This window comes from Drosophila innubila (genome assembly GCF_004354385.1).
Source record: "Drosophila innubila isolate TH190305 chromosome 3L unlocalized genomic scaffold, UK_Dinn_1.0 0_D_3L, whole genome shotgun sequence".
NCBI classification, from domain to species: domain Eukaryota; kingdom Metazoa; phylum Arthropoda; class Insecta; order Diptera; family Drosophilidae; genus Drosophila; species Drosophila innubila.
The window spans coordinates 9,141,405-9,279,485 of NW_022995376.1; the positions used below are offsets into that span (position 1 = coordinate 9,141,405).

At 41.3% G+C, this 138,081-nt stretch overlaps 7 protein-coding genes across 9 annotated transcripts; 1 reads left to right on the plus strand and 6 right to left on the minus strand.

Annotated features, from left to right (window-relative positions):
- Positions 1-7,068: 7,068 nt before the first annotated feature.
- On the minus strand, positions 7,069-8,783 carry LOC117787570 (glutamate transporter polyphemus). The gene is made up of 5 exons (XM_034626120.1): positions 8,748-8,783; positions 8,544-8,694; positions 8,002-8,490; positions 7,771-7,949; positions 7,069-7,712 (listed from the first exon to the last, which is right to left on the minus strand). Exons 2-5 carry the CDS (start codon positions 8,634-8,636, stop codon positions 7,226-7,228), a joined length of 1,248 nt encoding a protein of 415 aa, XP_034482011.1. The 5' UTR covers positions 8,637-8,694; positions 8,748-8,783; the 3' UTR covers positions 7,069-7,225.
- An 88-nt stretch (positions 8,784-8,871) lies between these two features.
- On the minus strand, positions 8,872-10,821 carry LOC117787001 (proton-coupled amino acid transporter-like protein CG1139). Its single transcript, XM_034625435.1, has 8 exons — positions 10,703-10,821; positions 10,583-10,636; positions 10,368-10,518; positions 10,186-10,307; positions 9,899-10,125; positions 9,709-9,839; positions 9,475-9,653; positions 8,872-9,405 (listed from the first exon to the last, which is right to left on the minus strand). The coding sequence occupies exons 1-8, from the start codon at positions 10,819-10,821 to the stop codon at positions 8,964-8,966; spliced, it is 1,425 nt and encodes a 474-aa protein (XP_034481326.1). The 3' UTR covers positions 8,872-8,963.
- A 19,032-nt stretch (positions 10,822-29,853) lies between these two features.
- On the plus strand, positions 29,854-60,413 carry LOC117787967 (dendritic arbor reduction protein 1). Its single transcript, XM_034626611.1, has 3 exons — positions 29,854-31,047; positions 46,264-46,312; positions 57,342-60,413. Exon 3 carries the CDS (start codon positions 57,459-57,461, stop codon positions 59,763-59,765), a length of 2,307 nt encoding a protein of 768 aa, XP_034482502.1. The 5' UTR covers positions 29,854-31,047; positions 46,264-46,312; positions 57,342-57,458; the 3' UTR covers positions 59,766-60,413.
- Positions 60,414-68,661: 8,248 nt separating this feature from the next.
- On the minus strand, positions 68,662-69,430 carry LOC117787005 (histidine-rich glycoprotein). Its single transcript, XM_034625440.1, has 3 exons — positions 69,425-69,430; positions 69,178-69,360; positions 68,662-68,925 (listed from the first exon to the last, which is right to left on the minus strand). The coding sequence occupies exons 1-3, from the start codon at positions 69,428-69,430 to the stop codon at positions 68,662-68,664; spliced, it is 453 nt and encodes a 150-aa protein (XP_034481331.1).
- A 39,585-nt stretch (positions 69,431-109,015) lies between these two features.
- LOC117787371 lies at positions 109,016-126,935 on the minus strand. Of its 2 annotated transcripts, XR_004617684.1 has the most exons (3): positions 126,866-126,935; positions 126,751-126,804; positions 109,016-109,027 (listed from the first exon to the last, which is right to left on the minus strand). XR_004617684.1 is itself a non-coding variant. In XM_034625880.1 (2 exons), exons 1-2 carry the CDS (start codon positions 126,887-126,889, stop codon positions 126,472-126,474), a joined length of 357 nt encoding a protein of 118 aa, XP_034481771.1. In that variant the 5' UTR covers positions 126,890-126,935; the 3' UTR covers positions 126,440-126,471. The 2 variants fall into 2 exon arrangements, 1 of the variants encoding a protein (XP_034481771.1); XM_034625880.1 differs by lacking the exon at positions 109,016-109,027 and having other exon boundaries at positions 126,440-126,804.
- Positions 124,594-125,272, minus strand: LOC117787370. The gene is made up of 3 exons (XM_034625879.1): positions 125,208-125,272; positions 125,046-125,158; positions 124,594-124,987 (listed from the first exon to the last, which is right to left on the minus strand). Exons 1-3 carry the CDS (start codon positions 125,229-125,231, stop codon positions 124,717-124,719), a joined length of 408 nt encoding a protein of 135 aa, XP_034481770.1. The 5' UTR covers positions 125,232-125,272; the 3' UTR covers positions 124,594-124,716.
- A 361-nt stretch (positions 126,936-127,296) lies between the features above and the next one.
- On the minus strand, positions 127,297-128,185 carry LOC117787202. Of its 2 annotated transcripts, none has more exons than XM_034625665.1 (3): positions 128,059-128,185; positions 127,895-128,001; positions 127,297-127,834 (listed from the first exon to the last, which is right to left on the minus strand). In XM_034625665.1, exons 1-3 carry the CDS (start codon positions 128,080-128,082, stop codon positions 127,363-127,365), a joined length of 603 nt encoding a protein of 200 aa, XP_034481556.1. In that variant the 5' UTR covers positions 128,083-128,185; the 3' UTR covers positions 127,297-127,362. The 2 variants fall into 2 exon arrangements, with proteins under 2 accessions (XP_034481556.1, XP_034481555.1); XM_034625664.1 differs by having other exon boundaries at positions 127,297-127,820; positions 127,881-128,001; positions 128,059-128,184.
- Positions 128,186-138,081: the final 9,896 nt, after the last annotated feature.

Here is a 138,081-nt window from a genome sequence, read left to right on the forward strand (position 1 = left end):
TTCATGACATACACGTATTTAATATACAAATATATAAAGAAGACCAATTGCATAAGCTGCAAATAAAATTCGAAAAAAATAAATAAATAAGTAAAAATTTAATATGATGTCTTTTATGGTTTGGGTAAATTGAATATTCTCTAACAGAATGCAGATATAATTAGCATAACTAAGAATCTATTTGCCGTACAATTTGTAGTGAAATCATGTCTAGACAATTTAATGTTATTTTAATAGTCAAAAGCTGGGACGAACGTTTTTTTCAATCTGCAGTTTTCATGTACAGCCTAAAAGTATGCAACAAATTATTATATTTTTCATCATAAGACTATGCACCGTTTTTAGCGGTAAGAAAAGCATTGCATACTTTTAGCATGTTTTAAAAAATATTTAATAAATGGTGAAGCTAATAGAAATTTTTTAGGTAGCAGGACACGCATCTTTTGTAAAAATTTTACTATATTATTAATAAATAAATTAATATAAATTTATGTTGCATATATATATATATAAATATTTGTATTCCAATTCCAATAGATAATTTGTCCGTCTATAAAGTAATAATTAAATAGATAAATAATAGTAGAAAATGTTTGCTGAATTTGTAATATTCAAATTTTCTGGATCACTTTCATTAAATGCTTAGAAGACATAGGCCGAAAAAATGAAAAAAATTTAATTAGAATAAAAAAAAATTATGCAAAGATAATATTTATACACAAGACTTACCATTACCATAATAGTTTGAAGTATTTCTTAAAATTTGAAATTGTAGAGTAAATGAAGACAATCGATTGAACTGATGTTTCATTCACCATGCACTAGGATATATTAAACAAATAAAATAAAAATAATTAAAATTATTTTCAACTAATTTATTCTTTTAACAGTAAGTTTGTTCAATTCTAAATTATTCCCATCAATAGATGAGAGCGCTTGCTAATTTGCTAGACCTTGAGCATGCTACCTCAGTACTTATCACCTCCACTTTGTTGACATTTCCCAGCGCCTGCCTAGTGGCAAAAGATTTGCCACACATGTTTATTTGCACAATCCAAACACTTGATAGCGAGTGATAATACTGGAATACTGCCAAACCGCAGCAGGAACAACTGTTTAAAAAAAGAAGGGCCAGCAACAACAAATGCCTGAAATGGCAACAATTTTTAGCGCATTCCCACGCTTCTTTATGACTCTCAGAGCTGAGAAATCAAATTAATACACGATATAAAGCGCTGAAAACTGAAACGAAACGCTGATAAGATATTTATTCAGGTGCTGTGCAGTAATCACCCACAAAAGTGTTGGCGAAAAGGCAAAGCGAGTAATAAAAAAAAACCAAAACCGAGAAAAGAGAGGAAAAAAAAAACAATTTCAAAAAGGGAAATGTGCAAACGCAATTTAAGTCGGAGCAACTGAAAACTGAACCGTGAGAAAATTACACCCACAGATAACAAAACACAAGAACTCATACTGAAGTACACGAGCGTTGTATCCATCAGATACTTAAGCGATAAGCGTTTTGCATTGTGACGCAATGTGCAGTTGTATATATGATTTAGTGTGTGTGTGTGTGTACAATTGAAAAAATTACTATTTACCAAACGGTCAAGGCGACCGACGCAACGGTCTGAGTAAGAGTTTAAAGTTCGTGCACAGTCCAAAATTGTATCTGACGGATACACACACGAGCCGTTGGCAGTGCCACTACTGTTGCTGTTGTTGTAGTTGTTGTTGTAGTTGTTGTTCTTCGATAAGCAACGCACAGCGTGTGAATTTTGAAAACCAATCAGACGCTTGAACAAATGCTTCAACAACAACTCAAAAGCCCGACTGAAAGTATCTTATGGATACGTATGCGCGTCTTTTGGCGCCCGTTTAGCCATCATCAGGCGGTCGGTTAAGCTGTATCTCTGATGATATTTTCAGCATCCGTACATAAATCACTTGATACGTATGCACAACCTTTGAACCGACAGATTAAACTGCCAGCTGCACAAATTGGCAGCAGCCACAAATTCATTTGGATTTTAACTACTGTTAATTTGCAATTGATGTTTGACTGTTGGCCAAATCGATTCGCTGCGCTACACTTGCTCTAGCAGCACACAAGTATCTGCAAGCAACTTCAGCGGCAGCAACTGATCGATGCACAGATAAATGTATCTTATTGGAACCAAGACTAAAGTCAGCTCTTTCTCTCTATCTCTCTCTCTCTCTCTCTCTCTCTCTCTCTCGCTCGCTGTGTATTGCTTGGCAGCTTAATGTCAGTGGCACAATGCTTGGGCCATGTTTATTGGGATTAGTTGCTTAAAATTATGACCAATTTGTCGGGTTCAATAAGATGCGGCAGTGGCAGTGGCAGTGGCAGTTGCAGTTGTCCCAGTCCCAGTCCCCGTCCCCAGCAGGGACATTCACGAACAGTTGCAACAAATCGCCTTTCAAGTCAATTGCATGCAAATGCAGTCAAGAGACGATGCCACACCGTAGAAGGCGTTCATGCCACTCGCACTTATTTTGCGTACATTTTTGGTAAACAAAATTAAAGCCTTAAACAGATAATGCGCTATCAGAGACAGACTGGCAGAATGGCAGACTGGCAGACAGACTGGCCGCATTCAATGCAAATCTGTGTGTGTGACGTCTGGCGAGTTAATAGAAAATTTATAATGCCACTCGTGCCATAAATTGCAACATACACCCACATGTGTTGTGTCAACGTTGCAACGTTGCAACTTTGAGATACGGCAGGCAAACGTGTGGGAAAAAGTTGTAATTTGCAGTTGACAAATACGCAAAGCTTTGGGGCTGGCAAAAATTAACTCATATTGCAGCCAGCAGCAGCAACAACAGCAACAGCAGCAACATCAGCAACAGCATCAGCAACAGTCTGGTTGCTGGCAATTCGAACTTGCTGTTGGAGTCAAGTCAATGATTTATGTGCACAGCGCGGCCTACGAAAATGTGTAGCAGCAGCAAGGAAATATCTTGGCTTGAACAATGGCCAATGGGGCAGTGGGAGCTGCTAGAGTGGCTAACCAATCTTTTGCCACAGACTATGACTTTTGCCTACCTGCTGCTGCTGCTGAAGCTGCAACTGTTGCTGCTGCTGCTGTGTTGGCGTTGCTGCTGCTGCTGCTGCGCCGCAGGCTGCAATTGTCTGCTTAAAAGCGTTCATTCTGTCCACAATGAAGCCACATAACTTGGCTGCAGTTACAGGCGTCCCAGGTAGTCAGCCAGTTGGTCCATTCCCTTCCAGTTTCCCTTGCCACTCTCCGCATCCATGCCTTCGATGTGATGATTTATTGTGGCTGCGCCTGCAGCGACCTCCATACCTAGTCCTACCTCCCTCCCTTCCTCCCTCTATATTCACAGAGTTTCACAGTACGGTAGCTGTTTTGTTGTTCAGTTCGATGCGTTGCCGTCCTTGTAGTTGTTCTTGTTGTTCTTGTTGTTGTTGCTGCTGCGTTGAATTGAAACTTTATTTAATAAGTTGATGTTATTTGTTAACTGAGCTAAAGGCAACGCGCTGCTGAATTATGTTGCTCCCGGCTGCTCCTCTCAGCTCCTCCAAGTGGGCAATTCTAATGCACTTAGAGACTCTGGCAGCAACATGGCCAAATGTTGGCCCATAAATCAGTTGGCCAACTTCTGCTTGGGCGTGGGTAAAGCTACCAAACTACAGCGATTTACTACCTTAAATTGTTGTTTAAATTGCATTTAAAATGCTTGCCAGTAAATTGATATGCGTTTTCAATTGATAGCTAAATTTTCACTATTAGAAATTATTATCGAAGAAAAAGCTTGTATGAATAAATTGCCAAAATAATGATAATAATGAGAAAGTAGATTTTAATAAAATCTTCAGTCTATCAACTTGAAATATCATGTCAAAATTTAATCTGTTTATGCTACGAGTATTTTGAACTACAAATTTATGATGTCTAAATCAATTGTTCTTTCTCTGATTTATATTACTATTATCTGTCTCATTTTCTATGAAAATCATTCTTCTTGTATCAATCTTGTATTAAAATTCACATCAAAAACATTCGCTTTATTTGCAGGACCTTATTAAATCGCTGACCTACTTAGTAGCTATTAAAGTAGCGGGTTAATTTGGCGGATTCTTTTCATGTTGTTGTTAATGGACTGTGTCCAATGCATTGTATTAGAAAGTACAAGGGGAACCGGCGACTCTGTCACTTTAATCTGAGCCGCAGCATCTGGCTAAACACTTGCTGACAAATTGCTGATAAATAAACCTCAAATGCGAGAGATTTGCAATAATGCCTTTCTAATTTCATGCGTTGTGCGTTTTTGCAACGCTCCTTGTGGCAAGCATGCAAAGCACAAAGCACAAAGCACATAGCACAAAAAGCAACAACCATGGAGTAGTGCCTCCTGGCATGGCGCCTCTACAGGCTATACTCGTAGGCTGCAGTTTTCAACATTTTCCACACGTAATGCGAAAGTTTGAATCATTTGTCCACTGTGCACAGTGCACACAGTGCTGCAACTGGCGTTTTATATTTATTTTTTTTTTTCTTTTTTCATTTAAAATTCTTGTCACAGACATGTAATTGCAACGCGCCGACTGCCAACTCCCGACTCCCAGCTCCCAACTCCTGACTAGCGAGTCCGAGTCCGCGTCCCGACCAAACGGATCTATATTGCTATTGGCCTGGCCTATTGACAATGCATTCGTCAGCAGCACTTGTGTGTGCCTGTGTGTGTGTGTGTGTGTGTGTGTTGTTGCCTCTGTTGCTGGCGCTGTGTTGACACAGATAAGTGCGTGGCGGCGGCGTCGGCAGCGATAAGTAGCGTTTATGCATTAATTTTTGCCACAAAGTGGCATTATTTATTACGCATTAATGCGCTGAATTAACGTTTATTTAATTAATATTAATGCTGGCACAGCAGTAACAGCAGCAGCAGCAACAATTGCTGTGGTTGCTCTTGTTGTTGCTGCAACATAGTTGTCAATTGCTGCTAGTTGTTGCTAGTTAGGCATGACATTTTGTCTATAGATTTTTGGGCAGCCAGGCAATTAAAGGTACCGCTAACAGACATTACCTGTCCAGGCAGTCATTCAGTCAGCCATTCAGTCAGTCAGTCAGTCAGTCAGTCAGTTGGCAATTGTCATTTGTGACTAGACAACATGTTGCTGGCATACCTTCCAACCATGTTGCTGGGCTGCCTCGAAAATTTGGTTCAGTTCAATGGGCGTCTTTGTCGGCATCTTTTGTGTCTCGTCTCCTACAACTTGACTCACAGTTGCAGCAAGTCTTGTCAGCAATACTTGTTGCAACTGCAACTCTTGCACAAAGCTTTCCATTTTTGACATTCTGTGGCATGTTCACCACACAGGTCAAGGCCTTGGGGGCAGCATAATCAACTCAGACTTGACGCGACGCGACTCGACTTTATCCAACAGTCAACAATCAGCGATCACCGCTGACCGTTAAATTGTGCAAATATTTAAACAATAATCGAAAGTAAGTATTTACAGCCAAATAACCAATAAGTCAATTTTATTTTAACGCAAGAAAATATTTCGATAAACTAATATTTGCGTTAGGTCGAGCGGTAGATAACGACGGGCACAACATTTGTAATCCATCAGTGTCGGGGGCGGCCTCAGGCCAGCGAGTACTCATGCGAGTACTCATATTCATACTCGCATTCGTTTTTTTATTTTTTGTATGTAGTTTTGGGCGCAATAAACTTGATAATTTATAGACCAATCAGACGCGAATCGCACGCACTAAAACAAGTGAAAAATCATAGTCCAAACACATAATGCATCAGTGGAGATCAGAGAGGCAGGCAATTTATAGGATGGCCATGCCAATAGACACCGCACAGCGGGTTATCAAATCGAACTCCGGCTGTAACTGAGACTCAGACTCAGACTACAACTCCGACTTGGAGTTGAAGTTGGATCTGGGACTCGCCTGGCCAATTGATTTATACAAACGGCAAAGCAACGGAACACAAATTGGTTGGCTTTGAGGATCGCTGTGTTGGACTCCTCGAAATGATTTGTTGCAGTTTGCCACAATCGTCGCATACGCAGAATGCTTAATGCTAGGCTGCACTGTTTAACCTTTTGAACTCGCCACATGGGTGGAGTTTGCACGTGTGCCACATTTTCAATGGAAATCATTAGCCAAAGATCAGCAGCAGCAGTTGCTCACTAACTGACTCACGGACTAACTAACTGACTCTGGTTGCATTGGTGTGCTGTGTTGCATGTTGCATGTTGTTGCTTTGCATGCCGATTGCGTAGCTAATTAGAGCCATAAATGTGAGGCTCAAAGCAAAGCTCAATCCCCCAATGCGACGAGCCTTGTTGAACTTGTTCAAAGCCCCGCGGATTTGACGGAAAGTGATATGCAGGCGTTGGCAAAAAATGTATGTGCCCGTTCAACAACAGCAACAACTGCAACAACAACTACAAACAGATGTCGCCTGTCGGCCGTTTGCCCATTTAGGTTATGTCGGAATCCAACACCAGTTTATCAAGCGACGGCCCAAACAATAAATTACGCAATCCAAACGCTCAACTGCAGTCCATCAATGGCATAATGAGGCAAGCGGCGGGCCGCCCCAACAGCAACAGCCCCAACAGCAACAACAACAGCAACAACAGTGGCCCCAGCGCAGATGCATTACCATATCGGCATAAATTCCGGAGCATCGTTAAGTGGGCCTGACTACGGCGACGACGACGACGACGACAACGACGACGACTGCCAGACAAACAGGCTGCTGAGGCAAGCAGGTTGCCTGCTGCTGCTGCCACACATGCCACATGCCACATGCCAGACGTCTCTACGCCAGGTTACCCAGAGACTGCCACCTAATGAGGGAATTACCGCCAATGCCAATGTCGACATCACCATCGATAATGGCCTGACTCTTACTGAGGCACTGAGCAGTAGGTGGAGTTCTTGCAACTGCAACTTTGACTTGGGGCAGCTCCACTGTCTGTTGACCTTTCACCTGGCGCTTTACATTTCAAATACATAATACTTATCTATTAAAATTAAATTGTTGCAACAGTTTCTTAGTACACCTTTGATTTGGAGTTTGATTTATTAGAAATACGCTTTTGATTTTTATGTTGGCTCTTCCTTTGTAATTACATAAATTCCCTTACCATACTCGTACTATTAAATAATCGATGCATAATCATATCTATTCTCTTCTTCTTTTCTCTTCACAAATACGCTTCTAGTTTGGTCGTAAGACTCACAGTAGTTGTTGTTGGCTTTTCGGTTGTAGTATCACCTTTACTCTCACCATATTCTTCGATTATATCAACAAAGGCTCTGTAACTGCCATAGAAGAAAATGAGCAATCCGAAGAGAATCATTAAGATATTCTTCCAGAGTTTCCACAACAATTTGCCATAGGAATCTTGGTATATAAGACAGAGTTCAATGCAGCACGGAAATACTAGATTTAGCAATGATATGGAGAATGTTCCCACCAATGCCAATAACGGACCCAAGTTGGGCAATGCGATGGCATTCAGAGTGCTCAAAATAACAAAAGCAACTCGAATAATGTACTCAATCATATGAGGGTTCTTCACTTCGCGCTTCAATACGTAAATCATAATGATACTGATGGTAACATAACCGCTTAAAGGATACGACAAAAAGATAGCAATGGCGATGCTTAACTTAATAATCTGAGCAAGGCTGTCACATAAAATTAAATCAAATAAGAATTAAATATATGGAAAAGTGATTAACTTACGCTTCCTCAACGGGTATATTGAGGGTAACACTCGCTTCAGTATTACATCCATATCGCCAGAAGCCAACCAGTCCGAAAATAACATTAAGAACAATTATAAATATAGACGCTATATTCAGTACACCAAACCAGCCAATATAGTCGCCAGGTTTTCCCATTTTCGACTCAATAGCCAGCATCTGGAATAATAGTTAATCGGATGAGGAAAATGCTGATCAAAGCTTAACTTACCACACCCACAGATGATGTGGCAAATAGTACAATACCCAGAGCAAAGGGTATCTGGTACAACTCAGCGGGCTTTACCAACACGGCTCTCTCCGTAATCGATGGCAAGCCACGAAAAAAGTACCAAAAGATGGCCAAGAGTCCGGCAAGAATCAGAACTGATGCAAGTATATTGCCGGGCACCAGATACTTGAGCTGACGTAATAGAAACAAGGGTATACAAAAAATACCAATGATGGCAATCATAATCCTTAAATCGATTTTGCTAAAATGCTCATCTACGAATTGCTTCATATTCACTGAGACGAAGACGAGATAGACAACACAAACGCCGTAGTGTGAGAAGCCGAGTATTAGATCCACCATATAGCCAGATCCCTTGGAGAACCAACGACAACACTTTGGTCCCTCGGAAAAGGCATATACCATAGTTTCGTGATATGTCATATAACCGACATTATTGCGTCGACTTGACTCAACCATGCACATGATCTAAACAGAGTAGGTCAAATTAGCTAGATATATTTACATTTGAAATAGTATACCAGTAATTGAATTCCGTATATTAGTACGCCGATACAAAAAACTGTCATTATAACTCCACCAATAATCCCAGAGTACATGAAGGCTAAAGGCATGGCCAAAATGCCAGTACCAATAACGCACTTAAGCAATGAGAAAAATGCATCAAAATTTCTGCGGATTTTTTAGTTAAGTTAGTAGAAAAGTCTAAGAGTTTTCTTACTTACGTAAGTGGTAACTCCACCTGACGATTATCATAGGGATTGTACCTATTGAATGACCGTGATTGATAGCTGATAAAGATAGACAAGGGTATACTTACTCAGCCATTATAAAAAAAGAATGTCAAAATTTACTAAAATAAATTTAATACAATTATTAGATAGAATTAATGTTTGACTGAATGTAAATAAAATATCAAATGCCAACATGATTGACAGTCCTCAAAACAAAAGTCGATTGTTGTTGTTGTTGCTTAACTGCTCGTGGATTGCTGTTAATGAGACCACAGTGCCAGCAATGCCGCCACACAAACCCACAGCAATAAATAGGAGAGAACGCCAGAGCAGAAGCTTGAAGGGACCATAGCCCTGGTCATAGCAGACGGAGAGATTGACAATGCCCGGATAGATAAGACCCACTTGGGCCAGACAAAAGGAGCCCACAAGCGAGAGCAGCAGTCCAAAGTCTGGATAGGCAATTGCACAAAGTACCGAGGCAATCACCATTGCCATGCGCACCAGATACTCCAGAGATCTTGTCGCATTATCCATTAGTCGGGGCAGCATGTAGTTGCGCCAGATAATCTCAATGGTAACATAGCCCTGCAGAGCATAACTGAAAAAGATGGCCAATGCCAACATGGCCAAAACACATTGAGGCAAGCTGTTGGGAGAGTTGTTACAAAATAGTTGTTTAGCAAATGATGCATTGTTAGAATGAGTTGCGTCCTACACTTCATTGATTGGCAGATTGTTAAGTATTGAACTGGCCGTCTTATCTCCATATTGCCAATAACCGAAAAAGCCAAATGCCGCATAGAAGGCAATCACAATGAACATGGCGCGATTTAGTATGCCAAAGGTTCCCAAATAGTGATCAGGATTGAGCATATTGAGCTGCAGTGAGAGTATCTATAAGATATTAAATATTAATGCCAAGTTGACTTATGAGAAGTTAAGTACTTACCACGCCCACCGCCTCAACGGCAAATAGAACAGTGCCAAAGAACAAGGGGTAATGTGTCCACACCTGAAACGCCTGACGTTCTGCCAGACTGGGCAGATTACCAAATATATATCTAAGAATTACACTCAAACCTGCAAAGAAATACTGTAGAAGAACTTTTCTTTATATCTATTATTTTAGTAATACTTACTGATTAACATGAATATATTGGAAATGATAGAAAATGGCACAAGATACTTGAGATCGCGTATGAAAAATGTTAACATGAGCGGCAATGTGAGCAGCGCCATATAAAGTCGTATATCGATAGGTCTTAGATAAATATCGCCCAATTCCTTCATGCACTTGGCTATAAACACAACATAAACACAGTCGACGCCAAAATGATAGACACACAGAAAGAAATCCACCTGGCAGCTAAAGTAAATTAATTATTATAATATATGGAAGGTCTCTATAATGTTTTAAAGATCTTACGCCAGCCACTTGCTGAAGGGTTGCAACCAATCAGGTCCATGGAGAGTGGCCAATTCCATGGTCTCACTGTAGCTGAGCGCTGAAAACTTATAGCGTTTGCACAGAGTGTTAATATCATTGAGCTGTGGTCGAAAGTGAAATCATAAAAGATACTAGCGAATACTTGGGACAGTTGTCGTTACCAGCACATGCATGGCATAAACCACAAAGGAACCCAGCAGAATTGTGCTGATCAAGCCCAATAACCAGCCGGCATTGTAGAAGGCTTTGGGCATGGCCAGACAGCCCGTGCCAAAGGCGCATTTCAGCAAATTAATAAAGGCCTCCATGTCCCTAAGTATAAGGTGTTTAGTTGAGATGATCTTACGAGTATTTCAATGATTGGTTTGGATCATACGTAATTGGATGCACCACATCGCGTTCAATGTGCGAATTATAGGACAGACCAGAGCTAAGAACAGCTAATGGTTAAATATATGCTCAAAACACTCAAAAACAATGACTCATCGAAACTCACCCCAAGCTGCGTTGTAGAAAGTGGAAAGCTCGAATATGAATCGGTTGCAACATTGCCTTTAGCTCCTGGTTCATTTGTATGGACAAATGCCGACGACTTGGTATCTTTGGCGGCAACATTTTAAACTACAACATAAGCTATATAGAATTTCATATATATTTTATATACATTTATATACATATGTTGTTCAGGGCCAACTTGGTTGCCAATTATGCAAATGTCTAAGAAAAGCAGACTTAAAGTTAAAAATATTTTGTAGAAGACCGCAATGTACTCACCTTTGTATACCCTTTTTCTTTATTTTAATAATTGCAATTTTATAAATAGCATAAGTTTTTAATCTCAAAAATTTAACAAATTTGGTTTAGCTTAAAGATGTTTAAATATATTTTTAAACTAAGAATTAATAATTATTAATAAATAAATAAAAAATAATACTTCTTTCAGGATCGCTCATTTATAACTTGAAAGCAGAGTATTTCAACTTCTTTGTGGTTAAGCTCAAATTTCTGCTTTATAGCTTTAAATATTAGCATGGCCCAGAGCATTGATTCATTCCAGGAACAGAGAGCAGCAAATGTTTGTTGTGTGGGCGTTTAAAGCCTGCCAAAATGATCTGACCATGAACATATTCTGGCCAGAACTGCGACTTGGCTAAGAGAGATTCGCTATGCGGTGGCTGCTTCTACCTAAATTATGCAGCAGCCCGCTGGCAATTTGAATGGACAACAAGGCAGAGCGGGAAGAAGGGCGGACGGCACAAACTTGAGGCAGAGCCACGCCTCATTCCGCTGGCCACACAGTTCTAGGCCAAGCCAAAAGACAAACTAATTAGTGTGGCCAGCGTTGTCGTTTTTGCACGCATTTTTCACATGCCTAGCAATGATGGCATTGACCATAAATTGACTAAAACCACCGCACCACACCGCACCACCGCAACCGTAGCGTATCATTCAATGCGATTGGCACAAAGTACAGTTTCTAGTTAAATCTGAGGCCGCATTGTGTGCGGCCCATCGAATACCTCCCGCTGGGAGTACGACTCTGAGAACGAGTGTGAGCACGAGTACGAAAGCGAGTACAACTTCGAGTACTTGGTGTAATATATACAATTGTCAAACCCCCATTTTCCCCCTACCCCCTCCCCACTCTTGGATTCCATTCCCCTCCCCCTCTGCAGCTAAACGAAACCGCCCCTTGGCCGCTTTGTGTTGGCGGAAATGTTGTTTTTCCTATGCAAATTCTGTGAGTGCCCCTTTTTCTTTTTCTTTTTGTATTTCTATTTCTTCTTCTTTTTTTGCATTTGCCAAGTGTCTTTGGCAGTGTTGTTTATTTGCTTTTACCAGGGGCCAAGTCAGGGGTCAACTACGCATTTGATTGCTGTTGCTGTTGCTGTTCCTATTGCTGTTGTTGTTCCCCTTGCTGTTGCTGTTGCGTATTTCCCTATTATTGCCCCCTTGGTGTGGCAGGCGATCAAGGTTTTTGCGCAATGTGTGTGCGGGAGGTCAGCATATTGAAATTCGTTACACTTTGCGGTGACAATAATAACAATAATAGCAGCAACTTTAACAGGGTATTAAATGCGTATAAACATAGTTTAAGAATAAACATATTAGAAACCCTACCTATAATTAGAAACTATGTATTTGATATATATTTTTAATTTTAATAGGATTGATTATAATAAATAAACATTGATTAAATCCTGTATGTGAAATTAATCTGATTTAATTCAGCACTTTGTAAAAGAATAAAATAAATTCTCATACAAAAATTGCTCTTAATATTTCTGCCAATTTTTGTTACTTTTTCTGACTGTTTGCTAATAAACTCTGTAGAACTTGTCGTTACAGGGTATTGTATGAACGGCAAGCAACAGTAACTGAAAACTGGCATTTAAATATGCGCATTGGCAATTGCATTGCAGGCGTACCACGCTGCGTATGAATTTTCAGTGAAATTAACATACTAATGACACTTTGGCCGTCCAAGGGTGGTAGCCCATTGATGATGGTCACCTCAGGCGCTGCGGGATCCCCACACCATACCACACCAACCCACCAGCTGTAGATGGGGACAGAGCCAGGAGACATCAGCTGGCCGTAGCAAGTGGGTCAGCGACTGCAACTCGAACTTCGCATGTGGTTCAATAATTCCAACAGTAAATGCTAAACTATGCGCATAGATTGTCAACGCGCCAAGATGCTTAGCTGATTGCTGCCGACGAGGAGGTGAGGATTGGGATTGAAGCTGTGGTTGCTGCTGTTGTTGCTGCCGTTGGTGCTGGCTGCGTCATTAAAGTGCAGACAAATGGCAACGGCATGTGCGGCACATGTCAAACTGCAGGCAGCAGCAAATGGCAACAGGTGAAAATGTTGGAATTCTGATTATCTACTGGCTGGCTTGAGTCTTGGCAACAGTTGCTGCGGTGATTGGCAGCAGCCAGCCAGTCAGCCAGCAAGTCAGCCAGCAACTTAAACTGTAACTTTCGACGATTTGTCGTTCGACGCTCCACGTTCGTTGTTCGCTTGTTGACTGACTTGCCATTTGTGCTTTTTTCTCTCTACTTTGATGTTTGGCTACAAAACTATCAACTTAAATACACAACAACAGCAGCATAATTATGCGCATGTTGCTGTTGCTATTGCTGTTGCTGCTACCTGCCAGCAACATGGGTGCTACATTCCATTTGCTCATTTGCCCGTTTGCCATTTGTGGGCAACACATGACACGCCCACATTCAATTTACAGCCGGAAGTGTGGGTGTGCACGCATTTTGATATACCAACATCTACTACTCTGATGCCTTTTCCTTATTTTTTTTTTTTTTTTAGTAAACTGGAACTCATTTGGTCGCGCATAAATCAAAAATCGCAGCAACAGCAACTTGTTTGCCTGGCAAACTAAGCAATCGCAACAGCAACTCCCGCATAAAAAAGTATGAAAAACGCATATAATGATTGGCTACACAGCAGCAACAGCACAAGAGCAACAGCACCAACATAATAGCCCCCATTGCCTTGGCCACGTAGCAGCAACATCAACAGCAACAGCAACAGCAGCAAAAAGTGGGAGGATGCAGTGAATTTTCTCCCTCGGCAAAACTGATTTTTTGTAGCTTCGGCTGCCGTTTGCTTTGTTGCCTGAGAATCCATTTGAGTGGCTCGCTCAGTGGTTGCCTGTGTGTCTGTGTGCCTGTGGTTGCTGTGGATGTATTGCTGGGCTGTCGGGCCGTTTGCCTTTTTGGGGCCGTCAGGCCTTCGCCTAAGCGGCAGGTTCCTGTCTGCGCCGTCTGGAGCCCAGCATCAGAGACGTTGACTGCATTTTTAAGCGCGCTGCGCATAAAATAAAAGCAGATTGTAGCAACAGTAACAGCAACAACAGCAGCAACAGCAGAGTTGCCTCGGGCAATGGGCGCGCGTCGTTTCTTCAATGAATCGAGTAAAAGTGCAGGATGCTTTGTTGTCCTGCCCATCGGAACAGCTTCTGCAGATACGGCAGCAGCTAATTTCAAGATCGGAGAGCAAAAAAAAAAAATATAAACCGAAGGCTCGACCCTTGCAATTGCTGTGGCTGTTGCCCAAGATCTTGTGCGATAATGATGCAAGTTAATCATTAGCTTGGAACGTGTATTATGCGATTATTAGTTTGGCCCGGCAAGGATTATACCTACGAGTACTACTCATACTCAGACTCATACTCATGCTCATACTAACAACTCCGAGCTACCTACTCGCCGTCTACCTGTTGGTGGGCGTTTAACTTTCTGCAATTTTTAAGTAATTTTCAATTTCCGTTTGCAATATTTGGATTGCCATGCAGTGTTTCCTCTGCGTAATGCGATGCTGCTCAAGTTTTGCAGAGCACATGTAGCAATTTGTCAACGTTGTTGCGACTTGCCAGCGACAAGCAACAACAAACAACGCGAGCAACAAGCAAATACGTAGGCAAATCTCAGCTCGTAAGCAGCATGCGGCAACATGTTGCTGCAACATGTAAGATGTCAGCGTTTTTTAAGAATCAATTGCCGCCCAACAGCAGCAGCAACAGTCGCAATTCGATATTGTCGTTGTGGCTTTGGCGTTGGTGTTGCTGTTGTTGTTGTTGCTGTTGCTGTTGTTGCTGCTGCGGCTGCCCGCCTTCTGGCTGCCGTCTGTCAGCAACATGTTGCCTCCGTCGCCTCTCTCCCGACTAAGTTATTGCCACACACGTCGCACGGATCGGCCTTGAAAAGCAATCCCAGAGTCTACACTCGAAGAGTACTTTGAAAAAATCATTGCAGAATTTAAATAAGCAGACAAAAAAAATAAATGGAGAAAAAAAAGACGCATACAGCGCACATACAAATATTTTGCGAGCTTCGCAATTGACGTGCAACATGATTTTGTAGGCGTGCAACATGCGCATGCGCAACAGCCGCAACTTTATCAGATTGCCGCAGTACCAAAAACTGACGCTGCCCCCAGTCGAAGTTCGTTTTTTTGTTTCAGCTTTGCGGCATGTTGTCGACTGTCAATTGTTTTGTGGGCGTTGCAGCAGCAGCAGCAGCAACTACAACAATAGCAACAACAACAACAGCAACAACTAGAGTCACTTTATAGCCCATAGTTTGCCTTTGCCTGTGAGCTATATCAATGTCAACAGCATTATCACACAACGCTGTCAATATATGCAAATAAACACACAGAGGACAACAACAGCAACAGGAACAACAACAACTGCAAGTAATGCAATCAAGTGACAAGCACTTGCCAGCTAAGCAGTTGGGCAGTAGCAACAACTACAACTACAGCAAGAACAATGCCTGTCCAAGACAAATAAATGCGTGTTTTTGCCTATATATTTATATGCCTGTGTGTGTGCGTGTGTGTGTGTGTGTGTATGTGTGTGTATATGTGACACTCGTTAACACGAAGCGAAACTGCGCGAAATGCGATATTTCACACGATTTATGCACGGACAACGACAAAAGTTGCAACTGCTAAAGCCAACGCCAGCAGCAATCGCAATAGTTGCTAGTTGCAACCTTCTACAGGCCACACACGTTGCAAGGGTTACCACATTTACTCTCCTCCCTGCCTGATGTTGCTGCTGCAGCTAAAATGCTGCAAGTCTGCGTAATTGTTTCGTTAAGAGCCAGATTGGCAGTAGTTGTCGTAAAAAGTAAGTGATGTTGCAGCTAGAGCAAGTAAATTTATAAGTCAATATATGAGTAGCAGTTTTTAGCTTCCAGGTATTTCCAAAGTATGAAATTATGTCATTTAAATTCTCGATTTATCGACACATTCATTTATACTTTAAATTTGTCAGGCAAGCAATTGTTTGTCACTTTGATCAATATCTATAAAATAGTTACATTAAAACATGCTAATTTTCTATAACATGCATTTTTTATGAATATTTTCAAACATATGCATTATTCTTGCCTTTAAATTTTAGAACATTTTTATTTTAATTTTTAATCTCGAATTTTCTCTTTCAATCATCAGCAATATTTGCATTTACATAGACAACCCAACCCTACTGTCAGTTTTTTTTTTAGATATTCTAGTTAACTCCATCCACACATAAATACTACCAAATCATTAGAGGTATTTTTGCTAATATATTTAGCAAATTAATTACTGTTTTTGTATGATATTTGTATGCTGTTAAGAGACTTTTCGACAATCCTAACTCATTTAAGTTTTCATATTTCCTAGCCCTCAACCAATCAGAATATCTTTACCAAATGGTCCAATTCAGCAGTGTTGCCGAGCTGCACTTGAATGTTGCTAACAACATCAACGGCATGTTGCTAGAAATGAGCGACAGCAGCTGCCGCTGATGCTCATGTTGCTGACTGAGTTTCTGGCTAATTTGACAGGCAGTTGATGCTGCTGATGTTGATGTTGATGATGATGAGGAGTTCGCGTAGAGTGGTGGCTCGTTAAGATTTATGCGATGCCAATTGGTTGTGCCAACATTTGCCCATATACATAATTGAAATGTAATAAATTCTGTTGGTGCTTTTCGTGCGCAATTAGCGCTTTTTGGCCAGCAGCGACAAAGCGACAATTGCTGACCATTTTCATGTAACTTGTTGGTTATTAAATAAAATAATTTCATATTTGGTAGCAAGTGTTGCTCTCGCTGTCACTCTTGTTGCTCTGGCAGTTGCCATTGCTGGCTTTTACAAGCTGTAAAGTGCGAAATCAACACGCTTCATGCCAACTTTGTATGTACATACAGCTGCAGCAACAGCAACAGCAACAGCAACTGATTCGGATTGTGATTCGTATTCGCATTCGCATTCAGTTCCAGAGCTGAGTATCCACAGTGTTCAGTGTGTTAGTTGTCAACACAAATGGCAATCGGCGTTGATAAATTGTTGCTGCCTTGGGCCAATTATAACCGTCTTTGGCAATGGCCAATAGTTGTTCTTGCTCTTGCTACCGTTGTTTTTTTTTTTTATTGTTGTTGCGATGGTGAAATTGCGAGGCTTTATGCAGATCGCATGTCTACAGTTCCTGTATCCATCTGAAGCCCCGCAGCAGCAGCGCTTCCTGCATCCGCAACTCGTGGGTGTTGAATGACCAACAATCGATATTGCAACTGCAACAAAATATCAAAGTTCTGTAATCAGATACCCAACGATCTTCCCCTTTGATGACACTTTGTACTCCTTTTGCTCATTTCTATATGGTTAGATAATTGAGGCACCCGCAATCACGTCGTCTTCTTTATATGGCCGTCTGCCCAAAAAAGGCGCCAACTTTGCCCCGGTGTCACAATGGCCAAATAGGCCACGTGCTACAAATTGTTGCAAAGCGAGGAGGAAGAGAGAGGGATAAGGCAGCTCCTTCTGCTGCTGCTGTTGCTGCTGTCGTTGCATGACAAAAAAGTGCACACCCTCGCACCTGAGGCTGAAACTGAAATCCCTGCCTGTAAGACGATCTTTGGGTTCATTTGCTCACCTTTCCATTCCTTTGCTTTCCTTTCCTTTCCTCGACTGCTTCTGCTTCGAATGCCTCTCAGCTGTTCTTCAGTTTCTTGTGCCTCGTTCAGGGGTTTTGCTTGGCGCGCGTTCTTCTGTTGTGCATTATCATTATTATTGTTATTATCTACGGCCCGGTGTGTTTCCCTCTTCCGCTTATACAATAACATCTAATTTCTGCTACCTACCTTTGGTAGCATCAGCAACGTCAGCAATCGTTGAGATTTGCCTTGATTTGTTGTTGCTGCAAAGAAAACACCCGCATGCCACATTCAATGTAGCAAGCATAGCATGTTGCGTATTTGTATGCCACACACTAATGACATTTGCAGCAGCTCAAGAGGGAGTGGGGAAAATGCAGCAGATTCCGATGATAACAGGGGAAATGAGAGCTGAAATCAAGATGATTTGATTTGATATTCTTAAAGAAATTTGACTTAAGAATATTTTAGATACGAAATTCTTAAAGAATATGCTTAGCATTAAAATCCATATGTAGAATTTTAAGGAAAAATATTTTTCGAACGGATTTAATAAAATTTAAATACAGAATAAATAAAGAGACCAAACTATGATCAAAATGACATTCCGCTTGAAAATCGGTTCAGTTTTGATAAAGTTATGAAAGTTTGAAGTTGGTCGAACCCTTGACCTGGCAACTTTACAAGTCAAAATATTTGTTCGATTTGACATGATTAGCATCGAGCCCATGATTTAGAGGAAAATAATTTTTTTTTAAAACGAATTAAATTTGAATGCAGAATGAATTAAAAGGCCAAAATATGATCAAAATGACTTTCCGCTTGAAAATCAGTTCAGTTTTGACAAAGTTATGAGGTTTGAAGTTGGTCCAAACTTTGACCTAGCAACTTTACAAGTCAAAATTTTTGTTCGATTTGACATGATTTTTTACAGAAAAATGAAAGGTCTCAGAATCAATTTTAAAGTGCTGTTTTATACTAATTACGATATCAGGAGTTGATTAAAAGTGAAAACTTGAGATTTAAAATTTTGATTTTTCGAAATTTCAAAGGGGGGACCCTTAGCATCAAACCCATGATTTAGAGGAAAATCATTTTTTTTTCAAAATTAATTAAATTTGAATGCAGAATGAATAAAGAGGCCAAAATATGATCAAAATGACTTTCCGCTTGAAAATCGGTTCAGTTTTGACAAAGCTATGAAAGATTGAAGTTGGTCCAAACTTTGACCTAGCAACTTTACAAGTCAAAATTTTTGTTCGATTTGACATGATTTTTTACAGAAAACTGAAAGGTCTCAGAATCAAATTTAAAGTGCTGTTTTATACTAATTACGATATCAGGAGTTGATTAAAAGTGAAAACTTGAGATTTAAAATTTTGATTTTTCGAAATTTCAAAGGGGGGACCCTTAGCATCAAACCCATGATTTAGAGGAAATTCATTTTTTTTTCAAAATTAATTAAATTTGAATGCAGAATGAATAAAGAGGCCAAAATATGATCAAAATGACTTTCCGCTTGAAAATCGGTTCAGTTTTGACAAAGTTATGAAAGATTGAAGTTGGTCAAACCTTTGACCTAGCAACTTTACAAGTCAAATTTTAATACATTTACTTGATTTTTATTTTAACTACATTAAAGTTTATTTTCTCCACATCTAAACTTATTTATTTGAACTTGTATTTTATCTAAGAGTATTTCAAAATTGTATAGATCTCTTTTTATGTCAAGGAATTTCTGTATTTAAAGGTAATAAATGCCTAAGCATGCTTGAGGCTAGATGCGAAGGACCTCTCGAAAAGCAACGCTGACTGCATTTTTGCACACACATTCCCCTAATTGTAAGCCACCCCAGCAGAGATTATTGACCTCTAAGCAAACAACAACACAAACATATTGCAAAGGCAGTCGGCCGGCTTTGTCTCGAGAGTCAACAGAAGCAGCAGCAGTGCCAGCTGTTGTCAGGATCAGTAAAGTCTTGGCGCGCTCCTGCATATTGAGAGGGAGACAAAGAGGGAGACAGAGAGAGAGAGAGAGGTAGAGAGTCACGCACAATTGCAATTACAGAGCGGTTAAGTAAAAACTATTGAAGAAATCAGAGGAACAGCTGAGAAGGTGTGACTACGGATAGAAAAAGGAAGTGAAATTATAGCGAGATCTTCAGATCCTTTGCGGTTTGCGAGGTGTCAGAAATGTAGCAGCATCTGTGGCAAGCAATTACAACAGCAATTAGTTGGTTGCAACTATTAAAGCAATTGATTGGCCAGAACAAGTGTCATTCCGTTCCGTTTGCAGCCACATTGAATGACATATGGACGACGCCAACGCAGACGCCGCGTCGCAGTCGACGCATTGCGTGTGCTCTTGGCCAGACGCTGAAAAAGTGAGGAGAGAACCGTTAGCTACCGTTAGACTTAAGCAGCAGTCCAAAGAAATTTTTATCATTTCAACAAGCAAAAACAAAAAACATTTAAAGAAATTCAAACGAATTGGCACATTTTGTTTGTGTTTTGGTTTGTTGTTGTTGCTGTCGCTATGCCTCCGGCCACGCCCACTTAAATTGCGTGCTATGCTGAAAGCATTCATTTTGAAGAGAATCAAGCTAAGATTGAGCTTGATGTGGACTCGGAGTCGGAGTCAGCGACAGAGACAGAGTCAGAGTCGGGATGTGGATGCCACTGCGACTACAATTAAATTTGCATTTGTATGAATTTTGTTGCTGTTGTTGTTGTGGTTGCTGCTGCCGCGGGTGAAATACCACGGCATAGGAAACATTTATCACTGCGTGGCATGGGCCAAAAACCACCGCCACCGCCACCGCCACCGCCTTAGCGGTGCAGACAACGCACAATAAAACTAAAGCGCTTATAATTTCATATGTTGTTCTTATGGAACTCAGGCACAGAGTCGGACTTGGACTTGGACTGGGAATCGGAGTCCCAACTATTAGCCGGACATGCAATTGGCCAAGAGGCAACCGCAGCAGCCAAGTTAATCACAGGGTTGCCAGCTGAGTGGCCTAAACGAAAATGCTTAAATTTAATGACATAAATATACACGAGACAAATGGAGTTGCACTGCGAGTTCAGCTCGAACTTCAACTTTAACTTCGACTCAGACGAAGTCAAAGCCTATGGCGGGTGGTTCTCCATGTGGTTGTTGCTGCTCGTTATTTATGTGCCACGGCAATTTCATTGTGCAATACTCAAAATGTGACTATAAATCCCATCATATTTATCAATGTGTCACGCTGAAGTTGCTCAAGAAAAAGCAAGAACAAAAAGCAAAAGTCTTGCCAGCTGCCTGTCCATTTAGGGAAAACGTGTTTTGTGTCTTTACACCAGTTAGGGGTAGGGGTTGAGGGTAGGGTAGGGCGGCGGTGACGACCCACCACCCCTTTTTAGAGTTTTCTTTTCCGGAATCTTTTGCGCATTTGCTGTGTATATCTTTTGCGGCTGTTGCCAGTTGCCAGTTGAATATTGACGCCTTCCTTGTCTGCCTGCCGCCACCGCCACCCCGTGAGCAGGATAGACCGGCTGCTCCTTTTGGCCCAGGCGACAAAGGGAAACCTCCTCCTCCTCTTCTTTAACAACACACGGCACTTCACGGCGGCGCAAAAGCAACCTCAAGAAGATAATGCAGCTGCGCATGGAAATTAAAAATTAGGCAACTTCTGCGCAGTTCAGCCAACTGCCAATTGGCCTGGGACTGTTGTCATCTTCAGGTTTGTTTCCTTCGCGGCGAAAAGTTGCTCATAAAAGCTTTTGCCAAGGGTGGCAAGCAGCTGCCTGCAATTTGATGAGCTTTGTCTATGGAACTACGGAACTAATAAAGCCTTTGAAGCGTTTATAAATGTTGCTGTAGATCCTTTTACTTTGCAGTATAAGGACACAGGACCAGTAGCATTAACATTTCCCATAGCATGAAAAAGAAACTATAATGAAAAGAAAACAATATAATATGCTTTTATTCTTAGTTTTCCCACATATTGAGCTTGCTTTAAGCTGTGAAATATTCTAGTTAATAAAGTAAATCCTTCAGAGTCAGCAAATTTTAAGAAAGTTTGAATTAAAACAACTATATTTCGACTGATAACATTTATTATTTATTGAAATAAATAAATATTCCCACAACTCTTTATGAGTGTCAGAATCAAATTTAAAGTGTTGTTTTATACTAATAACTATATAAGGAGTTGACTCAAAGTGAAAACTTGACATTTAAAATTTTAATTTTTCGAAATTCCCATTTTTTTTACAAAATTAATTAAATTTGAATGCGGAATGCATTTAGAGGCCAAACCATGATCAAAATGACTTTCCACTTGAAAATCAGTCGAGTTTTGACAAAGTTATGAAAGTTTGAAGTTAGTCAAGCCTTCGACCTAGCAACTTTACAAGTCAAAATTTTTGTTCGATTTGACATGATTTTTTACAGAAAAATGAAAAGTCTCAGAATCAATTTTAAAGTGCTGTTTTATACTAATTACGATATCAGGAGTTGATTAAAAGTGAAAACTTGAGATTTAACATTTTGAATTTTCGAAATTCCAAAGGGGGGACCCTTAGCATCGAACCCATGATTTAGAGAAAATTCATTTTTTTTTCAAAATTAATTAAATTTGAATGCAGAATGAATAAAGAGGCCAAAATATGATCAAAATGACTTTCCGCTTGAAAATCGGTTCAGTTTTGATTAAGTTATGAAAGTTTGAAGTTGGTCCAAACTTTGACCGAGCAACTTTACAAGTCAAAATTTTTGTTCCATTTGACATGATTTTTTACAGAAAAATGAAAGGTCTCAGAATCAATTTTAAAGTGCTGTTTTATACTAATTACGATATCAGGAGTTGATTAAAAGTGAAAACTTGAGATTTATAATTTTGAATTTTCGAAATTCCAAAGGGGGGACCCTTAGCATCAAAAACATGATTTAGAGGAAAATAATTTTTTTTTCAAAATTAATTAAATTTGAATGCAGAATGAATAAAGAGGCCAAAATATGATCAAAATGACATTCCGCTTGAAAATCAGTCTAGTTTTGATAAAATTATGAATGTTTGAAGTTGGTCGAACCTTTGACGTAGCAACTTTACAAGTCAAAATATTAATGCATTTCATAATAATTTTTAATCATAATAGTGATATTTATTTCTTATTGAAATAAATAAATATTCACAAGGCTCTTTATAAGTCTTATTAGCTATAGCGGAAGTAGATCACATCAAAATAGAGCGTTCCTTGATATCTTCACTTCCCCAGAATTACTTTTGCGTTCTTGGCGTTCTAAAAAATAAAATGCTGCCCCCAACTTGTTAACCTATTTGTGGTAGTAGCTGACCGCCGCCCGTTGGCAATTAATTCTATTTTATTTTTGTTCTTCTGGCCAAGCTAAGATCATATCGGAGCACTTTGCACTTCCTCTCCAGCAACAGGTCACACACGCACACACTCACAGTACAATACTGAAAACATTGGCTGTGTCGACGCTTCCAGCATGAGCTTACTTAAATCATGCGCACGCCTCAATCTCGCCAAGATCTCAGGGAAGACAAATTTCAAATGATTTACCTACAGCGATGTCTACGTGAATGAAGGTTGAGTTCTATGGTGCGAGAGGGGGGATAAAGAGCAGACGGGAAGACTGGCTTCAATTTTATTTCATTCACTAAACTTTTGTCTTAATGAAAGATCTGCCAAAAATAAAGAAAGAGAGAGAAAAAGAACTTAACAGCACTTGGATAAAGTGAGTGAAGGCCACCAGCAAAGTTAAAGTTTCGCATTAAAGCAAGTCTGATCGACTTGAAGATACTCTGCAGACAGCTCTAAGGTAGCTCTGAATCTTATCAAATACCTAGACTGACAAGACTTATCTATAAAGTTATCATGCCCATTTTGAGTGTCAACAGGGTATAAAACTGCTTAATGACATTGATGTTGCTGCTGCTGTTGGTGTTGTTGTTGTTGTAAGTTAGTTAGTAAAGCCACCGGTGTTTGTTGAATTAATTGAATTTGTTGTTAGTTGTTTAGTTGTAGCCATTAAAGAAATGTGTTTTAGCTCCAAGCTATAGCGAATACCTGTGAGCTATGGAGCTCAAGCTGTAGATGGAGCTGAGGCTGTGTAGGCAGCCAGTTTTGATTGGTATAAAGTGTTTAATAAATAATTTCCGCATGCGATCGCTTCAGCATCTTCATCAGCTTCATCAGCTTCTCTTCTCATTGCCACACTGTTGCCATTTTTCTACTTTTTTTTAATCTAACTTACAACATCCGCTGAGACTGTAGGCAATTGAATGTTGAGCATTTTCTCACGTCGCTTAAATGGCTTAATAACCGAATGCATTTGTGGCTTAGCTTTAAGCGCTGGTAATCGCTTCCCCTTTCTCCCCTCTCTCTCTCTCTTTCAGTCTCTCAGCTGAGTGAGTAGCTGGCTTGGAATGCCCACGCAGCTGTAGCCGCTTCCGGTCTGTGGTCTACGCCCCATCAATGGGCCAACGGAGCAAGTGAATGAATGAGTCTCCTGCTCGTTGTTATATTAGAAATGCCATAAAACTGCAACAGCAACTGCGGCTGTTGAGCGCATAAAATTGATTTGATTGCTTTGAGGCAAAACTTACACCCGCCCTGGGAAATGGAGACCCAGATGGCGACGAAGATTGAGATGGAGCTTGGCAATACTAACCGAAATACGCTCCATGACTGGGCCAACTGATTTGTTGATTCCTAGCAGGTTGCTTGTCGTAAAAGCGCCGATATAGGCCGACAACAGTCTCTGGCCCCTTTTGATGATGATGATGATGATGGCGATGATGGTGATGACGATGGGGCTGGCACTGGAGCTGGAGTTGGAGCTGGAGCTGATGGAGTTGCTGCATGCTGCTGCTCTTGTCGCGTCCCCAGCTTCCTCAGCGCCCGGTACATTTAGAGATTAACTGGTTTTATTGCTCGATTGGCTATAATATCTTTTATTTACGAGTCTTGAGCTAATTTGAATTTTCAACGTTTTCTTTTGGCGCGTTTCGGCTTAGACAACGACTCCGCTGCGACTTCTACTTGGAACTTGGACTTCGTTTTTTACCTTCCACTTTGATTTCTATTGATTTCGGTTAGGCTAAGCTTTTGCTTGACCATCTCGATCTCGATGGTTTCTCGGCTTTTTGATTTTTCGATATATGCTTTCCCACACTTTTACAGGTGAATGGGCAAGCGCAGTGTGTCCGAGTGTGTGTGTGATTGTGATTGAGAAAGAGTTTTTATCGCATGATTGTTATATTTTATTATACGGCTTATACATATATTGAAATGCTTCAGTTTTCGACCGATTGGGCCGTCGTGTGTGTTTTGTATGTTAATCGTTTATGAGTTTAAGCTCAGTTCATTTTTTCCCTTCATCTTCTTCTTATTTGGAACGAGAAGCAGACTGAGAGGCAGCGACGGGTCCAATAGTTTAATTTTTATTTGAATGAACAGTTAATTTTATGCCATGCTAGCAAAAGGCATCAACAGTCGCCGCATCAGTTGAGAGAATGTCGAGAGCAATTTGGGAGTAGCATTTACAGAATATGTCGTCGCTTTGTGGGAGTTGTCTGAGGCGTCTAAGACTTTAATGCGTGTTGTACAACAAAATTAAGCTGCTTTAATGTCTATGATCTAGGCATTAAGCATAAATTATGCATTGGCGTTGGTGTGGGTTCGAGTTGAGCATCAAAACGAAAGACTTAGGCAACGAACTTGATGCTGTAGAGGATTTGCTTCGTTTGTTTAACAATAATAATGATTCTTTGGGTTTATAATGTTTATAGGATATTGGCTATTAAATTATAGCAAAAGGCAATACAAACAATTGTGTTTACGGAAATTTATTAAGTAATTGCAATTCTTTGGGATGGTAAGTAAATAAAAAAAAGGCAAATCACAAGATTTAATCTGGTAGCTAAAAAATGTTTATATCATTAAAGCTTTGCTAATAGTTCATTATAAGATTACCCACTAAAATATATTATTTTGGCATTTAAGACAGCTTGATAATTTAATAATAAAAAGGGTTTTAGGATGAAGAATATGCATTTCTTGTTTTTTTTTTCAGATAAGCTTTGGAAAAAACTTCATTTGTCAAGTTTTATAAGAAAATTAAAAGAAAAACCTACAGTAATTGACTTGAATTTCTTAACTTATTGGAGGAATTTAAAAAAAGGTTTACACTCTTGAGTTCTTGTCTTTTTAAGTCTTGAAAATAAATTTTTTAAGTTCCTTAGTTAACAAGGCTATATTAATTTAAAGAACTAAAAAAAAAAACACTAAAGCTAATACAAATTGTTAAGAGTTGCAGCTACAAAAACTTGTTGATGTCATTGTTTTGGCCTTAACTCATCTTGCACAGTTGCTTTTAACTGTTTTAATTTAGTTGATCTGTGATCTGCGAGTCAGTCTACAGCTGCTTATGATAAATCAAAAGACACACGTGTTTCCATTAAAAAACGTTCCATTGCCTTGCAATTGTCGCTGGTTATCCGTGAGAATCCGACTCTAAAACTGAATCTAAATCTGTATTTAAATCTTAGCTGTGTGCAAGCAAATGCAAATTAGATTTTTTTTAATTGGCGCATAAAAGGCGGCGACAACGTTGAGAGTCAACGTCAAGAGTTGGTAGCTGGCAGACAGGCCTGGGGACAGGCAAGGGAACTGCCAGCTGGGCAGGGAGTTGTTGGAGTAGTGAGCGTATTGCAGTTGACCCCCAGGCTGGGAATTGCGTGAAAAGCGGCAATGGCAAAACTCTTGTCGTGGCAAAACTGAACTGTTGGCGTCATCGAGGTGCTACAATGCCATTTGCTTTTATGGTTATTGCACTTGGCTGACGCTGCTGTTGATGCTGCTGTTGCTGCTGCTGTTACTGTTAGAGCATCAATGCAAATCAATGCGCCAAATTGTGGTTAACATTGGCGCAATGTTGGCGTTTTTAATTGAGAATTTTGTGGCGGCCTCCAAGTCGAAGCCTATCTGGCCTTTGAGAAAGTCAAACGCAGGCGTCGCGACGCAGTTTCCGACGCCCTCCCGCCGTGAGTCGCGTCAATGCCCTGGAGAACAGACGTCGTCGTCTTCGAAAGAATGAGCATCATTAAAATTAAGGAAAAAGGAGCAGCATGACATGCGCAGCGGTGCTCACGTAAAGCTATTCAGGGGTGGCTTTAGGATGGGCCGCATTGGGTTGCCTTGGGTTGCCTGCGGCTCCGAATCTACTTATTGACGGGCGGGCCGCGGGCGGCTTTCCTTTGTTAGCGTTCAAGTTTGAAAGACGCTCAAACTGAGATTGCAAGATTTGCCGTTTCCCGCCAAAAGTTAGGGGGTTGCACGACAGGATTCAGGAACGGAGCGTGGTGGTGGGTTGCAGTCGGGAGGTGGTGGTGGCGGGCCAACGGCAACAACAATGCCATAACTAACGGAGAGGGTGATGACTTGCCCAACCGTGGGAAGATTTCCAACACAATAAGCAATGGCACAAATCTTTGTATAGGTATTTTCAGTTGGATTTCACGTAAATTTCAATGCAGCTGCGCAAAAAGATGCCGAAATAAAGTTTTTTTTTGTATTTTGTATTTTGCCAAAGATCGTAGGAACAAGCGGAGGCTGAAGGAGAGCGCCCGAGCAGGGACAATTCCCTGGGGTGTTAATGTTTGGACTGTTGTTCGTTGGCATGCTCGGCGTAGGCAATTACATTACATTAATTACATTAAAATGTACTTAAATCAGCCACAAATTTGCATAAAACAAGCAGCTCGATCGACTCTCAAAGACGACAACGACAATGACGACAACGACGACAACTTCATCAACAAATCAGCGACGCGACAATGCCAACGCTAAACAAATGAGGTTTTTTAGTGTGTTGGTTGATTGGCTGATTGCTTTCAGACTGTCGAAGGCGTCAGTTACGAATACAATCAGAGTACGACTATGAGTATTCGCGAATTGGCTGCCAGTTGAATTGATTGCTGGCTGGCCACCTTCGCGTCCGACAACTGTGCCTACACCATTTTGGTTTTATTTGCTTGCGGCCTCGTCTCAATATTGTTGTCGTTATCGTTGTATTTGTAGTTGCTGCTGTCGCTGTCGTCTCATTTCAATAAGTTATTGTTGTAGTTGTTTCACACCAATCAACCAACACCAATAATATATATACACTCACACACACACTCACACACACATTAAGATATCTATCTGCATAGCTACACCTACAAACGGGCTGCTGTTGTTGCTGTTGTTGTTGTTGCAGCCCGAACAATTTTTGTACGAATCGCGTAAACGCGTTTTTGCGTTTCGTTTATTTTCCCTGCCCACAATTCACACACACATCCACACTGTGCACTCGTATTGGTGTGAGCGTGTGAGTGAGTGCTCTTGTATTCGTGTGCTACTATTCGTTCATTCACAAAACGTGGTCCGTTTGAGTGTATGAGTGTATGAGTGCTTGGCATGCTTTTGGCTCGTCTCTGTTTCATTTTGGTCTTTGTTTTGTAAACACAACTCACACACACACATAGCCTCGGCAGCTGCGACGTCGTTCACTCACACATACATCAGCAGCGCACACATACACTTACAGCCACTGAGAGCACGCGCTCAGCTCTCAGCTCCCTCTCTCTCTCTCTCTCTGACGCGCTGCATCGGCATTTCAAGTTCAGGCGCTCGACGCTGGCGTTCAAGTTGTTTGCCGGCATTTGGCTGTGTGTGAGAGAGGAAGACTGCGTGTGTGTGTGTGTGTGTGTGTGAGAGAGCGAAGCAGCGTTCGCTGAGAGAGAGTATTGTTGTGGGAGCGTAGCTGATTTTTATCCGTATGAAATTTATCCGGCATGATTTGTGATTTCCACAATGAATTATTATGGATTGTCATTTTGGGTTTAAATCAATAAATAAAACTGATAAATATTAATAAAATAATTTAATTCTTAAAATACACATTTTGAAAATGATTTAAATTTTTCTAAAATTAATATAAAATGTATAACGAATTTGAAAATTATTATAGATGTTGATTTAAAAATAAAATAAATAATACATTTAAGTTTGCTGAAAAGTTTATATTGCAAATTTTTACAATTAAATGACGTACAATCTAAAAATATGAGACTTGGGTATTCATAAATTATTAAAAATATAGAAAACCATAATTTTGGACATGTAATACTACTATATTTTGGGGAACATAAATAATGATAATTAAAACTAAGAATATAAAATTGAGAAAATAACTAACAAAAAATTGCATTAAAAGCTGAATTTGCTGCAACTTTTAAAAAATTTGAAGTCTTGAATCTATTTCAATTTAATAAATTAAATAATAATAAATATATTGCCGTCTAGTCCTGTTTCCTCTTACATAAGTGGCGCTTGATTTTTGCAGCAGCTCCAACCCCCTTCCTACTCCTACACATAGCTAAAGCACAGTCCAAGCCAACTCCAAAACAGCCGAGTAGCAACAACAATGGAAAAGTGGGAGGCGCCTATTCGGAGCTCGCTTTCGCAAAAGCGAAACTGCAACGAAGTCTCCTCATTGGTATAAAGTTTGAGCAATTAGAAACCCACGCAGCCATAAACAACAACTACAACGACTAGCGTGGGGGCAACAAGCAACGAGCGACGAGCAGTAGCTGCCCCAACAGCAACAACAACAGCAACAACAACAGCAACAACAACAGCAACGGCAACGGCAATTCGGCAAAGTTGCTGCTACACATACGCCAACACCGCCAACAGCAACTGCAACGGCAACGGCAACAACAACAACATCAGCTGACAAACTGTGAAGTGGAGAGATAAAAATGCAAAAAAACAACTGCGACAAAAATCAGCACACAGCTTTTATGTCGTTTTGCACGTGCTGCGGTCTCAGGCTCTCCCACTGGCTCACTCTCTCGTGCTCGCTCTCGCTCTCGCTCCCTCTCTCTCGCTTACTGTCTGTCTCTCACACTCTCTCAGCTGGCTTTATCCGGCGAATGAGACGCCAACAGACACACACACACAGTCGCACGTCTGTTGCGTTGGTGTTGCTGCTGCTGTTGGTGTTGGTGTGGCGTCGGCAGCAACAGCAGCAGCAGCAGCAGCTGCTGCGTCGTCGTCGTCGTCAGCCTATTCTACTTAGAAAGGCCGCTGCCTGCGCCAGTGTCTTGCTGGGCAGTGTTGGTTCAGGTTCAACGTGAGAGCCACGCACGCGTTCGCCTTCTCCCAAAGTATCGCAGTTGAAAAGATTTTTAAAGCCAAGATTCAAAATCCATCGCTTACTGTTAACTTCTTTTTCGGCTGGCCAAATTGTGCGTGCAACTGCAATTTGCCCCTCTGCCACCCCCTGTTGCTGCCACTCACACTCTCTCTCACACACACACACACGCTCTCTCTCACCTTCTGTGGTGTTGGTGGTGCAGCCGAAGCCAGCGACGACGACGACGACGACGATGCCGACGACGACGACGCGACGACGGGAAAATCTCTTTGCGTTGCAGTGAAAATTTTTTCGTACGTTTTCGTTATTTGTTATTTGCACGTTGACGCGGCGACAACAAGAAACGGTACACGGCTACGAAGTGTGCAACAAACGCGCGTGCAACAGCAACAACAGCAACAACAACCGTTAAACGTTAACACGCGTCTGTTATTAAACAAGAAACAACAACAAGAAATTTATAATAAACAAATCCGCATATTTATTGATATTAAACAAAACGCTTCACACACGTCGCAATCTAACGATTCATTTTTTAACTCAACTCAACTCAACTCAAATCAAGTCAAATCTAAACTTAATCGTACCTAGCAGCAATACACAACAACAATTTCAAAGCTAACCAATTTTTGCTCTCTCTCTATCACACACTTAACTCAACTAAACTTGCCAAATTTTTAAATATTTATATAATTAACGAAAATAAAAACACACAAAATATTTTATACAACAACATAAATAAATAATATACATATTAATAATAATAAGAAGTGCATAAAGTCGCAATTGAAGTGTCTTAAACAAATAAATCTATACAGAAATAAAAAAGAAGAAGGAATAAAAGAAATTATATACATGCAGTTCAAATGCACAGCTTGCCAATATAAAAGCAACAACACTAATAAAAATATTAAAAATAATTGCAATTGTTGAAAAAAAAAAAAACAACAACAACAACTCGCGAACAACACATAAGCAAAAGTTTGTGATATTTTTATGATATTAGCAATTAAAGTATACAAGAGTAACAAAAATTAAATAAAATTTATAAATATCATATAAATGTGTGGTGTGCTCAGATATTGCCAACAACAACAACAACAGCAACATAGGCAGCTGCCATTTATTGGATAATGCTTGGATAATGCTTGCCAAAGCGCCCTAAACAATCGAGGTGAGTTACATTTATATATAAATGCTCTGCTTCTCTTACTCAATTTGCTATCTCTGTTTTGAGCATTTATTAATCTTTTTTGAGTTTGGTTTTTTGCCGACGGCAACGTCTTTTAGGCTTAGGCGCCAGTCGTCAGTCCGTCAGTCCGTCAGCCAATTGGCAATCGAGTCGCTGATTGCCTCAGCACAAAATTGTTTTTTATTTATGCCTTTTGAAATGTGTCAAAAATTTATAGATCTAATTACAAAAGTAAATTGGTGTTGCTGTTGTAGTTTCAGTTTACAGCCCTTAACTGCAACTGCAAATTGCTGATAATCAGCGCAATATCAGTTAGCTCAGTCGCAGGTTGATATATAGCACAACTTATCATATGCAATTGCAAAGATAGATAGAAAGAGAGAGAAGATGAGACTATAGTTGCAACACCTACAACAATTTAATGGCCTCGCCTGACTCACTGATAAGTGCACATTTATTACATTTATTGATATCAATACCAAGCCCCCCAAAGATGAAAAGGCGAATGATGCTGCTGCTGTTGTTGCTTCTGATTTGCTTTGACGTCAATCGACAACAACACAAACTTGGTGATCGACAATGCGATTGTGTGGGCCAGTAAATTGACGCACAATAAATGTACACAAATACAGCGACAGCGACAAACAAAATCGGACATATTGCAGGCGTGCAAGAGCAGCAACAATCCCTTGATTTGTGCACACAATTAATGCGAAAGACTTTTAATTGCCAGCAAATGCCATATAAAAAAAAAGAAGGCAGAGAAAAAAGGCCACTGTGTGAATGTGAACTATGCCAATTGCCTACACCTTGGGCATAAAACATGAAAATGGGCAACAGCCACAGTATGAAACTGACAAATTTGTATGCACGCGCTTCAAAAGTGCAATATTAATTAATTCCAGCAACAACTGCAACTGCAACTGCCGCTGCAACAGTAACTCCAACCGCAACAGCAGCAACAACAGCAGCAACTGCTGCTCTGTATGCAGCAGAAGTTGCTGCTTAGACTGGGCAATTAAATTGTATGTCATTCATTGGTAATTTATACCATTTAAAGGCAAACAAGCTCTCTCGCTAGGACATGTTGCTGGCGTGCCAATGGAGTGTTGCTACTGCTGCAAATGTTGCTGTTGCTGCTGCTGCTGGCATGTTCAGTTTTTTGTGTGTGTTTTTTTCGGTGAAAACACATCATCACACCTGGCAATTAGCATGCGTGCGTGCCACACTGCGTATGAGTAATGTGCGACAACAAAGTTCTGAGAGAGTTTTTGGTTTTGGTAGCTGCTCTCAAGTTGATCGATCGCTCGTTTTGAGCTGATCGTCGATAAATGCAACTTGCCATGAAAAGTGCAGGCCTTAAATGGGCATTAAGCTATTGCACATTTCTCAATATGTCGCGCGAGTGTACCAAGTGATTTTTTCTCTGTTCGGTTTTGTTTTTGCTTTTTGCGCTTTTTTTTTCAACTCGATGTCGATGTCTGGCTTTATACGCACCGCACCTTATAAGACAATGACGACGTCTGCCGGACTGCCGACTGTCGGACTGTTGGACTGTCGGACTGCCTGACTGACTCTGCGACTGTTTGGCATATAAAGCAGCCAGTGGAGATGCTGGCGACGTCACCCGCACCACAAGCGACCAACCACCGCCATTTTAAAGTGGCTCAAAGCGGAGCCATCAGTTGAAGACTGGGCCGGAGCCGTCGCCAATTCTCCACCACCCTCAAAGCGTTTCATTGGCATTTGCATTTGAAACAAGAAAAAGAGAATTGAACGCTGCTTGACCAAAAGTTTTTCCTTAAAAAGTTAAGGAACATAGTTAACCATTTTTTTAAATTATATAACAGAAATAATTTATTCTTCATTAGATAATTTTTTAAATAAAAGGGTAAAATATTTCTTAACTCTAGCTCTTATGGCAATTCAACTGTTTGTGCCTTTTGAAACATTTTGCGTTTACAGGGTATAGCAAAGTATTTGACAGTCTCAAGTCCCAGTTTTGTGTGTCGGTTCATTGGTTAATTTATTTCTGCCATAGCCTTAAATTAACAATTTTAATGCGACGAAATAACAAGGGACCACAGCCACGACAACAACAGCAACAAAAACAATAAGAATATATGTAACAAAATACAAAAAAAAAAAAACAAAAAACAATAGCAAAAGCGCGCATTGAAATTGAGACGTTGGGCAAAATAAAATGCACACAATACACATAAAGAAAAATACTAAAATATATAAAATAAATTTACAAACGAAACAAAAGCGTGTAACAGAACAAGCAACAACAACAACAACAACAACGACAACGAATCGTAACGAAGCGAATAGGAAAACTTAAGAACTGAAGAATGTGTTAGTTGAAATAAAAATTCTGGCGCGTTAATTAACTTTAAACGATTGAAAACGAATTGATTTTGAGAAGCCATTTGATTTGGATTAGTTGTGCTTGCTTTGTGGGGTTCAAGAGTCGAGTTCGAGACCGAGACCTTAAAGCACACACACACACACACAGTATAAAGACTAAAATTAAAATTTAATCATCACGTGTGCGTTAAAAAGCGGGACAGACACTGAAACTGAAACTGAGACTGAGGCGACGACTTCGACGATCCATGGCAATGTCTATAACTAAAGCTGCTAATTAGAATGCGTTAAACAATAAAACAAAGAAAAGCCAATGGAGAGCAACCACTGGCAATGGAGCTTGAGTTGCGACAGTTGCGAAGAGTTTAACACCTCGCGGCGGCAGACATTTGATAGGTCTTAATACGTATACGAATACGAATTTGGATTAGGTTTTTGATTTTAGGATCATTTTGCGGCTATTTTTTTTCTTTTTTGGATATGTTATCAAATGCATGATAAACGTTTTGTTTTTCATTAGTCCAGTTCAAGGCGTTGCCAGCCAGACTCTGAGTCTAAATCGGAGTCCGGGGTTAGGGATTGGAGCGGGGACTGTGATTCGGTGCGCTGATTCAGATCACACCCCTTCAATTAGCAGCCAGAGGCAAATTTTCGACAATTTTTCGATTATAAGCGTGCTATTAAAATCAACACGTTTTCAGCTCTACATTTTGTTCATTGTTTTTTTTTTTTTTACTGCGGCCATTTTATTTTATTTTTAATTATTATCATCATTATTTTGGTCTTTTTGTGGTTAAGCGCTAAGAAAATTAGTGGCTCAAATGTTCTCAGGCGGTCAGCGGTTGTTGTTGATGTTGTTGTTTTTGTCAGCTGTTGATAAGCAATGTGTGGGCCTTACTACGTCAAAAGCGTCGAGGCGTTATCAGCATTGTCATATAAAATTTGACTATATATAGTAGATTATTTAATATGCATGGGCTGATTTGTTTTTCTTAATGGGAAACCACACACAAATACACACTAAAATATAAATATAAACTTAGTCAAGCTGATAACCACACACAAAACATACATATATCATAAGCAATTAAGAGTGTGTGTGCGAATCAACAAACAAAAAATTCACATGAGTTTTTATTTTACTATTTTTTCTTTAATTTAAATTTTTTGAAATGTTGCAAAACGTGCCTTGACTTGGGAGGGCACCTCCAACTTTGAAAGTACTTATACTTCAGCTGACTTCGATGCCGCCGCCGCAATTGAAAACAATTTTTTAGCTTAATCTCAAGTAGTTTCAATTAACGTCATTGGACTACATAGATTGCTGATAATACGACGCATTTCGTGCGCGCTTTAAATTAACATTATAGAATAAAAATAAAGTAAATAAACATAGATAGAAAATATAATTTTAAATTATATTAAAAGATTAGACGATTGTGACCACCCACCAAACAAAACAATAACAACAGCCATATGAATGAAAAAAAAAGGAGAACAAGACTCACTCGCACTTGGTCAAGCTTATCAGTTTTTAGACGGAACGTAACGACTTTTAATTTACGTCACAAAGGCAGCGCGCAATTCATGAAATTTTACAATTTATACTTAATAAATAACTATTTTGATTCAGCTGGCGCAGCGACATTGTGTGTAGGTGTTTTTTTGATAAGCAGAGTGATAAGTGGTTAGGCACTCAATACGAATCGAGTGGTTCAGTGGGTGGGTGGGTGTATGGTGGTGCAAATCGAACTATACCAATTCAAAGAAATTGACAAGTGCTCGAGGCGAGCATTGCATAAAGCCCATAACTGACTCATAATCTACATGTGGTAAAAGGTGGCAGAGTGGCAAGGTGGCAGAGTGGCAAGGTGGCAAGGTGGCAAAGTGGCGGCGCTTCATTAGGCCAACATTCAAACCTGTTGCACACACGCAACTTGCCGCAATGGTCACCCAGTTGGTCACTCAGTTTGTCTATTTATATTTCTGACCGTCTCTCTGACCGTCTCTCTGACTGTCCGTCTGTCTGTCCGTCTGTCTGTCTGTCTGCCTGTCCAATTGTCGCTTAGCACATGCAACTGTCTGCACTTAGCGCTCGCTGTCGCCAATTTGAATGTTGTACTCATCCCCCCGCCCCGCCTCTTCTTCCCTCCCACCTCAAATGCTGCAAGTTAAGCGGTTTTCTTTGGCCTATTGCTTATCTTTGTGGCAGCATTTGAAGTTTTCTCTCTCTCTCTCTCTCTCTCTCTCACACTCTCTACCTCTCTCAGTTTTTGTTGTTTTCGTGTTATTTTCCACTGCTTTGCATAATATTTTAGTGCATTTTATAAGCACAAATGCCTGTCGCATAAAAATTAATTGTAATGTTTGTTTATGTGCTCGCCAAATGTTAAACAAGTTTCGTGCCACACGGCGTATGAGCAATGTGCTGAATGAAATGCACAGATAGCAAATACTTAGTTCGTTTTAATATGCAACTAGCAAAGGCGGTTAGATAGCAGCATGGCTAAAAGTAATATGGTCAAATGAATCGAAATAGTGCAAAAGTAATGCTCGTAATACTCGTAGTTAAAAGATACGAACTAAATTCTAAACGTATTTACTCAGATTGAGAATTGTGAGATTTTTTTTTGGTTTGACATATTAATCGAACGACAGCTTGGAAAGCACATTAAGGCTTTAAGCTCTTGTGTTGATGAAGTTAAATTAAGCTGACTTCAAACTGTCAAATAACGCACTACAAGTTGACACTTTATCGCCTCTCTCTCTCTCTCTTTACTTTACTTTGCTCCGACCTGTTATTAAACATAGCAGCTCCACTTTAGTACGTAAAAGTTGCTGTCAATCTAAACTAAATGTATTATAATGACTCAATTTGTTTATTCACAATTGCAGCCTTTTTAAAATAAAATTTATAAAATCGCACTCATTTTGCTTCTCTCTTTCTCTGTCTCTGACTGACTTCCTCGCTGCTAATTAAGTTCATAAATCCTCGTAATTTCAGCGGCTTTGAATTATAATTGTGGTTGCTGTTGCTGTTGTCTTTTTATTTGTTTTAAACTTAACAAAACACTGCAGCTGCTTAATTTATGTAATTCTCATTATTGTTGACATATTTGACTTTCCCTTGCCGCCTCCAAAAACCAAAAGTTGTTGCTGTTATTGTTGTTGTAGTCGTGTTTTAAGTAAGCGCAAATGGCTAAAATAAAAATAACAACAACAACAACAACAAGAACAGCAGACAAATATCTTCATGCCAACAAATCCATTACAGTCAAGTGCGCGCCAGCAACAACTAAACAAAAGATGAGAACAACAACAACAACAACAAAATGCCAAGCAAATAAATAAAAGTAAATGTGTGTGTGTTAACTTAAAAAAATTAACCGAAATTTTATTAGTATTTGCGCAAGCGCAGGCAATGCCAAGGCAAATATTTGACAGACAGTCAGCGGGACTGACCATAAGATCTTCGCCGAGCCAACAGCAACAACAACAACAGCAGGAGAGTCTGAGACGAGCGGGTTATACGAGTGGTCCATGACCAAATCTCTGTTTGAGTTTCGAGGCGGGCAAACCAAGCAAAAGGCAATTAGAGTTGACACTTTTGGTTTTGGCGGCGGCTCGAAAAGGGTTGCCCAGGCTGAGACGACTCTTCACAGATCGCCAGAACGGCAGATCGGCAGATGGGCAGACTTGGCCTAAAGAAGTTGTCGCAGCAGCTCGTGTGTCCAGCCAGACGATGACGTGCCCAGGGACAGTTTAATTTTCACTAGGCAATGGGGCACTTAAAAACCATTTTCACTTGAGACGTGACCGCTGCTGACGTAGTCGTTAACTTGTTGTTGTTGCTGTTGTTGCTGTTGTCTTTCTAATGCTGCCCCTTTTGTTCTTGTAGTCTTTGACTGAAGTTGTTATTTATTATCAATATTGACGCAGCAGCAGAACAACAACAAAAACGTTCAGAAATCTGTAAAATACCACGCAACATTGTAAACAAAGTGTAAGCCGCTTTATAGTCGTTGTTGCTGTTGCTGTTGTTGTTGTTGTCATCTTCTAGACGCGCCTAAAATCCAACAAACAACAAACCTGAGAAACTGTCCCCAAGTTATTTTCGATATTTTCTACGCCAAACAATGGCCCAAAAGACTTTGAACTAATCATAAATTTGTCGCGCGATTATTTTACAGTTTGGCAGTTGCCGCCTTTCAATGTTGAACATGATGATATTTCAATATGAAACTCAAAACTGAACTGAACTCAACTGAAATGAACTGAACTGAACTGAACTTCTGCCTTTGACTTGAGTTATGAGCTCAAGAAATGATTGGAAACGAGCGCCAAATGAATATGCAAATTATAGTTATTATTATGTTTATGTTTATGCATATTTCTATGAATTTCTCTCTCTCTCTCTCTCTGTCTGCTTCTCTTTCTGTTGCCTTTGTGCGCTAATTGTCGAAAGAAAGAGGCGAATTTTTCAAAAGCAACTTTTAAATGCTGGCACGTGTGCCTAAACTTGGTCATAAATAAATCCACAAAAAAATATACAAAATCGAGAGAGAGAAAAATTAAACAAACGGCAGTCAAAGAAGCTAAACATTGTATATATTTTTGGGACTCTTTTTTTTTTGTATTCTTGTTGTTAAGGTATGTATTTACTTAGTCCCTCAACTTGAAGTCAAAGTCAAGTCCGAGACGGGCAACTCACCCCAAAATGAAACAGAGAACCAGAGTGTGCTATCTGTGTGTGTGTGTGTGTGTGTGTGTCTGCTCTGACTTGGCCACAGGAAAAGGGAAGCCTGTTGAGTGGCAAACTGATTTCCGTTGACAATTTATACAAAAAGCAATACAACAACAGTAACAGCAACAACAACAGCAACAACAAGAGCTTGAAGTGAAGTTTTAAATTCCAAGGCATACACGTTGTTTGTTTTTGTTGATTTGCTTGTAGAATTTGTAGCAACAACAAAAATGCATTGGCAAAACGTGGGGCAAGCCGTTATTGTTGTTGTTGTTGTTGTTGGTGATGGGGACGGGGTGAAACAAGCGAAACACATTGACAAGCAACACGAGAAGAAGAGCTGAGAATTGAGAATTGAGCTGGAGCTTGAGCTGGAGCTGGAGAATGGGAGACGTTGCAGTTGCTTCTCACGCTCGCCACAAAGGACACGCAGTCCAGAGTCCGTCCGTTTGTCCGTCTGTCCGTCTGCCTGTTCGTTCGTGTGTCCAGTTAACCCAACAAGCAACACACACCCACAACAAAGGTGAATGCCGAAGCGCAGCTATCATGACAGCTTATAGCATAAATTTCTGGCACAACTTGCAGCGATGCATAAAGCAACTGATCGACTAAGAGATACGCTATGCGTGCTGACATAACATTATTAATGCAGCTTACAGGGTATAGAAAGTATTCGATTTTTGCTCTTCACTTGTCGCGCGATTGAAGCTTTGCCTTCATTGTTGTTGTATTTTTATCGGCTTTTTGGCTCTGCGGCTTTGGCTTTGGCGTTGACCAATAAAGTCTTATTATATACTCATCAATTCAGCAGCAGATAAAAGTCAAAAGCTTGAGATACGTTTGCGTCGATGTCGTCGTTGTCTCCGTCGTCGAAGTCATCGTCTCCGTCGTCGTCGTCGTTGTCGTTGTCGAGCCACCAAGCAGATAAATTATAATTAAAGCAGCCGCAGCAGCAGCAGCAGCAGCAGCAGCAGAAGAAGAGGAAGACGACTAAGTTAAAGATGCTGAGATGCCGATGCTGCTCTGATGTCAGAGCGTATTTAAAATACGAGTAGAACAACCTGCATTCAAACGCCGACGCCACACGACCAGCAGATAAACAAAACAAATAAACAGAATCGGAATCGGAATCAGAGTCAGAAACTGAATGCTGATACAGAGTTGAGCGAGGTGAAGACTGCGACAGAGACAGAGACAGAGACGAAGACGTCGCATAGAATTGAGCTTCAGTCAGCGCAAGAAACACCTGTCAAACTGGTCCACACACAACACACAACAAACAAACACGCGAGGGGCCCAAAAATATAGAAGACAGAGAGAGGGAGCGGGAGAGGGGAATGCATACTGACTTGACTGTTTGGATAATGACTTGGCAAGGAAGCGAGCGAGTCAGTGATTTGGCTGGAACGAAACGGATATGCAATGGGCTTATTATTCGAATCAAAAGGCAACCAATAGACGCCCCATTAGGGTAGGGTTCCCACTGATTAGCCCGGGCATTGCTTTAATTGAAACTAAAACGGAAGTTATTACGGATTGCAGTTCTCCTCTGGGTTCTGGGACTGATTTGATTAGATGATGCTGCAATATTTGCAACAGGGAAAGCCAATTATGTAAGGTTCCTTTCTGCAATGACGTTGTTGTTTCCCAACACGACCACCAACCTTTAAGCAGGAAGTGCATTCAGAGAGTGCCAAGTCAAGCTAAAATTCACTTTATAAATAGAATTTGGGTGACCTCTCGTTTGAACCTAAAGTATTTTAGACAACTTTAGTGTCATTTGAGGCTGAAATTTGACTTGTTTCAATTAGCAAACACGCGAGTGGCGCAGGGCGAAAAACTTTCCAACAACTTACTTGGCAATGTATCTGTAAGATACAACAAGCTACAAGCGAGCAGCTTACAACCGCGTCGCAATCAAATTACAAACTAATCGCATGCAAGCGAGCAGAAAATCAGCAGCAACAACAGCAACAACTAGCAACAACAACAACAACAACCACGACAACACTAACAAGTTCATGTCTATGGCAAGCGAATGGTGTGGATTACTTTTGGCCAAGTTAGTGGCGCCTTCGTGTTGCTGTTGCTGTTGCCGTCGAAGTTGCTGTTGCTGGTGTTGGGGGTGTTGAGTAAAAAGTGAAATGCAGGCACTTGCCACAGTTGGCCACAATTGCCGCAGGCAGTTGAAATGCAAAACAACTGCAATGCGTGCGTGTGGCAAGCAGCAAGGATAAAAAGTTTTGCCGCCTTCGCTGCAGGAAATGACGCAGGACGAAGGAGCTACAACGAGGACAACTTGGCATGTCTTGACAGTCGACAGGAAGTGCGCAAAATGCCACAACTCGTAGTGCAATGCAAAGTGCAACCCCCACACCAACATACACACACATATACATAAATATGTATGGTATTGTGTAAAAGTATCTTTAAAGTTGCATGTTGAACGCTTGTAAACAAGCTTGTCGCGTCGGCCTATAAAAATATTATTAAATTAAAAGTTGAGCTGGACTGAATTGAAGCTGCTGCTGTTGCTGTTGCTGCTGTCTTGGAGGCGGCCATAGTGAGGCGTGACTCCACCCACAAACAACAACTACTACTACAAACTGAAGCCAAGTCAAGCGAGCGAGCGAGTGAGTGAGGCAAAAGGCAATGCGCAAAAATGCAGCCTGTGCATAATTATGGAGTCATGACGTTGCCAACGTGGCGATTGCAATGGCGATGATGATGATGACGACGACGTCGCACCGACGATGAGGCTCTGGCTCTGGCTCTGGTCATTAACTGCTGATGAGCCATAGCTGCAGTCGTAGCTGTTGCAGTGAGAAACGGTAGCCAATGCCGCTCCTACTGCCTGGTTGCAGCAGCAGCAGCAACAGCAACAGCAGCAGCAACCGTTGCTGACTGGGCAGCATAAATAATTATTGGCAATTGTGTGCAGGTGCAACAAGCAACTACAACTGCAACAACAGCAACATAACTTTGCCTGTTTTAATACTTATTGTTGATATTGCACTGCAATTTAAGCATTTTTCACATTTTACAGCGCTGCTAAAACAAAAGACTTAAGCAACGAACTTGCCCACTGCTGCTGCTCAGACTGCGGACTGTGGACTGCCGCTGCTGCTGTTAATTGTACCAACGAGGGCTGCACGAAAAGCAGCTGACAGTTCCACGCAGAGTGCCCCCAAAATGAGACTGTTGACCACCCAGCGATATTATTTCACTTCTTCAAGAAACTCAGCCCCCCTGTCAGGTAGATCCCCTCCCGCTTCACGCTTTACGCTCCCCACTTCCCGCTTCACAGCAGCATTCGCTTAGGGACACTGGACAGACAGCCAGCTGGAGTCGACGTTGTAAACGTCAAACTGAAAAACCACTCAAAGTTTTCAAGCGGCAGCAGCAGATGAAGAAAAAAATTATTAACTGACATTTTAATGATGATAATGATGATGCCGTTGACGTTGGCGGCGGTGGCGGCGGCGGTGTTGCTGCCACTGACGACGCTGTTGCAACTGCGTCGGTGGCTAGACATTAAAATGAACAAGAAAAAAAAACCCTTTTTGCCCCATCGAAGACACAGGTAGAGAGAAAAATCATTATTGTTGATGTTGTTGCTGTTGTTGTTGTTTGTTGATGTAAGCGGCGTGATTTTTATCAGTTGGAGCCGCTGTGTTTGCCCAACTGGCGCCAGTTTTTATGTATTTTACTCGCCCAAAACACAGAAATAAGAGAGGAAAAAGCTAAAGAAAAATTAAAAAAAAAAAAATCTTTAAGAGAATGTATTTACGTATGCAAGTGTGTGTGTGTGTGTGCTTGTGTGTGTAAAAAGCATTTTCAATTGCAATCTTTTTTTTAAGTGTGCGCAAATCAATTGGCTATGAATTTTAATTGATTTTTGCCAGACAGCAGCAGCAACAACAACAAAAACAAAAGCGAACTGCAGTTGAAAGTTGTATTTCATTTTATGTTTCGTTGCGCTTGTAAAAGGCTCGCGCTCAAATAAAGCATGAAAATAAGTTTTACCTGCCACACACACACACACACATGTGTGTGTTGCAAGTGCAACTACAACTTGAGGCGAATTGTGGCTAATTTCAGTAATCTGCAAAGAATGCTGCAAAAGGCACCCACAATTCGCTGCAGAGACTGAGTGCGAGTTGGAGACGGAGAGGGAGACGAAGGGTGAGACTGACACAGACAGACAGTGGGACAGCGGCTGTCCAGACATGTGTGCGTCTGTTTGCAACCTGCTTAATGTCATGCAGCGGCAACAACAACAGCAACAAGCAACTACAACGCACTGTCACTGTCATGCATCATCATCATTGCAGCCTGGACTTGGAGCCGGTTGCTGCCTCAGTGCCAACCTCAACTCTGTGGCTGTTGTATTTGAAAATTATTGCATGTCCAGTCTACACAGTCTACAGTCTGCAGTCCACAGTCTGAGGCTGCAGGCTTTTCAGGCTCTGTCTTGATGCATGCAAAAGCCGAGAAACTGAGAAGGTGAAACACTTGCAGCATTGGCATGGCCAGTGAGTGATGCGATTATCTGCAAGATTCGCTTATCTACGGTGATCCATCAGCTGTGTGGCACTGTGAGCCACTCGCAAATGTCAGTTGCATGCCTCTGCCCCATCCCCTTGCCCCTTGTCACTTGCCGACTCCAGTGTTGCTGCTGCGTGCAAAAATGCGTAGCCTGCGCGGGCGTTCGTCATATAAATTAGAATGTGCGTTGTTATTTACCATTTTCATATATACACGAGATTACATACACATATATAAATTTATTTCTCTTTTTCGTTTTTTTTTATTTTTTAAATTTACTTGCCGCTCCCACGGTTGAGCAAAGCTGCCAACTGACCAGCACCCGCTAGCAGCGCCTTTTGGCTGCCTGCGGTTGCTGTTGTTGCTGTTGCTGGGGTAGTTGCTGCTGCTGCCAGGAAGCGCTGCTGTTGGCGTAAACCACAGTAGGTCTTTTGCTTTGCTTGTTTTTTGTTGACTTTGATTGAAAGTTGACACAGCCAAGCGTTGAAAACCACATCCGTGGTGGGCAGCAACATCAACTGACAACAACAGCAGCATTGCTTGTATGCAAATGCAATTAGTTTTTGATTAAGTTGTAGTTTTTTCCCAAAAAAAAGGAAAGAAGAAGTAGAAATGATAGAGAGTGTGGAGTGTAGAGTCTTCTAGCTGTTGGCACAGCGCACCAAAAGTACACTTAAGCGCAAAAGCAAAGCGACAGACCGTTAAATTGTTGCAATTACCAAAGCTAGCGTTGAATGTTGCTGCTGCTGCCGCCATATTTGAGCATGTTGCTGCCGTGCAGCTGTAAAACAATATGCAGTCTCTCACTCTATGTGTGTTTGTGTGTGTGTGGGTGTGTGTCAGACTACTGTTGTTGTTGTTGTTGGCTGGGCCAATTGTTTAGCACGCGCTGCTAATTTTGTGCTGCTGCTGTTGTTGCTGCAAGGCAGGCAGCAATTTCTAAGTTGCATGCACGCCTCGTTGATTGTAGTAGGTGGCCCAGACTGGCCTAGCAGTGGCTTGGCCTGGCCAATAGCCATTATAGCCGTTGCAGTTCGCAGGGTGACCAGAGCTGCGCAATCATGTTAATAACAGCTTTGTGTTGCTGCTGTTGCTGGTGCTGTTGCTGTTGTTGCTGGTCAGTTGCAAGTTCTATGTGTGTAATTTATGCCTGTAGCTAATTGCATTTGAAAGTTTAACTGCAAAAGTCAAACGGTTTTCTGATATGCATAAAAACACAATAAACTTAAACGAGTGAAATGCTATTTTCTCACACACAGCAAAAGAATCTGTGAACTAAACTGAACTGAACTGATTTTCCCCTCTCTCTCTCTCTCTCTGTCTCTGGCTCATTTGAAATTCCAATTTCAATAACGCTCAATGATGTTTATCGGCATTTTTTCTATTTTTATTTTTTGAGTAGGCGTTGTCCACAGCAACAACAACAGCAACAACAGCAACAACATAGCTTTGCCTTGTACCAATTTACGCACATATAACATAGATGCGATGGGCCAAGGTTCAGGGCAGGGCAGGGCAAAGTCAGAGTGAGGACAGAGGAGAGGAGCGGAGCGGAGCGGGAGAGGCTTGGGATGGGCAGTTCAATGGCTAGATAACGCCATGGGAAGCCGTCAGTTTCATTGCGTGAGTCGTTGCTGCTGCTGCTGCTGTTGTTGTGGGTGCGCGATAAGACAGACCCCGAATGAGAGTCAGAGTTTATCAGCAGCAACAGCAACAGCAACAACAACAGCAGCAACAGTTTTGCGGCACACACAACACGCAGCTGCGACAGACTGAAAAATTCAAATGCTGTGAAAACAAAACTCAAAAATCGAACATTGAAAATTGTTGTGCTAATAAATTCATGTCGCTGCAGACAGCAATCGCCTGGCTGCAACATAGCTGAGATATATATGTTTAGAAACAAGTTTGTCGGGGCGGCATATTTGTTAAGGTCGCACAGCTGCAACTGCTGTTGCTGCGGTAGCCATTCCACACAAATAGCTGCTGTGCATGTGGCACATGAGTTTTTGTCTTTTTAAATTTGTATTTTTTTTTTTTTTTTTGCTTATTTTATTTTTTATTTTTGGCTATTTGCACACCCGCATTGGCAACCGCAACAACATGCCATGTTGCATGCCTAATTGCAACAGGTGGCAAATGCCAGCAGCCAGAGGCAGACACAGTTACTGTGTGCGGTTACAAGGGTTGCTGTTGCTGTCGCTGTCGCTGCCGCCACAACAACATGTCACATTTGTGCCAGCAACAAGCCAATTAGCGGCACCAACAGCAACAGCAACTACAACAACAATAAACGTTTTCAATTGTCAAATAGTAAATGCAAATGCAGCTCAGCATTTGTTGACAATTCTGCTAAATGATTAGCAAATAATAGCACACATTAAAACAATTGTTAATTGTTTGATGTTGACCAAAAAAGGCAACAACAACTTTATGTTGTCACTTGGCTCTGTCATTTGATTGGCCTTTGATTTGTTGCTACTGCAGCACAAATACAAATAATTAATGAGTTAAATATTATAATTTATTTAAACCTGGCCACGATCATTAATCAGCCATGTAAAATGACTCTCAAAGTTTTGCGCTTGGCATTGGACTTGGTCTCAGTCTCAGTCTCGGCTTGGCTTTGTGTTGTTGTTGTTGTTGTTGCTGTGTCTGCTACAAGCCACCGTTTTTAGGGGGCTGCTGACACGCCCCCTTAATTGGCCAAGCAACTGTTTAACCGTTTTAAACATTTTCTATTCATTTGGTGGGTGGCAACGATTTCGATTTCTACTAATTTTGCATTTATTGCTAAACACTCAATCAATCAATGTCGTCCGCCAGTTGCCAACTTTTTGGCCCAACAAAGCACAGCAACAATGTTGCAATCACACCAACAACACCAACATGTTGCGCAAATACATATATGCAAAAACAAGAAACGTAAAAAATTTAAATCACAGCCACGCAGTCTGCGTTTGAGTTTGAAAATCATTAAAAACAAAATCATCATAAAATTAAGCAAAGAAAAAAAATGTAAAAAAAATTTAAAAAAAATGTAAAAAAAAAAATATATATGTAGACAAGTCGATTTGGTGGCATAAATATTTATAAACTTGAGTTTCGCATAGAACAAGCAAGTTATCTTGAGTGTGGCACACACATTCACGTATCTTTTGAGGCTTTGATTAATGATGTTTGATCAGTTTGTTTGACTGCGCTGCTTTAATTACTCAGGCAATTAGCAAAGAGTTTTGACCGCTTCCACAATTTGTCATAAGCATTGGCAAAAATGTTAACACATTTTCATGCCACATGTCCACATAAACATAACATACATTTATTACACACACACACACACATTTAGGCAGAGACATATGTAAATAGAGTTGCCTCTCATAAAGTTGCCCATAAAATGGCATTGGCAAGTTGTTGTTGCGAAAGTTTCTAGAAAGTTTTGTGTGTTTTATAGCAAAAGCATTTTTATAGTTCAGCTGAAATTGCGCTTGTAAATGATACGTTAATAAATCTCTATACCCTTTTCTCCTTTACAGAATATGCCCGAGTCCATCAGCTTGAATACAACATCCTAACTGAACCGAGGTAAGCACATATAGTACATATATTATCATAAGTTGCACAGCAGCAGCAACAACAACAGCAACGGCAACAGCAGCTGCTTTTTTCGGCTAACAATGGCAACCCTGGCCTGACCATGCACAGACAACGCTGGCAACCTTCGAGAGCAAGCGCAAAAAACAACAACAACAACAGCGACTAAAAAACTGAAACGCATTTTGAATTAAATGCGTGCGTTGCAGTAGGACGAAGGAGGTGACAAGGTGACAGAGAGGGGAGGGGAGTGGAGGGGGCAGATCGCATTCGTATCGATCATGTGCGCCTGTCCAGCTTGCAACATTCAAGTGTCGTCTTGTGTTTCGCATGAATTTCGTTTCGGTTTCGTCTCGCATCTCTCACAGAGTCTCTCAAGTCGCAATCACATTCTCATACGCAGTCTCAGGTCTCTCTGTGGTCTGGCAACAGTCTGAGCTTGAGTCGAGGTCTGAAACTGAGTCTGAGTCTGAGTCGACTGGAGTCTGGGGCAACTTGAAGTTGCGGGCGTTGCACGGCAGGCGACCTTCTAAGTCGGCCGCTAAGGAATTGCAACTGCCATTGAAAATGAGTGAAGTTGAACATTTTAGACAGATTGCCAAGTTTTGTCATAAAAACGCGGCAAGTTCGAATGCTGCAGCTGAAAACTCGACAACGTTGTTGTTGCTCTTTCAAGATTAATTGCTTGCGACAGTTTGCGAACGATGGCGACGTTCAAATTGCAACAACAACAGCAACTGCAGCAGCAGCAGCAGCGGCTGTGGCTGCAATGGCAGCTGCCCCTTCTAGCCATAAAAATTGGCATTTTGTGGCTAAAATTAACATGACGTCAGTAAGAGAGTCGTCAATTGCTTTTTGGCTTAGACTGCGACCTTTGGCTCGTTGTGCGATTAAGGCCGCAACAGCAACATCGACAACAGCAACAGCAACAACAACAGCAACTACAGCTTAATCTCATTCGCTGCCTTCGTTGTTGCCCGGCAGCTAATTTTTAATTTATTTGTTGAAATTTCTTTTGACACGCCCTAACAAAAGCGACGCGCTTTTGGTGTCATCACATTTGTTGCTTCGTTTTTAGTCAGTTTCTCGTTGTTGTTGTTGTCTTAAACATTTTTCATTTTTTGCAACTGTCGTTTTTTTGGTTGACTTGGTCGCTTTTATTCATAAAATGTATCTCGACATGAAATACAGCTTAATTAACAAAAAATCTGAAGAAAACCTGCAGCAGCTGACGGTTAAAGCGCAGTTCCATTCATACATTCAATCCATTCAGTCTCCCATTCAGATTCATATTCAGATTCAGATTGAGACCAAAGTGATATTTTTGAGTGCGCTTTCAACGAGATTTATGTTCAGCAATTTGTCACAATATTGTTGTCATAATTTTGGGTGAGTAAAAGCCGACATTAAACAATCCAGAAGTTGAGTTAACAGTTAACAACAGCTACAAGCCAATGAAATCAATTAACACCTGCGAATGCTGATACAATCGATCCAATCTGAATTGAAACGAAACGAACCTAACCGATCTGATCCGAGCAGCAGGAGCTGCCACGAGCTGCATAAATTATATATCTTTGGCTTTATGTTCTTTTCATTGGCAATCAGTAAACAAACTTTCAAATTAACATATCAAATACAACATAATTGCGCGATAATAACCAAACAACCGAACAACCGAACAACATGAAATCCGAAACCTGTTCTATCAAATCTATCTATAATATATTGAAACTTCTCACCTCACAATGGCAACAATTTTTGATAGAAATTTTAAAATTCCTGCTTAAGAAAAGCAGCGGAACTCATTAAACATGCTTTATAATCCTGCAGCTAATAATTTAAAGTTGTGCGCGTTTTCAGTGCGTTTTGCGCGCGTCTTTTGACGCCTGACGCTTGTCGAAAGCCGCCTGGCAACGCCTGCAACGTGCAACGTGCAACGTGCTGCATTCAACATGCTGCCCTGCTCCTAACTGTTGTAATGCAAAGTGACAGCGACAGCGGCGTGTAGGCAATCAAAATGCAGCATAAAACATGTGCAGCTTGCAATAGTTAGGAATATGCGTTGAATGTTGTTGCCAGCTGTTGTTGGTGTTGTTGCAGTTCCTGCAGCTGGCAAGGGGCAACTGCAACGCAAATTGAAAGAACTTGTTGCCTGTTTTGCCTGCTGCACGCAGTTGTCGACAAGCAAATTGAAAGCTTTAGCTTTGCACTTGCTTTGCGGTCAAAAAGCAAATACTTCAACAACAGCAACAACAACAGTAACAGCAGCAACAACTGAGTGCACGCTTGTGGTGCATTTGGTGGTGCCTGTTGGTGGTTACAACTATTGATTACAAGTTGCCAATCGCTGCGTCTCACATTACCCAATACAACAAGCTGGCAAACAGGCAGCAACTGCAACAACAGCAACAGCAACAACAGCAACTTCGACCTCGATGCGGGTGTTGCAGACAGGCGCAGACAGGCTCCAATAACAACCAGCAACAGCAAGAGCAACAACGAATGGAGGCTGTAATTAATGCGGGAGCCTGTGCTGACATTTTGAGAAATTTATTGCTCCAAGTGGATTTATAGTCTGCGACATTTTATAGTTTTGCCTTGCGGTCGTTTTGCGATCGATCGAACGGGTAATGTTGCCAGCAACATGTTGCGCATACGTACGCGTTGTTGCTGCTGCCGTTGTTGGTGGGAACTGGCAACTGGCAACTGAGAGCTGAGAACTGGCAATTGGGAACTGCTGCAGCAGCAACCCTTTAATGCGCATCATGTGCGCGCGCGCATATATAATTTGGCTACCCGATAATGATCGGCCTTTGGCATAATAAATTTACAGCAATGCCGCAAAACGTTGGGGCAACTTTCAAGTTAAATGTTGTTGGCGGTGTTGGCGTTGGTTGCATTGTGGCATCGAACTCATCCTTAAAGGTACCGATACACGATACCGTGTACACCAGCAATATCTGAGAGAGTATCTCAACCTTGCAATCTATATTAATTTTTATATAGCCACAAGTTGGACCTGAGAAGGAGACTGGGACTCTGCCCAGTGCCAGTCACGCTGCACTTTCATAAATGCCAAAAATTTCACCTGCTTTCACAAAGATGATTAAAAATAAATATGCAGTGACGTCGACAGCGCCGTCGACAGCGGCGTCGACAGCGACTGCGACCGAAACGAGTGCAATTCTGAGGCATTATACTCGTAACACTGAGTGCAGATATATATGCCGCCCCGCTGCATGATATACGATAATTTCGTTCTGATAATGTGACGGACAGCGGGCGAATGCCACAGCCAAAGTTGCTGCCACAGTCGCTGCCAGAGTCACTGACGCTGTGCCTCCTCGGCTGACCCAGATGGCAATGCGTGAGTGTTGAGCCAAAAATCGTTTAAGGCTAATTGCAAAGATCGCTTTCGGTTGATAAACGAGCCACAACCAACCAACTAACCAACCGACCAACCAACCAACCGATCACCGATCACATTCAAAAAGGGGGGATAGGAGATTTCAGTAGGGTAAGGGTAGGGTGAAACGGTTCACTCAGGAATTGAAATGCCTCTCGGCGCTGACCCAAAACCTTTATGAGCCAAAACACAAAGCTCAGCTAAACAAATACGAAGCGCGTAGTTAATGATGATTGCTGGCCCCCAAAGGTTAAAATTAAATAATTTTCAGCTTGCTTCCAAGTCAAAGTCTCTGACTCTGTCTCTGTCTCTGTCTCGTCACAAAATGGCGGGCGTTTCATCCATCCATCCAACAACCAACATCCAAACAATTCATTCATTCATTTGCCTAGCCATATAATTAGCATGAAATGAGTAGGATTTTAAGATTTTTAGTTAAATATTTCAAGAGTTTTCGCTTCTGGCGCTTTTTCTCTCTGTGGTCTATGTTAATTTTTTGGCGCTTTGGCAATTAAGCTGAAAATCGTGTAGCTAATTATGATAAACATTTGGAGAAGAAAGAGGAGAACAGATGCAAACCAAAATATTTGAACAAAAAATGGCAACAGGAAGTGGAAGGTCAAAAGCTAAAAAAATCAATATGATATATGATATAACTAATGGGAACTCATAAAGTTATCAACGTTTACAAAGATCGACGCAGAAATGTTGGACGTTTTCAGAAAAAAATCCACAATGTGAAACTCTGCAGTCTCCGAACTTATAAAAAAAATCCAGGGGAATTTTACCATCATCATTGCCTGCATTGTCATTCTGAAATTAATAATAATATAGGAAAACTGATCTAAACTCTCTGAAGATTGTAAATTGAATATTAATGAAATTGTAATGAAAATGTTCCTTCATTTTTTTTAAGAGTGCATTTTTTTTCCCCCTCTTTCTGCATCGATTATATTGTATGAATTATCTTTTGTAATTTGAAAATGTTTTCAGTTTATTTCCACCACATTTATGAGTCGTTTAACTTGGCTTAGCTCATAGACACGTTTCTGCATTGAGGTCTAGAGCTTCAGAATGCCTGTAAACCGGTTCGATTTAAACTTGCAGCTCCTTTGGCCCATTTTATGCTCATTTGGGCGACCGCAGGCGCCGCAAGTTGCCGCAGTTGGAACAGTTGCCACAGTTGTTGCCTGCTTTGGTCGTCGATAAGGCGGCAATGGTTTAATTTAGCTCAAGAGCCAAACAAAAGGCCACTAAGAGAACTTTAAGAAACTGCAACGGCAGCAGATGACGACAGGATCGTTGGGCCCAGCCCACGTGCAACTTGCAACTGCAACTGCAACGGCAGCGACAACAAAAACAAATGTGTCTGTATATCGTAACTAAATTGACTTTGATCACGCGATCCCCCGGCCTTTGTGGCAAACGGAAGTATGCTAAGCAACTTGTTGCTGCCACGCCGGCAACATCCAGCAGCAGCAGCGCCAGCTGAAGGTGTATATTGCAAAAATAATTACATTTGATTGTAAAAGGCCAGCGTCTAGGCCGGCGACTTGGACTTGCCGGAGTCGAAGTCGGAGTCGGTCGCTGCCAAAGAAAAATGTGCAACATGATTGCAGTTAACAGCGATGGAGAGTCGAGAGCCAACACCGGCAGCAACAACAGAAAACCAACAGATAAAATGCATTTACAATTGAATTTGAATGTAATTTTATTTAAGCTGCGGTCAGCCAGGGGCACATGTGTGTGTGTGTGTGTGTGTGCCGCTGCTGGTGTGGGGTGTTGCTGCTGCACGGCAGCAACAATTGGCCAAGTGGCAGGAAATTGCCATTATCTGGCATTATCCACTTGTGCAACGGTAGCAGCAGCAGTAGCTGTTGCAGGCGGCGTAGGTTGCACGTCAATCTTTGGCCAGAGATCAGAGGTTTCAATGATCCTCTTAATTAATGAGCGTGGCAACAACCACAACAATTAGCATATCGTTAGAGTTCGCACAATATTGACGTCAAATTTCCAGTCGACATTTAATGAGCAGCAAAAACCAATTGAATTCGTAGTCGTACTCTAAATTATGGTGATCATTTTAATTGCAGTGCGCCAAAGCCAAAAAGCCAAAGTAACTCTGAAACTGGAAGCCGCCAGCTCTCAATTAAAAAGCCGAGAGAGCAAGCGAGCGAGAGAGAGACAGCCAGCTGTCTATGTGTGTGTGTGTGCATTTTAAATCAATTAAAAAGAGCTTTCTAACAAGCTTTGGCCTGGGCTAAGTATGTTTGTATGTCTGTATGAGTTGAAGCTTGGAATGGGGCGTGTTTAGAGTGAGCATTGCAACATGTTGCTGGCGCAGCTTATGTTGCTATTGTTGCTGTTGCTGTCAAGTGGGCTTTGCTCATTGGTTCATGCTTAGGCGTAGGCGTATGTATGTATTGTTTTTCTTGTTTCATGTTTTGTTTTCTCTGCTTTTCACTTGATGCGCACTTCATTTGTTTTCGTTTTCGTTTTCTGTTGTTGTTGTTGTTTTTTGTTTTTGTTTTATTTTTGCGTTAAGCAAATGGCGTTTTATTTTATTGGCCATATTTGTGCGCTGTCATGCTTTGTTTGCTTTTGACTGAACAACTCCATACAACTTCAACGTTGTTGTTTCTGTCTTAACACTAAGCTGTCCATTATCAATGCGTATCACGTTGTGGTTGTTGTTGTTGTTGTTGTTAAAGTCGTTGAAGTGTGCTTAAATGGCGTCAGCAAGACATTTGCCAGTGTTTTAATGGGTTAGTCTTCATGCCATGGACAGCTACCAAAATGTAAGCCAACATTTTGAGTAAATAACAAACACAAGGCTAATAAAGGAGTCCACTTCAAGTTGCATACACTGTCTCTCTCTTTCTTTTGCTGTGTGTGTGTGGGCGCTGTGGAGGGCCGGGGCAGAGCAGGGCGTGTCTGCCTCGACCGAGCACACAATTTGTTTACATTTTAATTTCTGCAATTTTGTTTAGTTAACTTTGTGGGGTTTCGCCGTAGGGACGCCATAGGCACACACAGTCCATGGGGAGCTTATCGCAGTGCTGACAACAGTAACAACAACAAAATCAGCAGCAACAGTCCAGTTGATACACAGAAAAAAAGTTTCGGGATAAAATCAACACGATGCAATGTCAAAAGTACGGTAGTCTTTCTAATACAATTTTTCTGATCAAAATTTTTATTTACCGGGCTCTGTAAATTTTTTGTTTAGGTAGATAAAATATTTTAGAATTCTCTGAATTTTTTTATATTTGCCAATTAATCCGCATATTGTCTTAATTTAACAAAAATAACTAAAGTACATACCTAAAAAATACATGCTAAAATCAAGAGTTTTAAACTTTAATTCAGTGATTTTTTTCTGTGTAGAACTTGCCAAAGGGGGCGCCACTGTAGAACTTCATCAAGTTTCAGCCGTTTCATGTATAGTATGTGTGTGTAATAAGCGTGACAAAAGTAAAAATAAACACACACACTGCTACAGATACATTTACAGCTACTGAGAGATATGCGAAGCGAAGCAGGCGCCCATTGTGACCGCCATTGCAGTAAACTCCCCCTCAGACTCACACACACACACACACCACTTCAACAACAACTACAACTACACACAGCAACGTTGCATTTTTATACAACAATACAGTTTGTTGTTGTTGCAGTTGACGCTTTTGTTATTTGCATTGTTTTATTTGGTGTTAAAACTGTTGTCATAATTATGCAGCTTGACAAAAAACAAAACAAAACAAAAATGTGACAATGAATCATATTTCCATTGGCATTGCACATTTTTAGTTTTCACACATTTCTTCTTATTTTACAGCTATTTGCATTTTTAATTTTTGAGTTCACAATGAACAGCGCAACGCAACGTCAGCGGTAATCAACCAACAAGAACAACAGTAACAGTAAAAAACAACAATAATAATTAATAAATACTAAATAAAAAAAATGAAATGAGCGCCATTTAATGCTTGCTGCTTCCTCGTTTCGTGTTTTTGTATTGTTAATTGTAATTAATTGCATAAAGCGCTTATCTGGCATCTCGCTCGCACCATTTTGCACTTGGCTTGCACTATTTAAATCTAAATAGATACTCGCATATGCAGATACTTTTGTATCTGTATCTCACAATTGACACGGTGGCGTTCCAGTTTCAATTAAGCCAAACATTTGCTTACAAGCATGTTTCGCTGTTTTGCCGTGAAGCGCCATGTTTATGTTTTTATGCGAGATTTGGCTAAATTCACTAGTTAAACAATAAGTTGCTTTCTACGGATTTTTCATTTGATGTCTTGCTTCATTAATGGAACTTATTTCATGTTGTTGCCGCTGCTGCTGCTGAGTGCTGAGTCTGCAAATGAACAGTCATAAAAAATATATTTATTTTTGGTGTTTGCATCTTGTAGGTTTTTTTTTGGGAGTTTTAAACGACCATAAAATATGTGTTTGTTTTTTGGTAATTTCACAAGACATAAACAAGAAGCTAACTCGCCAGGGTTGCCAAATGCATGATTGATGTTGGCTTAAACATTCAACTGTTGAATGAATCGTTATTCAATAACACTCATCAACAGTAATTGCTTTATAACGAGTAGTCGACCCACTTTGACTCAGTATTCAATCAGTTAATTGGTTTTCTACAAACATTTCTATTGCTGACCAGTTTCCAAATCACTAAAACAGCCCTCGTAGATTCATTCGCAGTCGAATTAACACTTCATTTAGCATAATTTCACACCAATTCCAGTCCTACGTTCTTCATTATGCAATCTTTTCTGCAAATATAATAAAAAGAAAGAGAAAATCTGGTGCCATAAATCAAAAATCTCCGCTGCTTGTGGACAGCTCTTGTTGGCCATTTGTTCAACTGCTCCTCTCCGTCTCCCTCTTTCCCCTCCTTTGTCAGCCTGTTTGCGTGTTAACAAGGCAGAGACTCAGGGAGTCAGGGAGCACCCTAACCAGAACCTTGGAGCCAGCGACATTGCCGGGCGTGAAAATTTATGCTTTTTTATAACTGCAAAAAAAAAAAGCACAACTCAATGTCTTTTGGCACAAAAATTAAAACAGAAAAAATAAAAAGTAGCATTGCCGTATAAATATTTGTTGGTGGTATAAAGAGCAAAAGTTTTTCGCATAGTTGTCAGCACTGCGTTGTTTAATTACGCTAATTAAGAATATTAATTGCCGTTCGCCGTTTGGGGTGTCGTAACTGTGACCCGCAACGCCCCTTTCCCAGTTGAAGGTTCTTTATGGCGCAACCGACGGAGGCACAGATACAGTAACAGTAAAAGCAACACAAACAGGAGGGGAAAATAGAACATGAATTATGATGATATGAGACATAACGAGTAAAGTTTTCCCTATTTTCCATTTAACTTGGTAAAATCGAAAAAGTTCATAAAAAAATAGAGGAACTTTAAAAGCGGACTGAGACAAAGGACAACGCACGCACTCCATTAAACGAGTGCGACAGACACATGCGACAACAGTAACAATAACAAGCCACTAACTGGCACAGGACGAGGCAGTCAGGATGGGAGCAGGGTCATGACACAGGTGTCCATATCGCTAGCACTTCAACACCCAAAGAGCTAACTACCACAACTCGGGCACGACTCCGTTCACTCGTTCGTTGGACTCTTTTCATTTTCTCAACACGTAAAGTAAACACGTGACCGTTAAGGACACGGACATGGACACGGCTCCGACTCCAGCTCCAGCCGTTGCCACTGTTGGTTGTTGTAGGCGCAAATTGCAAACAGAAGGACAACGACAACGAAGTCAACTCCACCATAAACTGCCAGCTTATGTCAGACACAAAGCCAACTCCGGCCACCGGCCCTTAGACAAGCGTAGTCCTAGCCAAATGCCAAGTGAAGCGTGCAGCGTACAAGAACTCGTACTTCTCCCGCCTGTCTCCCTCACTGCCGCCCTGCCTCCTCCGACCACCCACCGACCGTGCTGCGTGCGTGTGTGCACAATATTCATATATCACAAGGATAAGCGCAATGCAGCAAACGTCCTTACAGACGTGCCGTCGCTGTCCGTGCCGTGCCGTGCCTTCCTTTGCTCCACTGTCCTGTCCTGTGCTATCCTATTTACTATATGCTGGCAGCAGCCAGTTGGCACTGACCACTGGGAAAGGGAGTTCAACTAAACTTGCGCTTCATGTGTGTAACTTTTAATTATTTGCGAATGTTGGCGCCAGACGTCGGCTTAGGATGCTGTGTGTGTTGGTGTGTGTGTGTGAGTGTAAGTGTGTTGGTGTGTAACCAAACATTCATTGATTTCTACTTGGCTTTTGAGTGACCAACGAGCAGCGGCGACAGCGACAGCGACGCGACGCGACGAGTGGCAAGTGGCAAGCAACGAGTGGCGAGTGCGACGGTCAAGGCAATGTCATAAACTTGAGCACCATAAAATCTGCTGGCATCGCAATAAAAAATGCCACAGCGGGAGATGGAGATGTAGTTGCTATCGTTGTCGTCGTTGTCGTCGCTGCCAGGTCCAAGTCCAAGTCCAGGGCGTGACCAGGGAGCAGCAGATTTAGTGACAAACGCCAAACGCATAAAACTAACGCAGCGTAAACGCCGTTGTCTGTTTTGGCAGCGACAGCGAAAATTTATCTTATTTATTTGTTGAGCGAAAGCCAAGAGCAAGTGCAGCATTTTGATGCTTGACTGATTGGATAGAGTTTATGAGGCGCCATGGCTTTGCCAACTGCAATATGAAAACTGCAACGGCCATGGCGTTGCCACCTAGTTAATCAATAAAGCGTAGGCAGCAGCGCTGCCAAATTTCGCTTAGAAAAAACGCAATTCTACTAGGGCAACGAATAAACGAATTCAAGCAACAAATTCAGCCTACAAAATTTTATTTTATTTTTTCAAAATGATACACAGGCAAAATTGAATATACAAAACAAATGCTGGTGAATATCTGTTCTTCGTAGATACAGTTTTTAATAATATCATTCTTATAAGTATTTGCTTCAGTGTAGTGCATTTCCGCTTCCTGCTGCTTTCGATTATTTCACGCAATTGATAGAACGCCAGTTGTGATGATAAAAAAGATTGGCAACGCTGCTCAAGTGTCCCAAGAAAAAAGCTACACCACATTGAAAGTGAAGTTAGTTGGTAACGCGGCAAGGAATACGTGTATGCGAGTGCGAAAGAACAGGCATGCCTATGACAGCTTTGACTTAACGCAACACTGACGGTGTGCGCAAGAGCGAGACGGCACGAGAAGCATAATAAGCTGTCGACGCGTTTGATTTAAAATTTGATTTTAGTGCATGAAATTAGTTGCTGCTAACAGAACAAATGAATGAAGTGCATGTTAAAGAGAAATTAGATACAAATTAAAGTTACTAAACGCTAGAATACAACTTGTTAGCGAAGAATTTAGATTACGTGCTTAACTGGCTGCAAATATGCCGGTATGTTGAGAATCTTTACAAAATAAACAATGCGAGAAGGGAAAACACACACACATGTGTACATAATAATACAATTTACGTATACGTTACATTAATTACAAGTTGTAATTAATAATTAACTAATGTTTAACATTTTTCTTATTTTGTATTTGCAGCCAAATCGGTCGCGTCAGGTCGCCCGCAAGAATCCCCGGCCACAAAAGCTTCGGGAGCAGAAGAATTGCAAGAGGAAGATCGTTAGCACGAAGCACACAGCACAAAACGTTGACCTAATGACGATGGCAGAAGGCACCGACCCTATGGGGCATCATCATCACGCCGCCGGCTCGCACAATCCCCACCATTATCATCATCATCCACATCCCCATCACCATCATCCGGCGCATTATCATCATCCCAATCAGCACTATGCGCCCGCCCAGCAACCACCGCTGTCGGGAGCGGCGGCGGCAGCAGCAGCTGCCTCCCACTATGCACCCTATGCCCAGCTTCAGTATCCGCATCCCTTGCCACACCAGCATCTGCCGCTGGCCCTCAGTCTGCATCAGCAGGCGGCTGCGGCCGCTGCCTCGGCGGCAGTTGCTGCCGCTGTTGCCAGCGTCGAGCAGCACAACAACAACAATCAGCCGCTTGTGGCCAACAACAACATCATGCCGTGGAAGCAGCGCAAGCGCAAACGTCTCTCCGCCGTGCTCGACAAGCTGCATCACAATAACAACAACAATAATAACAATAACAACAACAACAGCAACAATAACAACAACAATGGAGTAACCTGCAAGACAGAGCCCATGGACATGGATGAGCGGGAAATGGATGAAATGGAAGAGGATGCGGAGGAGGAGGACGATGAGACGGCACAGCATGATGTCAAGCAGAACCAGGAGGCTAACAACTATATTAAGAGCGAGCAGCGTGAGGCTTTGACTGCGGCCAGTGATGATGAGCAGATCGAGGCCGAGGCAGAGCTCTCCGCCGAGGAGCTCTCACACTCCGACCAGGATGAGCAGGATAGTCCGCGCATTAGCATGAGTCCGCTGCAGGTGGCAGCGACGCCCGCGTCGAAGCCAACGCCGGAGAGTGCAACGGCTGCCAAGGAGAATCCGCTGCACGTGGACATCAAGACTGAGCACATGCCGAGTCCGTATGATCGCTACTTTCCCATTTCCTCACCGCTGTTCGGCTACTATCTGCATACGAAGTACTTGAACGAGGTGTTCCGGCGTCGCCATGATCTCTATCCCTCGCCGATGCAGCACACGCCCTCCTCCATAGCCTCCGAGACGGAGACGTCGCCCATCAGCCAAGGCAAGACATCCAATGGCAACAACCACAACCAGAGCCAGAGCCAGCAGCAACAGTTGCTGCCCGCCGTGATGATCAATGCGTCGCCGCCTCCCTCGTTGCCCTCGCCGCCGCGCAGCGACTCCTCGGTGACTGCAGCGCAGCCGACGCGCGTCAGTCCCAAGCTGGGCAAGAAGAAGACTTCCTCCGCCGACAAGCCAATGCCGCCACCGCAAGAGCGTCCACTGGATCTGTGCATGCGCAGCGATTCCCTCGGCGAGTCCAAGAAGTACAAATCAGCGACTCCGCCTTTGCACTCCTCTGCCGGATCCATGATGCCGCCACCGCAGACATCCATGAGCGCCGCCAGCAGCCTGGAGAGCATGAACGCCCTGTCGCCCGCATCCAGCACACATTCGAGCACCTCGATGACCAGCAGCACACCCACATCCACCCTTGCTCCTCCCTCTGCAATGTCACCCTATGCCATGACGGCGGCAGCGGCACATGCAGCAGCAGCTGCGGCAGCAGCAGCCATGATCAAGATGGAGATGCCAATGCATCCGCTGCACTCGCATGTGCCCACCACAACGGTGGGTGTGCCGGTGATAAAGGGTGATGTCGCCTCGCCCACCACCAAGGAGACGGTGGCCTGGCGCTACAACCTGGACGTGTCGCCCGTGGTGGAGGAGATGCCGCCGGGATCGGATGTGGCCTATGTGTGCCCGACATGTGGACAAATGTTCTCGCTGCACGATCGGCTGGCCAAGCACATGGCCTCACGTCACAAGTCGCGCAATCCCGCCAACGACATCACCAAAGCCTATTCCTGCGACGTCTGCCATCGCTCGTTCGCCCGCTCCGACATGCTCACCCGCCACATGCGTCTCCACACTGGCGTCAAGCCGTACACGTGCAAGGTGTGCGGTCAGGTCTTCTCCCGCTCCGACCATCTGTCCACGCATCAACGCACCCACACCGGCGAGAAGCCCTACAAGTGTCCGCAGTGTCCCTATGCCGCCTGCCGTCGGGACATGATCACCCGCCATATGCGCACCCACACCCGCTATGAATCCCGCGGTGCAGGCGGCGGTGGTGGTGGAGGCGGACGTGGTGACGGAGGTCGTGGGGATGGACGTGGCGAGGAGCCAAAGTCACCGCTGCCGTTGCTCGACATGAAGATGAACATGAATCTGCCGATGTTGCTGCAACAGGAGGAGCTGCTGCAAAAGTCACCACTTGGTCTGGGTGGACATGGGTCCATGCCCATTGTGGTGAAGACAGAGAGCGCCTAACGGTATCTCTATGCGGCTGCCGCCAGGCAATTTATGACCTTCTAGAGGCGCCACTAGAGTCGCAACTGACACGGTGATGTTTGATATACATATATCTGGTATACTCCTCCCTAACCCCCCACTCCCAGCTTAGTGCTAGTTGAGCCCATAGATCAGCTGTAGACTAATCTACGCGCTGGAACAACACTGGAAATCTCTCTGCGAAGACTGAGAACCTAATTACTACCTACAGTTAAAGGCCTAGGTTTATGCATCATTTAAAAAAGATAAAAAGAACTATTTTAATTGTACTCACCCACATACATACAAACAGAAAGACAGACAGACAGACAGACAGACAGACAGACAGATAAATAGAAATCAGAGTTAACTCAGACCAACACCCAACGTATTAGCGTTTAATGTAGTTCGTAGGGTATTCGAGAGTCGGCTTAGTTCGTATTCGTATTCGTAGTATTGTATTTTTGGATAATGTTGTAGACAACGTTCAGATACAGCTAGCAATTCCATGTTCCACAATTTAGTAAGTGTTAGTTAGTTGCGTCAACTTTTAATTGTATGTAGCTAGTTTTGAGGTTAGGTTTAGTTAGGCAGAGGTCACAGATCCCACCTCTGGGCATTTTTAAAAAACAACATTGAAATTATTAAGCTAGACGCGCACTAGGCTACATTTTGCTATTATTATTATTACTATTATTACAAATATTTTATTCGTATTTAGTTAATTTAAAGCAAAGCGGACAAACCACAAATAATTAATTAGATTTACATTTAACATTAATTTACGCTAATTTATTTTAGTTTTTATAAACTGCAGCATTGCGCATTTAGTTTTTAACGTTTTTAGCGCTTAAAAGACAACAATTTGTATTAATTTAATTATAGTTTTATTTTTACAATTTTACAAAACACACAACGACAACAACAACAAAAAAGACAAAGAATTCTCCCTAGGGCACAAAAAGCATAAACAAAAACATTTCGATTTAATAACAAAACAGATTATTCCTTCGTTTTTTTGTTTAACAAAAATCTTGATTTTAAAAAATGTATCATTTTTTCCTGATCAAAAAATTTTCTTTTTAATTTTTTTATATTTTTTTTCATAAAATGAAATAAAAACTTTCTGTTTTTCTCTTTAGTTCAAATATATAAATTGTTTTCATAGACTTTTCGGAGACACATTTGATTTGCCAGTTTGAAAAAATTGAAGCAAAATATAATTAAAATTAATGGCGATTTTCTGTTGAGCCAATATTGAAATTTTTTGATATTTGTTCCAAGTTGAAGTTTTTGTTATTTATTACCATTTTTTCGGAGCGTATGAAATATTGATTATTAATTCTAATTAAACGTTTAAATAAATTATTAATTTATGTTATTGTAGTTGGTTATGATTAGTTATTAGTTCAAAAGTTTATGACAAAATAAAACAAAACACACAAAACGAAAAAAAAAAAAACAAACAGAAAAAAATAAAATACAATGAAATGAAAACACAAAAAACAATACACATAAATCTTATTATTTATTTTCTTTGATGGTATTTTTGCTATAATTTTATTTCCAACTGATTTATAGCACGTTAAGTTGGAGACACTACATAAATTATTGGATCAACATAATTAACTAAATATGGGTTATCGAGGTCTCAAGTTTCACAAACTTCCACTTACACCTAAAAACAAATGCTTAACACATTTTTTTAGTCGACTTTAAAGTTTGCAGCTTATTGTTGCTGTTGTTGACTTGTTATTACATATTTGCATTTAAGTTTTGGCCAAAATCCTTTTGCCGGAAACTGGCTTACAAGCTTTTAGGCAATTGAAAGCGCTTACAAGGCAGGTCTGGAGTCGCAGCTGGTCACGAAATTGCAGTCTAGCACGCAGCAGACGAAGGCCACACCCCCTCACCACCCTTCACAAGACGTCACTTTTGGCAAGTTTTTCCCACGCTTTGCCACTTGCCACTTGCGGGGGTGGCCTTCCGTCCCTCCCAACAGCTCCCTACGGCAACATGAAAATTTCTTTAGGCTTAATGGCCAGACGACACGAAAGCCCAAAAGGCTGGCATGGCGTGGGCGGGAAGTGGAACTACAGCTGAGACTGGGTCGGGGACTGGGACTGGAACTGTGCCCACTTGCGACTGCTGCAATGCAGTTTGCGGCTAATGTTTGACCTTGTTTTCCAATGACTAAATTAATTCCTTAATAAGTGCAGAGGGAGGAGGCACGCGGCGCAAAACAAACACACAACACGAACTGCAGACATGGCACAGTTTGGGTTTTGGGTTTTGGGTTAATTGTGGCAGCCATAGCGCAACACGGCCCCCACCTCCCTCAGTCGGCCAGGGTAATTAAACGATGCAAAAGTTTTTTGGTGGCAACTTTAAGGCGGCGTTAATTGACAGACATTGCGGGATCCCGGGAATCGGGAATGCCGCAACTGCAGCGACACATAAATCAGTTGCAATGACTAAGTAGCCTAGGCCTAGTCATGTTGCACGCTGCACGTGGCAAGTAGAGGGGGGGTAGTTGTGACTTATGGTTAGCCAGAGATTGGAACTACAGTGTATTACTCGTAACCAGCAGCAACAGCAGCAGCAGCGGTTGATGCCGCATTGCATAATCCATTGCCATACGTGCCCCATTCTGTTGGCCGTGCATCATTTTGGATGCCGCCGCCGACGTTGACATTATTTGCAGCTCGGCCCGGATTTTTCTACGCATAAATCTCTAAACAAGCGCGCGTGTCGTGCGTTTATTATCACTTCCGTCTGGGCCAGGCCAACAGCAGCAACCAGCCATCTAAACAGCCAACTCCTTTGTCTTTTCGGCCAACGCGAAATTTATTGCCATCATTTGTAATTGTAGCGCGAAAATTGAGTTTGAAGTTTCGGTTTACTCAGTGGTTCATTCTGTGGTTCAGTATGCGGCTCTATATGTTATGGTTCGGTATGTTTCGGTATGGTTTCAGCTGCGCAACTTTATTGTTTTCATCAACATAATTCTTTGGCGCTGCGCTTTGGAGCCAGTCCAAATGATTGTTAGCCAAAGATTTACTGCTCGGCAAAAAGGTGGCACTAAGCTGGGTATTTCCAGCTCCTAACATAGTCTCGCAAATGTCAGGCCATAAATATGCACAAAGTGTATGCTATATAAAATGTGGCAGACAGACAGATATTGTAAATGTATATTTAGTATATTTCCGTCACACGGAAGTGCCTTAAAAACCCAATTTTTGATACGATACGCATTGGAGCTCGAATGAGTTATGGATATTGATATTGTATATAGATTAGATATAGATATATTATATATATTGAGATATTGTATATCAGCTGAAAATTTATCTTATTGCATTGTAAATTATGCGACTTTTGCAAGAGATCAACTTTTTGACTAATAATAATAATAATAATATTAAAATATATTAACTACATAGAAAACTATTTACCAGGCATACGTACCATATTTTAACTGAAGATAAGCTCAAACATTTTTCAACTTAATGCTTCTGAGAAGTTAAAGATTTAAGCATTAAATGCTGCTTTATAAGCACAATAAAAAACAAAAAGTATTTTTTATCAAGCTCCATTTACTAAAACTGAAAAAAAAGAAAAAAAAATGAAAAACAATATTCAGTAAAAACTTTTAAAAATGTAAAAAATCAACTAATCGAAAAAAATGAAAAAAACATTTTACTCAAATCGCTTCCAAACATATTTTTATAACGCTTTTCGACTTTTACCTAAACAATTAAAAAAGTATGTAAATTAAAGCAATAATAATAATTAATAATAATTAAAAATCAAAAGACTTTTTCAACTTTTAGCTTACATTTGCCTTTTAGACTTTAAGAATGCAAATCCAAGATTTATGCAAATATATATAATAATATTACAATTATTAATATAAATTATCAACAAACTAATTATAATGCAATTTAGTTTTAATTAAGAAATGCAAATAATAATAATCAGTGAGCAACATTGTGATATTAGTTGAGAACAAAATCAAATTACTTCCATGCTATTTCAATATCATTTGAGGACGCTATGTAAAATTCCAGAGACACTAAGAATATTTCTTGTGTAGCGTTTTGAAAGATCGGCTCGTCGATCTTCATAGTTAGTTTCTCTTTTAAGGTGCAGAAGTTTCTCCGTCTTCTTTTATGGTGCTATGTAAACTTGTGCTTAGTTAGATTAAGTTAAATTCTCAGACCCAACATTGATTAATGGAGGTCTAAATCGACAATCCTTAGCAGCCCAAAAATAAACTTAATTACTTTAACACTAAATAGGATTCAATCGAAATACTTAACAATTACAATAATTAGTAAATGTCAAAACTCTTATAAATAGATTAATAAATCATTTCTATTGCATGCCATATTTCGTAAAAGTTATTAACAAATTTAACAAAAGAAAACTTAATAACAATATTGTATTATATTCAAATTAGTTTTCTCAGAATTAAAATGAAAGAAAAATTAGGACACTTTTCAAACAATTTTTGGAACCCGCTAACGATCTTAAATAAAAACTATTCAAAATAAATAAATAAAAAAAAAAAATAAAAAAAAAAATCAAATTATGCAGCTGAGTTTTTGGAATGCGAAAATAATGCAAATGCCTTTGGCCGGCGGTGTTTAGTTGAATGCAATCAGTGGAGATTATGAAGGGGCTGTACCTGAGAGGGCGGTAGGGAGAGAGAGTGAGAGGGAGAGAGAGAGGGGGCTAAAGGGCTGCAGAAATAATGCGCGTAATAACAAACTGCAGGCGTAACTGAAATGCCAGGCTACTGCGCATTTGTCCAGGCAATGGCGAAGGCGTTGGCCAAGACGGACGACGGGAGGCGCAACTGCGGTAATTACAATTGCCGCCGGACATGGACAGCAGTAGCAGTAGCAGCAGAGGCAGCAGTGGCAGTGGCAGTGGCAGCAATGGCAGCACAGCTGTGCGGCTGTGTGGCTGTGGCATCAACGCTACAGATCTTGGAGCATCCTCGCTCGCCCAAGACAATTATATGCTGCCAAAGACGCATGCGCAGAAGCAGCAACATCAGCAGCAGCAACATCAGCAGCAGCAACCTCAACAGCAGCAACAGCTTCCTGGCTGTATTTTGTTTTTACGTTTTTATTTGAGCAAATTGCTGGCAACTTTGCGCACTGTGACTGACTGAATGATAGACTCACTGACTGCTTGACTTACAGAATTTCAGGTTGACTGAATGACTGAATGACTGACAGTTGTTGCCGCTGCAGTTTCGTTCCAATTGCAATTTGTTGCCCTCTTGATGCCGTCAGCCAGCAACAAAACGAAACTGAATAAAAGCGAAAAAAAATATGCCAAAATGACTACGTGCGGGCGTTTTGCACAAGAGAAGGAATCTCGGTGAAGAGGATAGCCGGTATAGCCGGAGAACGATAATGATGATTGCAGCTAAATTATGATGCCCAGGTGAGTGCAGAGCAAGAGAGAAAGTGTAGCACACAGTTCAACAGAAGCTGCCAGCAACATCATCAGCCGACAACCGACAACCGACAACCGACAATGGCCATCGAAGAAGGGCAACTCGACGTTTGCCAGCTTTATTTAGCATAGCTTGCAATCGCCTTTGGGGCCGGCAACACTAACAGCAACAACAGCAACAAGAGTAACAACAACAACAACGACAAGAAAACGTAATAATTGCAAAGCAGTTTGCCGCAGGTGCGCCACCCGCCTTTTGTCGAGGACCTGAATCTGAACCTGAACCTGCAGCTCAACCGGCTGCCGCCTCACAGAGATGAGCATGCCTGATAAAGCAGCAACACCAACAACAACAGCAGCAGCAACAATAACAACGTATTCTTCTTTTTTTTTTTTGTAGCAACATCCGATGCGGGCAACGTCTCGTATTTAATGCATTTGATCCTTGATGCTGTTGAAAATGAACTGAGCTCGAACATGCAATCAACTAGCCCCCTCCACCTCCACCTCCCCCTCCCAATGCCTGCTGCTGTTGCTTCTGGACAATCTGGCCAATTTCATGAATGAAAACTTGGCAGAGACTGTCTTGGACTTTTGCATGTTTGGCTTATACTTATGTATATCCCAGGAAACAACACACGCACACCCACACAGTCATTGGGGAAGTGTGGAAGTGTAAGGAGCGTATGGAAGAGATGATGCTGCTTGCAACATTGCGAGTCTTGGCGACGCGACGCTCGTTGCAGCTGCAGCGCATTAACCTCGTTCATTGCTGCTGTTGCTGCCTGGCAAGCAAAATATTTACCAAAGTGATTAAGATGCCTGAGTAATTTTTAACACAATTACGCTGCCAAGCAGACGACGGCAGTCTCGGGCCTGCAATTGTGAGCTGCTGCTGCTGTTGCTGTTGCTGCTGCTGTTGCTGTTGCAGCCTGCCCCGTTGAGTGGCTACTGTAGTTACACCGCCTCGGCGTCAGTTGCAGCTGCAATGCTGCTAATGACCAGGCCAAGCCAACGACTCACCAGCTCGCAATATAAACTGTGGCATTGTCTGACTTTAGCTCCAACTTCAACTTCAACTTCAACTCCGACTCCAACTCCAACTCCGACTTGGACTTGAAGCAAGTGCCATCATGCGGACACCCAAAATTGTGTGTACCTTGGCCATTAGCATTGCCACACTAGGCTGGCTTTAATCGTAGCGCAGCGGCGACCGACGGCGATTGCGGGTGTTTAACGCATCAACGTGTTTTGACAGCTTCTTCGGCACCGCAGCAACATCAGCAACATCAACCAAAATATATATACAACAATCAACAAAAAATCATAAAAAGTTTGACGATTTCTTGTGATTTATTGTAGATGCGATTTTTGGCAGGTGTTGAGCTGAGCTGAGCTGATCATCAGTTGCCGTTGTTGCTGTTGTTGCTATTGCTGTTCCAAAAGTCATTGCAACGTGCGGCACATTTGACGCTCATTGCCTGCCACATTCGAACGCAACGCACGACAAGGCAACAAAATAGCCAATAACAAACAAAATGCTAAAAGAAAAAAAAAAAAACTACAAATAGGAGAAGCAAAAATCGTGATGCGTTTGGTTTAGATTCAAATGGCACGATTTTAACGGCCGCGGCGTTAGCAACATTAACAATGTTGCCACAAACAACACCGAAGATGTTGTTGTCTCCTCGTTGTCCATGCAAAAATGTTGACAAAGAGCAGAGTTCGCGATTTAAGAATTTGTTGGCCATTTAGTAAGTAATATTTATGCACTTCTTGAGAGGGGGAATTTAGACTTGTTTATGCATTTTGTTGTGTTAAGAGTGTGATGGGAAAAGTATAAACAAAAAGATCTTTCTATTATAATAATTATTCCTATCTTGCAAATAACTAAAAATATAAATTTAATTTAATTGCGTATATTTCTTATGGATAGAATTCTGAGAAATTTTTTGTGAATTAACCTGTTTAATAATAATAATATTTGTATTAAGAAAAATAAAAAAATTTCATTTGTACTGAGTCGTGTTTTTTTAATACAATTTGATTTCTTTATTGCATTTATTATTGAAGTTTATATTTATTTTTCTTATCTTGGGATTCATTTTAAAATATATGAATGAATTTACAATTAAAATAGTCTTGTTTAAAGTAATAAACAACTCTATTTGATCAAAATTTTCCTTTGATTTTGAGCCCAATTTTTTTTGTTATAAAATGTGATTTATTCTTTTGATTCTGGTCTCCGTTTTCAATTATCTGAGTTTACAATTAAAAAAGTTTTATTTTGTTGACTATTTTTTATCTTAATTTTATCAGCTTAACTTTTAATTTAGATAATTCCATTTATCTGCCATCTTTTTCCATAATTATTCCTCAAAAAGAGCAGCTGTTTATCGGGTAAGTGAATTTCTAAACGCTTTTCACTTTGGCTATGACAAACTCAAGCTTAGCCCTAATTTCCCTTCCCTTTGACGTTGGGCCAATGAAAATGAAAATGAGCTCGGCACGCGCTGAGTCGCCGCACGACTGGAAAATTGCAGTGGCTGGAGCGGCAATCGCTTGGCTGCACCCGGAACGTAAAGAGGGAAATAGGGAACGTCAGCGTTATCCACACAGTGGAGGAGGAGGAGGAGGCGGGAGAGGGGAAGGGGCACTGTGGAAGGGTGTGAGAGTTGTTGGCTGGCGAGGCAACCACGTGTTGCGCATGCGCTTTTAGCCCCTGGACATGCAGTTGGACACGACGCCCTAAGCTCTTTTTTGCCAGCGTTTGCGTTTGTCAGGGTCGACTGCATCGCGTTGGCTTCGTGCTCGCCACTTTGCAATTGTGCAGTGTGTTGTTTTTTTTATATATATATTTTTGTGCAGTTGCAAGTGGCACGTTGCACGAAGCAACGCTTTGGCGTGAGGCAGCAACAGCAACGGCAGCAACAGCAGCAACTGCAACAGCAACACCTTCACTCTCTGCGGTTGAAGCGATAGTCGGATGATGTATGGCCTGTACCTGCAACGTTGCAACGTTGCAATGCTGCTGCCTCTGCCACAACTGCTTGCCACGGCTATTGTAGGCGTCAACTCACGTTTATGCTTTGTAGACATTATCGCGCCTGTTTATCTTTAAATTGCAAGTAAATTACTTTGGCTCGCGCAGCTTGATGTATTATGCTGGCTTGTTGAGTGGCCACTGACTGATTTGATGAGCTAGCCAAGTGGCAGAGGGGGCAGCCAAGGGGAGAGCAAGATTGAAGGACTCAGAGATAGTTTTCTTTTTCTATTTTTTTAGAAAACAACCCGTTTATTCGAGCACTACAAACTAAACGTTGTGCGTAATAAATTAGCTATGAAAGCGTCGTCATGCAGTTGGATGTGAGTGTATCTGTATAAGTGTGTGTAGTGGTGTGTGTTTTGGGGGGGGGGAAATCTCTCAGTAATGTGTCTCGGTGATCCTCACTTTGCCGTATTTGCCATGCAAATGATGTTTGGCAAAGGACAACAGATTGGCATGGCTGTGCACATCCAGGTGGGCGGGGAAGGAGGTCTTGTGCACGATGGCGGCATGGGAGTGATGGTGGTGCACCAGAGGAGCGGCATGATGATGATGCACCAGCGGGGCCGAGTGGTGGGCATAGTGGTGCAGGTCAGCGTGGTGGGCATGATGATGCAGATCGGCGTGATGGGCATGATGATGCTCATCGATGTGTGCGTCGTTGTGGATGATGTGATGATCGACCACGGGATTCCTGTAGTGCAGGAAGTGATGGGGTTCATCGTGCACCACCTTGTGCACATGATGCACTGGCTCCACTTCATGGATGGGCTCATGGCTGACGATCTTGGCCGGGGCATGGACATGAGCATGATGCACATGGTCATGGCTGTGCACATCGTGATCCAGGTGAGCCGAGTAGCCGTCGTGATGGTAAACTGGATGTGCCACAGCGTCCAAATGGTGGTCAGCACCATCGATCACAATAGCCGAACTATGGCCCAAATGAACACCATCCGAATGATGCACATCGGCGTCCACAAAATGTGCCAGATCCTCGTGATGATGATCGTGCTCCAGATGCGGCAGCAGACCAGCCTGTGCCACGCCCAGCAATGCCAAGGTGTAGATAAAGAACTAAAGAGATCCCCAGAACAGTTAGAGACAACTGTTTCCTATTAATGTCCCATTTGATACTCACCTTCATTGCGGAGATTTCACGCTTAATTTGAGTTAATCCAAAAGTTAAAGTTGACGGTGCGTCTGAGACACTTGTTGCTTCTGCTGTTGTCGCTGAACTGTGACTTGATCCAGCGCAGCCCACGCATTTTATAGCCCTCAAAAAGACAGAAGACCCATTGCAATTGTTGGCCAATATCACGTGCTGTCCGGCTGCTGGTCAATCGCCCAAAAAGCCCTATCCAAATCAAAATCGCAAAGCAATGAAAGTGATGTGTGCCGGGCCAGCCAAGTGGAGCTCGTGCCTCGCATTCCCAATGAGTTTGTCGTCACATTTGAAAGGTGCCACAAGCACAAACCTATGGCTCATTATGTAAAGAGCTCAATGCAGTCAATAAACCTTTTCCAGGTGGCTTAAAGCCTAATCACTCGTCCGGTCATGTCATAATTTTATGGCCAATTGCATGACCAACAACCCAATGAGCCACAACTGAGAGGGGAAAGGGGCAGAGCCCTGTTATGGTCAATTGCTGGCAAGGCCATCCTCCCCTGCACTTGCAATTGCATTTGGCAACCAATTTGGCAATCTGTTGGCCAGTGAAAGCGTTAGCAACTGACCAACATACCCATACTCGAATTCGTACTATTTACAACACTTTTTTATAATGGCCAAAAAATCAATTCACACGATTTGCATGAGGCATACAAAATTCATAGCGACTACGTGCAGAATTTGCCAAGAAGATACAACTATTTTTTACCATTCACACAAATGTGTTAACAATAATAACAATAACAAACAAACAGGTTGTGGGTGTTGTCAATCGAAAGTGCCAACAGCTTCAACCCAAATGTCAACTCTGAATTGTTTGTTGCCAAAAAAATGTTGCCAAAGTGAATATGTCGATCTTTTTGAAAGGTATAGAATGTTGTCAAGTTGGTCAAGATATTTAATAATTTTTATTTTATTAAATCTTAAATTATTAAGGTATTTTATTATATTTATTAAAAAGGTAACTTAACTACAAAACTTAACATTATTATTTTCAGTTATAATTTAATTACTAATTTTTACTATCTTACTTTTTATTTTTATTATTAATTTTAAATTCTAAATAATTTACTTAGTCGACTTTTTATTTTCAGTTATAATTTAATTACTTATTTTTTCTGTCTCATTTTTTATCTTTATTATTAATTTTAAATTCTAACTAATTTACTTAGTCGACTTTTTATTTTCAGTTATAATTTAATTACTAATTTTTCCTATCTAATTTTTTATTTTTATTATTAATTTTAAATTCTAAATAATTTACTTAGTCGACTTTTTATTTTCAGTTATAATTTAATTGCTTATTTTTACTGTCTCATTTTTTATTTTTATTATTAATTTTAAATTCTAATTAATTTACTTAGTCGACTTTTTATAGTTAAATTTACATAAATAAAGTCCTAATATATTAATGATGCAACAAGGTCGTACAAATATGATTTAAAACCATAATAAAAAGACAAACAATAATAAATGTTGAACCATCAAATAAACATGAATTGGCTAACATTATTGGCTATAACTGAGGCACGAGTATATGTTTCATTTGATTGCCATTCATCAATGCAAGTGCACTTCCTGTCCAGACGACGCGACGTGCCGTCAAACACGTTCAAAAAATTATGGAAAACTTATAGCCAATTTGCCTGCAGTCAGATCAGCTGTAGCGTTCGGGCCAAGATAAGCTCGCCTTCAAAGTGGGTCAGCCTATTGGATAATTACATAATAATTTGGTCAATTTAATCACGGCGCTAATGAGCAACGTTGTATGCAAGGCGGCTAGTCTAACGGGGAGCTTGACTGTAGCTGAAGAGTAGGGAGAGTGGCAGGGAGGGAGGTAGGGGGGTAACTATCGCAACTATCGGTTTGGGCGGCCGAAAACTAGAGGCGGGACGAGCGGACGTGCACGACATGTGCAATGGGCCCCAAAGTGTAACTTTAAAAGGCGGCGAGCGACTTAAAATGCCCGCCAGGTGCCCACGATGTCTCGTTGTTGTTGCTGTTGTTGTTGTTGTTGTCGTCGGCCTGTCCAAAAGACTTTTTTGAGTGCGAATTTGTTTTGGTTTCGATAGAAGCGCAAACGCAATTTGTACGCCTGACAAATATTTGAACATTTCCAATGAATTTTGCGTACGAATTTGACAATTCTTTTGGTGCTTTTGGTCTTTTGGAATTACCAGTTGTCGGTTTGTCCGTCCGTCTGTCTGTCCGTCTGTCAGTCTGCGTGTCTTACACCTGCCTCAACAGCCAATTAGCCACAAAAGTATCTGGTGGCATGCAGCCACAGCTCACAACTGAGTGGGGTGGCCATTGAAGCATTTGTAATTAGACGAAGCAACAACAACAACAGCGACAACAACAAGAGCAACGTCGACTTATTTCAATATGCAAATTGTTGTTAGACGAGAACAGAAAAAAGATTTACATAAAGCGGCGACCAGCTGCAGCAGAAGGAGACAGACACAGCGACAAAAAAGCTGACAACAAACACAGCAACAAAATAGAATAGAAAATACGAATAACAACAACAAAAAAGATGAAAGAAAAAAATAAAAAGGAAAATCTATAATTTATTTGCACAAAAATGAAGGCGACGTCAACGGCGACGTCGACGTCGACGTTAACGTCGGCGCATGTTTGTAATTGAGTGCATCGTTAGCGGGACTGCAGTAGCGGGACAGGTGGCGGGGGTGAGTTGTATTAGCGACGCTGCCAACAACTAATTTAATGCCAGCGGCAACAGCAACAGCAGCAACAACAGCAACAACAGCGACGGCAACATGTCAACAGCAACGCCTGCCGCCAGCAAGGATGATCCCCCATGATAGGGGGTGAGGAGGAATGGTAGTAGAGGGGAGGGTGAGTGGGGTCTGGTCACTGTGTGCATATTTTATGGTGCGGTGGCCATTGTGGGCAGCTCGGAATATGCGGCTGAAATAATTTTGCATCACATTTTGTTCGCCAACCACAAATCAACGGCATGAGAAATTTGATGGTAATTAATATTGTAAATGGTATATCTTTGTAGGCTTTTGAATAAATGGGTGTGTTAGACTTAATGGATCACGGCTCTATATGCAAATTGCAGCAGCAACAATTATAACAAAATGCCATGGAAAAGTGCAAAAAATGATTTATTTTTAGAATATGAATTATGAAGTGCGGCATAAAAGTATGAAATATTTTTCAAAATGCACACTAGTAATTCTTTAGAGAATAAATTGTATGGAGAAGATCCCCTAGAAAAAATTTATAAATAAAATAGTTGTAAACTAACCGTAAAGTACGCTATAAAGAGCTGATTAACAGTATAAACTTGAGAGGTCTAGGGAAAAATATTTTTTTTTACAAAATTTATTAGAATTGAACGCAGAATGAATAAGGAGGCCAAAACATGATCAAAATGGCATTCCGTTTGAAAATCGGTTGAGTTTTCATAAAGTTATGAAAGTTTGAAGTTGGTCGCACCCTTGACCTAGTAACTTACAAGTCAAAATTTTTGTCAGTTTTCACATGATTTTTTACAGAAAAATGAATGGTCTCAGAATCAAGTTTAAAGTGTTGTTTTATACTAAATATGATGTAAGGAGTTGATTAAAAGTGCAAACTTGAGATTTAAAATTTTCAGTTTTCAAAATTTCAAAGGGGGGACCCTTAGCATCAAAGCCATGTTTTTGAGAAAAATAACTTTTTTTACTAAATTATTACAATTTGAATGCAGAATGAATTAAGAGGCCAAAACATGATCAAAATGGCATTCCGTTGGAAAATCGGTTCAGTTTTGACAAAGTTATGAAAGTTTGAAGTTGGTCGAACCTTGGACCTAGTAACTTTACAAGTCAAAATTTTTGTCAGTTTTCACACGATTTTTTACAGAAAAATGAAAGGTCTCAGAATCAAGTTTAAAGTGTTGTTTTCTACTAATTACAATATAAGGAGTTGATTAAAAGTGCAAACTTGAGATTTAAAATTTTCAGCTTTCAAAATTTCAAAGGGAGGACCCTTAGCATCAAACCCATGTTTTTGAGAAAAATAATTTTTTTTTTTAAATTAATTATATTTTAATTATATCAAAATGACATTCCGCTTGAAAATCGGCTGAGTTTTGACAAAGTTATGGAAGTTTGAAGTTGGTCGAACCTTTGACCTAGCAACTTTACAAGCCAAAATTTTTGTCAGATTTCACATGATTTTTTACAGAAAAATGAAAGGTCTCAAAATCAAATTTAAAGTGTTGCTTTATACTAATTACGATATAAGGAGTCGATTAAAAGTGAAAACTTGAGATTTAAAATTTTCAATTTTCAAAATTTCAAAGGGAGGACCCTTAGCATCGAACCCATGTTTTTGAGGAAAATATTTTTTTTTTTTAAATTAATTAAATTTGAATGCAGAATGAATGAAGAGGCTAAACTATGAACAAATTGACATTCCGTTTGAAAATCGGTTGAGTTTTGATAAAGTTATGGAAGTTTGAAGTTGGTCGAACCTTTGACCTAGCAAAAATTTCAAAATTTCCTTAGCATCAAAACCATGTTTTTAAGGAAAATAATTTTTTTTACAAAATTACCTAAATTTGAATGCAGAATGAATTAAGAGGCCAAACCAAGATCAAAATGACATTCCACTTGAAAATCGATCTAGTCTTGACAAAGTTATGAACGTTTAAAGTTGGTCAAACCATTGACTTAGCACCTTTACAGGCCAAAAATGTTGTCCGATTTGAATGCAGAATGAATTAGAAAGTCAAACCATTATCAAAATAATATTAGTTCCGGCTCCAGTATTATTCCCTGCCTTACATACGATTATTATTTTTCTTATTGTAGATATAATTGATTTATTTGTTGTGAAGATTTCAATATGTCGATCACATCCACTCGCACTCTCTATATGCCCTATTCTGACCCATTAAATTCGATTGCAATATTAATTTCCCAATCATCATTATGCCTTCAACGCTTCAACGCATCCGCAACAGATCCCATTGGCGTTTTCTCCTCTGGTAGCTTCCTTGATTACACGATCATGGCGATGAAGCCCCTTTGGCTAACTGGGGGAGCTTATCAACGGTAGCTGTTGGCTCAGTTGACGGGATACGCAGGTGTTTTTGGCCAATGCTCCAATTTGCTGTTCATATTGTTTTCGATTTCTCAGCACACGATTTTTAATCATTACCAGGTTGAATGTGGTTCGGCATCGGGATTGGATGAAAAGAGAATCACATGTGTACGCTAGCTGGGTAGGCTGACTCTTCCCCCAACAAACAAATTGCTTAGCAGTTGGCCAGCAGTTGCAGTATTATTGCATTTTCGCCAGGTAATGAAGTTCAGCAAAAAGTTAATCGGAAAAGCAAGGCCCCGCAACTAAATAGACAAATGATACGGAACGGAAGCTGCCGGAGCCAGTTGGCCAATTGTGCGGTGGGTTTAGCTTGCACATTAACGGCTATAAATTGTCTTAATGCACACACACACAAGCACATACAGAGGGAGAGAGAGAGAGGAGTATATGGTACACATACAGACACCTTGAACGGCGGCAAAGATCAGACCCAGAGGCTGAGACTGAGACTGGGACTGAGAAGCTGCAACTTCAGAGTCGCGTCGTTGTGTGATTTCAGTTGGAGTTCGACTGCAGGTTCGGCATTCTGATCTTCATACATGATCATATATAGCGAGGCGCGTGTTGTGTATCTGTATTCGTATCTGTATTCGTATCTGTATCTGTATGCCACAACGAGTGTATCTGCATCTGTAGCTGTGGGCCTGTTGCTGTTGCTGTTGCATAAGCTGTTGCTGCTGCATGTCCAATCGCTGTAAGATTGTGAAAATTGTAACGCTCGATTGAGAGCTCAAAGTTGCAGTTGTTGTTGCTGTTGCTGATGTTGCTGCTGTTAATAATATTGCACAAAGGCAACTTTGCGAAAGTTCGTCAGCAGCAACAGCAGCAGAACAATGGCTCAGACTCAATTTAAGTGCTGCTGCTGCTGTTGTTGTTGCTGCTGGTTGTTCTTGTAGCCATTGTCAGTTGATTTCATCTGAAATAGAAAGCATGCAATTTTCATGCCACGCTATGGCGTCGATAGCGGCAGCAATTGATCTGGCGATCTGCGGATCGATTGAAGGAGTTATTACACATGAACAAAGCAATAGCAACAGCAACAGCAACTGAAGCAGAAGGATGAAGAATGGAGGCTGGAGTCTATGGCAGCTATTGCTCTATTAGCGTTTGGGCCATGATTCGAATGATGTGGCATAATGATTTTGCGGAATTTCAAATGGACCGTAGGACAGGTGCTAATTTCATAGAACGGCCAATTGAAATGCCTGGCCAAGAGCTTCACAGGCCGCCGACAACGTCATCGACAAGTGCGTGGCTAAAACTAACTATAAATTACACTGCACAGCAAGCAAATCGGAAACTTTGTTAAATTTGAATTTAATTTGAGAAAACTGAAAACTATGAAATATTAAATGAAAAACTGATCAATTATTTTAAAAATGTTAAAGCTATTATTTTTGATTAAGAGAATGTTGAATAATATAGCATTAGGATAAAATATTAAACTTGGAAAACTGAAGAGCTGAATTATTAAAAAAAGTATAACCAAGTAATATTAAACTTTGGTATCTTTTCATTTTAATCTGATTAAATTTATTTACGTTTTATGCATTGAGTTGTTCTTTAGTTCTACACTCAACAATTTTGTAGCACAGTGTTAACTAGCAAGCAATTGGCAAATCGAACAACCAATTGGCCAATTGGATTGCAACTTCGGGTTCGGATAGCGGCTCGTTTCGGCATCCGCATTGACAAAGCGGCGTTTAATTGCCTGAATGAAAGTCAGGCTCGAATTGCCAGCTGCCAGTTGTCCCTGTGTGTGTGACAGTGTGTGTGTGACAGTGTAAGTGTGTCAGTGTGTGTGTGTGTGCGTGGTGAAGTGGGCAGACAATCCTTATCGGCATTCCCACGCAACATCGGTAGACAGGTAGCCAGTTTGGATTGCCACCATGAAAACTCATAAAATGTGAGGCCCTAAGCAAAAGGATTCTTAATGCATGGTGATAAGGATATGCCCAGAGGCGAATGCCACAATCCCAAGCCATCGACAACCCGACTTCCCGACATCCCGAATGACCATTTAATGTCGGCACATAAATAAGTCAGTTAGGTCGCAGAGGCAGGTCGTGAATGAAATCGATTGAAATTGATTGAGTTTAACTGTAAATGCATTTTTAAGCGTATGTTTTGCTGTGTTTTGTTCAAGATACGAAACGTGGACGAAGCAGTTGCTGCCGCTTATCAAAGCCAAAATATCTAAGTGGCTTTGTAGTTCGTTTGTATGGCAACAAGGGGCAACAAGGGGCAACAGGGGCAGGTAAGGGGCGCAGCTCTGTCTCTTTTATGGTATCCGACTGGCCCCGTCTACATGCATTTATGCATATCGATTCCGAGACTTGTAAATCTGTGCGTATGCCATTAATTTTTTTTCATCGGCGTTTTTCTTCGACGTTTTTTGTAGGCTTCAACAATAACAACAGCAACAACAGCAACAACAACAGCAACAACAACAACAACATCTTGTAAAACTGTAATTTTAAATTAATAGCCGCGTATTACAAGCAGTTTATATGCGCAGGCGTAGGAGGCGGAGGCGGAGGCGGAGGTGAGGCACCTCCCTCGCTCCCCAGTCGGACTCGGCTTTAACATATCTCGGCTAAGCGGGGTCCCATGAAGGTGTTGAAATCAACAGCTAGTCCAAACTCTATAAGAATTTATAGCGGAATTATGTGACAGCTGCTGCCGACGTTGTCATTGTTATTGTTGTTGCTGTTGTTGTCGGCTAGCGGGCGTTCAATAATAACAATAACAATGCGATAGTCAAGTTAAGAGTCGTCGTCTTCTTCTCCATCTTCATTTGAGTCTCAGTTTCAGTTAGACGTCTCTGATTTTGTGTGTTTCTTACGGCATTTCATTTCAACGCATTTCATTTCATTTGATTTGACTCGATTTGATTTCTTTTCTTTAGCTGCCTTTGGGGGCCATATCGAAGAGAAGTTGCTGCTCTTTAATTTTCAACTTTTGCCTGCTTTGGACGCTGCCCGCTGAAGGCTTTAACTAATTTATGCAAATGTATATTTAATCGTCGTTGACAGTTAAGGCGGGCGCTGTAGAACACAAAAGAGGCAAGAGCAATCCCAACAGCAACAGCAACGACAACAGCAACATCATCGGCAGCAGTAACACATCAGCAACATTGTTGTGTGCTTGTAGATCGTGAGCTCTTTTGTGCGATGATAGATGTTTATGAGGCGGCAACACTCACTGTAGATGCGACTCGAAGATGGCGCTGATGTGGTCGGTGCAAATTTGTTGACGGCGCATGTTGTGCATTTAAAAAAGTGCCTCATCCACAGAGCAATCTTCTTCCCTGGAAGTCATCCAGCTGCCAGTTGAAGCAACTAAGCATAGACTTTGATTTTTACTAAGTATTGGTAAGCTTTTCAACCGATTTTTGACTGATTTTTTTATACAGAGTCAGTGACTCCAGTTAAGCGACTTTAATTAAAGGAATGCCAAGATTGAATTATAACTAAAACTAATGAACAGGAATTTAAAGTTAGGCCTTAACGATGTGAACTTTAGCATTTTCATGAACAATTGAAAACGTTTATTGCACAATTTTTAATGAAGTTGTAAATTCTTTCTCTAATTGCTGCCAAATTACAACTAAATATTGTACATAAATCGTGTGTCTTGAGGCTGCCATTGAATGAATTAACCGCCTCCCTTTGGGCGTCGGGAATTGATTAGAAACAAAATATGGCCCAGCACAAGCGCATTAAAACTGAAATTACTACCTGAATTCCGCAAGCGCATAAAACAAAGCCAATCCAACGACAAGATGGACCCAGGCTGGCTCAAATGGTATGGTAGTCCATGTTTATAAAGCAAATCATAGACAAAAGACAACTAGCTTAACGGGCGCCATAAAAGAGATGCTAAGATGCTAAGATGCTCTCTGTGCCGCTTGAATGGCCGCAAGTGTCGTGGACAGGATGCAGCACGCGCTGACCAAAGACTCCGACCTGGACAGGGTGACTCCTCGCACTGGGGATTGTGTAAAAGGGAAGGGGGAATGGGCAACAGTCTCTGCCAATCGCTAAATATCAATAACATTTTTATTTATTTTGTTTGCGGGCATTTTGGCATTTTTGAGTGCATTTATTTTAACGTCCTAAAACGAACGTTTTGTAAAACGTTTTGTCTGTGCCCCTCGCTGTTGTTGCATGCCCCCTTCTGGTTGCTGCTGCTGTTTGCTCCCCTTATTGCTGCTGTTCCGTTCGAGTGCACGCCGAGATTTGCCACAGTAGCCATTGGACCATTGGCATGGCGCGTGCAACTGCAGCTGCTGCACTTGTCTTCATGTTGCATGCTGCATGCTGCATGTAGCACCACACTGCAGCACACTGCACCACCGATGCCGATCGCTCCTCTCCTGGCAACAATAAATAATAAACCTTTTGTGGATTTTGGTCTTGATGGCGGTGGCGTTGGCCTGGCTACCGATCGGGCCAAGATCAAAGACCAAATGCCGCCATTGTTTGTAGGCTGAAAACCAAAAAAAATAAAATAAATAAAAATACGTTCAAAACTGCAGATCGGGTGAGCAAATAAATATGTCTGTAAAGGAGTCTGGTTAAAACACTTGGAAAGTTGCCGTATGATTGTTAGACAAGTGCTAAGTGCGTGGCATTATATTAAACTTTAATTAAAAAGGGAAAATCGAGCGGAAGTTGACCTACAGCAGCAGCAGCAGCAGCAACAACAACCACAACTGCGGCAACAAGTAGGCATAAAAGTGAGACGGACAAGAAAAACCGGTGGCAATAATTTTAATGCCGCTAAAAAGTAAAGCACAGACAGACAGACAACTGGACATTCGGACAGCCAGACAGTCGGACACTTGAACAGACAGTGGCGGCATCGTTAAATTCTTAAAACATATTTTATGAGCAGCAACAAGAAAATACGAAAAACGCAGCACGTTGACAAATTTGAGGCCCAAAAGAGGTCGGTTGCTTGGTTAAATGGTCGAGTTGCTTGGTAGGCGCCCAAAAGGAAAAGCAGCCTCATAAACGATGGCGATTTAATTTAACGATTGTCATACTCATACTTAAAGCGAAAGGGTAAAATCCAAACAACAAGAAAGGCGGTTGGTCGAGTTTGGGTTGAGTTAACTGGAACTGCCAGTGTGTGAATCCAAGCCATGAATCGAGACCCAGAGCAGAGAGGAAGCCACCCACATAAAACAACAAACGCTGCGCCATTGTCTCAGGCGCTGAAATTCACTTGAAAAAATCTCATAAAACCCCAAAGAAAAAAGCAGAACAAATAAGAACTCGGAGACCAGCTGAGTAATCGACTCTGTAATGCTCTGTCAGAGGTAAAATCAAAGATTTTTGGTAGGTAGATGGATAACGTTAGCAATAGTCAATTGTTTAAGTGAAATATAGGCACTTAATTTTAGTTAATTAATAATAAAGTCTTAAATAGAAATTTGTTGTAGCAAATTTTTCATATCAGCTGTATAGTTAATCGCTTTTTCGCACCCTTCGTGCTGCTTTCGTCACTAGCGTGGACTGTCGTCCGCAGGGATGACTATAACTAAGCAGTTAAAATATATTTTCATTACTGTACTTTGTGGAAATTGAGCCCAATTACTTTTTAAACTGTAGTTCCAAATGTGGTAGATCGTCAACTCTGACCAGAGAGCCCTGGTACCCCCAAATTGTATATGAGATAAAAAAGTAGGCTTAGTTTGCTGAATCTCATATTGAGGAGGAGTTTTGTAGTGCAGATGAAAAGAAGCCTGTATATCAGGTAGACAGCATTTCTTATCAGTTTATAGAATTTAAATAAAGCACAGTTACATACCACATCAGCTGATCAACATGGCACAAAGTGTAGGGTATTAGCTGAAAAGCTACATAAAAATGTATTGAAAAGCCCTAAAATGAAAGCGGTATTCGGTTCGAATCTTGCGACTCTGCACCCAAAAGACATGAACTGCAAAGAAGCAGACAACGACAACGATGGAGCAGCAGCAGCAGGAGAAGTGTAGGAAGAGTAGGAAGAAGAAGAAGAAGAGCCACAGATCAACAACGTTGATCACGCGCATGCGACGACATTCAATGTGATTTCGTTTGAAGCGCCGCGTTTAAAGCGCATGCGCGGGAGCAAAACAAAACAATCGCTTGACAGAGTCGCCGACGCCGCTGCCGCTGCCGACGCCGCAGTCGACGTTGGACATCGACAGTGGCGTCGCGGATGAAATTGGGTCGTCAGGCTGGTCGATGGCTGGGCAGATCCCTTTCGTTCAGCCACGCCACTGTCAGCTGGGCATAGCTTCACTGTAGCTGTATAGCTTCTACTAGATGCGCGCTGCTAATGTTACCTGGCCGCTCAAAAAGTCAAAAGTGAGCCAGTGCAATCTGATAATAATCTGACAAACTGTCGCTGGCGTTTGACGGCGCACAAAAGCCAAAGCCAAAGCACAAAGCACAAAGGCAGCGAGAGCAGGAAGAAATCAAATTTAGGCGAGCGGTACAGGGAGACCAAGCCACATCATATTGGGGCTAGCAGGGGGGACTGTCAGGGGAGACACAGGGTTAGAGAGCGGTAGCGATTGCCTTTCCTAATGATGACAATTTGAGCTGTACGAGTAGACGGAGCTGAAGCTGAAGCTGGCAACGGCATTGGCAACGCCAGTCGCTTTGGCCTGTATTGAATTTTGAATGATTAGTTTGATTCGCGAGCGATCGGCAGATCGAGCCTGACTTTTAAATGTCGCAGTGTCGTTGAAGTCGGCGACGTCTCGGCTGCTTATTAGCCGCGCTAAATTGCACTAGGGACCCAATTTTGCACAAGCCACGACAACAACGACAACGTCAGACTTGAGACTCGAGATTCGAGTTGGAGTTGGAGTCGAAGTCGAAGTCAAAATGTAACGTGTGTCAGTTTTAAGGCAAGCGTCAACTCTAATGAACTCTTGTGTGAATTTAGCTGAAGTCAATAAGCCAAGCGCTGTATATCAATTAAACTGGCAGACATTTGTTGCTACCGGCTAACCTGATCGTGGATCGTGGCTTCAACTATGGCTTTTTGTGACGCCCACTTGTGGGCAACATGGATGATCAATGAGTTAAAGCTGAAGCTGAAGCTGAAGTTGATGCTGGTCACATTGAGGCACGTAGAAACATGCGAGCTGCTTGTCCATGTCAAGTGCAACAATTACCACAATTGAACGATCGTGTGTCCGGCAAACAGTTGCAATTGCTCTTGCAGCAACAAAGTCATAGTCATAGTCATAGTTAGAGTCAGAGTCAGAGTCAGAGTATAATGCACATATAATATACCCAATGCCAGCTGATCAATCCCATTGCAAATTGAATAAGAACATTATCACTGCTACAAGCCACAAGGCTACACGACAATAATAATCAAGATCAATTGCAATTACAAGCACAATGAATGCATTGCCTTCAACTTGACTCAATGACTACGACTACGACTTGCAGTTGCAGTTGGAGTTGGAGTTGGAGCTGAACATGGACTGGACTATGACTGACTATCGATCTGGCAGGTTAGTTGGACTGTGTGTGCTGCCCACCTTTGCAATGTGTGCAGGAAGTGAGCAGGAACAGACGACCAGACATGGCCCAGACAAATGGACAGCCTTTGATATGATTTGCTGCCACATTTCGCTGCCTGCAACAAGGTAGTGACTTCGCTGTCGTCCTCTCCTGCTGCATGACGCGACTAATGCGCTAAATTCACACAATTCATCATCATGCTACAGCCTGGACACTAACAAGCCCAAATCATTTTTACAGCTAGCAGCCACAGACGCACAGTGGTTGCAGCTGGCTGTAAAATGCGATGAATTATGAATGCCAAGAAAGAGTGAATATTAAATAGATTGCCAACAGTTTCAAGCAATTTTTGTAACAATATGAAAACACAAGACATCAATTTAAATTTAATAGTTAGTCGTTTTTATATTTACACTATATTCTTGATCAGAATCAATAACTAAGTTGATTGAGCCATGTTCGTCTGTCTGTCCGTCTGTCTGTCCGTATGTCCGCCTGTCTGTCCGTCTGTCTGTCCGTCTGTCTGTCCGTCTGTCTGTCCGTCTGTCTGTCCCTCTGTCTGTCCATCTGTCTGTCCGTCTGTCTGTCCGTCTGTCCGACTGACTTTCGGTCGAAAATTAACTTGTCGTACAGAGTACCTGGGCACAATGTATCCTACTGTAGAGAGTGCTCGACTGTAGACGCCCACTTTTTTTCTTTTAAAGTAAATCACATTCAATTGAATAAAATACATATTCTTCAAGCTGCCAAATCCACAATTAAAGGTCTTAGCACATTCTTATGTAATTTTGATAAAGGTATGTGCTCTTCTTACTTGCAAAAAATAAAAAATATTTTTGCGAAATATATACCATTGCTCACCACTGTGCCCGATCACTCAGTGATGTATCTACTTAAGTCTGTAAGCGCTATAATTGCTTAACGAGCGTTCAAAACGCTGCGGCTCGGACCTGAAACTGAAACTGCGGCGCCTTAATATGGCAAATGTGCTAGGTGATTGACAAGCAATCAGAATTGGTATCTGGTAATTTATATGCAACTTCAATACACAAAAAGATACAAAGTATCTGAAGTACATAGAGTAGAACTGTGTTGGTCTTGGCACTTGAGAACGCAGTTCTTAAATCGGATATGTTGTTTTTTTTTTTTTTATATGAAAATTTGTAGCATTTTGTGGTTTTCGCGGAATAGATACATCTACAAAGCGCGTCTATAAAGAGTTACGCCCGCCCGCCAGTTCGAGGCAGAAGAAGAGAGTCGACGACGTCGACGTCGACGCCGACGCTCTTGATGTGATTTCGTAGAAGTGACCGCTGATGGACTATTGCGTATTGCTGTTGCGCGGTAGGTACAACAGCAACAACAACAACCAACACCATTGGCCAACACGCTACGGTGGCGGTCTAAACGACCTCCAGTAAGCCAAGTCCGAGTCCGAGTCTGAGTCCGAGTTCGAGTCCGAGCCGAGTTGTAGTTCGAGTCCGTCATCATTTCATTGTTGCCATAAACTTGCATTTATGATGACTTACGGGTCAGTTTTCCTTTTGTTTTTCAGTCGTCGTCAAACCAAAGCACTTAATGTCGCACATGAGTTACAAATGCGATGACGATGGCTCCTCCACACACTTGAGGCGACTCTGTTGCTGGTGTTGTTGTTGCTGCTGGTGGTTGCTGATGTTGGTGGTGGCGGTGGAGGAGTTGAAGTTTCTGTTTTGAGCCTACGCCTGGTGATTGGGCCTGGTCTTCTGCTCTGTCTTGGAGTGTGAGGCTCTGTTGGCTTTTCGGTAGTTGTGGCCAGGCCAGCGAAATCGTTGTTGTTGTCAGTTGTTGCTGTTGTTGTTTCGTTGTTTGTTCTTTTATGTTAACCTTTTGTTTTTACCTGATTTCGACGTCGTCGTCGTCGACGCGACGGCACACAAAGTTACCAAACGCATTCGCCCTCAATGTCACAACAACAACAACAACAACAACAGCAGCAACAACAACATACAATACAATTGTTGCTGCTGTTGTTGTAACATTCGTAGAAATCACAAGTGCCAAGCGCGCTTCATTGTGGGAACTGTTTTTGAAGTTGGCTCGCTGTCAGTCCAAGTATCTGCCCCTCAAACCCTCCCTCACACACACACACACACACACACACACACACATTCCTCTCTCTCTCTCTTTCTTCAGCTATCGCTCTCTTGCGTTTGGTGTTTCTGCTCTTTTAGACCACTTCACATACTGCCTCTAATATCCTTTTGAAATTGATTTCATTAACCTTTTGATGATCGATGATAATGAATATTTATTAACTGTTCGATGGGCGCCACAATTTCCCACACTCGCTTGTCCAAACATGTCATAAAAACCCAGAAAAAAAATAACTATAAACATTAATATTGAAATACTAATATAACGATAGATAGACAGATATAATGTAGCATTTTTTTAGTAGCTTTTTAAGACAGTTTCCTGCGGTAACAGTTACCATTTGATAACTGCCATTAAAAACGAGAAGTCTTAAGAGATTTTTTTATTATAAATAAACTGTAGCTAATTGGGTGTTGGTTGTCTTTGGACCGAGAGAGAATTAGGAATACTAAGACTCTTAATTAAGCGTCTTAGTTTCAGCTTTTTATGGCTCAATTTGGTAGTACGAAAGCAGCTCTACAACAAATACAAATACAAAAATTCAAATACAACCAAAAATATAACATAAATGACAATTTATGAAAACGAAAAAAAGTCGCGTAATAAAAAATCAACAAAATCTGTATTTTTGGTGGGGTGTTTGGTTCGATTTGAGGGCTGTCCCATTTGCATAGATTCGTTAATTAAACGATCATAGCCCTGATTTTTATCAGACATAATTAAGTTGCATTTGCCAAAGCAGCACTGCTTACTATGTGATAAAAAATTTTATTAATGACATTTTATGAACCGAATCTTAATACAGAAAAAGCAGCAGCTGCAAAAACCGACAGACACAACTTGAAAATTCAGCTATAAGCACCGGGGGAAAACATATGTTATAGCCAATTTGATAGATTCGCAGCAGCGCAACGGAAACATCAAAGCCTGTTAACGGTTGTAAACTATCGAATATGGTAATCTATAGATAACGATAACAAGATGCAGATTTTAGCTAAAAATGTAAAGCAAGTGTTTGTTTTTTTACTGCTGATATTTTTGAGGATTGTTAAAAATAAAAGTAAGAGGGAATTTTAAAAATAAAATTATAGAAATGATTATAAATCTGTCCCACTTAAGCTCTTTGTTTTGTAGTGGAAATCATTCATTATAATTTGAATCCTCTTTAGCATATTCAAACACCTGTCAACCTGCTATCATCCCATTAGAGTTAATTTCACACACACACACACACGCACACACACACACTGAGAGATATATAGCAGGTCATGCGGAATGATGGTGTGACATTACCCAAAACTCACCGGATATATAATTTAACCACTTTATAGACTCCCAAATGACCAAGTGAGCATGCACCGCAGGTAACCGAAAATCATATTGCTAAACGTAGACGGTTATTTGAATTTTTGTTCAGCCAGATATTTAGATGAAATACCGAGTCGATGGAGAGCGATGGGTGGTTTTGTTTTTCGGTTTTGTGAGACAAATGCATTTGCATAAATATGAAATTTATCAACGCAGCGAGCTCAAATGGATGCTGATTGGACTCATTTGGCTATTCAGAGATTCAGTGTATTCTTTATGGTCTATGGCTGTGCCACATCATAATAAATACGAGAGGGACTGGGCTTGTTTTAACAAAGCAGTTTTAATAAATAGACATATGAAACACGACAACTAACACCATTAGCTCCACTTTAAATTGTTAAATTATTCAAACGTTAATATGGTGCAAATATAACAACAGCAACAACAACGCCAAACGATAAAAAGCCAATTTGTCTGTCATTTTTGGTCAATTTCATACAATATTTTAGTGATCTGTCGGCCTGTCTCCTTAAGTGTGTGTGTGTGTGTTGTGTGTGCTCTATATATATGCAATATGGTCTACTCATTTGTGCGGACATCAAACAAATTACTTTATCAACATGAACAACGAGCCAAAAGCTGTTGATGTGCTGTTTATGCATCGCCCCCGTTGCCCCTATTCAACTCCACGCCCCCCCTTTACAATCTGTCTCTTTCCTACTCACTCTCACTGACACTTGTTCTGTCTCCCTCACAATTAGCATATTGCGGGGTGTGGTTGCCTAAATGACAACCAGCTAAACAAGCAGGCAGGCAGCCAACCAACCAGCAACTGGCAGCCAGCCATAAAGTGGACCACCAACAGCAGCAGCACCACCAACACCACCAACAACCAACAACAACCAACAGCAACAACAACCAGAGACAAATTAACTTTCAGTTGTTGTCGCTGTCGTCTTTCTGTATCGACATTTGTGAGAATTCAAATATATTTTTATTAACAAGCTAGGAAATTAGTAGGGGAAATCATAATTTCATAGATATTTTTGCTTTTATTGTTGTCTTTTGTTTGTTTGGCTTTGTTTCTACGTTTTTATTTTTGGTAATATGATATGATGAGGACCACTCAAAAAATATAAAAAAAATATATATGTATAGTCTGAGGATTGTTAAACATAAATCTCCATCTTCATTTAGTGTTTCATGATGTCGTTAAATGTACCCCCATAGATGTTTGCCATAGCTCTAAAAATTTGACATTTATTTCAAAATTAGTTTTAGAAAGCTCCAGGCCAAACAAAAAGATATCATATTTTATGTCGATCTATTGATATAAGATATGTATGCAATGTTTTTTTTAGACTAAAATGCGACCATTCAGCTGCTAATTAGATAGATAAGCCCCACTTAGATGGCAACATACTATATTCAAACATATCATACTCTATAATAACTATATACACGTATGAATATATATTTTATTTGAGACACACGCTCTCTGTGACTGTGACTGTGACTGAGGCAAGGTGTCTTGTGTTGTATTTATAATAATAAAGACATAGTCATATATTTATGCTTTAAATTGGTTTCACGTTATGCATATAGGCACCTGTGTTGGCCGTGTGAAGGGTAGGCGGGTGGGGTAAGAGAAAAACACAATATCATAGATAGATCTGAGAGGAGAGTACCATACACTCACATATACATACAACCAGTTCTTTTTTCCATTGAATTTCAGTCAGTTTCAGTTTTTAGTTGCCTGCCATCAGCCTGGCTGTTGAAAACTTGTCTTGTTGTAAAAGCCAAACTATAATTTTGTCATTTTTAAAATTTATTTTATGAGCCGCAATTTTTTGTTGTTTAAATAATGCCCAAGTAGTCACATAATTCATGCAAAACTCTCTGCCGCAATTATGCTAATTTTAATTGAAAGATTTTTGTTGCCGCCGACGATTTCTGTACAAAGAATTTTCAGCATTTTTTTGTTGTTGCTGCTGTTAATGTTGTTGCGGTCCGTTGTTTGGCTTATTTATTATACATTTTGTATACTGTAATTTAAATATATATAGATTTTTTTTTGCTGCTGTCAGAGACTTTCGTTGTTCTGTTAAAAAATCAAGTTGTAGCCTATAATTAAAGTATCATATAGCACTCGCGGGTCTGTGCATGAAACTGTCAAAATATTTCCCTTTGCCGAGCACCTTCAAAATACCGTCGTTATCTAGCTATAGCTTTAGCATTAGCTTTAGCTTTTGGCTTAGCTTTGGCTTAGGCCAGGCATAATGATTAGCCGGTCATTAGTTGGGCCTCCAGACCGAGACTCTGAGAGTCTGGATCCGAGTCGAGGGATTCATTTGAAAAGCCTTTAAGCCACAAACTTATTTCGTATTGTTTGGGTCTCTTCTCTTTTGTGGCATGTGTGTTTGGCCGGGGGTGCAGCCTAATGATGCTACAAAATTTTATGCACACATGCCCATAATTATGTGTAGGCACACAACTCGACCTGACTCCAACTCCGACCCCGATCCAGACTCGGACTCCGACTCGAACTCGAACTTGGAGCACGCAAATGCACCCACAATAAGACCAAGAATCAAGAGATACTTGAGCTAGAGTCCGATCTGCTTTCAAAGTGAGATAGAGAGACAATGGAGCAGAATGCCTGTTTTGTATACATATCTGCAGTTCGCATCTATTTATGTAAAACAAGCAGAAAAATGCTTGTCACTTTTGGATTGTCTCTTATTCGTTATGTTTTGTTTTGTTTGGTTTGGTTTTGTTTTGTTTTGTGTGTTGAATCTTTCACAGATTTATAGCGCAAAAACATTTGAAAATCAATTAGGCGGCTGGCGGTCTGCCACTCTACGGTCACTCTACGGATGGTCTATGGCGATACGGTCTATAGCGACATTCGCTGATAAGCAAGTGACAAAATTTGAAAATCTAACTTTATTTTCAAATGGCCAAATGACCAAAACGGTTACAAAAAAAAAAAATGTTAAAACGTTGATCAAAAGCTCAGTTCATTGGCAGATGCTATGCCTGTCAATAAATAAATTAGGTTTGTTAGCGCGCAGAGGCGTTGTCAGCAGAGGGGGCTTAGGGGAAAACTACCCCTAAATCTGTGAATATTGCTTGCTTAATTTAATGTAATGAAAAATACTGTAAGTAAGTGTTGTAAGTAGCTTAGAGAACTTTCAGAGGGAAAAACCCTAGGAAAATAATTACTTGAAATTTTTATTTTATTTTATGAATTTAATTTTTAATAACAGAGCTGTAAGAAGTTTATAAATATTTTTCAGCTGTCAATTTGCACAGTTCTATGGAACATTCTCTTTTAGAATCTTTTTTTTTTAACAACCTTTCACTTGAACAACATTACTTTCTTTTTTGTAGCTGCATGTTGTTGAGACCCCCTTTTTTTTTGGTTAGTTACGCCTCTGCACCGATTCATATAGTGTGCTTATGCTTTTTTTGTGGCTATCTCGTTGTGCATATCAAATTTCATTCATTTCGATCCGTTAGCCCGAAAATCGAGCTGCTTATGTATAACGATCGAGAAATGAGCACGGCCTGGGAAGTCGCAACTAAATCGACCAAAATTAATTAATGATCTGAGCGTTGCTGACACTCCTCCCGCATAATGAGCCACAAATATGGCTACATCTGAGATAGGCTTAGGAGCCTACTTATATACACATATTTAAGTATATTGTTTTTTTTTTTCTTCAGCTTTTTGTGGCAGATACGGCAGCTGTAAGCCGCAAGTTTATGATGCTGTTCCCAGGCTTGTTTTTGGGAGCTTTTGTTAATAATATTAAATTAAATTAAAATATGTTGTTGCTGTTGTATATAGCCTTGTGACTACCGTTAGAGCTAAATGAATTTTTAGACACATCACTAACAAAGACACGTCGCGACGTCCGCAACAACAACAACAACAACAATCTGGCCAAAAACCAATCAAACCATGATGAACAATTTATATGCTTTTATGCAAATCGAAATCTGTTCATATATTTAAGTGTATTTGTTTTTGTCTGTGTGGCTGTTAAGTCTTTTGAAATTGTAATTTATTAAATAAAATAAATGTTTATGAGCTTTTAATAAAACGCGCCACAATAAAATACTTAAAGTTTATATAAGCTGTCCAACTTGTGAACCAACTTAGCCAGACATTTTGGCAACAAATTGGGGAGACGCACACACACACACACACAGAGAGAGACAAACGCACAGAAATACATGTTTATTTTTAGCACAACTCTCACTGTGCGAGAAGTTGGCCAAAACGAGGATTAAGCTAAAGCCAAAAGCCAAAAGCCGGCGGAAATCCACTGTCAGTCTATCAATATCAAAGACAAAGACAAGCATCGCAGCGATGTTGTTGGAGTTGGAGTTGGAGATGGAGTTGCAGTTGCAGTTGCACTTGCCACGCAATTCTATAGATTCGATTCGATTCGACTCGATTGGATTCGATCCAGTCGGACGTTGTCAGGTGTCAGCAACAATGCGACGATCTCATCGACGACACGTCTGTCGCTTTGGCATGCAAATGCCCAAATGGGTGTGTGACGATCTCTCAATCTCTCAATCGCAATGTGCCAATCAGATGGCCTTGATATCGACGCCTAATTAAAATAATATGCCTACTCGGATTATGTATCAATTCATGCTGTTGTTGTTGTTGCGGACAGGGATCGGCATTGTTTTGCTCTGTCATCGCTTAACAACTGGTTCGCCGCTGAGCGAGACAGACAGACGATGAGCGAGAGAGATATAACAAGACTTTCCCAAAAATATAACATCTCGTACTCAGACTCGTATCTGAAATTTTTGTAGAAGGTGCAACAACTTTCGCAGCCAATTTCACACAGTTTATTGGACGGGCTACAATATCAGCCTGCCACATTAATTATGAAAAATTATGTACGAAGGGTGGCTGGGGTGTAGAATTGTCTGCCACATGTGGCAGCCAAGTTAATTACAAGTTGCGCCCACTACAAAACACCAATCGCCAGCAAAGGGGGGCAGAGTAAGAGGTAAATTCGAACCCAATCAAGCAACGAACAATCGAACTTTTCATTTTACCAGCGACAATAAAAATAAGTACGAATTTTATGGCTGATCGGACTAGAAAATACCCTGCAATTAAATGAATATTATAAAGAGACGAACCTTTAAATATGTTGAGATTTCCTCTTCTCTTTTAGTGAATATATCACGCACACACACCATTTAGTCTCGCATACCCTATTGACCCAACAGCAGACAGAGCATACGCATTTTTATAAAGTAAATGCCTCTCCTTTTGTCCGAGTCAAGCAGCGTCTCCGATTAACTTACAAATTGAGATTAGCGGGGGACACCGAAGTAGCAACAGACTCCGACTCCGACTCCAAACCAGACTCTGAATCCGACGCCGACGCTGACTCGAGACCCCTTGGGGGAGACCTTGGAGCACGTAAGACTCATAGCATTAGCACAATTAAAAGCGCGTTCTACGCATTCATTTTTCATAATTTAACACGCTGCCCCCGCAACACGCTGGGCCAACAAAGGGTTAAAGTTAAAGAGTATCGAGCGTGTAGAGTAGACTCATTAGATTTTCCATATCTAATTATGTTCGAAATATTTGATTAATTATCGGCGGCTTGATTGATTGACCGCGCCGAACAAAACACCTTGCAGTCCCAGCCTGAGACTCAACTAGAGAGAATCTGCTGATCCACCGTGGCAGAGATGCAACATGCCACTGAGGTTGTGCAGTCTCCCGCCTGGCAATGAAAAATGCAACAGCAAAGCAGAGAGCAACAACAACAGCAGCAACAACAATAGCAGCAGCAACAATAACAATAACAACTATAGCAACTGAAACGGCATTCATTGTGTTGTTGTCAGTTGTAGACGCCACAGCTTGTGGTGGTGGCAGCAACTGTTGCTGCTGCCGCCTGGAAGTTGCTGCATGTCAAAGTTGTATGTTGTTGTTGCCGTTGTTGCTGTTGTTGCTGTTACCGCTGTGCAGCTGTTTGATTGATTGCCAATTGAATATTTGTGCCTTGCGTGTTGTACGCTCTGCTGTCTAACAAAAGCTTCGCATGTTGCCGATCGTCTCCAACATGGTCAAGTCCATTGATAAAAAAAATAAAAAATAAACTGAAACAGATACAGCTATAGAAGAGAAGAAATGAGGAGAGAAGAGGCGAGGCGAGAAGAAACCAAAGCCATATGTTTTGGGCTAATCAATGCTGGACAGATTTGCACCGCTAAATGCAACAATTTCCTGCCGGCAACGACAGCAGAGGCAGCAACAACAACAGCAACAGCAGCAAATTCGTTTGACAGTTTTGCATTGCTCGCCGCAGAACAACACACACTCTCACACACACTCTCACACACACTCTCACACACACTGCTTTTCATAGGGAAATAAATAAATAAATACGCAAAATGGCAAAGTGTGTAGCGCGTGACAGGCGAGGTCGTAAATTTATGGCGGCACAAGGACAAAAACGTCGCCCAGCGGAAGAGACCAACCGGAGAGGATGTGGACCAAAAGCAATACTGACATGTTAAACGACTGCATCCAAACGGAAAGACTGCTAGAGAGGGGGAGACGGGCATAGCGAGGGAGAGAGATGGCAATAGCATATTGGAGCATTCGATTTGGCAAAAGATACAAATTAATTAAGCAGCATGCAGCAGATATGCTAACTTCATCTATTCGGGCTATTAATCAAATTGCCAAGCAGTCGGCGCAATGTTGCTGGTGTTGCTCGGCTCAGGAAGGTGGTCAAAAGGTACCGGCAACAATGTCATCTGTCAGCGATTTGCACGGCTTTCATTTGCCGTTGTTTAGTGGGGCAACTCTGTAGAACTCTGCAGCCGCAGGTGGCAAAGTAGAATTTATAAATTGCAAACGAAATCGTTTAATTATCTTTGAGCTAACTATATTACACATAAGTACTATTCAGAGCAACCCACGACTCGACCAGAGCCCCATCATCATCATCATCATCAACATAATCATCAGCATTAAAAACTTGGCCCACTCTTGATGCGATAGTCTACGCAACATTTCGACGCCAGTCAACGCCGGCAACATGTTGCTGCCGCAGCTTTTGGTGTCTGGCAGCAACACTTAGCGTTTGTTTATCGCACTAGCACGAAATGTTGTTGCCAGGCGCTGTTGCTGACGCTGCTGTTGCTGTTGTAGCGCCTGTTGGTGCTGGCCACGACCACCGCCCACTTTGACAGACTGAGCACCGTTAGTTTTGCCACCGCCGCCACGCATGTTGGCCACTTCACGCGTTATTTACAGTTGGTCGGGTGTGCGCGGGAGTTGTGGCCGTTAGATGTCTGCTGTTGCTGCTATTGCTGCTGTTGCAGTTGCATGTTGTCGCTGTGCTCCATCACATGAATCACGACGCACTCGCCTGGCAGCCAACAACATTGAAATTGAGGCAATTTGTTTGCTGTTGTCGCGCATCCTGCGGGTAATTAAAAAAGGCGCAAGAACAGCAACAGCAACAGCAACGGCAACGCAGCGACATCAGCAATAGCAACAGCAGCAACGGCAACAGCAGCAACAGCAAGATCAACAACGATGCCATAGACATGCCTATGGCCAATGGCTGTGGCAAAAACTGGTCACTGCAGTGGCAATTTGTGGCAATTACATGCGGAGCCATTTACATTTAGATTGAAGGGTATTTATCTCAGCCGCGTTGCACGTTTCCAACAACAGCAACAACAGCAGCAGCAACAACAACAACACTTGCACTACGACTTGTGCCAAACTTAACAAACATTATCAAAATGTTGCAGCATTCATAGATGTTGTTGCTGCTGCTGTTGTTGTTGTTGTTGTCGTTTCTGTGACTGTTGCGTTGGCGCCCGCTAATGAAGTGCAGCTCACAATTCTCGAAATGTTACAAAATGCTAACAAGTTGTTATTATAAATCGACATGGAAATTAGTTTGCACTTGAAGCCGTTTGCCGTTTGATTTATTGCCGCCTGTCGCCTGTTTGCCAGCTGTCTACTACCAACCCAACTAAAGCTAAAACCAACACCGATACCGACACCGACACTCCGACCGACACCCAGACAACGACAACGACAACCAGACCGACACCCGATACCCGACACCAGTCGAAGCTGGCGCTCAGTAGACGGCGCGTGGATCCTAGTCAACTCGAGATACGATTTCAGTACGGTTCGTTTCGGCACTACGAGTATTGCAGTCTGTCCGGGGCGCCCCATAGGTCGCGCTGCCTGTCCGCCCAATGCCGCTACAAAAATAATTCATTGCAACCACAGCACCGCAGACACACTACGAAATAAATTAAAACCTAATAACAAATAAGTCGTCGAGTGGTTCGTTCTTCACCTTGCAAGCTTCTTTCTTTGCCCGGTTTCAATTTCAATTTCAAGCCAAGGCGCCTACGCGTAGGCAGCATTTTTTAATGGACAAAACAAAAGTAAGAAGAAGAGAAGAAACATAAGTGGACTTTATTAAAAATATTTAAATGAAACAATCAATGAAAAAAAATTTTATAATTTATAAAATAAATTAAAAGTAATAGGGAAATTAATTTTAAATAATAAATCTAAATATCAGGGAACGTTATATAATAACATATATTTTAAAAAATTACACAGTAATGATTATTTTATGATTTTTTAAATTAATGCAAAAATATTTCTTTAAATTATCAGGGTTCTATTATTTTTCTTGTATGCTTATTTATTTAATTAAAACAGAATGAAAAAAATCAATATTTGTGATTTCTGCTAACAATATTAATAATTTTTATAACTTTATAGCACTTAAAATAATAATATAAAATTTTACCCTAAAGTAAGATATTTCAAAAATATTTTAATATGATATAAACATTAATTGAAATTCAAATAAATAAAATTAAAATGTTTATAAAGCAATTAAATTAAAATAAATTTTATAAAATCAATCATTATTGAAAAATTATCAGAAAATGCCTTTAATTGTAAATATTAGGCTTAAAAGTAGCTACAGATTTTAAAGATTTTAAACTTAAAATCAGATATTCTTAAATGAGATGTATTTCACCTTGACAAAGCTGCAATTGTGTGGAATAATTTACCTGCTGCCGTGGCAATTCCATCGTCATTTATACATTTTATATCGGTTTTTTTTGTTTGTGCTGGCCACACTTTTAAGCTGTCAATTTTGGGGCACTCTGCGTCCGTTAAATGCCTACTTAAATGCCACGCCCCATCGCCAACTGTCTGTAAATATGCGCTTAATTACATGTCATTACACAGAACACAGAACACAGAACAATGGCAATTGCAATGGCAACGAGGCAGCAACAGCAACAGCAGCAACAACAACCTCATAAGTAATAAAGCACGCCATTTAACCGCAGCTCGGAATTTACCAGCGTCTCCAAACCAACACCAATTGCAACTACAACTCCAATTCCAACTGCAACTCTGGTTGTGACGTTGACTGTAACTTCAGGCCTCGGGTCATGTCACATTTAGCGCATAAACTATGAATCAATTTACGGGCGGGCATCGGGCGTTTATCAAACATAATGAGGAAACAACTTTTTGACTTATCAACTGGCGTTGTTGGGCGATGGAGTTGTTGTTGTTGCTGCCGTTGCCGTTGCTGTTGCTGTTGCTGCCTGCCTACCTGACAGCAACGCCTGCTGGCGAGCCAAAAGTGTTGGTTAAAGTGTCAGAAAATGTTCATTATCGCACACACATACAATAACGGCGCGAAAAAAATGTCGTGCGGCATGCAATGCAGAGGCAGCGGCAGCGGCAGCGAAAGAGAGGGAGCTATGTGGAGCAACAGAGACAGCAAGAGGGAGCTGCTACGCCTGTGTCTGCAGCATTTATGCCAAAATGGCAATGAGATATGTAAAAATAAAATGAAATTAAACAAAAAACCAAAGCAGCCCAGCAGAATATGAGAGTATATGCGAGTATATGATATAAGGTAGGCTGAACTGCCTACCCAGCAACAACAGCAACAGCAACTGGCCCAGTCGCCTGGCTGATATTATTAAAAAACTGTCAAAAACGCCTGCGCGACGGCGCCGAGACGCAAACTGAGAATGAGATGGAGTTGAAGACTGAGATGGAGACTGAGACAGAGACAGAGACAGAGATAGAGACTGTGCGTGCTGGACTCGCTTGTTGTAGTTGTTGCTGTGTTGTATCTGTAGCACATTTATCATTTTCATTTCAATTTTGGCGCATTATTCTTGCAACTAAATATCGCAACAGAAAACTGAGAAGGCGTGGGCGGACAACTGTCTGATTGGCGCGGGGCCACATGGCGTATGAGCAACGCGCGAGTCGCCTTGTCAGTTTCAGTCTCAGTCAGAGTCAGTAGAGTCAGCATCTCGTTCTCATTATAGGCATGTTTCGCGCCTCAACTGGCTCACTCATTGCTGTTGCTATTGCTGTTGCTGTTGTTGCTGTTGCTGTTGCAATGGTTGTTGTGGCGTGTCATAAAACAGTTTGAAAGCCCATAAAACTGTCAAAGTCAGTTTACTCGTGCTTAGAATTTCTATGCAGGAAGTGACGGCAACAGAGCTGAGCCCAGTTACTTGTTCGTGAAAAGCCAATTGAAAGATGAGCGGAAATGTTGCAAGCAATGCTGAGATTTGTATGTTGAGAAAGAACACTCATTGGTTTTTTACGAGGCCATAAAGTATGTGAGCAAAAGCTTCAATAGCTTTACAGCCATTTGAATCAATTGACCAAGTTAATAGTTAAACACTTGAGCATTAACTCATTGAGAAGACACAAATAAAGCGCATGTAATTTGTACTGAGCTAATAAAAAGTTTATGTTAAATTTCAGACAGCAAGAGTTATATTTACCATTTACAATATTCTCATGTATTTATCATAAATTCCTTAAATATTTCACACACAAGTCGGCTGCATTTTCATTTTGCATTTTGTATTTTCCATTTCTTGTTCTGCAGTTTTTCACTTAAAGTTTATGCAAACGGAAGTCAGCCTGGCAGCTGGACAGACTGTCTGTTGTCTCTGGGGGAAAGGGTTAACTGGAGGTTGCCAGAAGGCAATGAACGGCACCTACAAGGAGCACTAGCTCTGTCGAGTGCCAAGAAAATGCAGTGCCAGCAACAACAGCAGCAACAGCAGCAACAAAAGTCAGTCAAAATTATGCAATTTATGCGATTTACGTGGCAAGGCAGAAACGCTTCTTGGCAGGCACAAGGACACACAGGGTTAACCAAAAAACACACTTGGCGCCAGTTGCTTCTTTCTGCTGCCTGCTGCCTGCTGCGTGTTGCATGCCACACCCCGTCTCTAGTTGTTGCCTGCCTCATTTTTTGGCAACATAAATTTGCTAACCACGTACGCGACTTGAGCTGCAATGCGGTGCTTTTGTTGCATCTGTCATGTGTTTGTGGTTTTGCTCTTTGTTTGCTCTTCCCTCGACTGGTAATCAGACAGCTTCTGCTGCTGCAGTTGCAGTGCAAGTTGCAGCAGCAACAGCAGCAAACATTGCTCCAAAATTGGCTAAAGTGTGCGCGCTAACAAAATGTATTAGATTTCGCACAGATAGCGAGGTCCGCTGAAGCGTAAAATGTGCGCCTATCAAGCAAATTGTATCAGCAACACGTTTAAGTTGCTGCTGTTGCACCCAGCACAGTAACAGCAACAGCAACAGCAACATTGACCCACGCGACGGCAACATCATCTAATGCCGGGTGAAAACACTTTGTCTGAAATTCAATGCCAGCGGGCGCTTTGCCATTTCGCACCTCTTTGACTTGCAGCTACCTAAAAGCCAAGCACCTGTTGTTGCTGCTGTTGTTGCTGCTGCTGTTGGTGTTGCTGGTGTGGCAGCTGGTATCAGCCTTAGGCGCGCGCGTGCCCCCCACAAAAGTGGCGACTTACGATGGCTGAAATAATCAGCGCAAGCGAATCGCAGACAGGCCAACAACTGAGGCAATAAAATGCTTCCGGTGCAGCAGCAGCAGCAACGACAGCAGCATGTTGTTGGTGGCTGACGTTGAAGTGATGCATGAAGATTATCATGTGATATGTTCTAGAACGCGTTGTGAACATTCAGCCAGTTACAGCCACAATATTTTGGCTGTCAGCTTGCAGGTTGCTGTCGCTGTTGCTGTTGCCACTGCTTTGACTGGCAACAACTTTCGTTGTTGTCGTTTATCAACTGCCACTGATCGCGTTTGCGCTACATTTGATGACGACTCTCAAAATGAGCTTACATGCAGCACATTATCTTAATGTGATTGCAAATGAATGGGCCTTGTTGCTGTTTGCAGCACATAAAACTATTGCCGCTGTCCATTCACACACACACACACAGACTATTAAAGCATTGCGTATACGCCACGTACGCACAGGCAAATTAGTCAGACTGTCAATGAAGTGTGTGTTGTGGTTGTGTCTGTGTGTTGCTGGTGTTGTCAATGTTGCTGGTGTGGTCGTTGTCAGGCCATAATCTGACATTTGGCAGCTGGCAATTTGCTGAGCACCCGCAATGAAGATAAAGCGTTTATTGTCTTGTTGTATTTAATCATCGATGTAGCAAGTGTTTCTATTTCACTCTTTTTGAGTTCCTCTACTCTTTATTTATTTGCCAGAGCAAATGTTGCACTTGTTGCACAAATGACTCAGCAATTTTTGGCACACAACTTGGGCAGACAGGCTATAAAGTGCATATTTAGAAGTCACCCACATATGCGAGCAGTAGGAGGAGGAGGAGAAGGCAGACAGAGTCGAGACATGAGGCATACGCTCGGTCGGTTGGAGGAAAGAGAGAGAAGAGAGAGAGGAGAAAGAGACGAGAGCAGTTGATCAGATAAAAGCGTCGGCAATCAGCAGCGTCATAATTTTTCCAGCGATAAATGAGTTGCGATAAGCGGGGAGCGGAATGGAATGAGCTGGGAGATGAAGTTGGAGTCTGGAGATGCAGCTGGAGTTGGAGTTGGAGTTGGTGGTGCCACAGTCTGTGCCTGAAAGCTGCCTGTGCGTTGTAATTAAATGTCGTCAATTAATCAAATGTCACAATAAAAATAACAGAGTATAAAATCCTGAAATTAATATGCGTTAAAATGAAATGGCCTCAACAACAACAGCAGCAACAACAGCAGCAACATGGCCAGCAGCAACATCAGCAAGCAGCAATTGCTGACCACAGGAGCAGCAGTGTTGCCTGCATTCTTGGAACACAAAATCGTGGGAGCAATTATAATTATTTTTAATCCACACACACATTCACACTCTCACACACACATATGGCATATGACCTGCTGCTGTTCCTGGACCTGGCTGCGTCTCTGGGTGCGTGCGTCGTATTTCATGAGCTGTCCTCCAACGACGACGACGACGACAACGACGATTGTGTGGCATCTGCGATTTTTATCGCTGCAGCGCATATAATAACAATAATTCTTAAAGTGGGGGAAGGTCAGCGCACAATGACAACATGCAAAGAGCACAAGAACAGCAGCTGAGACTCCAGGGAGGCAATGGCGAGAGTTCGAGATGAGATGGAGATGAAACTGGAGTCAGAGACGAAGACGAAGACGGGGACGCGGAGACACTGGGGAGCAGAGAATCGAGCGCTTAAACTCAACAGCAACATTAACTTGCAGCCACGGCAGCAGCAGCAGCAACAGAATTTGCATAAGGGCCTAGCGATGACAGCGTGAGTGAATAACGTGAGTCACGTGACAGAAAATATATATAACTATTTTATAAATCTTTCTTCTATTTAAAGCTTTTCTAGTGATAGAGTCTTAATATATATATTTTATATTATATACATATTTTATATTTATATATTTGGTTTCTATATTTTTTATTAATAAAATTAAAATAATAATTAAAAAAGAATTACAATTTTTTATTTTCTGTAAATATTTAATTTTGCCAATTATATTAAATGTATTTTGTACACTTTAACTTTAAATCGTTTAATATTTCTAAGTCACGACTCACGTGCACATCTCTAAAAGGGCGGCTCAGGTCGGTTGTCGCAAGGCTTTTGGCTCTGCACAAGTTGTAAAATGATATCATAATATGCGCCATCAACGGTTGCAAAATTTATAACTTATTTCGTGGCTCCGTCTCCATGGAATAAGCAGCGTGAGAAAGAGTCGGAGAGAGGGAAAAAGAGACCGGAGATAAACTCAAGTGGAGCGTCGGCGGCGCCACTTTGGGACCATTCCATAGGAATGGAATTGTGACTCTGTCTCTGTCTCAGTCTCTGACTGTGCCACATTCAGCGACCCCCTACAGTAGTGGCAATGAGCTGTTAATGTGTGCGGCAAGGATTTCATTTCATTTGTGCGAATCTCTGACTGCTCCCATGAAATGATGCGCTTTAAATTTGCTTTAATGTTGTGGGTGATTGCATTTTGATTGTCTGCTGTTGTTGTTGTTGTCGATTGTTGTTGCTGTCGCTTGTGTCTGGCCAAAAGATGTGGGCAGCATCAGGATGCACATGTTGGCCATTTCTAGCCCGTTCAATGTTGCCAGTTGGCAGCCCAAGGCGCTTGTGTCAACAGCATGTCAGACTGAGACAGCAACTGGACAGTAGGCGACATTGCCTACGCTCTTCTGTTGCTGTTGCACCAGCAATTTCTTCTACTCCGCACTGTTGTGTCTTGGTTTTTTCATATTATGATTTTGCTAGCTCTTTGCCAGCTTATCAAGCTGCATTATTGGCTGTCCCGCAGACTGCACTTGAACTTGACTTGACTTGCTGTGGGCAGTTGTTGTTACGCTTGTCTGGGCTGTCTGGGGCGTTGCCGATAGTCAGCAGCAACAGCAACCAGCAACAGCAACAGCAGCCAGCAGTAGCTACTTGGCTAGACATACGCCTAGTTGTTGCTGTTGTAGTTATACTTATGTACTTCTTGTTATTTACGGGCTATTAATTTATGAGGCTGCCATTTATCACATTTGCCTGATTAATCAATTAATATTATTTTCTAAAAATATTTTTATATTGTACTATTAACGCAACTAGCAATAAAATTTCCTAATATATTAATCATAAAAAATAGATGCAATGCATTTTTTAAATAAAAATGTTAACTACTATTAATTATAATTATTCATATTAAAACTGTGCTGTGTTTAAATTATCTATCATCGACACAAGTTAAATATTCACTTCATAATCATAAGAAATAAATACTACATTTTATGGCTAAATGTTATTAATATCAGATTCAGCATATAAAATATTTAAAATAAATTAAACACAAGTTCACATATAGAATATGTAATTTATATTGATTTGTTTTGTTTGTTTTCTCAATCAACTCAAGTCAAATATTTCAAAGTCTCAAAGTCTCAGTTTTCAATAAATATTAATTTCTTGGCCCCAAATCATTGGTCAAGACGTGTTTATATTTTAAGCTAAATAACGGCATGTTTGCCATCAATCTATGCCTGTTAATTCTTGACTCTTGACTCTTTTTTATTTCTCTCGCTTAGCTATGTTAATGTTAATGTCCATGCGACAATGTTACTTCTGCCATGTCCAATGATTTAGTGGAATTTTTATGGTAAATTTATTAGCACGACGCACACACACACAAACACACACACACACACAGACGAGAGAAAGATATTTTAATTGATTTTTCAGCAATAGTGTGGGAAGAGAGTCCCCGCAATCCCCTGTGAGAAACCTTGTATGAAAGAAAGTAACCCAGAGCCAAATGATATATCGATTTGAGTGCTGTTATTAAATGCTTTTGCACAGAGAGCACAACGCCAACCAGAAGTAGAAGCCACATCAATTTCTGGTCAACATTCGACTCATGAATCGTTCGAATCGCTCGGATCGCTTGAATCGCTTCGGATCGGCTCGAAACGCATAATTAATGCGAAAACCAACGCACTTGAGCGGCAGCGAAGCATGCGTAAGGCAAACGAGGAGCAACAGCAGCAGCAGCAGCAACATCAGCAACATCAGCAGCAGCAGCAGCAACAGTCGGGAGCAGCAACTGGTAACAACTCCCCACGCAACAGCCATACTGCCCCCTCCCTCTCACGCCTGCTTTAGCTCTCCTGCGAATTCCGGAATTTTTAATAATTGCACTTGTTGCGCCGAAAAAAAAGACATCCAAGAAAACAACAGCAACAGCAACAGCAAAGGAACAGTGGGAGCCAGCCGGCTGCAGTCTACGAAGACGCTGCCCAATCCAAGTCCAGTCCAGTCCAGTCCAGTCCAAGGCGACGATGAAGACGACAACGAGAACGACAACGACAACGACAACGTCGACGCAGCGAAGATGACGCGGCAAGGCTGCAGGTGCAACGTACGACTGAGGCAACTGCAATGCGCAGCCGCTGCGTCTGCGTGGTCATGCCACAGTCCACAGTCCACCTCCTCCTCCTCATCCTCATCCTCCTCTTTCCCTGTCGCTCTGTCGCTTCTTCTCCTGCGCCGCCTTCTCGCTCGTTGGCGAGATAAATTATGTCGCTAATGCAAAGTGCTCCGCTTTATGCAGGCAGGAGGCAGAAGACAGGTGGGCAGGGAAGACAGTCGCAAAGTGAAGAGGAGCAGGAGCAGCAGAAGAAAGACAAGGCAGACGCAATGCGTTTGGCTTTTATCTCGCTTATTGGTTGGCATTTGCCGTGTCGTCGTTGTCGTTGGACTAAGACTGGCTTTGGATTCAAGCTCTGACTCCGACTCTGACTTTGGCTTTGGTTGTGCATCTTTCTTGGGAGTAGGCGTAGGCCATATTAGCGGTACAACTTGCACAAAAAACAAACCCGCTGATAAAGTGACATCGTTAGGTTGGCGCTGTCTGCATTCGCTAATTACTGCGCCCAACAACTCTCCCGGTCGCTTCAAGGCGTGGGAAAATGGGGGAAAATCGCTATTCAAATGACCAGCTTCAAGTTGATGCGATAGAAAGAGGAAGTGAAGACACGTTTAGAATTATTAACAATTCGTATGATGTAATCGCAACTTAATGCAAACTTCTGATTCCTCAATGACATTTTAAATTTTTACGACAGGTTAAAGTGGAATTCCTATGGAAAAGAAGTATCTCTAAGTTATAGATGAAATGTAAGGGAACTTTCTACTTAAAGTGAACTATCTAGTTAAAAATGAAGTAACATTTCTGTCTACATTAATTTTTCCCTATATTCTTTTAAAGACCTTTTCTTGTGCTTTGCCATTCAGCTAAAGTCACGTTTTTGCTTTGACTTTGGCTAAATTTTTAATTAAAAATATTTATTTAAAAAGAAAAACCGTAGTGAACATGTGACTTTTGTGTCTTGTCTGTTGTCTGTTGTCTGTTGTCTGTTGTCTGTTGCCTCTTGTTTCTTGTTTACTTTCGCGACAAACTGCTCAAATTAGCAACAACAACTAATAAAAAGTCTGAAATGAGAAAAGGCAAACAAAACATTGTGCATGGCAGCAGCAACATCAACAATAACAGCAACAGCAACAACATCAACAACAACAACAACAACAGAAATGACACAAGAAATAAAAATGAGAGCACGCTTTTTGGCTTTTTGGCGTTTTGGCTTTTGGGCCGTGCAGCTGTTACAAAATCTTTGCCACATGTGGCAGCCATTTTGTATTGCCATTTAGGTGAGATGTTGTTGCTGCTGTCGCTGTTGCTGTTGCTGCTGTCGCCGTGTTGCCCCACATGAGCAACAAAAGACGACAAGAAATTAATTTTATGCACAAAACAAAAAATGCACAATTCAACGTGACATGGAAAATATTCGCGCGCATATTTAAATTATTTTTTCTTTCTTTCTTTTCTAAATATGTATTCTTGTTGTTTTCTTTTTGATTGTTTGTTCTCGTTGGTGGGGGTTGTCTTTACTAGAATGGGGTTGCAACGTGTAACGCCGACTTTTCCACAAATTAGTTTACTTTTTGTGCCGCCAACTGACGCTAATTAGCACGCGCCACCATCGCCAGCAACACGCACCACCAGCAGCAGCACCCGTTGCATTCCGCACCACTTATTAGATCATTTCTGTAGCCTATGTTTTTGGCAAACAGAATGCAGACGGCATTTTGCGATTTTGTCACAGTAATTGGACATATTAATCTCTGTTCACGTACAACTTTTGCTAGATGTTGCCGCCGTGCAGCGACCTGCCAAGAATCGGGCAGCGACAGGCGGCGTCGGCGGCGATCGCCGACAACAGTTGTCCTCTGTCTACGGTCCCTCTGTCCCACTGTCCGTCTGTCCGTCTGTCCGGCTGTCCGGCTGTTCGTCCGTTTGTCTCATGTCGTAGCGCGTTTGGGATGCCCAGACTGCCAATTTTTTATCGCCTTGTGCGATGCGAAAACTGTTAAAAACTACACGAAAGCGATTAGAACGCGGACAAAGCGCTTGAATTTGATTCGAAATTTGTTGTGTGGTGAAAAATGTGTTGGTGATTTGTGGGCGATTTGTGGGCGATTTGTGGGCGATTTAAAGTGATAGAACGAATTTGAGATAAAGTGGAAAAAAAAACCTTTGAAATTCGTTGCTAAATAGGAAAAATGTAATTGAACAACGTTCGTAATATTTTAAAAATGTACTAATGAGTGAGCTAAAAGCTAATAAATGTTTGTTTCTGTTGTCAACGTTTATATAATAACTATAATATATTCAAGTTGATATCTTTAATCTTACAACATTTTGTTGCAATTGCTTAACTTGAAATCGCAATAATTTGTAGTCGGGTTTTCCAGTCAGCTCACATGCTCACACATAAATTATTAGAAAATTTTGCAAAACGATTGACTCCACGCAGAGTTGCAGTTGCAGTCGCGGTCGCCGTCGCAGTCGAAGTTGCAGTTGCAAGGCACATGAATCGCGATGAATTGTGGACTTGATGCAATTTTCAAAACGAATTGCTAATGAAAATGTCATTTGAAATTGCTGCACGTACGCGGCCAGCAAAATGGGCAATTTGTTGCTCGTGCCGCGAGGCGCAACAACAGCAGCAACATCAGCAACATTAGCAACACCAACAAAGTCCCCATCCGGTGACTGTTCGAGATCTAAGATCACTACGGCGGTATGGGCAAGTGACAAAGGCCTTGGCGCTCAATGCCCTAAAAGGAGTCTTATCATTGACACTCTCCTCCATCCCCCACAACCTGCAATTGTTGCTGCTGCTGCTGTTGCTGTTGCTGCCACGTTGCAACGTTTCGCGTCTCGTTAGCTGCCAAACGTTTGGCGATTATCGCATTTGCATTCGCGGAGATGGCAAACAAAGTGTAAAATTATTTAATGCATGTGCTTAAGCTTGTCGATGGTCATGGAGGGGAGACAGGAGCTGGAGTAGGTGGAGTGTTGTTGTTGTTGTTGCTGCTGTGGCTGTGGCTGTGACTGTGACTGGGCTTGCAATTGATGCGCACGCAGCGATATCATTTGGCATTTTTGTAGGTGTTGCTGATTGCTGCACGTAGTTGCTGCCACACCATCCGCACTTGAAAGTAAAGTCGAGGCAACTGAAGCTGGCTTTTCTCAAATTCAATTTAGCTCGATGCTGTTGTTGTTGCTTGTAATATTGTTGCTGCAACAGATGCAATCAGCAGTTGAGGTAAAGGCAAAGCTATCGATATCAGTTGATGTTGCTGTTGCTGTTTGCAATGAGAGCCACGGCCAGAGTCTGAGTCTGAGGCAGAGGCAGAGCCAAAGCCACATCGAGTCAAAGGCAATCGTGCAACACGGCATGTTGCAGCTTGTTATTGCTTGATTGCCGCTAAAATTAAGTTGGCTATTGGCCGCAGTTACTGCAGCACCAACTTCAGCTCCAGCACCAACTCCAAATGATAAATCACTTAATTGCACAGCGAGCGCATAAAATGGAAATTGAGCGTGGTCAAGACATGACAAGGGGTTGCTCTTGTTGCAGTTGTAGTGCCGCATGTTGCCGATACTGTTACTCTTGTTGTTGTTGCTGTTGTTGTTGCTGTGTGATTGGACTGAGGGGTGACCGCCCGCATAATAAACTCAAATCATTGCTGCCCACACATTGCCCAATGCGAATCCCACAAATCGAAGCAGATATCGAAATCAATGCCTGACAAATTGACACAATTGCCGCATGAGTCAATTGAAAAAGTTTCACACTGTTGCCATTGATGATGATGATGATGACGTTGCTGGCGCTGTTGACTGTTGACTGTTTGCCACTTTATTTTATTGTTTCCCCAAAGGCAATGCAACAAACGGCAGCAACATCGCCAGCTCGAAAGTGAAATAAATCGCGCCGACTGCCAGCAACAATTCTAACAGCCAGCGTCACGCAATAGTCAAAAGTTGCCACCCTCCCTCCCGCCCTGCTCCTCAGTTGGTGTGGATTGCCGACAACGACAACGACAACTACAACGATGACGACGACAGCAACAGCGACAACAGCAACATCAATTAAGCGAACAGCAACAACAACAGCTTGTATGCGGGTGTAAGTTGTCGTTGTTTTGTCATTGATTTCATTTCAATTTGATTGCAAATTGAAATCAATTGTTATTGTGATTGTTGCTACCCTTTTGCTTCTCATTTTGCTGTTGCTTGATTTCGGTTTGGCTTTAATTGATGCATTGATTGTGCATAATTTGTGACAATCGTTTGCCTGATTTGATTCTTGAATAACACACCAACTGAAAACGAAATTGAAAACCAAAACTCAAACTCAAACTCAAACTCAAACTGACGGTATATTTGGGCCTGAGCTTGTGGGAAATATTATTGGCCGCTTATGAACTTTCACACGACGATTGGTTATGGTTATGGCTTTTGGCTTTGTAATGGTCCATTGATTGACTAATTAACTGTCTTTTGCACCTGCTTAGCCAGACGGCTAATAAGCGTTATTAATAAGCATAAAACATCGCACAATCAGAGACAATCAGCTGCAATCGGACAATCGGACAATCGACCCACGCAAATGGACCAAAACGAAGACCTTAATTGATACAAAACAAAGAGCAGCTGAAGAGGACAGAGCAGAAAGAGATGAAAGAGTATAGCCAAAGTCAAGCGTTGAAGATGGCGACTCAATTTAGCCAACCGCATGACTGATTAAAGCCAAAGAGCAAAACGACAATAAAGCTGGAGCAACACGAACTATTAATGCTCTTTTTTTGCTTCTTAAACTTAATAATTCAATTTTTTATCTAATGTAATTCATAAAATTTTTACAATACATTTGTTAAATCTTGTGATGTAAATTCAAGCAGAGAATTGAGTTTAAAACGGAAATGTAGAAATCGAAACAAAAAATCGAGTTGTCGATTAATTGGAAAGTAATACATAGAGTTACAAATATTAAATTTTCCCAAACGGTTTTTAGGGGAAATGATGGAAAAAATGAACAGTGAGCATCAAAAAATTAAATTCTTCAATTTTGATGCAGAATTAAATTAGAGGTCAAAAAATGATTAAAATTACATTCCACAAGGAAATAGGTCAAAATTTGATAAAGTTATCACAGTTTAAAGATTTTGAAAAAGTGTTAACGGGAAAGTTAGAAAAATATGGACAGTAAAGGTTAAAAAAATTGATTATTCCAATCTTGATAAGGAATCAAATCATGATCAAAATCACTTTAGAGTTGAGTTGTCGATTTTCCCATGTATTTTTTATATCACTTGTATAATCCCACAGAAATATGTGAGTTAGGCTATTCAGCTGATTAGGCACGCATAAAGAGTGCGGTCTATTACACAGCTGTAATACCCTCAAAAGCTCTTTCAGAAACAACAAGAAGATCGGCACAACCAAAGAGCGACACACACAAATTAGCATTTCCCTTGTAGCAGCAACAGCAGCAACAGTTGCCAGGAGAAGAGTCAGCATTGGGCAACGGCAGCAGCAACAACAACAGGCCCAATTCCAGAGTCGTCCGACTCATCATTAAAATGTGTCCGCTCGCCCAAAAACTTGATAGCGACATTGCCTGTCGTCGGTCGTCGGTCGTCGTCCGTTGTGGATGTTGTCGTTGTCGTTGTCGTCAATGTCGCCACAAAGGAGCCGCCGTTGCCGCCGCTGGCGAGCAGAAAAATGCGAACGGCCTGCATACTCCCACTGTAGACAGCGGACAGAATACTGAAGACTGAGACTGAGACTCAGACTAAAGACTACAGTGTAGAGTGCAGAGTGTAGACTGCAGACTGAGGAGTGACTCTTCAGCAACTGCACCTGTCCTTTGCGTTTGTGTACTGGGCACGTCATTTAAATTACATTAAATTGTTGCGCTGACTATGAAAGCGCTGCAAATAAATTCGTTAAAATAACTGAGCCAAAAACGCAGCAACAAAACAGTCTCAGATTTGCTGTAGCCAAAGTGGAACACAGTGAACGGGGGCAACAATCCCCGCCAGCAACAGCAACAGCAACAGCAGCAATTTATGCGGCCAAGAGACGGCAACTGTTGCTGCTGCTGCTGCTGTTGCTGCTGCTGCCGGGCATTTGATTTGCAACACAAACAATGACAACGGCAACAAATTTCATGAATGAAAGATTGTGCTGCTTCTGGACAGGAAGTGAACTGCATAACGGACGCGGAGGTGGAAAGGATGTGGTTGCAGTTGCTGCCATTGATGCTGTTGTTGCTGCTGTTGTTGCTGCTGTTGCTGCCGTTGTTGATTGTCTGTCGATAGGCGCGTTGTTTTGTCAGTGGGTTGTGCAAAAATGTTGCTCAATCAGCATGCATAATGCAGCTGAAACTTCGATACAACGAGGGTGGTTCCTGCAGTTGCTGTTGCTGCTGCTGCTGTTGCTGTTGCACACAGTCGACAGTCGACAGTCCGCAGTTTACAGCAAATGACCACAAATTGCAGAGGCCATCGCCAATTACGTGCTTGCAACTTGACATTGAGAGTGCCCCATATAAGGCAGGAGTTGAGCATTTATATTGTAATTATGTTGCAGTTGGCGTTAATTTCATTGGCAGGAAGAGCACCTGCAAACAGTAGCTACCAAAAGTTGCTCGACGGGCCAACATGTTGCTCTCGTCCGACATCCCTTTCGTCTCTCGCGAATCATTTTAATTCAATTTACAAGTCGACTTAAATGTTTGGCCAACTTCAATTGCTTTGAGGGTGCCAACTGCCATGGAATTTGTGAATGTGTTGTTGCTTGTGTTGTGTTGTGTAGTAATTGTTGTAGTTGTTGCAGTTGTTGCTGCTGATGTGGCTGCCTTTATTTTGGCACTGCTAAATTAAGATTCCATTAGCTGCCGACTCAGGCATCTTAGAAATGCATCTGAGAGCTGTGGCGATAAATCTCGCAAGTGTCAAATGATTCTCCGTTGCCGCCGTCGCCGCCAGCAACATCCTCGCTAAGTGCTGCAACAATTCTCAATTCTCTAACAGCAGACGAGCAATTGAAACGTGTCGTAGACAATAAATTCCAAACTACAATAAATTATTGCTATAAATATTTCGCCAAAGGTTTTTCTTCTCTCTCTCTCTCTCTCTCTCTCTTTTATCTCTGTGCTTGGGCCAAAGTTTGAAGGCGTTGCTGGCAGCAACAAGGCAAAACCAAAAACAAAAAAAAGGATAGACAGCCAACAGATTTAGCTTGTTTTCGTTGGGTTCTTATTTTGGACAAGTGACAGGCCAAAGTGACAGAGACTGCCAAGACAGCCCCAAAATTGAATTAGCAATTGAGAAAAAGTAAAGTGCAATTGTTCAGTTGCCAGTTCATAGTGTTCCACCAGCAATGACAATAAATCGCTCACGCTTATGACAACCAGCAGCAGCAGCAGCAACAGCAACAGCAACCGGAGAGAAGCAGCAACACGGAGGCAGCAACTGGACACTGGGAACCTGGTCAAAACGGAAAGGCAATCCTTTTACGGTCAGCTAAATAAATCATCACAGCCGCACAATGATGAAATTATTATTTATGCAGAGACTTTGGAACTTGCGTGTGCTCCAGTTAAACTTAAATTCACTTTTCTTATACACTAACTACCAAAAGATCTGTACAAAGTAGTGCAAGATTTGTAACTATTACTGATATATATCTCTTTGATGAGTATACCCGATAACTGAAAGGGTATCCGACCCTGCGTTGTCTTTAGAGAAATATTTAGTTGCCCAGCTGGGAGCTGGCTTTTGTGGTAGCCCAAGTTAAACTTCAATTGGCGACCTGTGGACACTTGTTGCTTGTTGCACGTTGCACGTTGCTGCCTTTGTCGCCATGAAATTATTGCATGCAACATTTACCGTATTAATAAATTATGAGTATTTATGTGCTGTCAGAAGTCGTGACGGCAGAGCGACACACAAAGTGATAAAATTAGCACAAAAATCTGTGCGTTTTTCTCTCAGTGTTTGGCGTTTCGTTTATTCGGTGCAGACTCGTAAATAATGTATGTGCGTGTGTGTGTGTGTGTGTGTGTGAGTGTGAGTGAGTGTGCTTATTGAATGTCTTCATAAGCGGGCGGGCAACAATTGGAAATTTATGCTCTGGACTTATATGGGCAACAGGTTGCAAGTAGAGTCAGAGACGTTGCCGCACCGCTTTATAACTGTAACTGTAACAGCAATGCGGCAACAACAACAACAACAGCAACAGGTGCAGGCAGCTTGGGCAGTCACTCAACCAATGTAATATGTCCTGCAATAACAACAACAACAGCAACAGCAACAGCAACATGGACAACTGCAACAACAACTTGTCTTTTGACACTTGGCGCATTTGACACTCAACGCGCGCATTCACTTTAAATCTAAATTTACTGATATCTGCGTACAAAATAGTATCAACAGCGGCGACAGCAACAACAAGTGCTACAACAGCAACACCAGCAACAACAGCAACAGCAGCAACAGCAACAAGTCGGCCTGCATCGAGTAACGAACGACCTTAGAGGTAATAAACATAAATAACGCCATTGAAAGCGACGCAGGCGCAGCTGAGATCAGTCCAAGACTGAGTCTAAGATTGCACTGAACTGCAGAGACGCTGACGGAGATCGAGGAGAAGACAAAGACGGAGTTGTTGAGGGAGACTGGCCTGGCCAGCTTGTTACTTGTTACTTTGTTGGCCAAGTTGCGAGTTGGGGCCTGGCAGTGGTTGTGGTTGTAGTTGTTGCTGTTGCTGTTGTTGTGGCTTGGCTTGGCTTGCTCTTGTCTATGGGCGGGCGTCACAAGAGCCGTCGAAGGTCAACAGATTGTCGGCCTGGTGTCTATCGGTGTCTCTCTCGCCGGTGGTTACGCCGGTGGTTTCAGTGGTTTGCCTTTTGCTGGCCACAATCGTGCTAACTGAGCGGGCGGCAATTTTCATTTGGCCAGGCGTTGCCGTGATAATTGTTTCTTGTCCATTTGGTCAGTTTGATTGCAACTAATGAACTCTAATGAATAAGCAACAGCCACATTTTGATGGCCAAATCAAATGAGTGGAATCTTTGAAATCCGTTTTTAACAAGGTTTTTTAAATGTAAGCTTTAGTTCAGAAAATTGTTAAACTGAGAGATTTTCAGGCAACATTGTATAAATTTTAACTCTTCAGTTGATAGCCAAGCTTAGCTGCGTTTCAATGGATATGAGGATAGTGGAATAATGAACATCTGGTGAGACTGTGATATTAATATAAGTCCTTACATGCTGCTATCCAATATACAAAGAAAGGAAGTGGGCACATAATGTAGACACCCTCGAAAACTTTGTCATCATAGGGCAAATAGTAGGCGGGCAAACCAATGCTGAACCCTGTACAGATGAGCAACTATTGCAGCTATATTATAGGACTGCAAATTATATTGCTGGAAGGAAGTGAGCCAAAGATTTGATGACTGCTGCCAAGCCTACTTTGAAGCTGTCTGACAAACAAGCCGAGCCAAGTCTCTTTTAGCCTGACGAAATGTCAACAAAGGCAACAAGTCTATCGTCTCACTGGATGAATAGCTGACTGACTGCCTGACTGGCTGACACCCACATGGCCAGGCAATAAGCACACAATTTGCATAAGCTGCTCAAGCAGACGACAGACAAGCGGACAGACGGAGTCAGTCAGCAACAAGTACGTATAAACAGCAGCCAGAGCTTGGCTGAGCGCATTTCGAGGATGAGCAGGAGGAGGCGAGAGAAAAGAGAGAGGAGAATGGAGACAGGAGAAGACAACTAGCCCAGAGCCAAAGTCAGGCAACATCTTCAGTCTGCCACATATTTGTAACAGCGCTGAGCACACACATAGAGAGCGGGGGAGATTTAAAAACAATCTCTACTATGGCAAGTCGCTTTTGCAATACTCTTTTTGGGCTTTAAAAAAATATAATTTAATTTAATTTTATAAATTCTGCCCTCAGATATAACTTGAATATTAGTAAGAATTTTACATAGTATTTTACCTAGCTGTTTTCAATTGAGAAATATGATTTCATAAATCATTGAAGTTTTTTTATAATTTTAATAAGGAGGAAATATAGATTAACTAATATAAAACGAAGCATAAATGTATTTTATTATAATCAAATAATATTGAGCATATTTTTTATTGTTAGATTAACACCATTTTTATTTAATTTTAAAATAATCAAGAACGTAACTCAAAGAATTTAATAATTTGAAAAATGTATAATAAATATTTTATAATATAGTTTTGGTTGATTGCTTAAAATAAATTAATATTTATGTGTTGACCATAAGATAAAATTGATTAGTTGTGCTCCTTCTCAAATGGAAAATTTCAGAAAATAGTTTAAAGCGAGTTCCAAAAATTTGACGCACTTATTAAACTGACAGAATCGTGGCATTCACCATGACAGATTCATTATGCTTTCCACATGTGCAAAAATATAAACAACAAAAAAAAAAAAGGTGAAATACATATATAAAAAAAGGAGAAAAAAATTACCTCTGCTTTGGGGGCTCTGCTCAGCGCACAAGACATAATAAAAATCTCTTTTATGGCACTTAAGTGTTTTGTGTGCGGATTGTGGGTAGCATTTTACCTTGGATGCTTGGAGCGAGCTGCTGCTGCCGCTGCTGTTGTTGGGTTAACCCAAAGTTTCTGTCTCTGTCTCTGTCTTCGTCTCCATCTCCAGGTACTTCTCGGGTCGGAACGATTTATGCGACTTTTGGCCAAAGTAAATTGCGCATAAAAAAGAGCCAACTTTGCGCTGCATTTGATGATGAAGTGCTCAAAATAATGCGAAGCCACGAAAATTTACTAAGTGCAAGCGTTGAATTTATTAGACAAAACTTTGCTGTTTACGAGCTGTTGCTGTGCACGCTTATCATGTGGCATCAACGGGCTAACTTATGGCTCCAGATGGGTAACAGGTGCAGCCTGCAGCTCCCAGCATAGATCTTGCCCCAGCTCTTACACTTGCAACTTGAGTTCGGTCAGCTCGGTAGCCACAGCCTGCGGTCAAGCAGAGCTTTCCAGGTTCAAGCCAGGTTGAAGGAAAGGTGCGCTCCCACGATGCTGGTGCAAATTACACACAATATACAAGGTACGAGTACGAGTACGAGTACAAGTATGTGTGTGATATGTGGCAAGCTGTACTCGCAACGTTCCAAGAGTTAGTTGTGAGAGGCGATGGCAACTGGCAACTTGCAACTGGCAACTTGCAACATTCAAATCCCATCAGCCACGCATGCAATCATCATGATCATTATGAGCGGAAATGCAGGAAAAGTAGGAGGTTTTTAACAGCCACCGAACGACCACCGACATGAGATGAAAGACACACAGACAGACGGACAGACAGACGGACAGACAGACGGACGGACCGACGCTTTTTTTTGTCTCTTGCAAGTTGGCATCCTGTTCGAATCGCATTCGCTCTGTTCATTCTCTTGGCGGCGGCATCGCTACCATGGGCATAAAAAGGCGCACAAAACTTTGTGGCATGCAAAAAGTGGCGACGCCGCCGACGCCGCAACAGCTGAGGGCAGAGGTAGGGGCTGGAGTCGGAGTCGGAGCAGCGGCATTTTATGTCGCCAGCAACAACAGCAAATGACTTTAATTGCATTTCTCGGCGCACTTTTTGTTACTACAGCCACAGCCCAGTCTCTGCCACTACCTCTGCCGCAGTCGGCGTCGCTGCTAGCGAGAACAGACAATGCGGCGGCTGTTGCAACATTAAGTAAAATTTGCCAGAGAGGCGGCAAAGAATCTCTTTGTTACTTTCAATGTGCCACAATCTTGATATAAATAATAATTAAATGGATTAGCGAGCCTATCGGCAATGCATTAGATGCTGATGCTGCAACGCCTCAGCCTCAGCCGCTCAGTAGCTGCCACTGCCACTGCAACGCCTCAAGAGATCAACGCCGCAGATTGGCCAAAAGCAAACAAAAGCCTGACGCAAGCCGCACATACATAGATCGGATCGGCATCAGGAATCAGGAATCAAGCAGGGAGTGAGTGTGTGCTCAATTAATTAATGGCAACCATGAAAGAGCCCGCAACGACTTTACCTATGCCGCCAGCTGCGACGCCAACAGCGACTGCGACGCAGACTGCAACTGCAACTGCGACTGCGACTGAGACAGAGACTAAGAGATTGCTATCGAAAGTACATTTTACATGCGTGTAGTTAACATACAAAGCGACCGTTCACACGGCCAGCCAGGCCAACTAGTAACTAGCAACTAGGCAAGCAACCTGGTCGACCAGTTGAATGGTCCAACAATCCCCAATTCCAATACCAACTCCAACTGCAATCGAATGAATCGAATCTCTATCTCCATCTCGCCTGCGCATGCGCAACTTTTTGGCAATTGCCTGTGGCATTGCCTTTCCATTTTGCTAGATACCTTTTATTCCAAGAAGGGGTAGCCACGACTTTTTTAAGATTTATCCTTTTTATTTTAATATTTATCATATACAAATTAATTGAATTGTTCATGTAAAATCCTATTTCATCATTTAATTTTATTTATAAAAGCCTAATAAAATAGTTATCATTATCTAAATTATTTCGACTGTTAAATTAAATAGTTTAATTTGTATCCAGTCTAACTTACACAATTATTTAACTATTTTCAATCTATGTACATATATTCTATCGCTTTTACTTATTGCCTTAGCTTTATTCTCATAATGAATAAACAGCTTACCTATTTATAACATCATATATATCTTTTGCCGGTCTTCAAATATCTTTAATTTAAGTGTTTGTTTTAGCTCATCGAGTTGAAATTTTCATAAATATTTCTTGTCCTTTCCAATCTCTCCCTTTCTCTCTCTATTCGTCTCTTGCTCATATCTTAATTACATTCCAATATCTAGGGAAATATTTGCATTCAACAATCTGCCAAAAATGTTTAGAGAGCGCATTAGAGCTTCGACTTTCCCATACTTGAATTTCCTGGACATTTTCTTTGAACACCTTTCGCCAAGTTCGGGGCATCTGTTAATACCAAAAGTGCTATTGTGTTGCCTGATTTCGGTATGAGAATTTGCTTAATGAATTTCGTACAGCTTTATCGCTTAATTTGTGCGCCTAATGAAGTTGCCCATTGGTGGCTGTCAAATGGACAGCGCAGATTACACATACGTCGTGTGGTCCCAGCAAATTGGGCGCTAAGTATCCAGCCTTTCGTCGTGCCACAATATTTACGCTGATCCCCATGCAAATCCTCGTGGCTCAGGACAGACAAACAAATGCCAGACAGAGCCCATATAAATAAAATAAAATGCCATGCGCCGCTCTTAAATATATTTTGGCAATTTCATTCTCCCCCCATTGTCTACTCTACATAATTACAGGCGGAGCGAAATGAGTTGGAGACTTTGACGTTGTTGGCCGCGTCATCGCGTGTTGCAGCAAAAAAAATATATAAAAAAAATACATAAAGGACAGGCGGAAAATTAAATTTTTATTTATGTGCTGCCACATTTTTTATGCCGTTGTCGTTCTTTGTATCCAACTAGACTAATTTTTTTGTACTTGGTATTTTTATTTTTGGTTTTTCTCTCTTTACATTGTTAATACTCTTATATATTTGGCTAGTTGGCTAGTCGCAGGGGGCGGCAATTTGTGCTAAGTGGATAATGTGCATAATGGTAGTTAAATATGTCATAAAACACTTCATTTCGTAGGTTTTTTTTTTAACGCTTTTGTTTTTCGATGTCGGCTGGAAAGTGTTGACTGTTCGTCGACTGTTTGGCTAAAACGAGAACTGTCAGTTGCAGTTTGTAATTTTCAGTTCCGTTGAGTGACAGTGCCTGGAAAAATGCTATGGTAATTACGGGCTTGGTTGCTGTTGTCTAGGGAAGGGTTCTGCCATACGTTAGAAAAGCGAAATACTTGCATGAAAAGTCATGCAATGAAAGAAGAGGCCTTAAATGCTAGAGCGCCAAACAACCACAGTTTTTTTTAGCTATAAGTGTAATTTTAAATTATTTATAGATTTTATTTGACTTATATTTAATTCGTTTATCGACAAAATAGTTTTTTCTTTATATAAAATTGATTATCCCAGCTAATAACATTTTTGCCGACTCAATTTCCTGACATACAAAAAATCTATCGCTCACAGTTGTCACTTTTCGATGCATATCGTATAACTGGGGTCTGTCTGACTGCTGCCCTGGGCCTGTGACTGCCAATAAAGTCAATAAAACAAATCTGCAATTGATTATTTTTGCATAAAAATTGTCCAATATTGCATATAGATCGGCATGCTGCAACAATGACACGACCTTGAGGCATAATAAAAATATGTAATGCAATGCAATTACAATCAAATCCGCACGACCCACACACACACACACACAGAGAGAGACACACACACATAGTTCCCTGAGTGGGGCCACCATCGTAGTCAGTTTTTAGAGTCTCAGTGCTTGGACTCGGACTCGGACTCTACGCATGCGCCGCGTGAGCTCCGTCGATAAATCGAAATTGTTTGCACTGCCAAAAAGCGAATAATTGCACGAGGTGGGCAGAGAGCAGATACGAGTAAACCCGCTGGCCGCGATCTGGCAGCGAGTTATGGAATTATGTGTCAAACAAGCAGAGTTAATGGCCCAGTCCGGTCTGGTCTGGTCCGTTCTGTTCTGGTGTGGCATGGCATGGTATGGTCCATAACCCTAATGGAAATTGCTGGCATCTGCTGGCCTGGCTGTTGGCTTGGCCTGTGATTTTGCGCACATTGAATGTGTTTTTAATTACCAGACTGAGTAGATGCCAAAGCGAAGGCTTTTGCCAAATGCCAGCGCACACGCCGCACTCATAGATAACAATTTAGCAGCGATTTGGGCACGTCCAATGGCCAACAGTAACCACTGACCATCAAGCAGGCAAACACAGTCACAGCCACAGCCCCAGCCACAGCCACGTTCACAACCACAGAGTCACATTCACAGTCACATTCGCAGTCACAGTGACCGGCACCCGCGTCTCTGGCATTGCATTTGCTACTGTGCTAAAAGTTTAGCATGCGGAAAATTAACATGCGGCTGCAACAGCGACTGAGGCAGGAGTTGATGCTGTGGCGGCTGGTGCTGCCACTCAGCAAGCTGGGATCTCACTGTATCTGTATATATCTCAGTGTCTTTGTGTGTTTCCTGGTTGCCAGATTTCCCTGGTGAGAAAAGCCACGGGCAGCGAGCGATGTCGTCGTCGTCGCCATCTCAGTCGCCATCGCCGTCGACGTTGCGGTCGTGGCAGATTGAGCGTGTGACCAAAGTCAAGTGCAGTGAAAAGTAATTAACTTGAATTGGTGAGGCCGACGCAGAGTTGCATGGACAACACTGTGCGCCGCACAGTGGGTGCCACTCACATAGGCATTGGTTTAGGCCAGGCCCATAGACGAAAAGCAAGCGATAAGCCACGCAGCTTAGCCAAAAGACCTTTCATTAAGACCACAGTTCGAAAGCAACTTTCGAATTATTGAAATTAAATGATTTTTATTATTATTGTTATTATGTATAATTCCAATCTGTGTGAGTGTGTGGGAATTGAGTTTGAAATCAAATCAATTCGATTGGCAGCACATTAAAATATTCGATTTGATGTGGCAAGCGACCACCAGGCGAGTTATAGTTGCTACCTGTGCCACCAACAACGTGCAACAGACTTCAACAATTTGTCTGATTGAAACATAAAATTTGTTACAGTTTATGCTTCGTTTAAAAAACGACTCAAAGAGCATGAATTTCAAATGAATATTCGTTGGCTATTTATACGACATAAAGCAAAAGTTTTTACTTGGAAATTTATCCAATCTCATGCAATGTGACATGCAACAAGGAAATCGCTGCCCCAGACACAGACACAGACCCACAACTCCCCCACAAACTGCAATTGCAACATTGGACTTGGACCAATGCGACGACGAGGGCGACAAACTAGCAACAACCACAACAACCACACCAACAACAACCGCATCGACTACTCCTTTTATGCGACATCTGTTTAATGTGATTTTGGAAAATGCATATCAAGCTCATTACATTGCCAATTGCAGACGCGAGTGCGGCATTCTGGCAGACAGACTGACAAAAAAAAAAACAGAAAAAACGGAAAAAACAGAAACAGACCAAATAGTTTTCCCTGCACACTAAAATATGCGATTTGCACTGAAGTTCAACAGACTTACAGATCACTGATCTGATCTGCACTCATAGTTCCAGCGAGAGGAATATGAAAACTTTGCGAAAATGTTCTGATAAAATTCTAAAGTACTTCTAAATACATATAAAATATTTTATATATTTTATAAATATTTCTGACTCTTTAGTAGTAACTCTGATTAATAATAAATGAAAAGGATAGTTTATTTAAAATAAAAAAAATATATTCTGGATACAAATCAAATATTTTACATGTTATACATTTTATGGTCTTTATTAGTCACTGTAAATAATACAAAAAAATGGAAAATACAAGTTAATTAAGGTATAGTTAAGTAATAAATCTAGATCTAGATTTGCGAACCGTTGGAAATTATTGTAAAGTTTAAAAAATTGATTTAAAAATAAGTTATTTTTAAAAATTACAACAAAAGCTAACAAAATATTTAATTTTTGCCTACAATTTTGATACAGTTTGCTAGAAGAAACCAATATCTACACATACAGTTTACTTTTCATAGTTGAAAAAAAATATTTCTATACCAACAGATCTTATTATTTATATACTAACTAAGTCTCGAGCGACCCTCGTCGCAGCAGCACTCACTTAGCTGTCGCTGAATGTTTTGGATTTGTTGTGGTAGGCGCGGGTGCATTGGCGACTCATCCTCTAGCTATATGCAACGTGCATACATATATATATATACATGTATTAAATCTGCAGACAATCTGTGGAACAATGTGATAAATCTTGTGCCGCGCTGACTGCAACTGCAGCATGCCCCCTCTGGGTGGGAGTGTTTGCTGCAAGTGCGCACAGACTCACAGACGCAACAGTCAGTCAGTCGGTGTCAGAGTCAGAGTCATGGCCGACAAAATGACAGAGCAACAGACAGAGCAGGGCAATGATCAGAGAGAGAGGGAGAGTGAGAGAGAGAGGGAGCGAGGTTCGAGGATCGGCCAGGCGTTGGTCTGGTCGCAACACCAACGCAACAACAGCAACAGCAACAGCAACTTGTACATCATTTTCAATGCTAAGCAACATGGCAAGAGCATGGCAATGGCCTGCAACGACAACAACATCGACAACAACAACAACAACAACAACAACATGAACAACATAGCTCATATGGCTTGCAGATTTATTTTGCAGGCGTCGACTTTGACTTCAACGTCGCCGCAAAATAGTTGAACGCCGCGCAAATTACAAATTCAAATTTAATTAAGTAAAAAATTTAACAAAAACAAAGCTGCAGACGCGTCTGCGTTGTTGTTTGTCAGTCAGCAATGAAAAGAGACAGAGTGAGAGGTAGAGGGAGAGCGAGGCAGAGAGACATTGCGTCTGTCAATGCGACAGGCGACAAGCATCGCAACATGGAGATGGAGTCCAACTCGAAATCGAAATCGAAGTCGTTGCAACTCGAGGTGGCATGCAAATCGATGGCATCTACGGCAACGGCAGCAGCAGCAGCAGCAACATCGGGCACTTCAATCGATTGTCGCCTCGAAGCAGCTAAAAATGTTTCAATTAAATTAAAATAAAATAATAGCTACATATGTCTGTCTGTCTGAACGATATGTCTTCGGTGTATGCCTACTCGACTTACAGCACGCCTTTTACGGCCACTCACAGCAATTGGCAGCGTGTGGTGGCTGCCACACAGTCGCTGCCACCAGTGAAGGTGTTATTCCACTGGATAATTGCATGCAGCATACAGCATACAGCATTGAGCTATGTGCACTTGCTATTGCTGAGCACCACATGAGCCACATGACCACCACCACTCTCATGAATTATGAACACCAATTTCTCTGCCCGCTCTTTCCCCACGTTGCTCCCCGTTGCACCCCGTTGCTGCCCCGTCAGTGTTGCTGCTGTTGCCTCAACTGGAGTTGCCGTTGCGTGTCCATTTGTTTCGGGTATCAATTTGCAGCGTTGGCAATAGGGCTGGGCAGGCGTTTAATTTCATAATCACTGTGATCAGGCGCTTGATGTCCTGAAATACTAGGGAATGTTGCACATTCAGGAGTCCAACTGAAACACTCGACACTAAAATTTCACTCTTGCAACAAGCTGGATTTCTAACCGAATTAGTCTAAATTGTCCGCGTTAGTGACGAAAGCAGCATGAAGTGAGTTTAAGGCGATGAGCAATATATACAGAAAGAATGAAAGTTTTTCTACGATCAGATCGTAATGATTTCAGACTGAAAAATTTATTTGTTTAGCTTATTTCACACTTTGAATACTTTTCTATGAAAATAATACTTTTTTTTCCCAAATAACTTTAACATTTATTCTTAAATCTAAATTTTTTTAATATCCGAAAATTATTCACTATATTCTGTAATTGAATAAACAAATAAAAATAGTTAACTAACAGGTCAGTGACATCTCTTAGGAGTTCTACTTATATATTTATATATTCATAAATCTTAAATCTAAGATTTCTTAAATATTATAAAAATATGCAGCATATTCTATAATTGAATAAACAAATAAAAATAGTTAACTTACAGTTCAGTGACTTCTCTAAAGAGTTCTAATCATCTAGCTAGGCTCAGAGACGTCTTTAGATGCGTCGATTCCATTTGCCATTCGTCAGCTGCGTGAGACTTGGCCAAGCAGAATTCGAAGCCGAAGTTGAAGCCAAAATGTATTTGCATTTTGCATAAAGTTGGCAAGTTTGCAACATTTGGCTGCAGGGCGTATTCACATTCGCATTCCCATTCCCAATCGCATTGTCAACGGTACTTTGTGGCCATAAAACGTTTAGCCAATCGCCGACTGTCTGTCTGTCCGTCTGTCTGTCTGTCTGTCCGTCCGTCGAGAACTGATGTGTCAACGGCAGCGACGATTGCAACTCTTGCCACTCTTGCAACCTGTTGCCAGCTGCTGCAGCAGACGCCAAGACGCAGCCAACTAATTATGAATCAAATGAGCAAAGTCGCTTTGTAGAATCGTTGAGGCTGCAACATTAATAATGCAATATTTAAGCATTGAGTTTATTGGCGGCACCTACATGAAATCATCATTAAATGTTGCAGACAGAATGTTCTTATTGCTGCTGTTGTTGTTGTTGTTGTTGTTGTTGCTGTGTCGCGACACGTCGCCACAGAACTCGTTTGCCGCAATTTGTGGCATTAGCAGATGCATCAGACATGTTAGCTCCTACACAGCAGCCGAGCCATATCAACCAGGCCAATTGATGTGACTTCCGCTCTGTCTAAGCCATCAGACTAAAAGCCACAGATACAGTTCCATGCCGAGCTACTGTACAGCCAGGCCCAGGAAGTGGCCAAGACACCAATGGGTTAAGACTTTTCAATATAAATCAATTGCGATATTTGCCCTAGCGCATACGAAAGTAGCAAAAGGAACTGGTCGCAAGGCATACGTCAATATGGCAAAAAGGACATGCGAATTGGCTAAAGAAAATCTCAAGACATTTCCAAATTTAAAATGCGATTTCGCCACACACACTCGCACACACACACACACATTCGCACACACACACATGAGAGCTGGCGGATACACACATATGCCAAGTCAAATTGAAAGGATAATTCGCCCGCAAACACCCTCCTGGGTATGCAGTTCGTCCGGAGACTCAACTCGACTTGCCACTCGGATTGCCCTCTGCTCCCCTCTCTCTCCCTCTCTCTCTATCTCCCCTGCTGTCGCCCTCTTCTCGACTTTGCTGATGGCATGCTAACACGCCTTTGAATTTGCCAATTGCTGTTGGCGCACGTACAAAACACTTAAATTTGCACAGCAGCAGCCAAGACACAGTCCCTGGCCAAGTCAACATCAACATCTATAGATATATTTATATATATGTATACATCTGAAGACTATACTTACATATGTACAGCTATAGTTCGCAGCCGGCCAGGAGCCGCAGCCTCAAGTCAGCACAAGGATGCCAATGACGATGCGCTGAGCACGTTTAAGAAATAGAATTTTTAAGCAAGTGCGTTCAAGTCAAGACTAAACCGAGAACTGTAACCTTATATGAATCCCAAGTCCATGTGCCATGTATTTGCTTTGTTTTTCCATTTGTTAGCCTTGACAGGGAATATTGACTGTAGCAATAGCTTAAGTTGATTAACTATCTCTATTTAATTTACTGATATAGAAAACTAAATTTAATTTATCTGTGAAATAATTTATCAGTGTATTTTATTTTTAAATTTGTGGTAGTGTATCTGCTAGTCGCCTACAGCTGACAGTAAAAATATTTTCAAGTGCACTTGAGCGTCTCACAGCTTTAGAACTAATGAATAGCGCCTGGTTCAATATGATTTCTTGCACGATTTGTTGGTTAAAAGGCAATTAGTCGATATAAAGCAGCCAAAAAAGCAGTTGCCACTAAGTCAGTTGGTCCATTTGTTAGCTCACATGCAAAGAGTGAGAGGCAGAGAAAGCAAGAGTGAGACAGAGAGAGAGCGTTGGCGGCTGTGGCTGCGTCTGTTGCCACAAGCAGAGTGCCACAGAGTTTGCCACAAGCACTGCATAATAAATTCGCTAACCACGTAATGCTGCAACTGCAGTGCAGGGATTTGGTATACATTTTTTATGCGCTGCCCGCCCGCCTGCAAGTGACAGAGACGGAGAGAGAGAGAGAGACAGAGAGACAGAGTCAGAGTCAGAGACACTGGCAAAAGTTTAAGAAAAGTCAAACAGTTAACAATGCGGCTTCAACGTGTCGCCCATGCGGATACGGATGCGGATGCGGCTGAAACCACAGCAGTAGGAAAAGGAATAGGAATAGGAACAGGAGCAAAAGTCACCGCAGAAGGACCAAAAGTTCGTGCAGCTCTAATGGCATATTGCGGGCAAGTGCTAAAGCGAGCTGGCGACGATGCTTTGGGGATATGACCAGCAAGTGAGTCTCTCTCTGTGTGTGTCTTCAAGTGTGTTAAGGGCTCTTGTAGTACTTTGCCTTTAAAATGGCCAAAACTTGCTGCTAATTGGATTTGTCAACTCAATAAAAACAGAATTAAATGCATTTTGATGGTGTGACTTAATGTTGCCATTGGGTTCCTTGACCAGTCACAGTTGAAAACTTGGCAAGCAGCATGCATAGACAAACAGTTCAAGTTCTAAAGGTTGTCTCTGCCTTTATTTTGTGTGTTAGCGAACACAACAACACACCAAAAAAAAAATAACGTTTGCATATTAAAATGGCATAAAAAACAATGTGCACAATTTCCGCTGCCAATTGCATAAAAATGCTGAACTCAATAAAAATCTCTGGCAGTTTTATGCTTGCATAACAAACACTTTGCAGCCAAAGGCAGCAAAGGCAACGCTGCGTATGCGCAATTTTGGCAGCCGCTGCAAGAGATAAAATGTCATTAAGCTAAAGTGCAGCACGCACAAAGAGACCAGTGTGCAAATGGACTTGCAACTGCAACAGCAACAGCAGAGGCAACTAAGGTGGAGACTAGTCAGCTGCCCACACAGTGGTCAGTGTTTGGCTTTAGCTTTTGCTGCAGCTTTTCTTGTGGCTCATTGCGTGACTGGCGACTGGGATTCCGAGTCCGAGTCCGATTCCGATGACGCCTTCGCATGCCGCAACAGCAACAGCAGGATGCAAAGTGGAGCCTCCTGTTGGCCAGATTACGCGCACGATATGCTAATTTACATGCAGCAGACCCGGCCGAGGAGAACTCTTGTTGTTGTGGGCGATCGATGGCCATGCGAGCTGCGGCCTGCAGCTCAGTTTGTGGCAAGTCGGGGCCAACGGGGCACCCTGATCGATATCTGGCAACTGGCAAAAAAAAATGTGGTAAGTACAAGTAATCGAGTTGTAATAAATTTAAAAGTGTGGGGCACCCACAAAAATGCGCCAAGGCAAACTTGTTGCACGCATATTGACACACGCACAGTGGGAAGAGGAGTCCAGCAACTGCGGAGGCATGGGCGGGGGAGTGCTGCCACAGAGCACAGAGTACAGAGTGTGGCACGTTAGAAAGGCCAACGACGAAGCTGTTGATTTTCAGCAAACATTTCACCTGTTTGCCTACTTGGCCTGCCGGATTGTCGGATTGCCGGATTGTCGAATTGTCGGCCTGTTGGCTGTTGAAAGTTGGGCCCGAGGGGCCATTTGCCAAGTATTTTCACGTTGCGGTTACGACCACTTAAAAATCGACTGGCTCAAGTTGTTGCCGCTGCAGTTGCATGCAACAAGCGTCAATCACCCGCACAAAGCCAAACCGTTCGCTTCATTGCTATGGAAAATTGTTGATTTGCCGCTTGATTGCGTGCTTGGAGTACAGTTCGAGGCAGCTGAGCTGGCAGGGGCAACTCTATGAGGCAGCCAGGCAGGCAGTGGCCATTGGCAACACCAACTCAAGTGATTATGGATGCGTTGTTAAAGTGCAAAGCCCAAAACACCGACAAACAACGGGAAATCACTAAGAAAGTGATGCACAAATGATCCACTAAACAAGGCTCTTCAACCATACGAAAAATTATACAAAATTATTTGCAGCGCCATCTGGCGGTCAATCGATACTTAATCGATTGAAAAGAAAACTTTTAATACACCGCAAAAAAAAAAATATTAAGATTAATTTTAAATAAATTCAATGCTTAAGTCTAATTAATTTTAACCAAGTGTCGCCTTCAAGAGATTAGGGCTGAGTGATAGGGTTGGAGTTTCACGTGGCTTTAGAACATAGCTGTACTTGGCTATGTAACCATTAATCCCTGACTCATAGGTGACCACCAAAACTCTGCTAAAGATTTCCGGATTTGAGTTGTCTTTGGGATCAGATACATCCCCAAAGTCCTGTGTGAAAACGCCCTTCACTTCCAGCTCTCCAGGTGCGACTTCTTCCACTGTCTCCTCACGCACAGCGCTATCTGGATGAATTATTCTATATCCAAGGTAAAAAAAATTTTACTATGAGGTCTGGAAAAGATCTGAGCACTCACCTTAAAGTATAAGAGTATTTGTTTTTATCAGTGGGCTCCAGTTGAACGTTTTCATCTTGAATACGTGGCAAAAGCCCCGCAAGCACCGTGTTGGCAATGAGAACGAGAATAAACTAAACAAAGCTTACAAAAAATTCAAAAATCTGTAAAACTACTGCCTACCGAGGTAAACCAATTCGCAGACATCTTGTCGTCGAACTATCTGAGACTGAGTCTGGCAATAAACTAGACAACCGACTCGCCCATCGACTCATCTCTGGGTCCAAAAATGTAGTCGCTATAATTGAGATGCAAACAAGTTTTTAAATTTCGATGTCAATCGCAACAACAAACAAATTATCGACCTGCACTTTGAAATTGTATGACGATTGAGCCACCCACAAATCTCTCATCTGAAAATTAATGGCTTACTCGTATTATAAAACGATTACTGCTCAAATTATATTAAATTATACAGACTTAATTGGAGGGAATCATTCACACCTCCATAACGATGAGTACTTATTTAGTAAAAATACTTAAAGTGAAGATTAACTGTATATTTAGTCTTTGTTTGAACTTAATGGGTTAGACGCTTAGCCACAGGAGCCAATTATTCAGAATTGACATAAATCAATTTTAAGAGGTTTTTAGAAAGGTATTTTACTGGGGCATTTTGCGCTTGAAAACATGAGTTAAGCAGACTATTAAGTCCGCTCCATTTGCCATTAGTTAGAGTTCACAAATACGTGTATTAGGTGCGGTGAGAGTGAGAGTGGACTGCCCACTGGCTTGTCTACTGGACAACGGCTACTTTTCAATCCATTTTGGAGGGTATTAACTTATTTCACCTGAGGCGGACGGACACTTTTATGGCACACATTTTTATGCCGGAAGTGTGCCCCGTGGCTCTTTTGTGAGTAGCAACTGGGCACCGACTGGACACCGACTGGACAGCGACTCTGCCCCGGCCTGGGAACGGAAGCTGCCTTTTTCTTTAGCTTTTTGCCACTTGCAACTGGCCGATGGCAACTTGCAACTTGCAACACTCAAGTTGAAACTGGTAGCAGCCCGCTGGCAGTCATTAACAGCTCTGGCTTGGCAATTAAGCCAAAGATACTGGCCAAAGTCCTTTAGGGCTGAGCAAAGCTTTCTTCACTCGCTGTTAACTGATGGCTATTGTTGTTGTTGTTTTGGGCAGATGTAGTCCAAAGGTGTTAATAGAAAACTTTTCGACGGTTTTAAAGTTATTATGTTCAGAATATATAAAACAAAGAATCGATTCGTCATAACTTGGCTAATTGAATGTTAAATGTTGGCCAATAACAAAGCGTTTACAGACTTGCATAACAAGTGTTGGAATCGTAAAGCAGCAATTTAAAAATCATTAAATAAAAGATATATTTGATATTTACTACAATTTTTTAGATTCAATTTAAGTTTTCCTTTATCCAATAGCATGCATATCTTCAAGTTTAAATGGACCTCCCTCTAGCTCTGCAGCATCTGAATCATCCGCAAGTTCTTCCGTTAAATTGTGAATTACCGTTCGGAATTCATTGGCCTTGTTCTCATAGGTAACGGTCAGTTTGGCGGCAGGTTGGTCTTTCTCAGAGGTCGGCAACAAGGCTTTTAACAAGTCTGCATTACTAACTTGATTATAGCTGTCGAAACTCATTGGGTATCCATTGCGATCAAGGGGTATCGAAATAAGGCTGCCTTCTACGTAATTTGGAACCGGACCCGAGATAGCCGTGTTAGCCATGAGCATAAGCAGCAACTAAACAAGTACCAAAATCTAGTGTTATTCATACATTTATTCAGTTGAAGATTTAACTTACCGAGCTAAGTAAATTGACATTCATGTTTGTCAACGTCCAATTTAGAGTGACCTATTCAAAGTCATAAATAAATGCCTTTTGCTCGTCTTATAGTTCAGTTTTTTCATCGCTGATTATAGTGAAACCCATTGATTTGTCATACTTTGTTACAGAAACAAAAACTGCGAGTTGTATAACAACAGAGTGTGTCGTCAAGGGCAAACTGTAATTATTCGGATATGGTTTTAAAAAAAATTAAAAAAATATCAGATATAGACAATTATTAAACGTTGAAAAATCTCATATCGAAATAAAATAATTTATTTTTAACACAGAGGATTAAAACATCTTTCCTATCGAATATGTTTTATCAAAATTACTTTTATGTAGAGTTTATTTCCATCTTGAGAACTACTTATCTTTCATAATAGTATACAAATTAGAAGAAAATATTAAGTATCAAAATAATTCATTGTTTATTGACCAAAAATCTTTGTTTACAAACATGTTTAATGAAATTATTGAGCAGGAAGATCAAAATCATTTAGAGGATCATCATCAGCATTTTCGTTTAAATCATTCAAACCCGAACTCGCATTATCGGGATTATCTGGTTGTGGTCCACGGGCAAACAAACTTGGCTGTACTTCAGGGTAATACATATATTGGGTTTGGATTGTTGGTAGCTGTTGGATTTGGGGTAACTGTTGGATTTGGGGTAACTGTTGGATTTGAGGAAATTGTTGCAATTGTGGCAACTGTTGCATTGGTGGTAACTGTTGGCCTAAGGGACCAAAGCCAATCAGAGTCTTTTCTTCACCCGGAATTACCACATATCGACTTTGCACTTGTGGCTGCCGATTATAGCTGACAATCAGGTTGCCAGCAGGTGCGAAATTCGGCTGGTTTAGTTTTCCCGTCAGTTGATATACTCCGGGTCCGTTTTTGTTCACAACCTCCTCAAGCACAGAGCCATCTGAATGTTGAACTCTATATGAAATGTACTTAATTGATTATAGAAATATGAAATACACACATGGATTGTTCAACCTCAGATTGTATCCATTCGCTCCTACGGGTACAATTCGAACATTGCCGTTATCAAGCCGTGCCACCAGCCCAGATAGTGCCAATTCGGCAGTCAATACAACAAGTAACTACAGAAATTCAAATCGAATAAATATATAACAACTGTTTAACACGTCAACTTTTACCAGACTAATTATATTTGCAGACATGTTGTCGTTGATTTATCCAGTCGGTTCAAACAATAGCTTTAAGAAAAAGCCTTTTGCCCCTTTTATAGCTTACCTCTTGAGATAATAACGTAACACATTGATTCGATTTGGCCAGAACACTTTATTGGCTAAAGTTGGATAAGAACCAGAACCTTTACGATAATAAGAGGCATCAAGGTCTTTGAGAAGAAACACAAAATTAATTTGATACACTTGAAAATGGTCGCAGTTGATCAATAGGTGCTTGTTATACAAACTGTTATACCTGTAAACTGTTGATAAGCATTTTGTAACTTAACTGTTATACACACTATTACGTTAATTGTTATATTTACTGTTATATCAACTGTTATATTAACTGTTATATTAACTGTTATACTAACTGTTATACACTCTAGTAAAAATTCATAACCATTTTTTACATCTTTATACGGAACACTTACAGCTTACATCATCACCTTCCCCATCCGCATCAATGGATTAACTGACGAAGCATGTGGATCGCCGCAAGCTATACGTCTGGCCCCAACAGAGAGGTCCACGAGGCACCCACGAGCAAATAGCAGACATTCTAAAGATGAACCCAGAACATAGTTGATGATGAAGCCAGCTGACCTTAATCACAAATTTGCATGCGCATGGGGCCTCAAGCCCAAAAGCCAGAGCCAGAGCCAGACAGAGATTGCTGTTGGAGTTGCAGCTGCAACAGGTGCAGTTGTTGTCGCTCCGTTGCTAAAGTCATAGCTGTTGTTGTGGAGTTAGTCTGGGCAAGTTTGCTTGTTGTTAAAGTCGCTACACCCACACACGACCTTAGCAGCTCATTGATTTCCATGGTCCCCTGCCGCTTGACTCTTTGCAATTTGATTGCATTCTATGCAATAAATTAATGTCATTGAATTGCATATTTACTAAGGTCGCCTTGGCTGCCTTCGAATTGCCTGGGAACGGGCAACACCCGCAATTGACAAGCGCCTTCTTTTTGGGCGTTGCAGTTGCAGCTGCAATACACGTAAAGCCCAAGCTTGATTTATGCGACAAGAACTGCGATGAAGGCCGTTGCTCATATGGCAAAAATTGTCAACACAGCGGCCCATAAAAGCCGAGCGCCAAGATACATGCTAGATACTCGAACGATACCAGGCCCGATACCGGGCACTAATCAACACGTATTGATCATATGCAAGTGGCCAACAAACAGCAGTCCATGGAGCGACTGTCTATTAATTAAGCGACAGCCTGGCCAGCAAAAAGTTAGCTGCCGTTTTGGTCAATACACGTTCACCCAGCTACAAATTGCTGTTGCCACTTTGGTGCGCCTGCCACTGAATCGTTGTGTCCAGGTCCATTCGACCAATATGCTTATCGTGGCGGCATAATCGCCAATTGCGACCACTGAGGACAATGAAAATGGACAGCGATGGCATTCCTACAGCAATCGATGGGCTGGCTTCGAATTAGTTGGGGATGGGCCCTAATGATGAGGCAACTCATAACTTATACGCAGCGCGTTCTCGCCGACTCTTCATAAATGTGACAGTTTTCCAGAGAAAACTCGCATTACTTATGGCAATTATAAACCTTTACGGTCAGCGTCATGTAAAGCAGAATAAGGGATTATTTGAGTGGTTCGTGAATGGGATGTTAAACTTGAGAGAAGTCTAATAAAAAGTATTGCACGAGTGTATTACAGTTTAAGCAATCATAAAATATTACAATTATATCACAATTAAAACTGTTATACTAAAAGAAGTCTGCAGCTGAATCAATGAAGAATCGATACTTCTGTTGTATTACAGTTTAAGCAATCATAAAATATTACAATTATGTCACAATTAAAACTGTTATACTAAAAAAAAGAAGTCTGCAACTGAATCAATGAAGAATCGATACTTCTTTTGTATTACAGTTTAAGCAATCATAAAATATTACAATTATATCACAATTAAAACTGTTATACGAAAAGAAATCTGCAACTGAATCAATGAAGAATCGATACTTCTGTTGTATTACAGTTTAAGCAATCATAAAATATTACAATTATATCACAATTAAAACTGTTATACAAAATGAAATCTGCAACTGAATCAAAGAAGATTCAATACTTCTGTTGTATTACAGTTTAAGCAATCATAAATTATTACAATTATATCACAATTAAAACTGTTATACTAAAAGAAGTCTGCAACTGAATCAATGAAGAATCGATACTTCTGTTGCAATCTCACGCTTTTAGCTATTTAAAGCGATAATCTTTGAAGTCGGGAGTCATTCTGTTATTTTGTGGCTGCCATTGATTTGATTTGGTTTTCAGTTTGCCATTCCCAAGTCAATTTGAAACAAACTTGCGGCCTGTTAACGACAAATGGCATTCAGAAAGCTATGAATTTTATGTGCAGTCTATCGCAGCATGAATGGATCGGCTGCAGCGGCCTTATGCGGGTGCCTTTTGGCCAGGTTAACAGCCAACAGGCAACAGCAGAGCCGGCCAAGCAGGTTTCACCCTTGTTTCCCTGCTTTCCTCCCACCCTCCCTCTATCTGAGTGCCTTAAAGCGCACTGTGGTGTAATTAATGCGGCAGCAGCTGCGCTTTGCTTAGCCTCCCCTCGAACCCTCTACTCTTCTCCTCCTCCTCCTCCATCTCCTTCTCTTTCTCAGTTATCTGACGCTTGCATATTAAAAATCTTTATAGTCTTTTGCGGTTTGTCTTTGAGTTGTTGGTTTTGCTTCTTTTCTGTTTTTTTTTCTTGTTTTTTTGGCATGCATTCGATTTAGAAAATGTCGCATTGGGTGCGTGAGTGTGGGAAACCTGCAGCAGGCGGGTGAAATGGACATTGGGCGATTCCAATCGCATATCGCCCGCCTGGCGCTGCCAAACGGAGCGCAGCAGCCACGTAGACGATTGGAATCAGCGTCGGTGGCAGCCTCCTACAAGTTTCTCTGTTCTTGGCTCCTTGACAGCAATTTTATTTAATTTCCCTGCTGATGATACACAAATGATAAGAGCTCAGTTCTTGGCTAAAATTGCATTTCATTTGCGCCCCAAAATTTATATAGACAGCAAGTGGCATGCAAATGGCCAGCAGGCATCATCAGGGGGCGCCTCGAACTCGTTGCCCTCTGCCTTGGGCCTTATGATCAGCGTCAACATGATGTGAATGCGAATGCGAATTTCTGCAACCCATAAAACAAGCAAGGTGTTTCGGTGGGAAACATCGAAGTTTCTGTTCTCTTTCTGTATAACAGAAAAAAAAATTGAGAATCATATTGGGGGTATAAATAGTAAATTGGAATCTGACTTTTATACAATCTGTTATATAAATTGTTATACAATCTGTTATACAGCTTGTTATACGAAACTGTTATACAAATACATTTTATTGTAAATTATATTTGTTGCATATTTTAAAATTCAATAAATTGAAATGGTATTTATAACTGAGTGTCTTAGCAGTCAAAGTTCCTTCCTTGAAGAAAAAACTGTTATACCCTGCGTTAAGTTTAACAAGTCAAGAGTTGCGGCCCCAAAACAAGAGCGTCCAATTTGTGTGGCTTGTCGTAAAGTTTTTTTGGAGGCAGCAGCTCCTGGAACTGCAGCCATTCATTTGGTTTTTACGAGGCGACCAGCCAGGACAACATCACATCGTAGTCGTTCGTCTGACTTGATTAGAAGCAACGACCAGGTGGCAGGCTTGCCCGTTGTCTTCCTGTGGCTGTGGCATGTCCTGTTGATTTACGCGTGTGCTTATTGCTTTTTTGTGCCCATGTACAGCCGGTGGACGCCCAACACCCACCCACAAGATGGCCACACCTGGCAGCTGAGACACAAGCACGACAACGACATCGACAACAACAACAACAACAACGACCACCTTTGCTTGGACAAATCGTCTGGCATTTTTTAGTTTGTCAAAATGTTTGGCCCGTTAATTGTGCGATTAATCCCCGCATTAAAGCGAGGCCCGAAGCCACTAAATCAACAATTGGCAACGCAGCCGCACTTGCAGCCAGATTCAAGCTGGATCAGCGATTGCAATTTGTTTGCCACATTGGCAATTACGCAAGCAACTTGCCAGCTGCTCACAGAATCAATGGGATAAGTTGAAGAGCCAACAACAAGGGGCAACTGGGAGGGGAAGCTAAACAATAAATAATGAAGCGAGGCAGTGGCACGTAACAATCGAAGAGCAGACGACGCCCGTTCATCAGCGCCCATCAGTGCAACTGTGCCACCAACTGTTGCAACCAACTCAGCCTGGCCTTGATCATGCCGCGCTCAGCTTTTGTCACAGCAAGAGAGAGGGAGAGAGAGAGAGTGGAAGATGGGGAGAGATTGAAATCGGGAGCTGTTGATTGCAGTTGATATACATCAATATATACATCAGGTTGTAAAAATCCAAGGTAGCGGCTACTTCAGCTTTTAGCACCTGCAATCGAGAAGGCATCTCCTCATCATCGGCTTTATTAAGTTGTAAAATGCGCAACGAGCTGAAATTAATAGCACACCGAATCGTTAATGCTCTCCAGCAAGTTGAGTTATAAAAATTAAATTAATATTTATTCTGCTTAAAGAATCCAAAATTTAATTTTGACAACTTCAAACTGTCATAACTTTGTCAATTCTTAGCCGATTTCCATGCGGAATATCAATTATTTCATTATTTGGCCTCTATTTTTATTCTGTATCAGAATTGGAAAATTGAATTTTTCTTCCATCACTGTCAATTCTTCCCATACCTTCCCCTTGACAATTTTTTAAGAACTTCAAACTGTCATAACTTTGTCAAATCTCAACCAATTTCCATGCGGAATATCAATTTTTTCATTAATTGGCCTCTATTTTTATTCTGTATCAAAATTGGAAAATTGAATTTTCCTTCCATCACTGTCCATTTTTTCCATACCTACCCCTTGACAATTTTTTAAGAACTTCAAACTGTCATAACTTTGTCAAATCTCAACCGATTTCCATGCGGAATATCAATTTTTTCATTATTTGGCCTCTATTTTTATTCTGTATCAAAATTGGAAAATTGAATTTTCCTTCCATCACTGTCCATTTTTTCCATACCTACCCCTTGACAATTTTTTAAGAGCTTCAAACTGTCATAACTTTGTCAATTCTTAACCGATTTCCATGCGGAATATCAATTTTTTCATTATTTGGCCTCTATTTTTATTCTGTATCAAAATTGGAAAATTGAATTTTTCTTCCATCACTGTCAATTTTTTCCATACCTTCCCCTTGACAATTTTTTAAGAACTTCAAACTGTCATAACTTTGTCAAATCTCAACCGATTTCCATGCGGAATATCAATTTTTTCATTATTTGGCCTCTATTTTTATTCTGTATCAAAATTGGAAAATTGAATTTTCCTTCCATCACTGTCCATTTTTTCCATACCTACCCCTTGACAATTTTTTAAGAACTTCAAACTGTCATAACTTTGTCAAATCTCAACCAATTTCCATGCGGAATATCAATTTTTTCATTAATTGGCCTCTATTTTTATTCTGTATCAAAATTGGAAAATTGAATTTTCCTTCCATCACTGTCCATTTTTTCCATACCTACCCCTTGACAATTTTTTAAGAACTTCAAACTGTCATAACTTTGTCAAATCTCAACCGATTTCCATGCGGAATATCAATTTTTTCATTATTTGGCCTCTATTTTTATTCTGTATCAAAATTGGAAAATTGAATTTTTCTTCCATCACTGTCCATTTTTTCCATATTAATATTTTAAAAAAAAGTTCGGGAAAACCTTGATTCTTTTTTTTGATTTTAAACTCGATTCACAATTTAAATTTACATAACTAGTTAACATTGCTCAATGCAATAACAAAATAATAATACTCTGTCTCAAAAAGATGTTAATCAAAATTTAATCAAGCCTCACACAGCTGGTCTGTCAGTGGTAATTGATTACGCGTTCCCTCGACTACTGAAAGGGTGCGTCAATTGCTAAAGAAGACTTGGCCCCAGCTCAGATGTTCAGATGTTCAGATGCAGATCACTCCCAGACACGATGATCGGTTTGGAGTGCGTGTGAAGTCGGTGCGAAAGCCTTGACAGCCTGACCGATCGCGATGCCTGGGAATCCAATGTGGCACCTGAGCTACGCATTGATTGTTGCAACTGTTGCAAGTTGCAACTGAAAGTGCATTGCGCATACGCCGTGTTGCCGTGTGCAACGATTTTACAGTGACGCCGACAGACGTCAACAACTGCTGCTCAATATAAGATAATATTTAATAATTGACAATTAAACTAACAATAATTGACAATAAATATTGAAGCAATGCTACAATTAATGGCGCGTTTTAGCCATATAAGTCGGCCAGAGTCGAGGCATCGTCTGGGCTCGTCATCAACGGCTCAGCGGCTCAACGTCAAACGGCACGCCGGTCCGACTGACAGTGTGAGAGCGACCCGAAAGAGAGCAGCAAAGTCGGCAACTTGGCCGACTTAATATAACTCAATTAGCTGAGCGTTGGAGCCGATAAATCAATCAGGCAAACAGCGCCCTGAACATAATCAGAGCTACATCATTGAGCAGAAGTTATCAAAAGGCAACCCGCAGCTTGGCACCTGGCTGAGTTGGGCATTGACACAAAGACTAAGACTCCAAAGACGCCAAATGGAGATGCAAGCTAAGCTGATGATTTGCGTGCCACGTTGCCATTTCTCAGCTCATCGTGCAACTACGACGCAGGCAACTTCCGGCGCAGCTCCAACTGGGATCTCTCTCGCTCTCTCTCTCTCTCTCACTATCTATCTTCCTCTGGCTCTATCGCTGTGTTGGCTTAATTGAAACATTTTGCGTAAGCGGTCAGACGAGGTGGGAGGACTCCGCTGATGCGACAGAGCTTCACTTCACTTGACTCGCCTCAAGTCAAGTCGACTCGAGTTGGGCACCCACGCAGCATTTTGCTTGCTTGCCACTCAGCTGTGGCAACTCCCGACTCCAACTGCATTTGGACTCTGGCTTGTCACAAATTGAAAGCTACAAGCGGCAAGTACACGATTTATGTGGGCCGACAACGTTGCAGCAGCATTAAACGAAAGTGCCTCTTGAAGCCGATCAGGGCACAAACGGTGGAGCAGGCAACTGGGCTGAGAGATGGACCAACAGATTTTCAAATTCAGCACCCATAGTTAATCCAGGCGCATCCAGCGACATGACCATGAACACCGCCGCCGCCAGTTAATGGCATTTTAATGGTCACTTAATTTTGTTTATGTTTAATGGGCTGCCTATGGCTGCCTCCGATTCCACCTCAAGCTGCAAGCAGCAGTTGGAGCTGGAGCTGGAACCGGGAATGTATGTATATTGATTGCCGATTAACGTTGCTTTGCACCGGGTAGCCGAATCCAACATAGACGACGGCCATTGTTCGCAAATTGCGCATAATTTCTAGATGTGCCAGCTTTGTTAAATATTTAAGCAAAATTCGCAATTTTAATAAGCTCCTTCAAATGGCACTGGCACTGAGGAGAATATTCCCACAGCAGGCTTGTGCAATCTCTATGCAGAATTAACGAAATCATAAAGCAAATAGTACTATCATATACCATATATATGTATATAAGACCTGCAAGACCTACAATCCCATTCCCAATCCAGGAAGAAGGCAAGGCAGTCAGTCGGGCAGGCGGCTCTAATGATGATGAGCGCATCGCTTTTTGCAAGCAAATTGCAGCAGCGTTATTTCCTTTGTCGGCTCACACCTCAATCTTCAATTGTATCTCCGATTCCAACTCTAACTCCAACTCCGACTACAATTTCAGGCCAAAGCTGGACCAGGTCTGTTGTTGCCTACGCCGCATATCAACTGCTGTAGTCGTAATGATTTATGAATGGCAATTTCAGTGATATTTTATTGCATTTTAATTAGTGTAATATCAATTTGGGGCCCAACACACGTTACTTCATAAGCATAAACTAAAGGAAGCAAGTGAGCCAGAAAGAGAAAAGTTACAGCCTCGAGGGGAGTTTCTAACAGCATTTTGGAGCACTCATTAAATTTGATTTACCCACAAAAATTCACAACACACAAAATCGCACTTGGCCTGCTGCTGAAATTGCAGCAACATCACTCTGCATTTCTTTTCTTTTTTCATTCTTTCATTTTTTCCAATCTTGTGAGTGTGCCACACCCACTCATAGGAAACACTAACAACGCGTGTCGTCGCAACGCCCACACGTGCTACATAAATCTACCAATTTAATAACTCATAAATGCCCGTAAATGCACACACAATAATGTGGCACATATTTTGAATTTCGCAAATCGGGAGGAACCGACGGACTCCTCCATACAAAATTAACTGGAAAATTGGTAGAAAATCGCTGAGAAGCAACTCTGGACGAGCCACCACTTTCAATATCATATGCAGTTGACTTTTGGATAAGCAATTTTAAAGAATGACTTATTGAATGAAAATAAAAATATTCTTTAATCAAGACAATATAATTTTTATCACAGGATTGGAACATGTTTAGTTAACATTTAAATTGTGCATAAAAAATACTAAAATTTATGTTAAATATATAAAATATATTATAGTATGTGGATTTTTATATCGAAATTATTATAAACGAAGCACTTTATTTGTTCTTTGATATATATATTTAAATAAAAACCCGTCGACGGACAGTAAAAAGTAAGCATTAAATTAAACAAAATTTACAAAATATAAATTAAATAATGAAATTGAACAAATTAATTTCCAAACTTATACTCGATTTAACATAATGACTAAAAATATAATAGAGTTAAACTAAGTTAAGTATTAAGAATATTATAATGACAATATAGAGAAGATGTCTTAAGAAGAATTCTGATTTTATTTAAGCAGAATTTTTATTGAAAGCCCAATATGTAAGCTTATATATAATCGATGGCATATTAATTAATAGAAATAAATTCTTCATTAATAGTGTTTACAATGATAAACTCTCATGAAAGTCGTAGCTTCTGTTTCATCTAATAAAATAAACAAATAAGCAACTTGAACTTGAAGATATTTCTATAATGCGTCATAAGCTCGCTAATGATCGAAGCTTGATATGATTTTAATTGTTCTGTCATTTAGGAAACATTCTAAAACGTGATCATATAAATTGTTTTCGCATTGTCATAATCAACAATAATTCCCACTTAATCCATATAGAGACAGAGCAGTAATTGTATTTGTATTTGTATGGAGTTTAACTAACAAACCGCATAACGTGCAACAAAGTAAATGAAAGAAACTGAAACCCATACAAAGTCATCTTTCTTCCGCTGGCAAAACGATGACAAATTGCATGAAATAATATAAATTTTCAGTCAAGACAGTAAAACTGTCTGGCCCCGGGGACCCGGTACCCCTTTGCTGTTCGAAGCTCTAAGCTCCATGTCAGAGAGTCTTTGGGTCTCTGAATCCCGGAGTCTCGGAGTCTCTGAGTTGAGTCTGTGGCAAGTAAACTGTTGTTTTTCACGACGACGCGTGTCACATTGTCCACCCACAAGAGCAGACGACAGAGCAGACCAGACCAGGCCAGACCTAAAGCCAAAACGAGGACAGATCCAGACAAATCCGGACAGACTCGACAGACCAGACAGACCAGACAGCGAGACAGTTGCTCTGATCTCATAGGAGTCGAGATATTTGCATAATTTGCTGTTAAGGATTGTTTCTCGCTGTCCCCAGTCTAGTTGCACCCACGCCTGCCTCACTTGCCTCAATGGTGACTGGCAGTTGCAAGTTGCCAGTTGCCAGCTGCCAGTTTGCCAGATTCCCAGTTTGCCAGTTGTTTCCCGTCGACTGCCAAAACGCCCTTTGGCTGCTTTGTAACAAAGTCAGTTATGATTGCATCCAAGTCAATTACCAACACCCGCATGGTGTTGCATGCCACACAGCTGCCCACATGGCAATAGAGTAATCTCTGTGTTTGCCTGAACCCCTTTTCGATGCTTTTGTTGTATCAACAATGACAACAAATTGATCGC

Bases quoted from the DNA above. Each gene is read 5' to 3' on its own strand.
- LOC117787570 (XM_034626120.1), bottom strand. From the start codon at position 8,636: ATGCCTTTAGCCTTCATGTACTCTGGGATTATTGGTGGAGTTATAATG. The intron at 8,491-8,543 runs GTATACTATTTC...TACTCTGTTTAG, and splicing joins TATACGGAATTCAATTACTG to ATCATGTGCATGGTTGAGTC. The intron at 7,950-8,001 runs GTAAGTTAAGCT...CTATTATTCCAG, and splicing joins CCACATCATCTGTGGGTGTG to ATGCTGGCTATTGAGTCGAA.
- LOC117787001 (XM_034625435.1), bottom strand. From the start codon at position 10,821: ATGTTGCCGCCAAAGATACCAAGTCGTCGGCATTTGTCCATACAAATG. The intron at 10,308-10,367 runs GTAACGACAACT...TTTCGACCACAG, and splicing joins TTTATGCCATGCATGTGCTG to CTCAATGATATTAACACTCT. The intron at 10,126-10,185 runs GTAAGATCTTTA...AATTTACTTTAG, and splicing joins CCCTTCAGCAAGTGGCTGGC to CTGCCAGGTGGATTTCTTTC.
- LOC117787967 (XM_034626611.1), top strand. From the start codon at position 57,459: ATGACGATGGCAGAAGGCACCGACCCTATGGGGCATCATCATCACGCC.
- LOC117787005 (XM_034625440.1), bottom strand. The intron at 68,926-69,177 runs GCTGTGGCACAT...CACATCGATGAG, and splicing joins GTGCTGACCACCATTTGGAC to CATCATCATGCCCATCACGC.
- LOC117787370 (XM_034625879.1), bottom strand. From the start codon at position 125,231: ATGTCTGCGAATTGGTTTACCTCG. The intron at 125,159-125,207 runs GTAGGCAGTAGT...AGCTTTGTTTAG, and splicing joins CTGCGAATTGGTTTACCTCG to TTTATTCTCGTTCTCATTGC. The intron at 124,988-125,045 runs GTGAGTGCTCAG...CCTTGGATATAG, and splicing joins AAATACTCTTATACTTTAAG to AATAATTCATCCAGATAGCG.
- LOC117787371 (XM_034625880.1), bottom strand. From the start codon at position 126,889: ATGAATGTCAATTTACTTAGCTCG. The intron at 126,805-126,865 runs GTAAGTTAAATC...GTACTTGTTTAG, and splicing joins ATGTCAATTTACTTAGCTCG to TTGCTGCTTATGCTCATGGC.
- LOC117787202 (XM_034625665.1), bottom strand. From the start codon at position 128,082: ATGTCTGCAAATATAATTAGTCTG. The intron at 128,002-128,058 runs GTAAAAGTTGAC...GAATTTCTGTAG, and splicing joins CTGCAAATATAATTAGTCTG to TTACTTGTTGTATTGACTGC. The intron at 127,835-127,894 runs GTTGAACAATCC...CATTTCATATAG, and splicing joins GCGAATGGATACAATCTGAG to AGTTCAACATTCAGATGGCT.